The 144,179-nt window shown below is 45.7% G+C and overlaps 2 protein-coding genes, 1 long non-coding RNA gene and 1 pseudogene across 6 annotated transcripts in view; 2 read left to right on the top strand and 2 right to left on the bottom strand.

The window, feature by feature from the left end:
- Positions 1-60,200, bottom strand: part of LOC137675727 (adenosine 5'-monophosphoramidase HINT2-like) — a 406,008-nt gene extending 345,808 nt beyond the window's left edge. The window contains 2 exon segments of the mRNA XM_068421915.1: positions 59,444-59,505; positions 60,182-60,200. Of these exon segments, the coding sequence (XP_068278016.1) occupies positions 59,444-59,505; positions 60,182-60,200 (81 nt within the window).
- Positions 7,001-15,031, bottom strand: LOC137675766 (uncharacterized). Of its 4 annotated transcripts, none has more exons than XR_011049989.1 (4): positions 14,579-15,031; positions 13,781-13,957; positions 11,512-11,681; positions 7,001-7,171 (listed from the first exon to the last, which is right to left on the bottom strand). It is a non-coding gene; the product is annotated as an uncharacterized lncRNA (long non-coding RNA). The 4 variants fall into 4 exon arrangements; XR_011049990.1 differs by having other exon boundaries at positions 13,781-14,010; positions 14,903-15,031; XR_011049988.1 differs by having other exon boundaries at positions 14,903-15,031.
- A 15,545-nt stretch (positions 60,201-75,745) lies between the features above and the next one.
- On the top strand, positions 75,746-91,281 carry LOC137675726 (tetraspanin-36-like; annotated as a pseudogene).
- A 2,670-nt stretch (positions 91,282-93,951) lies between these two features.
- On the top strand, positions 93,952-118,712 carry LOC137675784 (spindle and kinetochore-associated protein 1-like). The gene is made up of 6 exons (XM_068422001.1): positions 93,952-94,045; positions 100,442-100,566; positions 101,288-101,379; positions 102,167-102,304; positions 107,510-107,679; positions 118,564-118,712. Exons 1-6 carry the CDS (start codon positions 93,958-93,960, stop codon positions 118,710-118,712), a joined length of 762 nt encoding a protein of 253 aa, XP_068278102.1. The 5' UTR covers positions 93,952-93,957.
- The last annotated feature ends 25,467 nt before the right edge of the window (positions 118,713-144,179 follow it).

Raw genomic sequence — 144,179 nt, 5'->3', positions numbered from 1 at the left:
CATCTGAGCTGCTGCACAGGCAACCTCCCTCTCTGCCTTCATACTTTTAAGAGTCTCTATCACATTCTGCCACAATCTGCTCACTTTCTTCACCTCCTTTTCTTCAGGATCTTTATCAATAGTCTTTTTCCACATCACATCCCCCATTTCTTTCCATTCCTCCACAGAGAATACAAGCGCCGTGTCCTTAAAACGTACCCAGAGCTGTCACAGCTTTATCAATTTAATTAGTTGTTTTTATCGTTGTCTCATTTCCTCTCTTAGAGGAGATACTAATGAGCAACGCGGAGGCAGCTTCCGTCTCCATAGCTGCCCCCCGTTTTGGTGTCTGTCGGCCGGCACAGCACCAACCAGTGTCTGCTCTACCTTTTCTTTCAAGCAGCACCAATTTCTGGGAGTGGAGTGATCAGCTCTTCCAGTGTCTGCTCTGCCTTAGAGACCCAAGCAGCACCCTCCCAGCCGTCCTTTCCCAGCACCCTCCAAAAAATTCTGCCTACCGCAGTTATGGAATTGAGCTCGCGGCGAGAAGGATGTCCTTTTGCTCCGTGGTAACCATCCTCTGCTACCAGTTGAAGAAAAGGGGAAGTCGAGGGCGCGGCTCTTGGGTGCTGGGCGACGGTCCCAGAGTAACGACACAATCCCAATATGAGTATGGAAGTTCTCCATTTAATGATTATACGTACAGGATATATATAGACTCTAAGCAGAGAGCACGCTGATCACGCACCAAAGCCCGCATTTCCATTGGTAAAGCCTTGCTGTCCACGCGTACTAGTAGCATATACGATTGGTCTATAATTTTAGATACACGGAGCGATGAGCACCCCCTCCCCTTTTCCTGTTTCTTTTATCTGTTTGTTACAACTGCCAAGTTCTTGTTTTATTGCATTTTTGCAGCGTTCAAGGAGAGTCCAAGGTGACTCGCTCCGGGCCTAACTCTTGCTCAGAGCCTGGATTGCTCAGACTGCTCAGAAGCATGAAATCATGCCCCCTCTCACTTAACCAAGCCTCCACAATGTCTGTTTGACAAATCTGTCTGGGTTGGAGTCCCCTGGGATTTGCTCCCGCAATCTGTAACACAGGTATTCTAGCACAATCAGGGCAAGAAGCTATAATCGCCCTTGCATCAGTCTTTGTCAATTGGAATTGCGATCGCAATGCTGCTGCAGATTGGTGAAAAAAATGGTGAGATTGACGAGCCTCTGTTAATTTTGCCTGCAGGGATCTGTCCACCGGAAACGTGGATACCAACTGATCGGCTCGGGAGTTTCCTTCCACCAAACCTCCGGGTAAACTGGTATGGCTTCTAATGTGGGTGACAAATACTGGGTGTAGACGGTGTTGCATTTCACGCCATAGGTTGAAAAAGGCTTTGAACAGCAGTTCATTGGCGATATGGCAAAGCAACGATCGGTGTATGCGTTTCACAACCCCTACCACGTATAGGGAATCCACTACCAAATTTAAGGGTGCTTCGCGCCACTTTTGTAAGGCCAGGAGTACAGCTTGTAATTCTAAAACCTGAGCAGATCCTTCTGCTACGATGACATGTTTTCTCCATTCTCCCTGTTCTTGCCAGACAAATCCGGCTTTTCCGGTGCGGCTACTTGCATCGGTAAACACCGTGATTGCTTGCAACGGCTCACTGACGACAAGAGGCCTTTCTTCCAGCGATATGTGAGTTTTAAAGATGGGGTGTGACGGATAGTGATTGTCAATCTGCATCGTTGTGTTCAATAGGGCTAAGGACATAAGTTTTTCTCGTTGACATACATCTGGTAGGTAGTTGAGGCTGATTGGAATAACAAGCTTGTCAGGTGTTCGTCCAGCCACAGCTAATAGCCGTGCAGTCCCTTTGAGAATGACTTGAGCGATAGCTTCCCACCTTGTAGTGATAGTCTTTTTACCATGAGAGGGTAAAAACACCCATTCCAGCACTTGAAGTGGATTTGACTGAGATGGGTCCCATTGTCCTAATATGCCTGATACTTCAGGGTCCATATTATAAATGTACAAGTCCACGGGTAATTCAGGCACTACTCGTGAAGCACAAGACAAGGCAATCTTTTGAGTTATTACTTGCAGTGCAGATTGAGCTTCTTCTGTGAGCTCGCGGGATTCTTGAGGTGCGGAACCCTTCTGAAGCATTTCGAAGAGAGGTTGAAGGTCTGCATTGGTGATGCCGCAGACAGTCCTTATCCACTGAATGTCTCCCACTAATTTCTGTACATCGCTCAGGGTCTTTACATTTGCTCGAAACTCCAATTTCTGAGGTCGAACAGTGGATTTGGTAAGCGATATCCCTAGATATTTCCAAGGTGTTGACAGCTGCACCTTTTCCGGGGCTATGACCAGGCCCCGCTTTTCCAGATCCGACTTCAATTCTTCTACCACTTCGCTGGCGATGGTTCCCTTTTGACAAAGTAGCAAGTCATCCATATAATGGTAAATCAGCATTCCCTCATGCGTCTTTCGAAATTTCTGTAGAGCCAGATCCACGTACCACTGACAAACTGTTGGAGAATTCTTCATACCTTGTGGCAATACCACCCAATGATACCTCTTCGCTGTCGCTGCGCGATTTATGGAGGGAACTGTAAATGCAAATTTTTCACAGTCGTCCGGATGCAAAGGTATCGTGAAGAAACAGTCTTTGAGGTCGATCACAACGATATCCCATCCTCGTGGTAACATAGTAGGTGTAGGGAGCCCTGGCTGTAACGGACCCATGTCTTGCATGACAGCATTAACAGCCCTTAAATCTTGCAGTAATCTCCATTTCCCTGACTTTTTAGGTATTGTAAATACAGGTGTGTTCCATGGACTTGTTGAGGGTACTAGGTGACCTGCATCAAGTTGTTCTTGCACCAACTCCTGTAAGTGTGCGAGCTTTTCTTTGGGTAGCGGCCATTGGTCCACCCAGACGGGTGATGTTGTTAACCAAGTAAGCTTCAGTGTAGGTCGGGTGTTGCTCGCCGCAATGGCCGCTTCTAAAAAGGCGTTTGGAGAACGCATCCCCATTGCGAAAGCACATCTCGCCCCAGAATCCAAATAGTGGTATGTAACACATACGGTCGAACTCGAGCTGTTATTTTCTCCTGACAGTCCTCGATTGTTACAAAACGAGTGCTTACATGTGTGGGTGAAGCACCTCCGATTCCGACCACAGTGGTATTAACTGATTCAAGAGGCCATGCTTCTGGCCAGGCTGCACAAGGAACTATGGTAACATCAGCTCCAGAGTCCAACAACATCTGCTTCTCGGTTAACGTTATGTTTCTGGGTCCTCTGATATTAACTGTTCGACAGGGTTTGGCAGCAGTTATTTCATGCACAAATGCGACTGTGGGGGCTCCAGTGGAACCAAAACCTTGATCCCCTCTGGCGTTGTCAACGGCTCTAGGAATGCTGGATCGGAACGGAACTATTTGAGCGATTCTAGTTCCTTGTTTCAACGTCACAGGTGGGTTTAATACTCACAACATGATTCCAATTTGTCCAGTGTAGTCCGCGTCGATGACGCCTGGTAGTACCAGAAGACCTTGTTTGGTAGCTGATGATCTTCCTAACAACAATCCACTGAGTCCATAGCCTAAAGGTCCACTAACGGTTGAGGGAATTACGTGTACGGCGCTATCTGTAATTGTTACATCTGATCCCACGGCCAAATCGACGCCTGCGCTTCCTCTGGTGGAAGCTGAGAGCTCTGAGAGACAGCCTGAATGGGGTAGGCTGCTGGACGGTATTGTGGTGTCATCACGCCCCGTCCCCAGGCGCTGTTTCTCCAGTTTCCCTGCAACGGGGTTCCATCTTTTCTAAATCTTGATCAGCAGTCCTTCACCTGGTGCCCAATTTTATTGCAGCGATTGCACACACCTGCAAGCCCAGTGGATCCTCCAGGGTTGCTCCCTTTGTTTAGAGTATTTTTCTTGGGGCAATTCCGCTTCATGTGCCCGTTTTCTCCACACCGATAACATCCTGTCCCGGATGGGCCTTGGTTTTCTTTCCCTGTTTTCCATGGTGGCTTGAAAACTGCAGCTAAGGCGTCAGCATGGGCTTGAGCATGAATCCGCGCCTTTTCCGCCTCCGCTTGCAGTATTGGAACTTTGCTACAAGCCTCAACCATATCTGCCAACGTGTCCGTCTTTCCCAAAATGGCAAGAATCTGCTGACATTGTGGGTTTGCATTCATGACTGCTAAATCCTTCCCAACTGCGGCCTTAGCTTCAGGAGTTAAATTCGGCGATGCATCAATGGCATCTTTTAAGCGATCAACAAATTGCATATAAGGTTCACCCGCCTTCTGCTTGACCGTCGTGTAAGGAGGCTTAGGTGTCCCTATATTTGGCAACTCCTTTAATGCAGCCAATGCTAAGGCCTGTGATTGTTGTAACACGTGCTGCTGTAAAGCAGCTTGTGTCGCACCATCAGCGTACTGACCTTTCCCTAATAGTGCATCAAGCGGTGCCAGTCTCAAGGGGTCCCCTTCCTCTCGGCGTACGTTATCAATAGCGGCTATCTCCAGTTTTTGCTGCCACTTTTCCAAAAATAACAGGTATGCAGTGGGTGGCAACATCAGTTCACCAAGATCGCGTATGTCCACTTGTGTTAATGTTTGGTTTTTAAAGAATGATGTTAGCAACTGCATCACATGTTTATTGTCCATTCCGTACTGCATCACCACTTCTTGCAACTGCTTCACAGTTTTCCAATCAAACGGTGCCCAATGACGACGATCTCCTTGTGTGAAAACTGGCATTGCGGTGATGCTATGCGGTAACATTACTCCTTCGATGGTAGCCTCTCGAATGACGCCCTGCCATCGTTGCCCTGGATCATAACCGGGTAATGCTGCAGGCCGTGTATTCTGTTCATCACCAGGATCGTCGGAATCTGGCAGTGGCGGAGATGGGGCTCGACCTCCCCCTGCAGGTCTTTGAGTGCTATGCTCTTGTCGAGGAGGGTCAGTCAGCCAGCGCATGCCTGAACGAGAAGACGATGTTCCGCCCAGGGGAGGCGACGGCCCGCCCTGGGGAGGTGACGGCCCGCCCTGGCCACTCCCATATTTGTCGCGTAGGTACGTGTCAGCTGCTGCCTCCTCCCATTCTCCATCTTCCACGCACCATTTTGTCCACCTCCGGATTCTTTCCTCTTTGTGCTTTAGCTCTGCCGGAGTTAGTTCCGGTTCTGCTGGCGGACCTTTCTGCTTCTCGATAGCCTGTCCGAGAGCCTCTAACCCACTAGATATCGCCTGCGAGGCTTTATTGTAAGCGAGTTGCCGCGATGTCTTACTAGCTCCTCCATCTAGCTTCTCCATTTTTTTTAATATTTCCTGCATTTGCCGTTCTTGTCGCTGCAGTAACTCTCGCAAAGGCGTGTTACTGTCTGCTTCGGGAGCGGCATCTGACTCATTTGTTTCTACTTCCATGGGAAGGGGTACAGTTTCAGGATTCACCGTTGGCTGTTTGCCTCCGTCATCCTCCGGAGGGGGTACCGAGACCCCAGATGTCGCCTCCGGCCCCATTTCATGAGGCATTAACGGGGCTGACAGGACTGTTGATTCTCCACCCCAAAACTCTACCTCAAGCGCAGGGTAAACAGCAGGCACCGAGCCTGCAGCGGGGGGGGGCAGGGGAAAGAGTATCGGCGAGTCCTTGTAGGGAGGGGCTGCCTCTACAGGGTCCGCCGGTAACTGCTCTTTTTCTTCTGGTTTTGTTAGTGCTTTTTTGAGAGCGGATTGCACTTTCACCTCAGAGGACATAGCCTCCAGCATATCCCTCACTTTCTTCCAAGATTTAGCTAGCTTTCTAGCCTCTTTATTTCCCACCGTGACTAATTGCAAAAGTTCTTGCCCTAGATCGTCCCAACAAGCTGCAGAAAACAACTGATCGGTGGTTTTTAGGAAGCCTCTTCGCTGGCCCCATCCCAGCAAAGTTTCTACTTCTTTTCTTTTTATCTCAGTCTCAGTTTGTGCAGCTATCTGCAGAATACATTCCACCGCCGCCTTTTCCAGTGCAGATACTGCACCCCCCATCCTGCCGTTAATCACGTAGGCCTACGATTCCCGTCTCTCTCGAACGGCCTGGCTTACCTCCGCCGGCACGGCAGCCACCCTCGCGTTTTCGTCTGGTCCCCCTTCTTCTCCGATGCGAAGATCACGTCGGGGTCACCACAATGTTGGGGTCCACGCGAGGAACGAACTACAGCACACCAATATGATGCTCTAATAGTCCACTTTATTTTGGTTAACACACCCTTTTATAACCTACATACACACTTATATAACGGTCACACACTAAGCTATTGGCTACAAGTATTGTACACACTCTGGCTGCTTGCCACTTCTACTGTTCTAATTGGATACTTACTATAAACCTAAGCAAGCCACATCCTTATGCTTTCTTGCTGACTCATGCTCTTACATAACAGTGTACTCGTATGTTATCTCTATAATTTTCCCACGGTCCAGGCCCCTACATCTCCCCCTTTCTTTCTTAATAGCAATGGTTCTTGATATCATTCCCTGCAAACCTTTTATGATACAGAGTACCAAGACAAAGATGAATAGCTATACTTGCGCCAAGCCTTTCACTAGGCTGGCTATCCACCCTCCAATTCCCAGACCACCCAACCAGTTCATCCAAAAACCCATGATGTTCCTGCATTTTCTGTTCTGGATTCAGATTCTGGAGTCACGGCCAGATGATACGTGCAAGGCGGTGATCACACCTCCTCAAGGCCTCTGGTGTTAGAGTTGTCTGGTCCTGTAGCGTCGGCTGGTTCATCTAGCCACGGCTTCACCCATTTGGCCGGAACCCATTGGCAGTTATTTCCTGTGGAGACACAAGCATACCCTCTTCCCCAAGGTCCAGGCCCCTACAGTCTCCCCAGAGCCTTCTCTTCTCTTCTCCAGGCTGAACAGCCCCAACTCCCTCAGCCTCTCCTCATAAGAGAGGTGTTCCAGCCCTCTGATCATCTTTGTGGCCCTCCTCTGGACTCACTCCAACAGCTCCATGTCCTTCTTCTCTTGGGGGCCCCAGAGCTGGATGCAGCACTGCAGGTGGTGTCTGAGGGGAAGAATCACCTCCCTTGACCTGCTGGCCATGCTTCTTTTGATGGAACCCAGGATACGGTTGGACATCTCTCTCTTCATCCTCTATTTGTAAAGCACCTAATGCCATGGAGACAGTGGTAAAAGGCACTAAGCACTATACAGAAACAATAAAAGGGAAAGCAGTGCCATGAAACAAAATTCTCGTTTTACTTGATATCCAGAAGGCATTTCTAACCTCTTAACTGTTCCTGACTGAGAAGAGACAACAGTAATCTGCCAAGTCCCCTTTCATCAACATCAAGTCTCTGTAAGATAAAGCCTCCCACGCTTCACACTTCTCTCCCCCAACCCTAGGACACGCCACATCCTTTAACCAAATGTTGTGTTCTTCTGAGAGTTGGGCTTGTATACTCTAAAGGAGAAACTGTCCCTGGATTGAGGAACCATCCTCAGCTCAAGTCTTCAGAAGAGAAGGGTGAGGAAATACAGGAACAAAGGAGCAGACGCCGGTGCAGGCTAGTGAAAAGGGATGGCTATTTTACTTCCTTGGATTAATCGGGAACCTTCTGACCACTCATTCACTGGTTGTCCCAACAAGGAAGGCAGAGAGCAGCACAGCTACGTGCTCCAAGCGGTGCCCCGCCTTCAAACAGGTCAACAAACATACTACGTCATCTCCAGTTTTCTTATATTTTAACACTGGGATCTATCTTCCAACTCCTGGGTAGTAGTTAGCGGTGATTAAAGGCTACAGTACTAATTAGCATTCAATCAAAACTTATTTCTCAAATATTCTGAGGGAAATATGCCATTATTAAGATTTGAAATCATACACCATTAGAAATAATGGTATTACCTTAACACAACCGGTTCAAAGTTCTCTCAGAAGTGAAGGAATAAAGAAGTAGTTATTCTTTTTCATTATTATAAACTAATCTGGATTTAATTGAATTCTCAGCAGGGAAGAAAAGTTAAATACAAGTTTGGCATGGTTAGAATTTTAATAGAAAATAACCCTGTAATTGCTTGATTTCATCAAAATAATTCCTTCAAAGCAGCTTTTACAGCAACCTATAAACATCTGCTCCCCCAGATGGCTGTTTTTCTTCCTCACTTTGCTATCCTAAGCTTCTTAACGTTAAAATTGTGCCTGGATGTAGCCACTTCCCAAAGACAGAAACTGCATTTATTCCCCCCACCTCCCAGTTATTTATTCATTTTATGGCTGCAGCACAAAGTTGCTGTGATAACAACATTCTCTCTATGGATGCTTCTGATGTTATCACAAGAAAGAGGATGTAATATGTGTTCTATACAAATTTTAAGATATTGCAATTTTCTTTAAAGATACCAATGATGAACACGCCCTCAGGCTAAAACTGGCTGAATATCTTCTCATACAAGTTGTAGCCCTTCATGAAAAGGAATTCCAGTGGGACTCTGGTGGTCCAAGGACCGTGCCCCTCTGTCACCTTGAGACAAAGGACTCTTCCTGGCTAATGTCACTCCTGAGAAGCTGTTAAATCTATATGTTCAGGCTACAGCTCCAAATCCAGCCCACATGGCCTTTTAGTACTCCAGAATAATATACTGGAGCGCCGTACACTATAGGGGCTCCTATAGCTCAGGTTTGAGAATCTATACCTGCAAAAGAGTGGAGCTTCTTGCTTAAAGTTAGAAAAAATATAAAGAAGTTTGTATTAGGTTTCCGAAAAGACATTCAAAATAGTTGTAAATTCACAAAGAGAAACAAAAAAATCAGGTGTTATATCCACCTGTTACTGAAATGACCTCCCGGGGTTCCTCTGGTTGTGCCCTAGAGCAACCCTCTCCAAAGTGGGGTGTGCAAGACAATTCATTGGGGTGCGGGAAGAAAATATGTTTTGTAGCATTAATCAATAACATTAAAAATAAAAACTGTTTATTTCATCTTTACCTCACCCTCTTTTAATTTCTATTTTTGCATATGTTTTATAATGTACATTATACACTAGTACAGTAGTACAAGTATATAATTTATAAATAAGTAAATATATTAGGGATGAGTGCTAAAAATTTTTTTTACTGATAGGGGTGCGCAATCAAAAAGGTTTGGAGACCACTGCCCTAGACGACAGGTTGTGACACAATTATGGATTTCTGGTTGTGGATCTTCAGTAAGTGTTGGTTTCCTGAGCAAAGCCTGCTCCCAGATCTCTGCATGGACCAGGATGGTTTAGAAGGTAGAGTAACAGCTAACAGTGAGGAAAAACAGATTTGGGGCTACTTAAAGACAACAAATACATTCATATTTAGGTATTATAAGTTACCAATCTATTCAGAATTGATCACCGCAGTAGAGACTTTCTCATTGGAAAAGAACAGAGAAGAAAAGACTTTAAAATATTATTAAGCATATGCATGAAGAAAGATACCTGGCATCTGAAAGAGAGATCGACAGACAGTTGAACTGTTGTCAGCTGGTGTTATTAAAGTTGTTTTTTTTAATAGGGCCCTTAATTTAAAAGTAGAAAGAGACAGAGCTAGAGGAACAGAGTGAGAAAGTGACTATGGAAATATATTTCCATTACATCAGGACAGTCAAAGAGAAGGAGTCTGTGCACTGTAGGATGAAGATTCATTTGCAAAGACACTCCAAGATTGCCACTCACAACAGCTGTGAAGAAAGATGATTTTGCTGCCTCTAAACCCTCTGAAATACTGCAGCCAGCAGAACACCATCTAGTAAAGCTCCAGCCACACTTTTTAATGGGATACTATGTGGCATGAATATTGCCTAGATCCAAGAGCAGACTGGGAAATGTAAAAGGATGATGGGAATGATCCTGTGAGAGTTAGTGAACCACATATCAATAGCATTGTACTGGGAAGAAAGAAGACTTGAGACATTAAGACAGGCGACTGCAGCATGAAAGTCCAAGTATGTATCACCAGATGTTGAGATTCACTGGTGGGATTCATTTTGCGATTACAATATCTGAAATTAGGCATCTAAACCAGGAGTCTATATGTGAGCTCAACTCCCATTCTAATCAACGGGAACCTAATCAATGCAGTCAGTGGAGGCTAGGGTGCGGTTCAGGTGGCAGACCAGTATGTGCCTACTTTAGGGTGACATTAGGTTCCTTTAACTGTCCTGATCTCAGTGAAGATCTACTGAGTAGAACACTATTTCAGATGCCCAGAGAATATAAAGATACCAATCCTCAGATACCTACCTTTAGGTGTCTAAATCACAAGCTGAATCCCTTCTCCTTGGTATGTTAAGAAAAGCTACAAGTACAAAATAAAAGGCGCTCCAGCAGTGTCTCCTCTAAACAATTTTAAAAGTTAATTTCAACCACTTTGTGTGTGGATAGGGAACAAACTAGGAACTGTAAATTGCAAGGGCTGTATTTTAAAGCCAGCATGCAAATTTATAAGTGTATACACTGCCTTAACACCTGTCTCAGTCAATACACCCCACATTTAAGAAACCAACGTTTATCTGTGAAATTAGTTAGAGTTTACACACAAGTGAAAGCAAGCGTTGATTTTTATCCCCAGCCTCTACGCACTGAGAAGCGGGTGTCGTGGATTTCCATAGCACTGTGGGAGACTGAGAAGAGACACTTCAAATGATTACAATTAAATTACATTAACATTATTTTCAGCCCTTCCTCAGAAAAACAGATTTCCAAGAATTGAATAAGTCAAGATTTCATACCAAGGCCTCAGGGCCTGATAAGTACTTGCAAATCTTAATGACTTCAAAAGATGTTGCCAAGCTCAGCATCCAGGAAGATTTGGCACAGAACTTGAGGTTGCATTAAAACTTTAGCCTCAGCTGGTACTCTTGAAAACTATGCAATAAATAAAACCACTGTCTTTTTGGACAATATTAACTTTTCAAGGATCTTCGATGTATTAGCTTAATAAGCATGATTTAGGCCAGATTAACCTTCCACGAACCCTTTTCACTCCAATAGCATAAAGCTGAAATATGCCAGAACAAGGAATTACAAAACCAGCTGACTTGGCAGATGAAAGCGCAGGGATGCTCACGCAGGACAAGGAGTTTCACACTACACTTGGAAGAAGGTTTTCATGGTATCTCAACACTTAAATCAATGGAGACAGGACAGTTGTCTGTACCTGTTGCCTTCATCTCTATTAATGATTTTTTTTCCTCACTTTACTGATCATGACAGCACTGCAAATGTGGATCCCTCATCTTTAGAGGCTGCACCTCTTCATCACAAGTCAGAAAAAGACAACACTCTGCTCCACTGCACGCAACATAGGTGAGGCCTTTCAACTTCTGGCAAAGCTCATACACCTCTATCCAAATCCCCTTAATTTTGTTTGTTTTCTCATTTCAATCACATTCATCTTTCCTTCCTCAGTTTATTATTGTCCCCTTCTTGTTAAATTGCCTCATTGTATTTACTTAACCCAAATTCTATTTTATAAGATACCTGAATTGCTGCTCTCGTTTTTCAGCCACCAGCTGTTGTCTTTTTCTCTCTTCTCTCTCAGTAATTTTGCCCGCTCCCTCATTTTCTCTTGTTTCTCCAGTACCGTTTCTTCAAGTGACTCCATCTCAGCAAAGTACCTACTTTCCTCTGCCTCCAGAAGCTCATGAAGCCTGTAATGAAAACATTTAAATAAAAGCTAAAACAATCCTTCCGTTGAATGATAAAGTTCTAGTTTATTTCTTATGAGCGCAAAAGGGGTACTGGGCTCCTTTCAACACTTCTTGGCAAATGCCAAAGAAGGGAACATCCAAGGGAACATCAAATTTTAACTCGGGGATCACTTCTGTTGTGCCCATGGAGGGGATCTTACAGCACAACAGGAGCGATTCTGTCCTGGCACAATTTAAGCTCCTTATCTTACAAGCCCATTCCCAATGCTGCTTTACAACTTCAGTTCCTCATTAAACAAATTCTTCTAATTTCCAGACTACATTTGTCACCAGTTGATATCAATTTGATCTTGTACTATTGTTATCCTTCAGCATAATCCCTCCCTGGTATTTACCACCCCTCTCTACACATCTATAATTGTATCTTCTCTTAAACTACCTTTTGTTGTTTTAGTATCACTCCATAAGCCACTTCATCCTGAAAGATCTTTGATGAGAAAATTACGTCAAATTGGCAATTTTTAAACACACCACCATTTACAATCCTAGCAGTAAGAAACCTGGGGCTAAAGAATCCCAAAACTCACTAATTCCAGCCCAAATGCCACAGTGGCCTCTGAGAAATCACTCTCACTTTTATGCAATGGTGTGCCCCTGCTACTGCGTGAGCAAGAGTGCTACGGACCTCCACTGGCACTGCTGGTGGGAGTTAAGGTAGCAGAGCCAAAGACTAACTAATTCTGGAAATGGAATTGCACTCTCTTCACCACATACTGAGCCAAGAGTCTCCTTGCAAAGACAGCGTGGGGATCCTAGGCAGCTAAATATGAACAAACATCAGGGAGTTCAAGAAAAATCCTGCACCCAGGAAGGAATAACCCCATGCATTGGTATACGCTGGGGGCTGACTGGCTGGAAAGAGGCTCTGCAGAAAGGGACCTGGGAGTCCTGGCAGACAAGCTGAATATAAGCCAGCAATGCACCCTTGTGGCAAAGGCGGCCAACAGCATCTTGGGCTGCATGAGGAAGAGCACTGCAAGAAAGCCAAGGGAGCTGAGCCTTCCTCTCAGCACTGATGAGGCCTCATCCGGGGTGCTGGGTCCAGTTCTAGGCTCCCCAGCACAAGACAGACACAGACTTAGTGGAGCGAGCCCAGTGAAGGGCCACTAAGATGATTAAGGAACTGGAGCATCTCTCCTAAAAGGAGAATCTCTCCAAAAGATTTCTCTCTCATGAGAGAGCTGGGACTATTCAGCCTGGAGAAGAAAAGGTTCAGGGGGATCTTATCGATAAGCAAAACCCAAACGGACACAGTCCTGGGCAACCTGCTCTAGGTGACTGCTTGAGCAGGGGGTTGCACTAGATTATCTCAGGAGGTTCCTTCCAACCTCAGTGATTCTGTGCAATTGGTGTACAATTCCTATGAAGACACATCAGACTGGGATACCAAAATGATGACCTTCACAGCTCCAAAGTCACTTAACATGGAAGAGTAACTGAGAAATTAAATTGTATGTTTTTTCCAAGATCAGCACAGCACAATTCTGTTCTTTATGAGACAGTAATATGCTTCACCTTTATAATTTTTGAATCTTCTGAAAAAATTTCATTTTTTTCAACTGCCTGTGCTGCAAAGTATTACTTTGAGAACCTAAACATTAACGAGGCTGTGACAAAACCTTCAGTTACACCCAACAATTACAGTTCCTGACACTTCTATCAAAGTGCTCTTTGTTCTCATTAAAAAATCAAGCAATGAAAGTGCTATAACACTACTTTTATCTTGCATTTGGCAGACGAGGCTCTAAATGCCACCTAAACTGTACTAGTTACTTGTGAATACAGATCTCTAGTGATTGGCTCACCGACTAGTACTAGTAACGAGAGCCCAATAGCTACTGTTTGCTCTACATTGCTGCTTGACCGACAAGTAAGCATGGCTATGCTTTCTGATGAATAATTAATACCACGCCACAATACACGGCATAACGTACAAAGCTGAGCTCTACTGAGTGTTTTTCCCTGTAATCATTCCTCTAAGCATACAATTAAGTTGAAAATAGTAGGGCAGATACTGGTATTAGTTACTTGTTTGCTACCTCTCTCTTCTCTCATCAGTCCTTGCCAGATACTCCTGCATTGTCGCATCCACCTTTCTCTGCACAATGCTGTGTAGCCATTTTTGTTTGTTGCGTTGCTGCCACTCACAGACGCTGCAATACTGGTTGTAGAGCTTTAAGAAATCAGCACATTCAAGGAGTTCCTTTTCTTTCTGTCTGCAGGTCAAGATAAAATTTTCACTTGTTTGTTCTTTAGGAGGCTTGACTCTCTAACAGAAAGCATATGTCAGTGGTGAAAATATAATCAGTTATTCTGGGGTTTTTTTTTAGAATCATAGAATCGTTTTGGTTGGAAAGGACCTTTAAGATCATCAAGTCCAACCATTAACCCAGCACTGCCAAGCCCACCACTAAACCATGTCCCTAAGCACCACATCTACATGGCTTTTAAATCCCTCCAGGGATGGGGACTCCACCACTTCCCTGGGCAGCCTGTGCCAATGCTTGACAACCCTTTCAGTGAAGACATATTTCCTGATATCCAATCTAAACCTCCCCTGGCACAACTTGAGGCTGTCACTATCCTATCACTTGTTACCTGGGAGAAGAGACCGACCCCCACCTCGCTACAACCTCCTTTCAGGTAGTTGTAGACAGCGAGAAGGTCTCCCCTGAGCCTCCTTTTCTCCAGACTAAACACCCCCAGTTCCCTCAGCTGCTCCTCACCAGACTTGTGCTCCAGACCCTTCAGCAGCTTCGTGAAGAGGGTGCTTACTCTCTGCTTTACACCTTACCCTATACATCTAAGAGGGTGTTTAGAGTCTGCTTTATACCTACCGAACAAACATTCTCACCACGGGTAACCTCCAGCCGCCTCCCTCTCCGGCACAGCTCCCCGGGACTCTGAGCACCTCCTCGCACACCACTGCACTCCACTAATGGGGCTGCACCGGCTCCCCCAGGGACCCGCAATGGATCGCAGCGTGTCCTCCCAAGGCCCTCAGCCTGCACAGCGCTGAGCTCCCCTCAGAAGCCCACCCCGCTCCCGGTTCCCCTCAGAGGGCCCTGCCCCAACCAGCACCGTGTTGGGGTGCCCGCCCCAAGGACCCCGCACCACCGGGGACCGGAGCAGACTCCACCCGCGCCGGCGCGGCCTCTCACCAGCGCCAAGGAGCGCGGAATAGGACCGGTCACCTCCCGGCGCTACCGCTGCCGCCGCTGGGCCTCTGTGGCCACGGCCATAGCAGCGAGCGGGGCCGCCCAGCCGCACCGCCCCTTACTATGGCAAAGCACAGCGGCGGAAGAGACCTCATGACGCTGGGGACGCACGCGGGGGAACCTCCGTCCGGCGCAGACGCAGAAGGGCAGGGCGGGGGGGGACGGTGGCGGCGGTGGCGCGATGCTGCGCATGCGCAGTGCGCCGGGCGGGCTGGCGCGGGGCTGTCATGGGGGCGTGAGGCCGGTCTGCCCCCGGCCCCAGCTGCCCCGCACATCCTGTGCCACCGCTCCCTGGCCGCAGCCACCGCGGGGCAGCCGGGTGGGTGCTGAGCTGTGGGGCTGCAGGTCCCCCGAGGGTGACGGAGCACACAGGACCCCGTCACTGGTGCGCATCATTGAGGGCCCTACAGAGCCCAGCTCCTGGTGCCCCTCCTTGGTGTGAGTGTGAGGTGCTGGTGACGTCTAGTGGGAGCAGAGGCTGGCACGGATGGATACGACCAGTTGGTCTAGTTGACATGGTGGTGTCAGGGCAAGGGTTGGACTTGATGATCCCAGAGGTCTCTCCAACCTGATTGATTCTGTGATTCTGTGACTGTAAAACTTTTGAGTTAATAAGCGCATAAAAGGAAAATCCATGTTTAATGGTGAGAATGGGTTCCACGTGCCCGCAGGTTGATGGTCGCTGTGTGAACCCCACAGCATCAGCTCCCTTGTGAGGACGGGCAGGCCCCTGGTAGAGGCCTCCTGTGGTACGTGTCCATGGACAGGCTCCGGAGCTGCCCGGGGTGGAGGGAAATGGGAAATAAAACATTGGCTTTGGAGCAGTGATTGCTTCTGGTTCATTGCACCCAAAGAAGTCACGGGAAGAAGCTGTTGCTGAAGCTTTGAAGCCCAGGAACACAGATACTGCCAGGAACTTTGCTTTCTTGCAGATAATCAGGACTTGGCTGATAACAAGTTGAAAAAAATGATCCAAAGGAAGAAAGGTCAGTGTTTAAAGTTGACTGTAAAGCTTGTTCTCATTCCATTGCAATTTGCAGTGCGACTACTTCAGGTATCAGTGATGGGATCCTTGCGTAATCAAAGCAAGCTGTATGATACACAGCATTTACACACTGGAGTATGTGTTATGCCACCGTGGTAGTGCTTGAACTGGAATCTCTTGAGTTTATTTCAGTAGAGACTTAGGCTGTCATCCTATTGTGACTTATTCTTTGAGATGTTTGGGAGAGGGAAGCAACTTCACAGCAGGGAACTGTGGCTTTCCCCCCTGAAAACTCTTGTATTTAAGTGTGGGGAGGGCTGAATTTCTTGGCATATTATAATTTTGCCTAATATTTTAAGAGGTGTTTAATGGAAAATGTTGTCTTAGTCTTCACATTTACACAAAAACACAGATCAATGTTATGTGTAATAAATAAATATGGACAGTATACAAATGTGCAGCACTTCCATCTCTTTGAAATCTTAAAAAAAAATAGGAGGTGTGTGTGGATTCTCCAATCCCCCTATTAATGTTGTTTTTGTGAAGTATTCTTCCACCAGCTTTGAAAAGATTTCCTCCTGAAAAAGCTAATTTTAGTCCAAAGGCGTGACCGATGGCTTGTCACTTTGAGTTTATTTTACATTAACGTTAGATGAAAAACCAGATTCTACTTCACTTCCATGCCGGAGGGGATCCTGGTCGCTGCGATGTTCTCCAGGGTTTCCTCACTGGGGGAATATATATAGGATATATGTAGCATATAGTATGTCCTGGGTTTGCTGGCTGGGTTTTTCCTTCCTGAAACCTCTCTCTAAGGAACAGCCAAGGATCTTTCTGTCGTTATATTTGTCACGGCGGTCAAATAAAAACAGGAGACAGAATGATAGTTTCAAGCAGGCAGCAAAGCAAGAGCAAAATCAAAAGAGCGCCTGTGTTTATTTTACTCCATTTTTTATATCTTCCTCCTCTAGCTGGCTAGCTTTATGATTGGTTGCACTCGCTGTTCACGCGCCCAACCACAACCGCTGATTGGCCGTCACGCGCCGGCCACGAGTCCATAGTTGGCAGCTGGAATATCACTCCATATCTTGTTTTTCTCACATCCTGTTTTCTTGCTAAATTCCTTCAAGGTCAGGGCCGCCAGCAGCCCAGTCCAATCCCTCATCTTTCCATAAAAAAAGCCCCATTTGACACTCAGGTGTCAACAACTGCACAGAAGTCAGAGCTTTAGATGTGGGCCGAGGTTTCAAACTGCTTTAAAAGGAGTGCAGCAAGCCACAAAAGGGATGGAATCACCTCTCCTTTCTCTCCCCATTCGGACAGATCAGCACAACGGTACAGCTCATGTAGCTAAACCCTAATAACGGGGTGACGTGGCTCCTCAGTCTCGATCTGCCTTAGCTCAGCTGCAAGAACGCTAACGTCAGCAGGAGGGTAGGGCTGGGAATGAGTGGGGGTAAGGACAGCACCACGGGATGAGTTGGAGCCACTCCTCAAACCAGAGCCATTTTTTCAAGAGCAAAATCTGTGGTGGGAAAATCCGGCAAGGACAGTAGAGCCTTTCTGCTCTTCAAGGAAGTGTATGAAGTTGATTGATATCAACTGAGGAACAATTCACCCTTTTCTTTGTACAAAAGAAACCTTTTACTTCATCCTCTAGGAGAAAAATTAACTAATTTTAAGGGAAGCAAAGTCATCCCTGGCCCTCATAAAAGACAAAACTTTTCCTCCAGTGGCTGCCTGTGGAAGACCCTCGGCCTGCAAACAGCTGTGCTTTACTTGGGGAGCAGAAGATTTGCTTGGGAACACTGCACTGAGAATAGTTTTTGCTTGCTTCTAAGATAAAGGAGCCGAGACCAGTTCACAGGGCCTTTTGAGGCATGAAAGAAGTAAACATGTGTTGAAGGTCAGTTCTGAACACAGAGCTGAAAACAGGGAATGGTTGTTGATGTTTTGAGCCCAGGACACTGTGGCTCTTCCCAGGATGGGTGATGAGTGCTTAGCGTGTGAATGTTGATGTTATCTTGAACTGCCTAGTCTGGCTCCTGCATTGTAGCAGTTAAATAGGGTAGTAGCATAACAATAAAAAGCCTTAGGCCTTTCGGCTTGAGGCCCTTGCATCCTCGATCTCAGAGTCTGTGCCTTCCTTGCCGCCCGCCGCAAATGGCGCCCGAACAAGGTTGAAGATTAACGAAGAAGCAGCGGCGACTCTGATCGAAGGATTGTCAGGGGCTAGCGCGCGCCAGGACCGGAGAGTCCCCAGGACCTGAGAGTCCCCAGGATCGGAGAATCCCCAGGATCGGAGAATCCCCAGGACCGGAGAGTGAGTCCCCAGGATCGGAGAATCCCCAGGACCGGAGAATCCCCAGGACCGGAGAGCGAGTTCCCAGGACCGGAGAGTCCCCAGGATCGGAGAATCCTCAGGACCAGAGAGCAAGTCCCCAGGACCAGAGAGTCCCCAGAATCAGTGAGTTCCGCGATCGCAATAAACATGGGACAGGCTAGTTCCCAAGAGCATAAGCTCTACACTGAGGTATTACAGCATATATTACGCGAACAGGGCTATAAGGTCCAATTAGCAAAATTGGTGCAGTTATTAATGTGGATCAAAGACAACTGTACCTGGTTCCCTGTATCAGGGACTTAGGATGCAAAGATTTGGGCGAAAGTGGGAGTAGAAATACAAAAACGGAACACGTTGCAGTCTGATATTCTAAAGGATTTAGAAGCAACATGGAGGGTTGTTTTTACAACACACTCTGCACTCCAGCCTGCAGAGGAGTATTTGCAATCTCTGTCATCCACTCCTATTAACACCTTAGTGGATGTGAAGGAGCAACAGGAGCCTGTATATGAAACAGTCTCCGGAGAATCAGACGATCCTTACGATCTTGATTTCACAGATCCAGACATACAGTCCAATTTATACCCACCATTAACATCGGTAAAAGAAACGGCTGCAGCCGTCCCTTCGGTGCGGGGGGTCTCGCAGCTGGCAGCAGCAGCGGCAGCGGCAGCGGCTACGGGCAGAGCACAGTTAACACCAACAGCTCCTCCGTATCCTGCGTCTGCCGAGCCACCTATTGGCTTTGCTGAAAAGGTACCAGAGTCTCATGTAACGAAATACAAAACGCTGGCAGAAAATTGTAGAGAGGAAGCTGCTCGTAAAGGAGATTTTGCCATGCTGACGGTGATGCCGGTAATCTATTGCCCAAATCATTCTCCTGAGTATCACTACCTTAGTTATGAAATGATTAAGGAAGTACGGGCCGCGGTGAGAGACTATGGTTTGCACAGTAACTATACTTCAAATTTAATAACAGTCATTGGGGAATCCTATACTATGACTCCACATGATTGGAAGTCACTTTTACGGATGATTTTAACACCTGCACAATATTCAGTGTGGCTGGCAGAGTACCAGGAGGCTGTTTCTGCAGACACTTTGGAAAATAGGCAAGAATATTTGGGAGTTAATCAGTATGCGACACCAGAGGTACAGGCATGGTTACCTTGGCAGCGTTTACAACAGATCTCTGCATTGGCTTTAAAGTGCCTGAAATGCGTTCCAGAGGCAGGGAAACGCCAGCCCTCTTTTGCGGCAGTCAGGCAAGGAGCTCAAGAACCCTATGTTACATTTATTGATCGTTTACAAACAGCACTGAGCAGGCAGATTGATGATGAAAATACAGTAGAAACGCTGTTATTACAATTGGCTTATGAAAATGCAAATGCAGATTGTCAGAGAATTTTGGGCCCTCTAAAAAACTCTTACAGAAGTATAGCAGAATTTATTAAAGCCTGTCAGAACGTGGGTTCCGAAGAGCATAAAGCTGTTACCGGAAAATAGTAACCAAGAAAACTCTCCAAACCAAATGATAGTTTAGAAAGCTGACATTGGTTTATTGCAGCGCTGAGTGCATGGGGGATCTCTCCTCCTAGCATGCACATCTAAGAACAAAAGCTTGCCCCTTATATACAATTCCAAGGGAAAAACCCACCCAATTAAAAAAACAACTTATACATAACACATTATGTAATGCATTACGTATTGTCTTTACACATGCGTACTAAATTGGGGAAGGGGTCTTTGGTGGTCTCTGGGGGTCGCTGGTGGTCCCAATCCCCCTTAAATCGTGCTTGTGCGCAAGTGTGGTTGAGGCCTTCTTGTTTACAAGTACATGTGTTCCCGAGAAGATATCATTTTGGACTTATCTCTCCTCTGACACAAGAGTTTATGAATCAAATTAATTTAGACATCACAAAGTTGTTCTTTACAGTTCTGTTTTGTCTTTTGGCCTTATATAATTAGCAGAGACCTTTGTTTGTCTAAGAGTAAGCGTAAACAGCATGAATCTTTGTTTACTAGAACCTTGTTATCAATCCCATAAACAAACTTTATCTACAAAACATGTAGATACTTCAGAACCTATTATTATTATTCTATATTATTCTTAGCTAAAAGGAAGATTATTGACAGGAAAGTTTGTTCTGTACAAAGGTAACACAGAGCAAGCCTTTAGAGCCTACTCTGAGGCCTACTCTTGCTAAACTGTTGCTAACTTGAACCGTCTGGTATCAAAGCTACTTTACTTGCAAGTGCCTTGGCTCAGCAACTCGTTGTGGGACGAGCAGAAATGAAATGTTTTGAATGTAATCAAATGGGACATATTAGAAAGAACTGCCCAAAGCCGACAGTAAAGAAAAAAGATGAGCAGAAAGGAAGGTTCTCCCACAGGGCATGATGAACAGTCCCACAATTTGTCAGTTAGTGGTCTCTGCTGCAATAGAGCCGACTCGAAGTGTTTTTAAACAGTCTCTTATTTACCATTATATGGATGACATTCTCATTGCAGCTTTGACACAGACAGAACTGATGAAAACTGTAAATCATCTAAAAGACTCTTTACAACAATTTGGGCTTCGTATTTCCCCAGAAAAAATACAAACAGAACCGCCCTGGAAGTATTTGGGATGGGTACTGTTTACCAGAACCTTACGACCACAACAACTTCGTCTGGTAAACAATATCTCTACATTAAATGATTTGCAGCAACTACTAGGGACAATTAATTGGATTCGTCCTGTGCTGGGTATTTCTACTGAAGAGTTAAGTACCCTGTTTAATACCTTGAAGGGGGATTCAGATTTAACTTCGCCTCGAATCCTTTCTGACAAAGCAAAACAGGAATTGGCATTGGTAATTCAAAAACTTACAACTTCCCAAGTAGGACGTATAATCTTACATTTGCCTCTTCTATTTTTTGTGATTCACACAAAATTCCAGCCTTATAGGCTATTTGCTCAATTGACAGAATCACAGCAATTAGTTACCCTGGAATGGATTTTCTTATCACGCACCTTTACAAAAACAATTACGACTCCTTTGGAGATGGTCATTATGGTGATTCAGAAAGGACGGTTCAGGATACAGCAGCTGACAGGTCGAGACCCTGACATTATTTACCTACCCTTTCATAAGGAAATGCACATTACTCTGATGAGGGACAGCCTTGAATTTCAGGCTGCTCTGGCAGATTATTTGAATGATATCCATTTTACTTTGCCACAGAATAAAATCTTGCAAGCCTTACCTTCCCTCTGTTTACAACCACAGAGAGTGATGGTGCCTCACCCTATACCAAATGCAAAAACGGTTTTTACAGACGGCTCAGGTAAAACAAAGGCGGCTGTAGTGGCCTGAAAAGAAAAGGCACAATGGCAACACACATCAGTTACTGTGGAAGCGTCCACTCAGATTGTTGAATTATCTGCAATACATTTAGCTTTGACATTGTTTGCAAGCGAACCTATTAATATTGTCTCAGATTCACTATATGCTGTTGGCACTATTAACCGCTTAGAAGCTGCATTTATCAAAGAAATTAGCAATCAAGAGCTGTATAAACTTTTCCTTGCTATTGCAACTCTGCTTCAGCAACGACAGCGTCCTTGCTTTATTGTTCATATTCGGTCTCACACTCGCTTGCCAGGACCTCTGGTAGAAGGGAATGCGGCAGCTGATAAATACACTGTTTTGCCCATAACATCATCCTCCCTTACTCAATGATTTCAACATGCACAATTGTCTCACTCCTTTTTCCATCAAAATGCTCGCAGTTTACAGAAAGAATTTGCTCTGACAAAAACGCAGGCTCGTGATATTATTCGGGCATGTAACGATTGTCAATTATATAATACTGCAACTTATCATGATGGTGTAAATGTCAGGGGACTGAAGGCTAATGAAATTTGGCAAACAGATGTTACACATTATCCACCTTTTGTCAGGCAAAAGTATGTTCATGTTACTGTGGATACCTTTTCTGGTTATGTTGTTGCTTCTGCAGCTACAGGAGAACGGACTCAGGATGTTAAGAAACATTGGACAAGGTGCTTTGCACTTATGGGCCTCCCCAAACAAATAAAAACAGACAATGGACCTGCCTATGTATCTCAAGCAGCAGCCTTATTCCTACAACAGTGGGGTGTGTCTCACGTTACAGGTATCCCGCACACCCCCACCGGACAAACCATAATTGAACGGACACATCAAAACTTGAAACACATGTTGCAAAAACAAAAAAGGGGGAGTGTAGCCACAGCTCCTCAATTAGATATGGCTGTGTTCATTTTAAATTTTCTAAATCGGTCATCTTCTCGATTAGATACCACGGCAGTGGAACGACATTTTCAGGCTAAAGTTCCCTTTACACAAAATCCTAAGGTTTGGTATAAAGATCTGCCAGGCCCAACTGATTGGCGTGGACCAGTAGAATTGTTGACATGGGGGAGGGGATATGCTTGTGTTTTACTCCCAACAGGTCCTCGTTGGCTACCTGCGAGATGCGTGAAGCCATACCATATAATGAAGAAGCCCCACCATATAATGAACTACCAGAGGATGAGAAGCAGTATGTCCTGTTCACCAATGGATCCTGCCATCTTGTAGGAAAGCATCGGAAGTGGAAAGCTGCTGTGTGGAGTCCTATACGACGAGTCACAGAAGCTACAGAAGGACAAGGTGAATCGAGTCAATTCGCAGAGGTAAAAGCCATCCAGCTGGCTTTAGACATTGCTGAACGAGAAAAAGTGGCCAAGGCTGTATCTCTATACTGACTCATGGATGGTAGCAAATACCTTGTGGGGGTGGTTAAAGCAGTGGAAGCGAAGCAACTGGCAGCGCAAAGCTAAACCTATTTGGGCTGCTGAACTGTGGCAAGATATTGCTGCTCGGCTAGAGAAACTAGTCGTGAAGGTACGTCATGTAGATGCTCACGTACCTAAAAGTCGGGCAACTGAGGAACATCGAAACAACCAACAAGCGGATCAGGCTGCTAAAGTATTCCAAATAGATTTGGACTGGGAACATAAAGGTGAACTATTTTTAGCTCGGTGGGCTCATGACACTTCAGGTCATCAAGGGAGAGATGCAACATACAGATGGGCTCGTGACCGAGGGGTGGACTTAACCATGGACTCTATTGCACAGGTTATCCATGACTGTGAAACGTGCACCGCAATTAAGCAAGCCAAACGGTTAAAACCTTTGTGGTATGGGGGGCGGTGGTTGAAATATAAATATGGGGAGGCCTGGCAAATTGACTATATCACACTCCCTCAAACCCGCCAGGGTAAACGTTATGTGCTTACCATGGTAGAGGCGACCACCGGATGGCTGGAAACATACTCTGTGCCCCATGCCACTGCCCGGAACACTATTCTGGGCCTTGAAAAGCAAATCTTGTGGCAACACGGCACGCCAGAGAGAACTGAGTCGGACAATGGGACTCATTTCAAAAACAGTCTCATAGACAACTGGGCCAAAGAGCATGGCATCGAATGGGTATATCACATCCCCTATCATGCACCAGCATCTGGGAAAATTGAACGGTATAATGGGCTGTTGAAAACTACCCTAAAAGCAATGGGGGGTGGAACCTTTAAAAACCGGGATAAGCATTTGGCACAAGCTACCTGGTTAGTTAACACCAGGGGATCTATCAATCAAGCTGGCCCTGCTCAGTCGGACCTTTTACATACAGTAGAAGGGGATAAAGTCCCTGTGGTGCATGAAAGGAATCTGTTGGGAAAAAACTGTCTGGGTTCTTCCTGCTACAGGCAAAGGTAAACCCATTCGTGGGATTGCTTTTGCTCAGGGACCTGGATGTACTTGGTGGGTGATGCTGCAGGATGGTGAAGTCCGATGTGTCCCTGAAGGTGATCTAATCCTGGGTGAGAATACTTATTTCTGAACTGTATGATGCTAATTGCTGCATAATACTAACAGTGTTCATAAGTGTCTTTCAGGTTAAGGCAGTGGTGATGAGACCGAAGCTAGCTGCAAGTGGCGTCTAGTAACCTCCTCGAGACTGACATCTTTAACCTGCAACCTATGGGCACAAACCATGACAAAACTCATACCATGTCTCCTGCCCTGAGAGACTGCAAGCCAGATGGAAACCCACAATCCTGAACTAAATGAACTTGATGAACTTTTGTATAGAGATGAATCATAAACTAGTGATATCTGTATATATTTGAAAATGAAAAGGTAGTGGTGATCTGAGTATGACGTGAATGGTATGGAATAAGGGGTGGAATGTCCTGGTTTGGCCTAAACCAGGCCAATTTTCCTTTCAGTGATTTTTACTTTCAGCTAAGTCTCTTCTAAGTAACTGCACTTTCTGAAACTAACTGCATGTTTTGCAGACAGCGTCTGCTTCTAGGACTGGTAACGCTCAAAGTTTGTAGTTATCACTGAGGCACCGGTAGGGATGTTATGTAGAAAGGCTCTTGCTGTACTTAGTCTTAGAGAAACCAAGGTCACTGCTAAATTCCTCACTGCTTACGAGTGAAGAGCCGAAGGGGGGTCGCACCTGCAGGGAGGAGCGGACAGGGCAGGTGACCCAAAATTGACCAACGAAGGTATTCCATCCCATACACGTCATTCTCGGTATAAAGCGGGGGGATCACGAGGGTCTCGCCCTTTTCTCTTGCCCCTTCCGCCTTCCCTTGCTGCTGCTTCGGGCTGCTTCTGCGGCTTGAGCCTTTGGCCAGTGTCCAAGGAGGACTCTGTCTGTTTGCCTGCTGCCCCCGATCCCGATCCGTGCATCCCTGAATCCAGCTCTCGACCGTCGCTGGGCCGAGCCTGGGCCTTCCCGGAGCCTGCCCTGCAGTGCCGGTGGTGATGGGGCCAACATCGGGGGAGCTCGATCTTGGTTTTGTATATATTTGTATATATTTGATTATTCCAATATTATTATTACACTCTTTTTCATTATTATAGTTTATTAAAACTGTTTTAACTTTCCAACCCATAAGTCTCTCTCCCTTTTCTCTTTCCCTTTCCCTTCAGGTGGGGGGGAGGGTTAACAGAGAGCGTCTGCCTCAGGTTTAAGAGCCGGCCCAGCTTTAAACCGTGACAATACCATAAAAGGCAATTTAAAGCTGTTAGTATAATGACAAACACTAACAATATCAGAGGTGGTGTCAAATACAGAAACACAATATAATCATTAACAGTCTCGAGTTAACTTTACGGATGTGGGTTCTGTGAGCTGGGCTTTCCATGGTCCTTCGGGTGCCTTCTGATTCTCAAGTAGTGGATCCAGGCAATGTGCTTCTCAAGCTTGACCGCAAAACTTGAAAAGGACTGCTCCATTTCTCTTCGAGAGGGTTACCTGAAATATTTTTAACGTAAACCCCATTCCCAGGTTTAAACAAATGTACTGGTGACCATAAACCATTCATAGGTTTCCTTTAAACTGGTCAGCAAAGTATATGGGTTTTCCACTACTGGATACAAACCCTTAACTATCTAATTTATTGCTCGCAAATCCTGCACCCATCGATAAGTTTTGCCATCAGGTTTTTTTAACAAGTAAAGTAGGTGTGTTATACTCTGAAGAGAGAACGACATTGTCACAGTTTAAAGCTGGGCCAGCTATTAAACCTGTGGCAGACACTCTGTGTTAACCCTCCCCCCTGCCCCCCCCCCCAATGGAAAGGGAAAAGGGAGAGAGACTTATGGGTTGGAAAGTTAAAACAGTTTTAATAAACTATAGTAATGAAAAAGAGTGTAATAATAATAATAGAAATAATCAAATATATACAAACATATACAAAACCAAGACTGAGAGCTTGGAAATCCTCCTCAGGCAGAGTTGCTCCCCCCAGCACAGGCAGAGGGGAAAATGCAGTAGCTCCCCCCAGCACGGGCAGAGGGAAAAACGCAGTAGCTCCACCCAGCACGGGCAGAGGGCAAAATGCAGTAGCTCCCTGCCATCACACCTGCAGGCTTTTAAGTGGAAACTGGCAAAGCTGGTACCAATCAGTGGGAGACAGGAGGGCCCCTCCCTCCTGGGCCCCACCTCCAGGAGGCAGTGGGTTAGTGATAAATAGGAAAGTGAGAATGACATGTATGGGATGGAATACCTCGTTGGTCAATCTTGGGTCACTGTCTGCTTCTCCCTGCAGGTGCGAGCCCCCTTCGGCTCTTCACTCATAAGCAGTGAGGAATTTAGCAGTGACCTTGGTTTCTCTAAGACTAATTGGCCTGGTTTGGGCCAAACCAGGACATTCCACCCCTTATTCCATACCATTCACATCATACTCAGATCACCACTACCTTTTCATTTTCAAATATATATACACATATCACTAGTTTATGATTCATCTTTATGCAAAAAGTTCATTAAGTTAATTTGGTTCAGGATTGTGGGTTTCCATCTGGCCAGCAGTCTCTCAGCAGTCTCTCTTTTGTCACAGTTCATGCCCACGGGTTGCAGGTTAAAGATGTCAGACTCGAGGAGGTTACTGGACGCCACTTGATGAAGCTCCAGTCTCATCACCACTGTCTTAACCTGAAAGACACTTATGCAGCAACAACATACAGTTCAGAATTAAGTAGTCTCACCCAGAATCAGGGTCCCTTCAGGGACACATCGGACTCCACCATCTTGCAACATCACCCACCAAGTACATCCAGGTCCCTGAGCAAAAGCAATCCCACAAATGGGTTTACCTTTGCCTGTTGCAGGAAGAATCCAGACAGTTTTTCCCAACAGATTCCTTTCATGCACCACAGGGACTTTATCTCCTTCTACTGTATGTAGAAGGTCTGACTGAGCAGGGCCAGCTCGATTGATAGATCCCCTGGTGTTAACTAACCAGGTAGCTTGTGCCAGATGCTTATCCCAGTTTTTAAAGGTTCCACCCCCCATTGCTTTCAGGGTAGTTTTTAACAGCCCATTATACCGTTCAATTTTCCCAGAGGCTGGTGCATGATAGGGGATGTGATATACCCATTCAAGGCCATGCTCTTTGGCCCAGTTGTCTATGAGACTGTTTTTGAAATGAGTCCCATTGTCCGACTCAATTCTCTCTGGCGTGCCGTGTCGCCACAAGATTTGCTTTTCAAGGCCCAGAATAGTGTTCCGGGCAGTGGCATGGGGCACAGAGTATGTTTCCAGCCATCCGGTGGTCGCCTCCACCATGGTAAGCACATAACATTTACCCTGGCAGGTTTGAGGGAGTGTGATATAGTCAATTTGCCAGGCCTCCCCATATTTATATTTCAACCACCGTCCCCCATACCACAAAGGTTTTAACCGTTTGGCTTGCTTAATTGCGGCGCATGTTTCACAATCATGGATAACCTGTGCAATAGAGTCCATGGTTAAGTCCACCCCTCGGTCACGAGCCCATCTGTATGTTGCATCTCTCCCTTGATGACCTGAAGTGTCATGAGCCCACCGAGCTAAAAATAGTTCTCCTTGTCCTTCTGTGGCTTCTGCGACTCGTCGTATGGGACTCCATACAGCAGCTTTCCACTTCCGATGCTTTCCTACAAGACGGCAGGATCCATCGGTGAACAGGGCATACTGCTTCTCATCCTCTGGTAATTCATTATATGGTGGGGCTTCTTCGGCACGTGTCACCTCAATTAAGAAATGGATTTGTGCTGCTCACAGGGACTGGACCTTCATTTCTCCTATTCACACTTGGGAAAAAGGGATTTGAGGCCCATCTACCCTGACTGGGGTCCTGCTCACTGGTAACTGGAGCAGCCATCCTTCTAGAAAAATTCTCTCTGGTATTTCTTTTAGCTTGCAACTCACGTACTCGTGCCTGTAGGGTACTGGTAGGTTGTCCATGCCATCTGCTCATGTCCTCCCCATAACCACGCAGGGCAAACCACAGGATACCTCGTGATGTGTTCCGTTTCCTTTGAGCTGGTCCTGTAGGAGAACGCTTTCTCTTAACAGCTGCAACGCGCGCCTGTGTAGGTAGAGAGTCAAGTTTATTCTCGATCTTGGACAGTTTGTCTGACAGTTGTTTAAATGAGTCCTTGTTTTCCTTAGTCAGTTTTTCCACAGCCGAGATGCGTGCCTGCAGTGGGGAAGAAATACTATCTTCATACTGTCGCATACAGTTAGCCATTTCGCCTACAGGAGAATGTGCCATATCATCTTCTCCCCATACTAATACTGACAATGTATGGGTATATGTCGGTGGAGCATTCTTCACAACCTTCCGGAACATGGATCGGTTGCATTCCACTTCATCAGGATTTACAACTTCCCGTGGGTGTCTATAAATGATCTCTTGCACCGCTAGTTCTCTAAGGTAGTTAATACCTTTTTCTATAGTGGTCCATTTGCTCAGGTGGCTCATAACATCATCTTTATAGGGATACCTGCTCTTTACAGCTGACAAGAGTCGCCTCCAGAGACTGATAGTGTTTGACTTTCTTGCAAGCGCCTTATCAATACCACCATCTCTGGACAGGGATCCCAGCTGTCTGGCTTCTCTGCCATCCAATTGCATGCTGTCTGCCCCATTGTCCCAGCATCGGAGCAACCAGGTAATAATTGGCTCACCGTCATAACGGCTGAAGTCTTTCCTTATATTTCTCAGGTCCTTCAGGGATAAGGAGTGGTAGGTTATCTCTACATCCGAGTCCTCCTCTTGTGATAGTTCTGCTTTAGAAGGACCTTTCTTCTGTGATGGGTCTGCTTTAGAAGGACGATGGAGGAAACCCCCATCTGTGTCAGGCCCTAACTCTGCCTGAGAAGGGCCCTCACCTGGGTCATATGATGGCTCTGCCTTAGAAGGCTCTGAGTCATCATCCTTCACTTTATGAGCTGATTTCTTTTGGTATTTCTTCCTGGTTACAGGAGCAATTGGTACAGATTCGATAGATGCTGGGGTCTGAGTAGATGCAGTGGCTGTCGTGGGAGTGCTGAGAGTCTGAGTAGCTGCAGTGGCCATCTTGGGGGGTGTAGCAGCTGTGGTACAGGCTGCCAAGGTTTCAGTGGGTTTAGTGGCTGTAGCGGCAGTACACACTGTAGGATCTGAGGTGGCTGCATAACACCTACAACTGTCCCTGCACTGATATTTAATCTTATCCCACATCAGAAACACATTCAGGACAACCAAAAATAAAAACATGCCACCTAGACAGCACCATCCTAATTTCACAAAATCTAGAGGAATCAGCTTGGCAGAAAAGGAGAAGGTACTGTTTCCTGAAGTAAAACTGGAAGTGTAATCATTAACAGAATCAGCTAAAGGACGCCTGGAGCGTGCAGATGAAGTTGCTGCTACTGATTCGCGATTAAAGCTGCCCATCATTGTGTCATAGAGATAAACTGGGCAGTTAATATTCCGATCTCTTATCACAGCATAATTCAGTATCAAACCCCATACCAAAACAATACATTTCGACCAGCGCCCACTGCTAAAGTGCATGTAAACATTCATAAGAAGCAAGCAATAACACAGTGCCCACGGCAGGTAAGGCATCATTGCAATACTCAACTGTGAAAGCAACTCCATAAAAAGATGAGATAACACAGCATTCAAAAATGACATCACCATCTTCACTATCTGTTTTAATTTCCAACCCCTTGTAAATCTCAAAGGAAGAAATCTGTTACTCTCTCAGCTGAGCTCTTCAGGTCTCCTCCCACCAGAGCCAGGATTCAACTTATCAGAGCAACCTGATGGAGCTTCTCTCAAGCCCCATGTTGGGTGCCAATAAATCTGTCACAGTTTAAAGCTGGGCCAGCTATTAACCAGGTGGCAGATGCTCTCTCTTAACCCTCTTCCCCCCCACCTGAAGGGAAAGGGAAAGGGAAAAGAGAAAGAGACTTATGGGTTGGAAAGCTAAAACAGTTTTAATAAACTATAGTAATGAAAAAGAGTATAATAAGAATAATAGAAATAATCAAATATATACAAACATATACAAAACCAAGACTGAGAGCTTGGAAATCCTCCTCAGGCAGAGTTGCTCCCCCCAGCACAGGCAGAGGGGAAAATGCAGTAGCTCCCCCCCAGCACGGACAGAGGGGAAAATGCAGTAGCTCCCTGCCATCACACCTGCAGGCTTTTAACTGGAAACTGGCAAAGCTGGTACCAATCAGTGGGAGACAGGAGGGCCCCTCCCTCCTGGGCCCCACCTCCAGGAGGCAGTGGGTTAGTGATAAATAGGAAAGTGAGAATGACATGTATGGGATGGAATACCTCGTTGGTCAATCTTGGGTCACCTGCCCTGTCTGCTTCTCCCTGCAGGTGCGAGCCCCCTTCGGCTCTTCACTCATAAGCAGTGAGGAATTTAGCAGTGACCTTGGTTTCTCTAAGACTAATTGGCTTGGTTTGGGCCAAACCAGGACAGACATTAAGGCATAAATGAGATCAGATGCTGCCACTCAGACCGCTTTATTGAACGAGAGGGCAGAGAGAAAACAAAGCAATAGGAAAGGTAGGAAGTGAGAGGAGAAAACTAAGCAGGAGAGTGGAGAGAGCAGCAGGGTTAGTCACCAGCACAGATCCAGCGGTGTGCCGGCGGTCCTCTTTCCTCGGTGGTGGGGGGGGTGTACAGACGAAGAAGCAGAAGTAGGCACCGCCCGGAGGAGAAGGCAGGCAGCGGCAGGGGGCAGCAGCAGCAGCAGCAGCAGGGGGGGAAGCAGGGAGGCTGTAAGGATCCTGCGGCTAGTCCATGGAGTCGTGTTGTCCAATGGGCACGTGTCTCCATGTAGGTCTCCTCCAATGGATGTGTGTCCACAGGCCTCGGTAACAGAGCTTGTCGCTGGCAGATAGAACATGCGCACTAATCCCAAAATAACTAAACGCACTTGCTGTCTGCCCCAAAGAGCCCATTTTATGGTCCTCCACACCACCCCGTGGCTCAAAGTTTGTTATGTTGTCCCAGATCACTGTCTTCAGGATCCGTGGTGGTGGGAGAAGAAAAGGATAGTAAAGTAGGAAAAGAGCATTTGAACTTTTTTACAATCAGTTGGCTATAATCCTAAAATGCAAACAATCAACTGTGGAAGACCCTCAGCCTGCAAAGAGCTGTGCTTTACTTGTGGAGCAGAAGATTTGCTTGGGAACACTGCACTGAGAATAGTTTTTGCTTGCTTCTGAGATAAAGGAGCCGAGACCAGTTCACAGGGCTCTTTGAGGCATGTAACAAGTAAACATGTGTTGAAGGTCAGTTCTGAACACAGAGCTGAAAACAGGAATGGTTGTTGATGTTTTGAGCCCAGGACACTGTGGGCTCTTCCCAGGATGGGTGATGAGTGCTTAGCGTGTGAATGTTGATGTTATCTTGAACTGCCTAGTCTGGCTCCTGCATTGTAGCAGTTAAATAGGGTAGTAGCATAACAATAAAAGGCCTTAGGCCTTTCGGCTTGAGGCCCTTGCATCCTCGATCTCAGAGTCTGTGCCTTCCTTGCCGTCCGCCGCAAATGGCGCCCGAACAAGGTTGAAGATTAACGAAGAAGCAGCGGCGGCGACTCTGATCGAAGGATTGTCAGGGGCTAGCGCGCGCCAGGACCGGAGAGTCTCCAGGACCTGAGAGTCCCCAGGATCGGAGAATCCCCAGGACCAGAGAATCCCCAGGACCAGAGAGTCCCCAGGACCTGAGAGTCCCCAGGATCAGAGAATCCCCAGGACCAGAGAGTCCCCAGGACCGGAGAATCCCCAGGACCAGAGAGTCCCCAGGATCGGAGAATCCCCAGGACCGGAGAGTCCCCAGGACCAGAGAGTGAGTTCCCAGGATCGGAGAGTCCCCAGGACCGGAGAGTCCCCAGGATCGGAGAATCCCCAGGACCAGAGAATCCCCAGGACCAGAGAGTCCCCAGGACCTGAGAGTCCCCAGGATAGGAGAATCCCCAGGATCAGAGAATCCCCAGGACCAGAGAGTCCCCAGGACCGGAGAATCCCCAGGACCAGAGAGTCCCCAGGATCGGAGAATCCCCAGGACCGGAGAGTCCCCAGGACCAGAGAGTGAGTTCCCAGGATCGGAGAGTCCCCAGGACCGGAGAGTCCCCAGAATCAGAGAATCCCCAGGACCGGAGAGTCCCCAGGACCCGAGAGTCCCCAGGACCCGAGAGTCCCCAGGACCTGAGAGTCCCCAGGATCGGAGAATCCCCAGGATCGGAGAATGCCCAGGACCGGAGAGTCCCCAGAATCAGTGAGTTCCGCGATCGCAATAAACATGGGACAGGCTAGTTCCCAAGAGCATAAGCTCTACACTGAGGTATTACAGCGTATATTACGCGAACAGGGCTATAAGGTCCAATTAGTGAAATTGGTGCAGTTATTAGTATGGATCAAAGACAACTGTACCTGGTTCCCCGTATCAGGGACTTAGGATGCAAAGATTTGGGCGAAAGTGGGAGTAGAAATACAAAAACGGAACACGTTGCAGTCTGATATTCTAAAGGATTTAGAAGCAACGTGGAGGGTTGTTTTTACAGCAGTCTCTGCACTCCAGCCTGCAGAGGAGTATTTGCAATCTCTGGCATCCACTCCTATTAACACCTTAGTGGATGTGAAGGAGCAACAGGAGCCTGTATATGAAACAGTCTCCGGAGAATCAGACGATCCTTACGATCTTGATTTCACAGATCCAGACATACAGTCCAATTTATACCCACCATTAACATCGGTAAAAGAAACGGCTGCAGCCGTCCCTTCGGTGCGGGGGGTCTCGCAGCCGGCAGCAGCAGCGGCAGCGGCTACGGGCAGAGCACAGTTAACACCAACAGCTCCTCCGTATCCTGCGTCTGCCGAGCCACCTATTGGCTTTGCTGAAAAGGTACCAGAGTCTCATGTAACGAAATACAAAACGCTGGCAGAAAATTGTAGAGAGGAAGCTGCTCGTAAAGGAGATTTTGCCATGCTGACGGTGATGCCGGTAATCTATTGCCCAAATCATTCTCCTGAGTATCACTACCTTAGTTATGAAATGATTAAGGAAGTACGGGCCGCGGTGAGAGACTATGGTTTGCACAGTAACTATACTTCAAATTTAATAACAGTCATTGGGGAATCCTATACTATGACTCCACATGATTGGAAGTCACTTTTACGGATGATTTTAACACCTGCACAATATTCAGTGTGGCTGGCAGAGTACCAGGAGGCTGTTTCTGCAGACACTTTGGAAAATAGGCAAGAATATTTGGGAATTAATCAGTATGAGACACCAGAGGTACAGGCACGGTTACCTCGGCAGCGTTTACAACAGATCTCTGCATTGGCTTTAAAGTGCCTGAAACGCATTCCGGAGGCAGGGAAACGCCAGCCCTCTTTTGCGGCAGTTAGGCAAGGAGCTCAAGAACCCTATGTTACATTTATTGATCGTTTACAAACAGCACTGAGCAGGCAGATTGATGATGAAAATACAGTAGAAACGCTGTTATTACAATTGGCTTATGAAAATGCAAATGCAGATTGTCAGAGAATTTTGGGCCCTCTAAAAAACTCTTACAAAAGTATAGCAGAATTTATTAAAGCTTGTCAGAATGTGGGTTCTGAAGAACATAAAGCTACTTTACTTGCAAGTGCCTTGGCTCAGCAACTCGTTGTGGGATGAGCAGAAATGAAATGTTTTGAGTGTAATCAAATGGGGCATATTAGAAAGAACTACCCAAAGCCGACAGTAAAGAAAAAAGATGAACAGTCCCACAATTTGTCAGTTAGTGGTCTCTGCTGCAATAGAGCCGACTCGAAGTATTTTTAAACAGTCTCTTATTTACCATTATATGGATGACATTCTCATTGCAGCTTTGACACAGACAGAACTGATGAAAACTGTAAATCATCTAAAAGACTCCTTACAACAATTTGGGCTTCATATTTCCCCAGAAAAAATACAAACAGAACCGCCCTGGAAGTATTTGGGATGGGTACTGTTTACCAGAACCTTACGACCACAACAACTTCGTCTGGTAAACAATATCTCTACATTAAATGATTTGCAGCAACTACTAGGGACAATTAATTGGATTCGTCCTGTGCTGGGTATTTCTACTGAACAGTTAAGTACCCTGTTTAACACCTTGAAGGGGGATTCAGATTTAACTTCGCCTCGAATCCTTTCTGACAAAGCAAAACAGGAATTGGCATTGGTAATTCAAAAACTTACAACTTCCCAAGCAGGACGTATAATCTTACACTTGCCTCTTCTATTTTTTGTGATTCACACAAAATTCCAGCCTTATGGGCTATTTGCTCAATTGACAGAATCACAGCAATTAGTTACCCTGGAATGGATTTTCTTATCACGCACCTTTACAAAAACAATTACGACTCCTTTGGAGATGGTCATTATGGTGATTCAGAAAGGACGGTTCAGGATACAGCAGTTGACAGGTCAAGACCCTGACATTATTTACCTACCCTTTCATAAGGAAATGCACATTACTCTGATGAGGGACAGCCTTGAATTTCAGGCTGCTCTGGCAGATTATTTGAATGATATCCATTTTACTTTGCCACAGAATAAAATCTTGCAAGCCTTACCTTCCCTCTGTTTACAACCACAGAGAGTGATGGTGCCTCACCCTATACCAAATGCAAAAACGGTTTTTACAGACGGCTCAGGTAAAACAAAGAAGGCTGTAGTAGCCTGGAAAGAAAAGGCACAATGGCAACACACATCAGTTACTGTGGAAGCGTCCACTCAGATTGTTGAATTGTCTGCAATACATTTAGCTCTGACATTGTTTGCAAGGGAACCTATTAATATTGTCTCAGATTCACTATATGCTGTTGGGACTATTAACCGCTTAGAAGCTGCATTTATCAAAGAAATTAGCAATCAAGAGCTGTATAAACTTTTCCTTGCTATTTTAACTCTGCTTCAGCAACGACAGCATCCTTGCTTTATTGTTCATATTAGGTCTCACACTCGCTTGCCAGGACCTCTGGTAGAAGGGAATGCAGTAGCTGATAAGTACACTGTTTTGCCCATAACATCATCCTCCCTTACTCAATGATTTCAACATGCACAATTATCTCACTCCTTTTTCCATCAAAATGCTCGCAGTTTACAGAAAGAATTTGCTCTGACAAAAACGCAGGCTCGTGATATTATTCGGGCATGTAACGATTGTCAACTATATAATACTGCAACTTATCATGATGGTGTAAATGTCAGGGGACTGAAGGCTAATGAAATTTGGCAAACAGATGTTACACATTATCCACCTTTTGTCAGGCAAAAGTATGTTCATGTTACTGTGGATACCTTTTCTGGTTATGTTGTTGCTTCTGCAGCTACAGGGGAAAAGACTCAGGATGTTAAGAAACATTGGACAAGGTGCTTTGCACTTATGGGCCTCCCTAAACAAATAAAAACAGACAATGGACCTGCCTATGTATCTCAAGCAGCGGCCTTATTCCTACAACAGTGGGGTGTGTCTCACGTTACAGGTATCCCGCACACCCCCACCGGACAAACCATAATTGAACGGACACATCAAAACTTGAAACACATGTTGCAAAAACAAAAAAGGGGGAGTGTAGCCACAGCTCCTCAAGAACAATTAGATATGGCCGTGTTCATTTTAAATTTTCTAAATCGGTCATCTTCTCGATTAGATACCACGGCAGTGGAACGACATTTTCAGGCTAAAGTTCCCTTTACACAAAATCCTAAGGTTTGGTATAAAGATCTGCCAGGCCCGACTGATTGGCGTGGACCAGTAGAATTGTTGACATGGGGGAGGGGATATGCTTGTGTTTTACTCCCAACAGGTCCTCGTTGGCTACCTGCGAGATGCGTGAAGCCATACCATGAGCTGGAGAAACCACAACCAGAACCCGGTACCAGAAATGCAGACGCTGAAAGCACAGGGACCACACAAGCGACGTAGAACAGTCAACCCGACACCAGGCATTACTTGGGGAATGCTGAAATGACTGGATGAGCACGCAAGTAGCATGCTGCGAGGGGTCTTGGGTGGTCTTTGGTGGTCGTGGTCCCCCCATAGTTGTGCTGTCTGCTGTGTGACTTCGCTTCCACGCAAGCGTGGTTAAGGCCTTTCTGTTGACACATGCAGGTGGCTCTGAGGAGAAGATACTGTTTTGGTTCTCACAGCAGTTATCTCTTCTAGAGCGTGTGAATCAAGTAAATTTGGACACTACAGGGATGTTGTTCACAGTCTTGTTTATCTTTGGCCCTTCTTTGTAATTAGTGATGCTACAGCATTATTGTATAGATATCTATGTTTATTCCTTTTTCTATATGTATTTATTGCATGCCTCTGTAGATTACTCTGCTCTACACTCCGCAAGCCAAATGTGCACGTCCAGCTTTGCACTCCCCAGGAGAAGCAGTCTCATGAGCGAGGGGGTGGAATGTGGGAATATAGCGGAAGATTGGCGAGGAGGATTGTGGGCACGCTCGGGCGGCTTGCACCTGGGATGTCGAGGAACACGTATATCGTGCTACTGCCTTGTTTAGTCTTGTGTGCTGGACAAGTAGAGCATCTGCATTCGGATGGCATGGGCCTGTGGTGAGGCTCAGGGGCACCTGATGGTTTATGCCTGGGATTCCTGCCCTGCTGTGGGGGGATTGGGGCGCAGTGGAGGGCTGCCGCCTGCCAGAGATCCCTGGTGTGCAGGCGAGGGCGGCGGGCCCGGAATCTCTCTCGCTCTCTCTCTAGCAGGAACTGAACTCCGCGGTGCCTGCGTCCCTGCTTGTGTGCCTTTACCCCGGGTGCTGCTTCAGAGATCTCTCGGTTTGCAAGTTCTTCACTTTACCTGGTCTGCAATCAGAGGACTCTGAAAAGCCGAAGCCCACATCATGACCACCCTTGTCATCAAATAAACAAAAAAGGGGGAAATGTGGAAGACCCTCAGCCTGCAAAGAGCTGTGCTTTACTTGTGGAGCAGAAGATTTGCTTGGGAACACTGCACTGAGAATAGTTTTTGCTTGCTTCTGAGATAAAGGAGCCGAGACCAGTTCACAGGGCTCTTTGAGGCATGTAACAAGTAAACATGTGTTGAAGGTCAGTTCTGAACACAGAGCTGAAAACAGGAATGGTTGTTGATGTTTTGAGCCCAGAACACTGTGGGCTCTTCCCAGGATGGGTGATGAGTGCTTAGCGTGTGAATGTTGATGTTACCTTGAACTGCCTAGTCTGGCTCCTGCATTGTAGCAGTTAAATAGGGTAGTAGCATAACAATAAAAGGCCTTAGGCCTTTCGGCTTGAGGCCCTTGCATCCTCGATCTCAGAGTCTGTGCCTTCCTTGCCGCCCGCCGCAATCAACAGATTCAAACAATTTGTACAACGGATGGCTTCGGTTGGTGTATTCAATGCCACCCAGTGATGAGGTAGGTACAAGTTGTACAGTAATAACGGTGACAATACACAATAAGGACAACAACATTACACAACCACATAACATGTTAAAACAGAATGTGCTTAATTCACTGGGCACTTGGAAGTCATGAAAAGAATACTACACGAAGGCAATGCCTCTTCGTTTCATCGTTTAACAACTGAAATATGTCAATCGACAATTTGTCAGACAGAAATAAATTCAAACAAAATTAGTCTTCAGACATTAGTTTAAAATACTGCTTATTGCTTTTTCAAACAGAAAGTTGTAGGCAAACATTATTTATCTCTCTCATGAAAGTTAGTATTGAAAAATGTGGCAGCCCTCATATGGAAATTTGTATTTTAACAATAAAGCAAACTTAAAATATTGTTCCACATAACAAATAAAACAGGACACACTTACATACCGGGTGGACAGCTTCGTCCACTGTCTTGATATGTACATAGTAATTATCTTAACAATATCTTAACAATCTTGGCAAATTTTTAACAATATCTTAACAATCTAAAGAGCAACAGTTTAAAGAGAACAGAAACTTAACAATATCTCAACAATTGAAAGAGAATAGAAAGTATCTCAGGCCATGTTGGAGGTTTATGGCTCTGGGGGATCAGAAGAAGGAGGTGATTGTCCACAATTGCAAACACAAGGCCAATGACAATTACAGGATAAATCATAACCATAATAAGCCAGAAGATTAAGTATTCCAAGAATGATTAAAATAAAAGTTGAAAGGAAGAGTGCAACCAGAAGCGTAATTGCAGCTCCTGGTGACAGCCACATTCTGTCCTTTTTAATTCTTATGATTCGTTTGGCTATTCGCAGATGAGTTCGCTGCCTGTGTTGCGACCGAGAGACTGGTGGCCATGCTGCCCTGGTCTGCTGGAGTTGGGGTCTGCATACGCAGTAGGAAAATGGATTTCCACACCCCCAACCCAATAAGGAATGTTCCAGCACCTTCTCCCGGAAGGGCTGGAAGGCGCATGCGTGGTTTGGGGAAAAATGTGTGCAATGAGATCTAACAGATATATTCTTTAGATATGTATTTTATGTCTAGCAATGTTATTTTGATCACCAAGGATACTTGCAAGTAAGTATAGGACCCTGACAATCTGTGGGGTTCCCACGAGACAATGGTGGGAACGAGGTACTGAACGAGCATGTCCAGGGGGTGGTAATGAACTAGCCAATCATAATACAGAACAAGGGCCTTAGCTATGAGACCAACAAGATATGGGGGAAGTTGAGGACCTTGGCTATGAGAAAAATAAGATATGGGGAAGCTGAAAAATAAGAAAGAATGCAGCACCTGCAAGATATAACTTTTTAGCATAAGCCAATCAGAACTAATATAGAGGTGTGTGAACAAAGCATACTAACCAATCATAATAGAAATGACATGTACACAGAGTGTGTACAAAAATAGAATAGTATAAATGTACTCTCAACAGAATAGTATAAATGTACCCTCATATACGTAAATAAATGAGATCTGCTTAACGATCATATTGGTCTGCGTGCATTTACTCCGTGCCCTCTCAACAAGTGGCGCCCGAACAGGGACTTTCCCCCGGACCAGGGGCCTTCGGCCCGGAGACTGCGGAGAAGCAGCGGACAACGGCACGAAAGGAAAGGGTGAGAGGAAGCCAGCTGTAGAGTGCTGCCCCGGCACTGGATTTTCGCACCGGCAGGAACGGATGCGGTAAGCCTGAGTTTTGCTAGCAAAGGAAAACCTGGGTAGGGCTTCCCAGGCAGCTGGGGGAGGAATGGGGTCTACCCTGACCAAGACAGAAGTGGCAGTGGTGAAACTCCTCCAACATATACTCTCTGTGAGAGGAATTAAATACGATGAAACTGCGTTAAAGCAGTTACTGTCTTGGGAAAAAGATAAAGGACATTTTACAACCTTTAATGATGTCTTTGAAGTGCCTTTATGGGAGAAGATTGGTGACTCTCTCTGGGATGCGGTGTCAAATGGTGATAAGGAAGCCTATAAATTGTCTACTACATGGAGGCTGGTTAGCGAAGCGTTAAAAGGAATAAAAGCAGAGAGAGAAGTCACACATACAGCTTTTATGGCTTTAGGACTGCAAGCGCCTACTACCCCCTCACTGTTTGCGGGACCAACACCTCCCACGGCCCCAGTGGCTGTACCAGTGACAGCTCCTTTATCGCCGTCGGTACGGGCGGCTCCGAAAAAAGCTGAGGAGCGGGGAGCGAGTAACATAGATACAGATCCATCAGAACCGGTAGTGCGCCCTAAAACACGAACTCGATTTGGACTAATTGATTCAGACGCTGAACAGGAGACTTGGCCGAAACCCCCTCCGAAACCCCCTCCCTCTCATTGATCTCTCTACGGATGAGGCTGAGCAGGAGGACAAGAAGGAGGGTAAACCTGCTTCGTATCCACCTTTACCAGATTCGGCGTTTCCTGAGTCTGTTGAACAAAGTTTACATTACGGCGCTAAACAACCACCGTTAAAGTCTCCAGTTACAGAGTCAGCAGTACCAGAGTCACAAGGACTTAAAGGACCGTTACCATCACGAAATGGACACGAAATTGACGTTACAGAGCTTGGTAGACGACTGGAAGAATTAAAGACGGAATTGCAGCAGCATCGTACAGCCAACGCCTCGGGACACGTGACTATGTCTCCCCAAAACCCCCCTCTGTGTTCGGGACAAGTATTAGGGCCACCTCAACCTCCTTTACAATTCCCTACTCCGCCTTTAGATCAGGGCTGGGGGGGAGGTCTGCGTCCATCTGGTAATGTGGGAGGTGAGGGAGAGAATCAGCGTCCGCCCGCGTATACGGGGGAAGGGGGGGAGGAGTAAAATGGAAGGGGATCATTCGAGATGCGTCGAGATGCGTTATTAGAAGGAGTTATAATTCCACAAGCATATCCGGTGATTGTGGGTGCGGGTCCTGAGGGAAGAAATATTTGGCAACTGTTAGATTGGAAAATTGTAAAAGAAGCATTACCACTATACTTAGCGAAAGACAACACAGGTGAGGACTGCAGAAAAGTTGTTGCAGGGATGGCAAATCGTAATGCCACCTTAACTGAACTAATGGATGCTTGCGGGAAGGTAGGAACCACTACATTTCAGATGGAGCATTTAGCAAAAACTTTTGTGGCGGCAGTTAAGGTAGTTCTTCGTTGTTATACATGCGAACAGGAAGGTCACTTTAAGAAAAACTGCCTTAAGAAGTTGAAGCTGAGTGGGAGAGATAACTCTGTTTTGATGTGTCATTGCTGTGGGAAGCTGGGGCATTTTGTGAAGCTGTGCAGGTCTCAGTATAATGCTCAAGGTCAGCTGATAACAACCAGCTGCAGAATACAGGGAAACTGGAGAAAGAACGCGGGGGGGGGGAACTGTGTGCTCACACAAATGAATCTTCCCAACCAGTTCCAGGCCTAAGCAGTTAACTCGCAGCCCAAACCGCAGGGAGCGCAGGACTGGTGTTTCTACGCAGGGTTAACCTGTGCGGCTGCCAAGCCTTGGACCTGTGGTAAACAGGGATAATGCTAATGCTGATTGTCAAAAGATCATTGAAGCTTTACCTGGAAAAACAGATTTGAATGCTATGATAAAGGCATGTGCAAAAGTGGGTACTGTGGAACATAAGGCTCAAGTTATGGCTGCGGCCGTACTTGGGGCTTACGTGGTCACAATTGCAGTCTCTATTCCAATTGTTAGCAGGGGACACAACTTTAACAGCGCCACGACACACTACTTCAGAGGTACAGCAACTGATTACAGAAATAGAAAGCAGGCTACATTCCAAATTTATACATCGTATTGATTTGAATCAGGAAATACAAATTATCACTTTGTTTGATAGGCAAATTCCGTATGCAATAATTGGTCAATGGAATTCAGAATGATCAGATTCGTTACAGAGCTATTGGCACAGATTATTCATCAAAGGACGGATGCAATGTCGGGAGCTTGTGGCCAGAGATCCTGCATCACTAACTGTTTCTATTGCAGCTCAATATTTTGAGTGGTGTATGGCTAATAGCTTTGCTTTGCAAACAGCTATGGAGAATTTCTCGGGACAGGTTGTTTACCACTTGCCCTCCCATCCTGTTATAAAATTGAGTGCGGAACTTCCAATTGCCACAGGAGTGTGGTGTTCAGACACTCCCGTGGATGGAATTACCATTTTTACAGATGGATCTGGGAACACAGGCAAGGCGGGCCTTGTCTGGTATTCTGATGGCAAGTGGGAATCTATGGTAGTACAACAAAAGGGTTCACCTCAGGTAACAGAATTACAAGCTGTATTAGAAGTATTTCAGAATTTTCCCATTCCCTTTAATTTGGTTACTGATTCAGCATATGTAGCTGGCATTGTAAAACAATTGGATAGATCTGTTATAGACAATACATGTAATCAGTGTGTTTTTGAATTGCTGCGAGCTTTGTGACAAGAAATTCAAATCCGAACTGCATTGTTTTATGTTTTATATGTAAGAAATCATACTAATTTGCCTGGGTTTATTGCAGAAGGCAATGCCCGAGTGGACTCTTTGGTTTCCAGAGTGGAAGCAATAGCACAATTGCTTGTCAAAGTGCATAAAAGAATTACAGACATTACCGGACTAGACTCAGATGTTATCTATTTACCTATCAAGAAGGAATATCTACAGTGGTTAACAAATCACTCAACTATTTTTCAAATGGCCTTACAGGACTTTACTGGACAATTGTTAACACATTTACCAAAAGATAAAAAGCTACAGTTTATTTGCAAACAGGATTGGGAAGAAAAACCTATCAGATCAGAGATACCTGTGACTGGACTAACTGTTTTTACTGATGCAGGAAAGCGATCACATTCAGCAGTTATTACCTGGCAAGAGGATGGACAATGGAAACATTGCAAATTCTCAGGACAAACTGAGGACTCATTGCAGACACTTGAACTTTTTGCGATATATCAGGTTTTTGTAAAATGGAAGGATTTACCTGTCAATATTGTAACAGACTCTCTTTATGCAGCAGACATTGTAAATCGAATTGAAAGAGCTTTTATACGACCAGTGAAGAATATGCGACTTTACACCATTTTGCTACAGTTGCATCAGGCAATAAACCTCAGAGAGATACCTTATTTTGTTACTCACATTCGTAGTCATCAATTTGATCAAGGTTTGAGCATTGGCAATAATAAAGCAGACACACTTGTATCCTATACGCAAATATCACCAAATTTATTTGAACAAATACACCTATCCCATAAATTCTTTTATCAATCAGCGAAAATGCTAGCGAAACAATTTCAGCTCACCATAGCACAAGCATGTAAATTAGTTAGTGCTTGTCCTAGTTGTCAGAAAATTGGCATGGGAATTGGAATAGGGGTAAATCCTCGAGGACTGAGTGCGTTGCAACTGTGGCAAATGGATGTTACTCACATTGCAGAATTGGGAAGGCTCAAATATGTTCATGTATCTGTTGACACGTTTTCACATGTTATATGGGCAACAGCACAAACTGGGGAAACAGATCATCATGTCAAACGACATTTACTTGCTTGCTTTGCAAGTCTTGGGGTTCCACAACAACTTAAGACTGATAATGGACCAGCATATTGTTCACAGATTTTTCATCAATTTTGTCAACTATGGGGTATTACACATGTCACTGGGATTCCTCATTCGCCTACGGGTCAGGCAATTGTGGAACGTGCTCATAGTACATTGAAACAGCTTCTGCAAAAACAAAAAGGGGGAGAGGAGACTGAACCTTCTGAGAGACTTGCAAGAGCTGCTTATGTACTTAACCATTTAACTTTAGCAGGAGATAAGGAGCGACCCCCAATTGTAATACATTGGGAGGCAGTTCAACAGGGAGCAAGCTATGTGCAAAACAAAGGCAAAGTGTGGTATAGGGAACCAGGTACTAACGAGTGGTTGGGACCAGGGTAACTATTACTAATGGGTCGAGGTTATGCTTCTGTCTCTACAGGCACAGGAGTACGATGGTTTCCGATCAAATGTATTAAACCATATGTGGAGGTGGAATCTAGATCCGGAGATCCGACAGAGAGTAGCAGAAGACAGCAGGGCAATCAGGGATGCAGCAGGAAATAGTTGGTTCAACAAAATCCTGCAAGAATTAGGTGGATTGTCTCTAAAAGGATGGTTAGCCGCATTGTTAGAGGGAATAGTTTATGTAGTTGTGATTATAGTTATCATAGGGATCTGCGTGGGTTGTGCTGAGACAATCATTGAGAAGAGTATATGGAAATAATGAGATAATAAATCTAACTACTTCCAAAGCGGGGAATTGGTACCGGATGGTTTAGCAATGGTTTAACAAGAGTAGGCCTCAGAGTAGGCTCTAAAAGGCCTGATCTGTGTTACCTTTACACAGAATCAGCTTTCCTGTCAGTAATTTTCCTTTCAGCTGGAATAACAGAGAATAACAGTGTGTTCTGAAGCAAACCGCATGTTTTGTAGATAGAGTCTGCTTATGGGAATATTTATAATAGGCATTATCCTACTTGTGTTACCCTGTTTGTTTGCATGTTTGCAGAAAACTGTGCAACGAATGGTCAATACAGCCTTTTTGGCACAACAACAGAGAGCAGGATTTATGGGTAACCAAGGCTGGGATTCTCTGACCGGGCTCTGCGAGACGCAGGGAACCAGGTTGAAGTAAGAAACAAAGACAAAAAGGACAGGACAGGACATAGCTCGTTCAAAAACAAAAAGGGGGATTTGTGGGGTTCCCACGAGACAATGGTGGGAACGAGGTACTGAACGAGCTATGTCCAGGCATGTCCAGGGGGTGGTAATGGGGTGGTGATGAACTAGCCAATCATAATACAGAACAAGGGCCTTAGCTATGAGACCAACAAGATATGGGGGAAGTTGAGGACCTTGGCTATGAGAAAAATAAGATATAGGGAAGTTGAAAAATAAGAAAGAATGCAGCACCTGCAAGATATAACTTTTTAGCATAAGCCAATCAGAACTAATATAGAGGTGTGTGAACAAAGCATACTAACCAATCATAATAGAAAGGGCATGTACACAGAGTGTGTACAAAAATAGAATAGTATAAATGTACCCTCAATAGAATAGTATAAATGTACCCTCAGATACGTAAATAAACGAGATCTGCTTAATGATCATATTGGTCTGCGTGCATTTACTCCGTGCCCTCTCAACAACAATCAGGATGCACAAACAGGTTTCACACAAGATCCTAGTTACCAAGCAATTTTCCACACAGAATTCGGATGCACCAGTTACACAATCCAGGCACACAAGCCACAAAGTTCTGATGAAGTTCTGATCTACAAACACAACAAGCCGGGGGTGGGGGGGGTAATAGTCTCAGGGAGGCGGCACGTAAATCTTCACAAGGCTCTGGCTAAACAGGGATTTTCATCACACAACCCCCACCCCAATCATCCCTGAGAGGCACACACAGAAAACCGGAACTCCACACACAAGAACTCCCACCCGGTACATCCCTGAGAGGTGAACACATAATACAGATCAGACCTATCCAGGGTACACAGGAGAAACGAGGCAAAGTTAAAGCAGATTAGAAGCGCAAGCCAAAGTTAAAGCAGGCGAAGGGCGCAAGCTGAAGTTTAAAGCGGGTTGGGGAGTGACACTGTCGCTTTAAGGGATCCTGCCAAGTACGCAAGTCATCTATAATACTTTTCACTCCTCCCCTATCTTCCAGTTTCAGGGGATATTGTTTTATCCTAACAGGCCGTGTTCTCTCTAAGTTTAACAACAATCCATTCTGCATTTTTAGCTTTTCCAGGCATTCCTGAGGCCCACACTCCTGGATATACCTGGTTCTTTATTTCGTGTATAATTTCTTCCTTAATTTGGGGTTCAGTGAGAGCCAAACAAAATTTCAATGTGATTCTTTTCTGGTACTTTAAACTCAATCTCTCCATTTTTTAATTTTATTTCAGCATTCAATTGTTCTAACAAGTCTCTTCCCAAAAGTGGTCTAGGAGCATCAGGCAGGTAGAGAAATTTATGAATTCCTACACTTTTTCCAATTTTGAATTCTAATGGTTTCAAAAGAAAGCTTTCTCAACCTGCCCAGTTGCTCCCACAATGTTAACATTTTGTTTGCTTATTGACAATAAGGTCTGATTCAGTACTGAAAAAGGTGGCACCTGTATCTACTAGGAATTCTACAGTTTTCTCTCCTTTTCCAAGCTGCATTTTTACCAAGGGTTCTGCTAGGGAAGATTCCCCTGGTTCCAGTCAGTCAGCTCCTATATCAGTAACCATTACTGATTTCAGTTTCGGACAATCCTTTTCCAATGCCCCATCTGCTTTCAATACACACACTGATCTTTCAGAAGGGGTTGATTTCCCCTCGGTGGGGCACTTGCACTTCGTCTCACAGCGTTAGTGTTATTTCCCGGTAAGTTCCAGAGGGTCTCTGCCCCCCTCCCCGTGGTGCGCAGAGCAGCCGCTGCAGCACCGGCAGCCGCTCCGCCCGTCACTCCCCCTCCGAGTCTCCCTATTCCGATACGCCTGTCATGCAGTCTCCAGCAACCTCTCTAAATCTCTCGCAGCCATTCCTTGCACTTTCTGCAGCTTTCTCCTAATATCATCTGCCGATTGTCCCAAAAACAGAGATCCACTGTTCCCGGCAGAATTCCAGCCAGAATCAGAGCCTGCACCTGGGCTCTGGCCACTTTCACAAACCCCGCATTCCCCGCAGTATCCAACATTGCATCCACATCCTCCCAGTCAGGCTCCTGGGTTTTCACAATTAGTTCAGATCCTTTCGCAACCTTTTCAGGATCATCCCGATAATTCCCAGCAGCATCTCCTTCTCTATCTAGTCTTTCATTCTGTGCACCAACCCTTAAACACTTTTGTACAATACTACAAGCCAAGCAACATCCTTTTAACCTCCCATTTTGCTTGCTTTTTTTTTTTTTTTTTCCCCTATCACCAGGACCATAGGGTCCTGGGGTGCTAAATTAATTCCACATTCCTTTTGCCACTCTGGGTGATTCCACAGAGTAAAGAACATATCTGCATAACCCACTTCATCCCATTTTCTTTGGCTTCTTAAAAATAACATAAGTTGTAACAAAGCATTGTAATCTAAAGTTCCATTAACAGGCCATTTTTCTCCGTCATATAACTTGTATAAAGGCCACCACTGATTATAATATTTTATCAGAGTCTTACGACTCGCGCTTCCTCCAGGTGGTCCCCCAATATCTTTCCAGTGAGTCAGAATGCAGCCCAAAGGGCTCTTTTTCAAAACTCCACCCTGTTGGTTTCCCATTCAAAAATTTATAACACACAAAGACAGGGACTGGGGCCCAAACACTTACACACACAGAGACAACGATTAACAATTACTATAGACAGTATTTCAGGTTCCCACATTTATCAATCACTTTGTCCTTCTCCGGCTGTTTCCCTCGCGGGATAACAGAACCGCGGATCTGGACTCCGCACTCGCTTCGTACGTATTTGTACGTCTCACTCACACAATCATACAAATTCAGATACAAAGTCAAGTTACAATAAACAAATTTTTCTCCGAACATTCACTCGCCCCCCCGCCAAAACCTCGGGGAGACCAACAAAGGTACAGAGATCACAAAGTTAACAACAGCAGCTGCTACTCCCCAGATGACAAATGTCGACACAGGTTATTCAAAGATTTTCAAATACGCGTATACCAAACATATACGTATTACTACGCATATGTAACCAAATGCCACCCGGCGGGGTTCTCACGAACCGCGACTTATGAGTAGCCCCAAATACAAATGCACAAACAAACGATCGCACTAACCAGAAGATTAATACGAATCGTACATGCAAATGTCAAAATCAAATACAAATGCACAAACAAACGATTGCACTAACCGGATGATTAATACAAATCGTACATGCAGATGTATGCCACCCGGCGGGGTTCTCACGAACCGCGACTTATGAGTAGCTCCAAATGACCGGTCCCCAAAACAGAAACAAAAAACAAAACAAAACAAAACAAACACAGAAAGAATGCCTTTTCTTACCAGTGGTCCTTGTCTGTCCCCGCACGGATCGGCTGAATCGGAGAGTCCCTCCAGAGAAGTCTCCAGGGCCGGCCAAGGGAGTCTCCGACCCAGGGGTCCCGCAGCCGGACAGAGAGTCTCCTGGCTGGCTCGCCAAAACTGATACAAAAATCGGAGATCTCCAAACCCCCTTGCTTTCTAACTTTCCTCACCGAAGTGGGAAGCTAGGTGCGGCTGGGTAAGGAGTCCGAAAGAAAACTCAATACCAGAGTGTGTTATTAAGCAGGCATTCTTTATTGCAGCGCTGGGCAGCACTGGGGATTATCCACCATGAGTGCTCCACCGGTTTGGTAAATTTTCAGAGACTATATACCATAAAGTTATACATAGTCATAGGATTTCCGAGAACTCATTTACATAGCCAAGAGATATGCAAATGTCCATTCACATGCACAGTCGTCATCGGGGGGGTCTTCAGATGAAGGCCGGTGGATCAGGTAGGCCACATCCTTTGAGGTTGCAAATTCCCTTATCTCTGTCTTCCTGTGCATCCGCTCATCCCAAGGCCCAGCCATCTGAAGTGAGACTATCCTGGAGCCTCCTTATCTTACAGCCATTACCACTCTTCAAATTGTAAAAGCTTCCCTTTGTTTTGTATATCTATGTTAATCGAGTGTCTAAGGTATTTTCAACATCCCTTGCTCTGGGGACCCCAACTGTTTCAAAATGCAGACGCTGAAAGTACAGGGACCACGCAAGCGACGTAGAACAGTCAACCTGACACCCAGCATTACTTGGGGAATGCTGAAATGACTGGATGAGCACGCAAGTAGCATGCTGCGAGGGGTCTTGGGTGGTCTTTGGTGGCCGTGGTTCCCCCATAGTTGTGCTGTCTGCTGTGTGACCTCGCTTCCGTGCAAGCGTGGTTAAGGCATTTCTGTTGACACATGCAGGTGGCTCTGAGGAGAAGATACTGTTTTGATTCTCACAGCAGTTATCTCTTCTAGAGCATGTGAATCAAGTAAATTTGGACACTACGGGGATGTTGTTCAGAGTCTTGTTTATCTTTGGCCCTTCTTTGTAATTAGTGATGCTACAGCATTATTGTATAGATATCTATGTTTATTCCTTTTTCTATATGTATTTATTGCGTGCCTCTGTACATTACTCTGCTCTATACCCCGCAAGCCAAATGTGCACGTCCAGCTTTGCACTCCCCAGGAGAAGCAGTCTCTTGAGCGAGGGGGTAGAATGTGGGAATATAACGGAAGATTGGCGAGGAGGATTGTAAACACGCTCAAGTGACTTGCACCTGGGGTGTCAAAAAAACACGTATATCATACTACTAACTGTTATTTAGTCTTGTGTGCTGGACAAGTAGAGCATCTGCATTCAGATAACATAGGCCTGTGATAAGACTCAAAGGCACCTAATTGTTTATGCCTGAGATTCCTGCCCTGCTGTGAGAAAGATCAAAGCACAGTGGAAAAATGCCACCTGCAAGAAATCCCTAATATACAGGTGAAGGCAGCAGGCCCGGAATCTCTCTCACTCTCTCTCTAGCAGGAACTGAACTCCGTGGTGGCTGCGTCCCTGCTTGTGTGCCTTTGCCCCGGGTGCTGCTTCAGAGATCTCTCGGTTTGCGAGTTCTTCACTTTACCTGGTCTGCAATCAGAGGACTCTGAAAAGCCGAAGCCCACATCATGACCACCCTTGTCATCGAATAAACAAAAAAGGGGGAAATGTGGAAGACCCTCAGCCTGCAAACAGCTGTGCTTTACTTGGGGAGCATAAGATTTGCTTGGGAACACTGCACTGAGAATAGTTTTTGCTTGCTTCTAAGATAAAGGAGCCAAGACCAGTTCACAGGGCCTTTTGAGGCATGAAAGAAGTAAACATGTGTTGAAGGTCAGTTCTGAACACAGAGCTGAAAACAGGGAATGGTTGTTGATGTTTTGAGCCCAGGACACTGTGGCTCTTCCCAGGATGGGTGATGAGTGCTTAGCGTGTGAATGTTGATGTTATCTTGAACTGCCTAGTCTGGCTCCTGCATTGTAGCAGTTAAATAGGGTAGTAGCATAACAATAAAAGGCCTTAGGCCTTTCGGCTTGAGGCCCTTGCATCCTCGATCTCAGAGTCTGTGCCTTCCTTGCCGCCCACCGCAGCTGCCTATTCCTTTTGTGTGGGACTGCGGCAGCTGCATGAGCCAGCACTTGGGGCACACCAGGTCCTTTCCTTCTACAGGATCAAAAGTCCTACTCCCCGCCGCAGATGCCCTGGGCTTCCCAGGCTGGGGCTCTGAGAAGTTGCCAGTTCCTCTCTGGTTCTGAATTTCCCTGGGGTTTCCTCACTGGTCACACTCCAGACCGTCTCAGGTTCCTCCGGTCATGCTCCCTTCTAATCCTTCCTGCCAGCATCTTCAGGCAATCTTCAAAATATTTGCTAAGGGAAATCATGACTCCTGTTTTTTTATGTTTTTTGGGTACTTTTATTCATTTTTTTTTGAAGGATTTGCTGTTTGCTCAGATCCCCATGACTGGCCGAGTCAGGAATAGGGAGAGGAGAGTCACACAAAGATGCCTCCAACGACATGCTTCGCATGAGTAGCAGAGCTCAGAACTGCTACTAACGTACTTCAGAAATACAAGTTAAAAATAAAGCCTTTTTTCCAGCCGTGTGCCGCAGCCAGTACCTGCCAGCCAGCACCTCATGTCTGGGTGCAAAGCCTCAGCTATGCGCTTTCCCCCGAGAAAGCAGCCTCACATCTTGGCTTTCTCACCTTCGTGATTAATTTGTATTCGTGCTGCTACTAAGTTCTGCAGCCTAAGAGTCCTGCAGATGTTTCATCGTGCAGCTGTAAGCGGCATTGACTATCACCATTCTTTGGGATTATCTGTCATAAAGCCAGTGTTTCTGTTGCGGCCGTGTATCTCCCCATGGAATTGCTCGTCAGCAAGACGCAAGCTCCTAGTGTTGGTGCATCATTTGGAGGTGAGTAATTCTTAATGTTTCATCAAGCTTCATGTGAAGGCTGAAAAATTTTGAGTTGGAACCCAGGAGTAGCTGGTCAGCTTTCAAATATTAGGAGCTGAAAAGAGATCTGCAAACTTTCTGAATGAAGAAAGATGGTGGCTGATGGGACAGGTCTATGTTTGGCCTTGGCTGGTGGGTGTCAGCTGTGTGCACGGGTCGTGTGTGGTCGTTGTGGTTTAAATGTAGAAGTGTAAAGATCAGAGTCCTTCCCCAACCACGTCTGAGCCATGCGCCATCAGACAAACGCTCTTTTTTACCCCCAACCCACACAGCAGGAGAGAAGATCAGCTGCTCTCCTCTCTCCATGCCCACGGGCGAGTAGAGAAGATGTTTTTCTCCTTTCTTTTCTTTCAGCCTTGAAAGAGCAAAGAGTAACCACAAAAAGGGAACACAGCATGAATAATCCCAGCATGAGAGGATCATCATGAACATGGACAGTGTGTCTTAGGGCTGCCCCACCAGCAGATTTACACAGTTTGCTGGATCCAACCATTAAAACTGCAGTTATTTCTGAAAAGCTGCCTGTGGTCCTTCCCTGCCTCCCTGCCCCAAGAGCTGACCTGCCAGTGCTCTCCTCAGCAAACTACTTCTCCTCCCTGCGTGCTCCAGGTTCCACCGAGAAGACTCTGTCCTCCTTCCCAGGCTTGCTGGTACCCAGTGCTTCCAGTATTCCTGTCCCTCTAGAGCTATTGGTTTAACTCCTGTGCTGGACACAGCCTCGGAGCCTCAGCTGGTTTTAGGTGCCAGCCTTTCACTGCTGCCACTGGAACCCAGAGACCAAAACATCTTTGAATTGCTTTAGCCGTATCTTTTAACTACAATGAAATATCACAGAAGACCTAACCAGGCATCTTGCAGGGTTTCATCACCTACGTCCTACCTGGCTGTCCTCGGTCACCAGGTCAGCAAGTGGCGTAAGACCGGTGGCATGGTCAAAATTCCCCTCCAAATCAGGGTCGATGGAGCAGAGTGGAGCGTGGGGCTTGAAATCGCTGCAGTCACAGCTTCGGGGTCGGTGCAGCATTATCTATAGTACCTGCTCAGCAGAGTACTGAAGTATGGTAGAAAACAAAATTCTACGTCTAGCACGATGGCAAGGTCTAAACTGCAAACCCTCGCACGTGAACGCTCCGGTGAATACAGCTGCCATGGTGGGTGCTCTGCTGATGTGGGATGGAGAGCCAGGTAGAGTCCTTGCCTTCCTGATTAAACTCCAGGTGGGAACAATTTCCCTACTGTAAAAAATGAGAAAATGTGAATATTTGTTGCTGGGAAACACATTTTTTCACGACTGGGACAAGAACTGAGTGTGTAACCCAGCTAGAGTATTTAAAGAGGAACAGAAAGTATTTGAGTTCCGAGTTTTTCAAACTTCACTTTTCGCTAATTTTGTGATCTCTGTAAAATATTATTTCAGTGGTTTTAGCTAAAAAGCTATCTCTGCTGACTGTAAACTTGCCTTCCCGTTATCTTTACATGAGTATTTTCAAGAGATCCAAACCACTCTGAGAAATTACGCAGTGCTTTTATAAATCGATGGTTCTCAAACGAGCTTTGTGTGATGGGCTTTACCCTAGATAACTTAAAACATGTTTCCAGCTGTCTCAGAGCTGTTTGCAGCAGGGGTTTTGGGAGGGAGGCGAGGTGCTGGCAGGCTGAGAAAGGGGGAATATAGGCTCTATTTTAAAAAAAAAAAAAAAAAAGGAAAGGGCTTGGAAATTACAAGCCAATTAACTTCAGTTCCTGAAAAACAACATCAAAGAGACCGTGGAATAAGTAATTGGGAAATCATTCGTAAGCAGCTAGAAGAAAATACGGAGATGAATAAAAGCCAGTGTAGATTTGTCAAGGAGAAATGGTTTCACTTTAATCTCATTTCCTTCTGTGATGGGTAACAGGCCTTGTGGGGAAAGAAGCAATAAATATCATATGATAAGGCTTTTAACACCCTCTCGCACCCCACGGCAGCTTCATCCCCGCTGCCCATCGGGAGCAATCCCCGGCCCGGGGACAGTCACCCACGGTTCCCTGTTACCTGGGTTTCTGCACCCACCTCTCGTGGGTTTTAATTTCAGTAATAACCCGGTGGAGAGAACAGAGAATTTAAATCTGGAGAGCATGTGGAGGTGGTGAGGGATAGAACTGGAGTAGGGATGGAGTTTCCAAATGACCTTGAGGATTTGGAGGAAAGGGATGAAAAATGGGATGTGGCGCAGGAAGGACAAGGGCAGGGTCGCCCACAATGGCAGGAATATCAGGAGAAGCAGATGGGGAACAGCTGGCTCAGAAGCGGTTCCTTTGGCAGAAATCGATCTGGAGCAGTAGATGATCACAAGCTGGAAGTGAGTCAGCGACGCCACGGCACTGGAGGAGAAGCCAGAAGGCTCCGACGTCCTCATCAGCACAGATAAACCCTCGGGGAACACGCTCCCTGCTTTTAGGCACTTCAAGAAAAATGGGGCTCAATGGGAGAGAATCAGATCTGGAAAATACCTGAGCTGACAAGTTATTTAGTCTAGCAGGAAGAAAACTAAAAAGAAAGATTTTCAGATACATGGTCTGATGTGGAGACAGGAATTTTTGTCTTTACATGGTTGATGCTTGGTGGACAAGGCAAAATGTAAAGATGCTTTTCCTACCAAATGTTAACGGCTTCCAGTGCAAACCGTTGAGCTTACGTGTTGCAAAACATGCAATAAATAAATCAGTGGGATACCTGTTGTTTTCCCAACATATTTCCTAAACCAAATTCAGACTTAAACTCACCCAATTCATCCAGGGCAAAAGGTCCCAAGGCAGCGAGCAGCTCTGGAAACCGAGCTTCTTTTTAAGCTAACTTTCTGTTATCGTGTTAGATACTTTTAATTTCCTTTTTTCTCCACTCCTTTCCAACATTGACTGTGAAATTTCCAGCTTACTGCTTTTTAAAAAATCCCATGTTCAACAGGAATCTCTTGATTTTCAGACTAATTTGGTGGAGAATGGTGCAGAATATCATAACCGGGGCTGTCGGAGATGGTTGGGATACATCTCCACAGGCACATCCTTGTTCTGGCAAGTTACTTTCGAGGCCAACTTTAATAAAAAATGAGCTGTCGTTGATTTTAATAACATTTTGCTTTGAGAGAAACAGCGTACAGCTGGTAACATTTTGATTAACATCTCTATTTCATTCTCATTGTGAAACTACCTTTATTTTATTTTTAAATAAAATAAAGAAGTAACAAGCAACAGAAATGGAAACAATATTTTGGTATTAAAGAAAGTTGGGGGTTGATTGAAATGGTGGTTTCTTTGGGTTTTTTTATTATTCCTTTAGATTTCATTTCAAATGAAACTTCAGGATTTGCCCTTTAATTCTAACTTAAAGCATTTCCCCCAGATTACCAGTCATTCCCATAAAATTCTGAAGAGAAATGGTTTCCAGGCAATTTCCTTGCTTTATTAACACCTCAGCCTGTCACGCTGCAAGGAAAAGTGAAAATGCTGACTTTTAAAAATTAAATACTCCATAATTATGCACTCTTTTAATATTTGTTGCCGTAATAGAAATTATCCTGACAGAGACAGGCTTGCTGGCAGGAGGAGCTCTGTCAGCAGTCATTGGGCTCTGACTTTGCGCTGATCTTTACTCTTAAAGGAATTTCATTGCGGAGATGGGCTTCACCCTGCTTTCTGCGTGGGGATTTTTGTGATTTCAGCACCCGGCACAGACCCTAGGGCTGCCTTTCAAAGCCGCAGTGGCTTTGCCTGGCTTAAATTCACAGGCTGCGGGCAGAGACTGTCTGTGATCTCCCTTTCCGTGATTTCCCACTGGAAAGCTCGCTCAGCACAACCCCTCTGAAATCCGTAACTCCCGAAGGAAACTGGCTCATCTATTTTTGCTGGGAAGGGGCAAAGATGGGAAACTTGTTATCGCTGCATCCTGCATCCGAGAGGAGAGTTGGGTTCAGCTCAGTTAGGTTTTGCAAAGCAAACCTCTGGCTGCTGGCCCTACACCTTCGGCTTGTTTTCAAAAGCACAAGGCTCGACTGATGGCAATAAAGCGATGTTTTCATGCCCTTTGCATTCACCAAATTCAAATTCGTCTCCCTGTGGCTGCTCAGCCTCACATTTCAGTGGTTAGGACGTGCTGTTGAGCATCCAAACCCGCGTTGTAGCTGTATTCCCGCTGTTCATGGTGCGTGTGGTTGGGAAGATCGGCATGAGACGGTGCCAAACCAGAAGGGTTGAGAAGTGTTGGATGAAGGGAGACGCTCAGCTGTGGGTTAACAATCCTGGAAGGCAGATTGGGTGGAAACCTTTTAGCCACAGTGATACCAGACAGTTTAGTAAAAGTAGGCCTCAGTGTAGGCCCTAAAAGGCCTACTCTGTGTCACCTTTAGACAGAATCAACTTTCCTTTCAGTAATTTTCCTTTCAGCTAAAATAACTGCACTTTCTGAAGCTAACGGCATGTTTTGCAGACAGGGTCCGCTTCTGGGACTAATAACGCTTAAAGTTACAGCTATCACTGACTCTTGCTTGCACTTAGTCTTAGAGAATCCAAGGTCTCTGTTAAATTCCTCACTAATTACAAAGAAGGGCCAAAGATAAACAAGACTGCGAACAACATCTTTGTAGTGTCTTAAATGACTTGATTCACAGCTCTGGTGCCAGGAGCAGAGATAAATCCTATAAGGACCAGAACAGGATCTTTTCCTTGGAGCCACCTGCATGTGTCAGCAGAAAGGCACCAACCATGCTCGCGCAGAAGCAGGGTCATACAGTGGACAGCATCACTATGGGGGAATTATGACCTCCAGAGACCCCTTCCCCAATTTAGTACACATGCACAAAGACAATTACATAATGTATTAGCATATGCATAAGGTTTCTTGGAATAGGTGGGCTTTTCTTGGGAATTATATGAATATTCACTTTTCTATAATGTATATAATGAGTGTGCTTTTGTCCCTCGGTGTGCATGTTAGGAGGAGAGATCCCCCATGCACCCAGCGCTGCAATAAACCAATGTCGGCTTTCTAAACTATCATTTGGTTTGGAGAGTTTTCTTGGTTACTATTTTCCGCTAACAGCAGTGCGAGCTTTTCACAAAATCTCCGTTTAACCGAGATTGAAAGTTGCAGAAGTTAAAAAAAAAATAAAAATAAACCACGCCAGAGTCAACGCTAATTTGCTTTGACATTTGTTCCCGGCTCTTTTCAACCTCCTGCTTGGGAAACTGCTTTGTTGGCTACGGGGAAACAACTGCCCGCCTTTGCCGGGCGTGGGAAGGGACGGGGCGGGCTCCGGGGGCGGCTCTGGGGGCAGCCCCGGACGGGACCCAAAGCCGGTCCCGGCTCAGCCGCCCTAGAGCTTCTTCCTCCACCCCACGACATGGACTGTGGCGTGATCACCTCCAAAACCGTGCTGCTGCTGCTGAGCCTCGCCTTCTGGGTATCGCGATAGGGTGCTGGAGCCTCGGGGTGCGGGTCGGGGGGGGAGACCCCGAAGCCGGGGGTTGCGGTCCCAGGTGTTGGGTGCAATAAAGGGCTCTGGGAGAGTGAGACGGTGCTGTGGGACATGGCCACGTTCTGGTTAAGCGGAGTTTCCAGAGTTAATCTGGCGTTTAGTTTAGGGCGTGTGACTCGTGTGTGCAGGTAACTCTCATGCGTTTCTATAGCAAACCCTACGTATATATTTTTAAAGAACAAGAAGTTTTGCTTTTTTAAATTTCTGAGGAAAAAAATGGTGCTGGAGTTTGGGTTTTTTTTTGGCACAGTGTTTTTAATGTTGTAGCTTTTTTTAGTCGTTTTTTTAAAGGTGTGTCGTTAAAGTAATCTACAAGCTGATTTTGTGACTGGAAACAAAGGGGGCTGTTTGGCTGCAGTGGGGTGAGGGCATTACACGGGGGCTGCCCTCCCAGTTTGGGCCGAGGAGTATTTGGGGGAGGAAAACGGCGGAGAACTTCATTCCAACTATGTTTTGCTACAATTACGCCTTCCCAAATTGCTTCCTCAATAATTACTTACAAGCGAGCAAAAAAACCAAGGGTGGGGCTGTGTACTTTTTAGCCTAACCCCTGTTGGTTTGGGGTCTCTGCGGCTGGTGGCACAGCTGCCTCGTGACAGCGGGGCCTGCGTGGGGAAGTTTGTGTAACACCCCCCCCCCCCTTGTCATCAGCCAGGGACTTGTGCGCTGCTCTTAAAGAAGGGGCCCAGGTAAACCTCTTGTGTGTATCGGTAGCATGATTTGGGCGTTCACATCTGCTTTGTAGTGCTTGAGTATGTTCAAAGTAGTGTCTTACACAGGATGCTTTCAACGTGCCGGTGACAGCCCGGGTTAGGGCTCAGCACAGCAGCACCCCTCTGCTCTGCTCTTCTCTACTTTTTCTAAAGCAAGGAAGAATTGAAGAGAAGAACCAGAGATTTCCCAAAGAGAGAAGCTATGTGGGGAAAAAAAAATAATTGAAATACTGCTTGAATTAAACCCTGAGGTCTCATGGGGTGTTGTGCCCTGTTTGGTAAATATGGGACTTGCTGCTGGTTGTAGTGAGGAGCTCGCCCTGTTCCAGTCCTGTGCCTGCTTTGTGGGGGCTCAGCACAATTTATTGGTGCATATGTTCAAGGTGACTGTTATCACCCTCCTGAACAGCGCAGGAGGCCAGGTTTGCTGCTGCGCATTGAGTAATATGATCTCGCCGTGTATGTTTGTCATGGGGTGGTTTTTTGAAACACCCGCAGAGAAACACTGGAGCATCCCACTGTGTGTGTGGAAATCCCCTGAGCGTTAGCTCAGGTGTACCTCACATTAGCATCATTGCTTGGCTTTTTTAAAATCAAACAACAGCCTCCTGTCCTCCTAGAAGTGCCTCTGGTACCTTTTCTTCTGCTGTAGGGGAACTCTAATTGTGATTGAAGCTATTAGGTCAGCTGGCTCCAGGGATGATCAGTAATTATCCTTCTGCATGTCTGCAGCCTCTGAATTTGGGGTGACCCAGACCAGTCCTTTGGGTTTTTTTTTTTTTATCCTACGAAGAGCAATGCAGCCCCAAAGCTTGTGGCATTTCGACGCTGCCGCCACCATTTAAGTGTGGTAATCGCATTCCTGCAGCAGAACTGCGGAACCTGGAATTCAGGTTTTAGGAGGGTGGGGAAGGAGGAACTGACTTTTATGCTCTTTCAGAACATTTCTAACAGTTGGGGCTCTACCAAGTACAAGGTTCTGGATCATTATTAAGACACAAGATTTGCAAAGAGCATTAGATTTCTTCTCTGAGGAGTAATTTGTGCTCAGGTGTTGCATGCTGCAAATCTTGCCCAGCTTGGAAATGATTATGGAAAATAATTCACCACCTGTGTATTCAGCAGCTGGTGCAGTTATGGTGCTTTGACAAAGGTTGTTGCTTAGAAATGTCCTAAAAAGGCAATGAATCTTCTTTTGGATCTCTGATCGTTATTGTTGTGCAGGAGTGAGGAAAGGCAGATTTTCCAGGATGACAAATAGGGGCTTCCTAAATGAGGTGAAAAAGCAACTTCTCTCTTACCCCTCAGGCTCAGCATTGTATCTGCAGGTCATTCTGCTGTGGGGGGTGAGACTGGGGAGGGCTGTAGGTGTGCAGAACCCCCACAAACAATGCATTAATTGAAGCTGTTTTAACTACACGGTTACCAAGGGTGGTGCATCAAGCTGTGGGAGATTTGCCCACCTCCAATTTTGCTTTTTAGCACCTACTAATTAGGTCCAAGTGTGTGGTTATTTTGGTAAGTGGGTGTTGGCCTGCTCTAGGTGAAGATGGGATGCTGGTTTAACTCAGGTCACCTAAAAGAGGGAGAGGAAGGGTCAGAGGAGACTCTGATGTTCTTAGCAATGTCTTGTGAGGGGACTTGGCTGGGTGGGATGTGATGATGCTCCTGGGAGAGGTGAGATGCAGGGGTTTACTTGCTGGTCCAACGAAAGAAACTGGGAATCTTAAAACTAGATGGAAGTTTTGTGCTCTGATATTTCTGTATAATGTGATCTGCACACCCTCCCAGGTTGCTTTTCTTCTAAGCCCCCTTCTTTAATCCCAAAGCCATGCTGCTGAATTCAGCCATTAGCACCTTGTCCCTGCTCATCATCTCCTTCAGCTTTGCTGTCACTAAACAGACCCTTGCTTCCAGAGAGGGTTTGGCATCCACCAGGAATCCTGGGGACTTCATCACTGAAAGGCTACCTTCTGTGTTGCTGCAGTGAAAGTCCTGTTTGCCCAGGTTTCCCACTTGCTTTCTCTCAGAGGCGGGTACATCCCCAGTGTTGCTTTGCTTACCCAACAGTAGAGAGAAGGATAAAGATATGTTATTGCCTGGGTGGTTTTAGCAGGACCAGTGGATTTGAGAGAGCAGAATTGGATCTGTTGACAGCAACAGGACTGTTCGAGGAGAAGCCCAGGAGAGTGATCCCAGTACTGGTCCCTGGCAGGGCGTGCTCTACCTGCAAGTGATGAAGCCAGAGTCAGATTTCCCCAGCTGATCCCTGGCTCCCTTTGCACCCACACGCAGTCAGGGTGCATTTGAGCTGATTACAGGTTGTTCAGGAGCTTCATTGACTCTTCAGAAAACTCAGCTGGGTTCTGCCTTGTCATGGTTTAAAGCTGGGCCGGCTATTAAACCTGTGGCAGATGCTCTCTGTTATCCCCCCCCCTCCCCCCAGAGGGAAAGGGAAAAGGGAGAGAGACTTCTGGGTTGGAAAGTTAAAACAGTTTTAATAAACTATAATAATGAAAAAGAGTATAATAACAACAATAGAAATAATCAAATATATACAAATATATATACAAAACCAAGATTGAGCTCCCCTGAAGTCAGCCACGTCACCACCGGCACTGCAGGGCAGGCTCTGGGAAGGCCCAGGCTGGGCCTAGCGACGGTCGAGAGCTGGATTCAGGAATGCACGGATCGGGATCAGGGGCAGCAGGAAAACAGACGGAGTCCTCCCTGGACACCGGCCATAGCAGAAAAAGAGCGAGACCCTCGTGATCCCCCCGCTTTATACTGAGAATGACGTGTATGGGATGGAATACCCTCGTTGGTCAATTTTGGGTCACCTGCCCTGTCCGCTCCCCCCTGCAGCTGCGACCCCCCCTTCGGCTCTTCACTCGTAAGCCGTGAGGAATTCAGCAGTGACCTTGGTTTCTCTCAAGAACAAGTACAGCAAGAGCCTTTCTGCACAACATCCCTACCGGTGCCTCAGTGATAACTACAAACTTCGAGCGTTATCAGTCCTGGAAGCAGACACTGTCTGCAAAAACATGCAGTTAGTTTCAGAAAGTGCAGTTACCTAGAGGAGACTTAGCTGAAAGTAAAAATCACTGAAAGGAAAATCGGCCTGGTTTAGGCCAAACCAGGACAGCCTCTTTGCTAACAAGAGGTGTGAATTGCAGTTTCTGGGTTGGGATTTGACTCCACGTGGTTGTGAGAGTCATCCATTGACTGGAGAATAGAGAGGGGCTTTGTCTTCTCATCTAGTCCATGTTGAGAATGTCTTAGCACTGCAAAACTCACATGGCTGGTTGTCCCCCATCTCCCTTCTCCACCCTACATCAGGTGGTTTTTACAAATATCTTTGGATTTGTGAGCCAGGAGTTTCCAAGGAGCATGAATCAAATGTGTTTTGAGGTAGTAGTGTCACCTCTGCTTTGAGGAGATACTCGCTCTGGTCTGGGCATCCTGGAGTATTTGTCCATTTGATCTGTACTTAATCTATCTCCTTTGCCCTTGGTGCATCCAAGACTAAAAGCTACTTGTTTTCAACCTTACAGTAGTTTGCTGAGTGATGTGAGAGGGTGCACTGGAAGCTCAAGCAATCACAATATTGCTGTGGTATCACTTTTAAATATTTTTTAGTAATTGGAAGGGATAAACTTATCTGTTAAAAAAAGTTCCTGCATCTATGAATGGTTTGAAATTGCTCATGCCAGTGATGAGTGGTTTGGGAATGCTTGCTCTGAGGTCTCAGTCAGAGACAAATCAGGATAGTTAAAATTAAAAAAGAAATTAAAAAAAAACAATGAGGAGGAGAATTTTTAATTCCTCAATGAGAGTGTGAGTAGCAAAGGTTACTTTGGAGATTATTGGTGCTAGAAACACATTTATTTTTGAGGATGGAGGTATTCTCCAAAGAGTCATTAGAGGTCTGGGTGTCAGCAGCCCTGTGACCTGTTTCTCGCCTTTCCTCCATCTGTTCTTAGGCAAATCCTTAATCCTCCCTGTAGCTGCCTGCTGTGCGTGACAGTGGGGAACATGCAGCTCGGCCGGGTTTTAACGCTCTGCGTGATACTTGACAGGAAGATGGGAGAGCTGTGGAAGCTCTCCTCCCCGCTCCGGGTCAGGGAAATGATGCTGATCAGCCATGGGGTCAGTCTGACTCACAGCAGTGTCCGTGGTGGAAAAAGCTGCTTAACCAAGAGCTTTATTTAGAGGGGCTCCTTGTTTCTGCCCCTCTGATGGAACTGTGGGACTGGCTGGGGTCCCCTGGGACCAACGGGGCGATGAGCTGGGGAGGACTGGGGGACATCTTGATGTGGGGTGAGGAATGTTGGGTGGGAAGCGGAAAGCGGTGGGTTCATTTCTAGTTCTGCTGTGAACTCGTTGCTGAACTGTCCAGGGGGAAAACAGCCACATGAGCCAGAGTGGTCACTGGACGGGGCTGATGCCAGGGATTGGTCCAGGATTTGGGCACTTTGGCGTGATCCAATTGAGCGTGCCTTGAAAGGGCAAAGTTCCTCCTTATTTTAAACTACTCTGCCCAAAATCAGGATGCAGAACTGACCTGACTTTCAGGAAAACATGCTTTGCTGTATGCGTAGGGGCCTCATGGACAAAACTAAAACTAAGATGTCTGTTCTGTGTGGTCAGGAAAGGGGAAGTGTTCAGATAGTGATGCAGATATGGTGTGAGAAACTTTACCCTTTCCTGTGTTCTTCTAGGGAACAACCTTAATCTGGTTGTCCCCAACGGTCCCTGAGGCTGTGACAAGGCTCCTGTTGGATGGCCAGGCTATGGATCTGGCCCTAAACACCTTGGTCTCTTCACAGGTCTCTGTCTGTAACTCTCTGAAACCAGAGGTCTGATGTTGTAGAAGTGCCTCTGATAATTACAGCTGCTGAAGAGGTCCTATTTTGTTACCCCTCTGCAAGAACTTCAGAGCTTGAGGACACTTTATCCAGGGGGAACAGAAAGCGGCTTGCTCTTGTAGTTGATGTATGAACTGGACATTTCCTCCATTTTCCTCAAAAGCGTGGCACCGCCAAGCTGCGTTTGCTTTACCGTGGAGCTGGCAGGATCCCTTTGCGGCAGGAGGATCCCAACCTGTGCCCTTCCTGACAGGAAGGGGCACACACCAGCCATGTGGCCCCACTGCCCTGGCTCTCCCTTGCAGCTGATGACATTTCAGGACAGATTAAAGAGGCATCTGTCCTGTTACCAGCTCTGAAAAGTTTCCCCAGGCTTTAGGACTAGCTCTGCTGTGGTTCAGGTGCACTTCTTTGCTGTTTGGTTTGTAGCTCATGAGGTGAAAGTCACTGAGCCAGGAACAGCATATTAAGGAACTAGAGTGGTTATGAAGGTAAATATTGAACTAGAGGGTGTTTTGTGTCTGAACTGGCTGTTCAGATCAAAACCAGCTTGGCAGCAGCTGATAAATCCATCTGTGCTCAGCTGAAGTTGTACTCGCAGCAAGCTCTTGCCCTGTGGTTTGTGTAGTTGGGGAGAAGAAGAGCGAAAAGGGTGGTGCTGCTTTCTCCTAATAGTGGTCCTCTTCTCCTCAGAGATGCGTGATGCTCTATGATTTTGATTAGCAGCAGCACACTGACCCCATGGCAGAGGTTTAAGCACTAGAAGTCGGAGAGTTAGGCTCGGGGAACAGAAGACGACACGCTTGGACAACTCTAAGGAGAACGTTTATTTAATCTAACTTGAAAACAAACCCACTAAATCCAGAATCCCCTCTTGTGTGGGTTTGCAGCACGTAAAAACTGTAAGTAGATGTTGGTCTAGGTTGGTTGGTGTTTTTTTTCCCCATGAAAAAGAGCCACAGGTTTTCAGAGCCTTTTGGCTGCTGCTCATTGTTTTTTTTTTTTGAGGAAGAAAATGAAAAAGCAAACAATTCCCACTATACCAGCCGAGCAGCCCTGCGGTGTGTCCTGAAGGCAAGCTGAAACATGCCCCGTAGTTGTACATTGCAGCTGAATATTTAGATCTAATGTACTTTGAAGAGTCTCCCATGGCTTTGTATAAGTAGGCTCAGTTTTATTGGTTAGGTCCCACCTCTGTATCTCACATGAGGAGACTGTGATTTAAAGGTTTTTAAATTGTGGCTAATGACTGGCACGAGATCAGTGGTAAGTCTCTCCTGGGGCTGTTGGTGCTGCTGGCAGTCGAGGACAACTTGGTAGGGGCTCACAGCTTTGGTGCTTTTTGCTCCCGTCCAAAGCCAACTTGCTGAGTTCTGTATTTTTTATTATTTCGTGAATCAGTGTTTTCACAACTTGAGAGTCTGAGGGAACACAGAAACATGTGCGCGAGGTTTTTAAATTGCTGATTGCTTTTTTTTTTCCCCCCCCAGTAGAAAAAAGTGAGGAAAAACTTGAAGCTATGGGCTTCCAAGGCCTCAGCAACTAAAGGAGCTGTAGGACGGTGGGGAGCAGAGCAGAGCCGTGTGTGTCCTGGAAAGCAGCTTGGCAGAAAAGGTCCTGTGGGTCCTGGTGGGCACCAAGCTGACCGTGAGCCAGAAATGTGCCCTTGCTGCAAGAAGGTGGAGGGTACCTTGGGCTGCATCAAGAGGAGCATTGCCAGCAGCTGGAGGGAGGTGGTCCTTCCCCTCTGCTTAGCACTGGTGAGGCCACATCTGGAGTGGTGGGTCCAGTGCTGGGCTCCCTGGTAGAAGAGATACAGACATATTGGAGAGAAGGCAATGAAGATGATGAAGGGATTGGAGCATCTCTCCTGCGAGGAAAGGCTGAGAGAGCTGGGACTGTTCAGCCTGGAGAAGAGAAGGCTCAGGGGGATCTTATTGATGTCCATAAATACCTGAAGGGAGGGTGCCAAGAGGACGGAGCCAGGCTCTTCTCAGTGGTGCTCAGTGACAGGACAAGAGGCTGTGGGCACAAACTGGAACACAGGAAGTTCCTTCTGAACATCAGGAAACACTTTTTCACCGTGAGGGTGACCGAGCACTGGCACAGGCTGCCCAGAAAGGTGTTGGAATCTCCATCCTTGGAAATATTCAAAAGCCATCTGGATGTGGTCCTGGGCAACCAGGTCTAGGTGGCCCTGCTAGAGCAGGGGGTTAGACCAGATGACTTCCAGAGGTTCCTTCCCACCCCAACCCTTCTGTGCTTCTGTCACCTCATACCGCACAGGTGCATGGCCAGCCTGTCCAATGGTGGCCGTGAGCTATGCATGGCCAGGAGCTGCAGCAGATGGTGGGTACACCCCCCTCTGTAGCAGTCATTGCCTGTGTGGCTGTCTGATGGACATGCCGGAGCCTGCCTGCTGCTCTGTGCCGCAGGTGGAGGCTCACAGCCTGTAAGGAGGGTCACTCACTGTCCTGGATGAAGCAGATCACACAAGTGCAGCAATAATTAGAATCATAGAATTGTTTTTGGTTGGAAAGGACCTTTAAGATCAAGTCCATCCATTAACCTAACACTGCCAAGTCCACCACTAAACCATGTCCCTAAGCACCACATCAACACGTTTTTTAAATACCCCCAGGGATGGTGACTCCACCACTTCCCTGGGCAGCCTGTTCCAATGCTTGACAACCCTTTCAGTGAAGAAATTGTTCCTGATATCCAATCTAAACCTCCCCTGGCACAACTTGAGACCCTTTCCTCTCGTCCTATCGCTTGTTACCTGGGAGAAGAGACTGACCCCCACCTTGCTACAACCTCCTTTCAGGTAGTTGTAGAGAGCGATAAGGTCTCCCCTCAGCCTCCTTTTCTCCAGACTAAACACCCCCAGTTCCCTCAGCCGCTCCTCATCAGACTTGTGCTCCAGACCCTTAACCAGCTTCATTGCCCTTCTCTGGACTCGCTCCAGCACCTCAATGTCTCTCTTGTAGTGAGGGGCCCAAAACTGAACACAGGATTTGAGGTGCGGCCTCACCAGTGCTGAGTACAGGGGGATGATCCCTGCCCTAGTCCTGCTGGCCACACTAGTGCTGATCCAAGCCAGGATGCTGGTGGCCTTCTTGGCCACCTGGGCACACTGCTGGCTCATATACAGCTGGCCATCGATCAACACCCCCAGATCCTTTTCCACCAGGCACTTTCCAGCCACTCTTCCTCCAGCCTGTAGCAGTGCGTGGGGTGGTTGTGCCCCAAGTGCAGGACCTGGCAGTGAGCCTTGTTGAACCTGAATTGGTTTATCATTCAGAGAAATGAATACCCTAAGCGGGGTAGGAAATGGTAGCTGAAGCCAGGAGGTTCCTCCCAGCTGGTGGAGTTTTAAACCTGGGACAGGAAAAGGGAGAGGAACCTCTGCAAGTGGGATGGGAAGTGCTGAGCTAGGGTTGCCCTAATTACTGGGGAAAAAACAGCTCTGCATGGTCCGTATGGGTTTAGTGGAGTTTTAAACAGGAGTTGTTAAGTCGTTCAAGTGAGCATAAAATGAAGAAGGCTTTCTTGGAAGTGCTCAGTGCCTTTGTTTTCCCCTGAAGTCACTAGAAAACCTGTGGACTCCATGGAAATAGAGCAACGCGGCAGCTAGGAAGGACTTGATAATCTGGTGGCGAAGGGGAAGAATAAAACTTGTAGTACAGTAAAGCAGCGAGGGAGCCAGAAAGAGTAATTCCTCTTGCCATGCATGCTGGCTGTTGGGTAATAAAATAAATTATTTATGGAGGAAATGTTGTGCAAACCCTTTCGAGCAGAGGATTTACCTGTCAAGGTAAATCAAAAACCTTTTTTGTACACAAAAAAAACCCCCACCAAACAAAAACAAAAACAAACAAAAAAACACACAAAAAAAAAACAAAGACAAGGAGTGTCTTCTGCGTTAAGGAGAGGGTGTGCGGCTGTAATTAAGACCAGTGTTGCTGGGGCTTAATTCTAGATATGGGGGGCACGGGGACAGTGCTGTAGTGGCAAACACCTGGCAAACTAATAATTGAAGATGATGATATCCTAATATATCCTCTGGCAAATTAAAACTGCTGAAAAGGTGATAGCATCCCAGTGAATGTAGGATGTGAAGGCAAAATGTTGGCAACAGGTATTGTTTTGGGTGAGGTGCTCTGACTTAAATCACTGCTGTGCAAAGATACTGGTGAAAAAAAGTGATTTTTAAGCCTTAAAATTAACTTAAAACACCTCTGTGAGCTGATTGTCTAATGAAAGAACTAGAAGGGAATGGTTCAAAAAGTATTTGTGTGGGTAGCGGTAATTCTTCCTGTAGGTATTTGTAGTAGTTTGCTGCAGAAAACAAACACTATTACTCTTTAAAGATAAACAGTATTATTTGCCATATCTTTCTCTTTTTTTTTTCCATAAAAAAATTAAAGATATGGGACAAAGTAAAATCAGTCCAAGTATTGTGCTGTGGCGGGTATTAGTGCAGGCCATGGGAAGGCCCTGTCTGATGTGGGAGAAACGCAGTTTTTTAAGTCTGATTGTCTCAGCTCTTTTACTCTCTAGAGGATGCATCTTGCTGAACACACTTGTTTGGTGAAATTGCAATTTACTCTGGTCTTACAGCTTTCCCTTTTAACACTATAGTTTTGTTACTCCGTATTTAACTGACCAGCCTTTTAAAAAGAAAATCCTATACTGGTCCACATTGACCAAATGATGAAATCAGTACTCTGAAATTAGAGGATGCTGGGAGAAACCTTCAAAAAAAAAAACAAACCCACAAAACCTCAAAACAACAAGCACTGCCTTTTAATTTTGTAGCTGGTAGTTTGGCTCTCTTACTATATTGTATTTAGGTTTGGTGGGAGGAGGAAAGAAGCCTATGCTGATAAATGCGAATGAACACAAACTTCTCTTCCCAGCCATCACGTAAGGTCAACTTCTTAAAACAAAGAAAGGAAGGTAGAAAAATATCTGTTCTGCCTGACTGATAGATGCAAATTGTCTATATGTTTTTTTTTTTCTTTTTCAGAGCAGTTTAGAGGGAAGTTTAAGGGGCCCCTTCTATGGCTGTGACACTGATAAAGTGTCACAAAGTATTTGCATGGCCATAAGTCTTTCTAGAAGGGCAGGGGCTCATGGTCATCTGCATATTAAAAAAATCCCCTTCTGATGGTGGGACACAAGGTAAAAATCTTGCTGTATTTTTAAAAAAATACATAAAATCTACTGTTTTCCAACAGCAGTCCTGTCCTGCATCAGTGAGACAGCTTGGGCTCCTCATAGCCATCCAGTCCTATCCCCTTCTGTTTCACGGGCAAGACTGAATATTCATGGTGCTGTGTGTGCATTATGTAGCTGGAGAGTTTCAGCTTGTTCCTGCAGCAGAGCACCACTGTATACCTGCCTCCCCGGCTCAGCCAGCTGGGCTAGGTATGGAAGAGGGAGGTGAAGTTAACTTGGTGAGTAACCCTGCCCAGGTCCTGCCCAAAGATCAGCCTAGGAAAACCTGGTTGTTACGGCTTTGCTTTTTTTCCCGCTCAAGCTCAACAAGGAGTTTATTGTTCTCACTCAAGTTAAGATCTCTGCTTTCTGTCAGAGGCACAGGATATGAAAACGCAAGTAATTCTGGCATTAGGTCCTTGAACGGCGCAAGCTGTGGTGGGTGAGACAGCAGAGATGGTCACGGCTTTGTCACTTGGCTGTGAAAAGGGGCTTTCTTGCAAAATTTCCATTTGCCTCATCCCTTCAGCTTGTCTTATGGGAATCATCAGCGTTGTAAAGAAATACCAGCAGCGTTTGAGTCAGCCAGGGATGTTTGGGGAGGCAGGGGTAAGGTTAGGATGTTCTGCTTGCCGTGGCTGGTGGACCACAGCAATGTGCAGCAGCGATGCAGCCCCACGGACCAGGTGAGCTGGTCCTCCTGTATCAGCCTTGCGTCACTCCTTGACTGCCTGCCCTGGGGTTTGTGCCAGCTGTGTTGGGCCAAGCCTCTCCGTGCATCGCGTGATCCTATTCTGCGCTGAAGTTTTCTGAAAGTAAACTTCCAAGCAGGCGCCTAAAAAAAAATGGTGAAGAAAAATAACAATTTCTAATATTAATTTCTCAGAATAATCTTGTACATCATTTTGGACGTGTTTGAGAAGGTGTTTGACTAATCGTGAAGAAGGAATTATTTGATCTCTTCCTCCCCAAAAGTAATTGCTTAAACTGGCCTTTGTTATTTGTGAAAGATTCTTTTTTTTGAGATCCAAAAGAAACTTGTTTAATCAGGCATACTTCACACTTTTGACTTAAGGTCTGCCTTCAGCAGTGCAAAGGACATTTCTTGTACTTCTAGAGAAGTTTCATCTTGGATCTGGGAATGAGCTGAAGGTTTTGCAATGTTGAGAGAAAATCCCTCCACCTGATTTTGAACTTGCCTCAAGTACTGGGAAGGCTTAAGGGGAGAGCTCAGAGATTTATGTGCTGAAATATTTTTCATCTTTACTTTCGAAGTTTGGCTCTGGGACTCATCTGCAAAAATAAAACAGAGAACAGATTGTTACCTGAAATGCCTTCCACTCACTGAGTGACTCTGCTCTTCAGGCTTCAAAGTCTTCACTTTGAATTAAAAACTATGGGTGAAATCGTGGCTGTTCCTCAGTTTGTGGGGAAAAATGTGAACTTCCTTTAAGCCAGATCTTTACCCAAAGTCTTTTATTTTTACCTTGTTATGCTTCCTTTTTCTGCTTGGAAGCAGAAGTTTGAAAATTATAATAGACCACTTTCTGGCTGGGTTTCGTCTCTGACCAGAACCCAGACAATCCTGAATGTCGCAACAAAACCTGCTATGAACATGCCGGTCTGTATTTGCATTGATAAACTTTGAGCAAGAATCTCCTTGAACTCAACACTGGACCCTCTGATGCTGGCTTACTGTCGTGGAGCTTTGCTAGTCCTGGCTTTATAGGACTTCTGTGAGTTGGCTTCACAACGGGTTTTTGAATTTGTGGTAGCCCTTTATTAGCAACAAGGTTTTTCTTAGTTTCCCCACAGTTGGTCCATCGTCAGCATTTCCTGTGCGTGCTTCCGTCACGTTGTGTGTTGAGCATGCTGAAAATAGGTAGAGAACCGGGCATAAAGTAGAGAGGAGAGATGAAGAATGTGTCTGCTGTCTAAATCGCCTGCAGAAATATAATGGAAATAGTGGGGGATTCTTTTGTGTAAAACATCCTATAGAAAGATTAAATTATGATGCAGATGGTCTTTTAGACTGTCTTTAGAGGTTGTCACGGTTTAAAGCTGGGCTGGCGATTAAACCTGCAGCAGACGCTCTCTGTTAACCCTCCCCCCCACCCGAAGGGAAAGGGAAAGGGAAAAGGGAGAGAGACTTACGGGTTGGAAAGTTAAAACAGTTTTAATAAACCTATAATAATGAAAAAGAGTATAATAATAATATTGGAATAATCAAATATATACAAATATATATACAAAACCAAGATCGAGCTCCCCCGATGTCGGCAACGTCACCGCCGGCACTGCAGGGCAGGCTCCGGGAAGGCCCAGGCTGGGCCTAGCGACGGTCGAGAGCTGGATTCAGGGATGCACAGATCAGGATCGGGGGCAGCAGGAAAACAGTCGGAGTCCTCCTTGGACACCGGCCATAGCAGAAAGAGCAAGAGCGAGCAAGAGGCCCCAGAGCGAGACCCTCGTGATCCCCCCTCTTTATACCGAGAATGACGTGTATGGGATGGAATACCCTCGTTGGTCAATTTTGGGTCACCTGCCCTGTCTGCTCCCCCCTGCAGCTGCGACCCCCCCTTCAGCTTTTCACTTGTAAGCAGTGAGGAATCCAGCGGTGACCTTGGTTTCTCTAAGAATAAGTACAGCAAGAGCCTTACTGCACAACATCCCTACCGGTGCCTCAGCGATAACTACAAACTTCGAGCGTTATCAGTCCTGGAAGCAGACACTGTCTGCAAAAAACATGCAGTTAGTTTCAGAAAGTGCAGTTACTTAAAGGAGACTTAGCTGAAAGTAAAAATCACTGAAAGGAAAATCGGCCTGGTTTAGGCCAAACCAGGACATTCCACCCCTTATTCCATACCATTCACGTCATACTCAGATCACCACTAACTTTTCATTTTAAAATATATACAGATAACATTAGTTTATGATTCATCTCTATACAGAAAAAAAAAAGTTCATCAAGTTCATTTAGTTCAGGATTGTGGGTTTCCATCTGGCTAGGAGTCTCTCAGGGCAGGAGACATGGTATGAGTTTTGTCACGGTTCATGCCCACGGGTTGCAGGTTAAAGATGTCAGTCTCGAGGAGGTTACTGGACGCCACTTGCAGCTAGCTCTGGTCTCGTCACCACTGTCTTAACCTGAAAGACACTTATGAACACTGTTAGTATTATGCAGCAATTAACATCATGCAGTTCAGAATTAAGTATTCTCACCCAAGATCAGATCACCTTCAGGGACACATCGGACTCCACCATCCTGCAGCATCACCCACCAAGTACATCCAGGTCCTTGAGCAAAAGCAATCCCATGAATGGGTTTTCCTTTGCCTGTAGCAGGAAGAACCCAGACAGTTTTTCCCAACAGATTCCTTTCATGCACCACAGGGACTTTATCCCCTTCTACTGTATGTAGAAGGTCTGTCTGAGCAGGGCCAGCTCGGTTGATAGATCCTCTGGTGTTAACTAGCCAGGTAGCTTGTGCCAAATGCTTATCCCAGTTTTTAAAGGTTCCACCCCCCATTGCTTTTAGGGTAGTTTTTAACAGCCCATTATACCGTTCAATTTTCCCAGATGCTGGTGCATGATAGGGGATGTGATATACCCATTCGATGCCATGCTCTTTGGCCCAGTTATCTATGAGACTGTTTTTGAAATGAGTCCCATTGTCCGACTCAATTCTCTCTGGCGTGCCATGTCGCCACAAGATTTGCTTTTCAAGGCCCAGAATAGTGTTCCGGGCAGTGGCATGGGGCACAGAGTATGTTTCCAACCATCCGGTGGTTGCCTCCACCATGGTAAGCACATAGCGTTTACCCTGGCGGGTTTGAGGGAGTGTGATATAGTCAATTTGCCAGGCCTCCCCATATTTATATTTCAACCACCGCCCCCCATACCACAAAGGTTTTAACCGTTTGGCTTGCTTAATTGCGGCGCATGTTTCACAATCATGGATAACCTGTGCAATAGAGTCCATGGTTAAGTCCACCCCTCGGTCACGAGCCCATCTGTATGTTGCATCTCTCCCTTGATGACCTGAAGTGTCATGAGCCCACCGAGCTAAAAATAGTTCACCTTTATGTTCCCAGTCCAAATCTATTTGGAACACTTTAGCAGCCTGATCTGCTTGTTGGTTGTTTCGATGTTCCTCAGTTGCCCGACTTTTAGGTACGTGAGCATCTACATGACGTACCTTCACGACTAGTTTCTCTAGCCGAGTAGCAATATCTTGCCACAGTTCAGCAGCCCAAATAGGTTTACCTTTACGCTGCCAGTTGTTTCGCTTCCACTGCTTTAACCATCCCCACAAGGCATTTGCCACCATCCATGAGTCAGTATAAAGATACAGCCTTGGCCACTTTTCTCGTTCAGCAATGTCTAGAGCCAGCTGGATGGCTTTTACCTCTGCGAATTGACTTGATTCACCTTGTCCTTCTGTGGCTTCTGTGATTCGTCGTATAGGACTCCATACAGCAGCTTTCCACTTCCGATGCTTTCCTACAAGACGGCAGGATCCATCGGTGAACAGGGCATACTGCTTCTCATCCTCTGGTAGTTCATTATATGGTGGGGCTTCTTCAGCACGTGTCACCTCCTTTTCTGGTGGCATTCCAAAGTCTTTGCCTTCTGGCCAGTCCATGATCACTTCTAAGATTCCTGGGCGGTTAGGGTTTCCTATTCGAGCCCTCTGTGTAATTAATGCAATCCATTTACTCCATGTAGCATCAGTTGCATGATGGGTAGTGGGAACCTTACCCTTGAACATCCAGCCTAGTACTGGTAATCGAGGTGCCAGGAGAAGCTGTGCCTCAGTACCAATTACCTCTGAAGCAGCTCTAACTCCTTCATATGCTGCCAGTATCTCTTTTTTCAGTTGGGGTGTAATTGGCCTCGGAGCCCTTGTATCCTCGACTCCAAAATCCTAGGGGTCGACCTCGAGTCTCCCCTGGTACTTTCTGCCAGAGGCTCCAGGTAGGACCATTGTCCCCAGCTGCGGTGTAGAGCACATTTTTAACATCTTGTCCCGTGCGGACTGGTCCAAGGGCTACTGCATGCACAATCTCTTGTTTAATCTGTTCAAAAGCCTGTCGTTGTTCAGGGCCCCACTGAAAATCATTCTTCTTTCTGGTCACTTGATAAAGAGGGCGTACAATCTGGCTGTAATCTGGAATATGCATTCTCCAGAAACCCACAACACCTAAGAAGGCTTGTGTTTCCTTTTTGTTAGTTGGTGCGGACATGGCTGTTATTTTGTTGATCACCTCTATCGGGATCTGGCGACGCCCATCTTGCCATTTAATCCCTAAAAACTGGATCTCCCGGGCAGGTCCCTTGACCTTGCCTCTTTTTATGGCAAAACCAGCTTTCAGAAGAATTTGGATTATTTTCTCCCCTTTGTCAAAAACTTCTGCTGCTGTATCACCCCACACAATGATGTCATCAATGTATTGCAAATGTTCTGGAGCTCCACCCTTTTCTAGTGCAGTCTGGATCAGTCCATGGCAAATAGTAGGACTGTGTTTCCACCCCTGGGGCAGTCGATTCCAGGTATACTGGATACCTCTCCAGGTAAAAGCAAACTGTGGCCTGCACTTTGGTGCCAAAGGAATAGAGAAAAATGCATTAGCAATGTCTATGGTGGCATACCACTTGGCTGCCTTTGACTCCAGTTCGTATTGAAGTTCTAGCATGTCTGGCACAGCAGCACTCAGCGGTGGCGTAACTTCATTTAGGCCACGATAGTCCACAGTTAATCTCCATTCTCCATCAGACTTTCGCACTGGCCATATAGGACTATTAAAGGGTGAGCGAGTCTTACTAATCACTCCTTGATTTTCTAATTGTCTAATCAGTTTATGAATGGGGATCAGGGAGTCTCGATTGGTGCGATATTGTCGTCGGTGCACCATGGTAGTAGCAATTGGCACCTGTTGTTCTTCAACCTTCAGCAACCCCACAACAAAAGGATCCTCTGAGAGGCCAGGCAAGGTAGACAGCTGTTTAATGTCCTCAGTCTCTACAGCTGCTACACCAAAGGCCCATCTATACCCTTTTGGGTCCTTAAAATACTATTTCTTGAGGTAGTCCATGCCAAGGATGCATGGAGCATCTGGGCCAGTCACAATGGGGTGCTTTTTCCATTCATTTTTAGTTAGGCTCACTTCGGCCTCCAATACAGATAACACTTGAGATCCTCCTGTTACTCCTGAAATACTGATAGGTTCTGCCCCTTTATGATCCGATGGCATTAGGGTGCACTGTGCACCAGTGTCTACCAAGGCTCGATACCTTTGTGGCTTTGATGTGCCAGGCCATCGAATCCACACAGTCCAATAAACTCTGTTGTCCCTTTCCTCCACCTGGCTGGAGGCAGGGCCCCCCTAATCAAGAAATGGATTCGTGCTGCTCACAGGGACTGGACCTTCATTTCTCCTATTCACACTTTGGAAAAAGGAATTTGAGGCCCATCTACCCTGTCTGGGGTCCTGCTCACTGGTAACTGGAGCAGCCATCCTCCTAGAAAAATTCTCTCTGGTATTTCTTTTAGCTTGCAACTCACGTACTCGTGCCTGTAGGGTACTGGTAGGTTGTCCATGCCATCTGTTCATGTCCTCCCCATAACCACGCAGGGCAAACCACAGGATACCTCGTGATGTGTTCCGTTTCCTTTGAGCTGGTCCTGTAGGAGGGCGTTTTCTCTTAACACCTGCAACGCGGGCCTGTGTAGGTAGAGAGTCAAGTTTATTCTCTATCCTGGACAGTTTGTCTGACAGTTGTTTAAATGAGTCCTTGTTTTCCTTAGTCAGTTTTTCCACAGCCGAGACACGGGCCTGCAGTGGGGAAGAAATACTATCTTCATACTGTTGCATACAGTTAGCCATTTCATCCACACTAGGTCGTGCCATAGCATCTTCTCCCCAGACTAATATTGACAATGTATGGGTATATGTCGGTGGAGCATTCTTCACAACCTTCCGGAACATGGATCGGTTGCATTCCACTTCATCAGGATCTACAGGATCTACAATTTCCCATGGGTGTCTATAAATGATCTCTTGCACAGCTAGTTGTCTAAGGTAGTTAATACCTTTTTCTATAGTGGTCCATTTGCTTAGGTGGCTCAGAACATCATCTTTATAGGGATACCTGCTCTTTACAGCTGACAAGAGTCGCCTCCAGAGACTGATAGTGTTTGACTTTCTTGCAAGCGCCTTATCAATACCACCATCTCTGGACAGGGATCCCAACTGTCTGGCTTCTCTACCATCTAATTGCATGCTATCTGCCCCATTATCCCAGCATCGGAGCAGCCAGGTAATAATTGGCTCACCATCATAACGGCTGAAATCTTTCCTTATATTTCTCAGGTCCTTCAGGGATAAGGAGTGGTAGGTTATCTCTACATCCGAGTCCTCCTCCTGTGATAGTTCTGCTTTAGAAGGACCTTTCTTCTGTGATGGGTCTGCTTTAAAATGACGATCAAGGGAACCCCCATCTGTGTCAGGCCCTGACTCTGCCTGAGAAGGGCCCTCACCTGGGTCACGTGATGGCTCTGCCTTAGAAGGCTCTGAGTCATCATCCTTCTCTTCACGAGCTGATTTCTTTTGGTATTTCTTCCTGGTTACAGGAGCAATTGGTACAGATTCGTTAGATGCTGGGGTCTGAGTAGATGCAGTGGCTGTTGTGGGAGTGCTGAGACTCGTTAGAGTCTGAGTAGCTGCAGTGGCCATCTTGGGGGGTGTAGCAGCTGCGGTGCGAGCTGTAGCGGCAGCACACGCTGTAGGATCTGAGGTGGCTGCATAACACCTACACCTGTCCCTGCACCGATACTTAATCTTATCCCACATCAGAAACACATTCAGGACAACTGAAAATAAAAACATGCCACCTAGACAGCACCATCCGAATTTCACAAAATCTAGAGGAATCAGCTTGGCAGAAAAGGAAAAGGTACTATTTCCCGAAGTAAAATTGGAAGTGTAATCATTAACACAATCAGCTAAAGGACGCCCGGAGTCCGCAGATAAAATCGCTGCTACCGCGGTCAGAATAGATTATAGAGGGTGGATGAGCTGTTGTAACTCTTGAGAGAATTTTTTTATGCCATCGGTGAGGCATTGGCAGGGCATTGCTGAGTATTTCTGTGCTATTTCCAGGGCTGTACCCAGTTCTGTGGATGAAAGCCTTCAGTCTCCAGGGCTGCTAGTTGGGCAGCTGTCACTGGTGCACTGGATGTTGGCCTCAATTGGCAAAACATCCATTTTGAGGAGAGTTTTACTTTAGAGGATGCAGAAATGCATTTCCTCCAGGAAAAGGAGGGACTGTGTTTTGCTGAGATTAGGAACGTTTGTGCCTTAGTGGTTAATGCTCTTGTGAGAGTGGAAAGGATGAGTTTTTCTCAAAAAAACCCAACAAACCCACCCCTGTGGTGATCATCTTAAAAGTTGATCCCTCCAGATGCAGCATTGGGTGGGATGTAGGTGCTCTTGGGTAGGCAGCGTGAGCTTGGCCCTCTGCAGAGACACTGCCTGATGCACATCGATAGACTCCTGTGTTTCAGCTCGGCTAAAGTGCTGCTTCATTAGTAGAGGAGCGATTCATGGGAAGTGAATTCTGTCTTCTCTGTGTTAAAGTTTGAATGGGTAGCTAGTTTCAGATGCAGCATTTTTTTTTTTTAGATCTTTGCAATCTGCAGTCATTACTTCTAAAGTTGAAATGTTAATTGCACTGTTAGAAAAAGGTCCATATTTACTTTCCTGGGCAGATGCTTAATAAATAACTGCTAATAACTTTCTTGATTGCATTTCAGGCAGCAGGAGCTGGTCTCAGCTATGTTGGGGCATACGTCATTAACACCTACAAGAGCTATGACAACTTTCTGCAGGACAAGTATGCTCTGTTGCCAGCCATGATCATTATTTGCATTGCTGTGGTAATGTTCATCATTGGGTTGATCGGCTGCTGTGCCACCTTCCAGGAGTCTCGAGTTGGTCTGGGGCTGGTGAGTGTTGCATGTTCTTGTGCGTCCTCTTCTTCGCTCTGTTGTGTGGTATAGGAGGTGCTCCACTAGACTTTCTCTGAAGGCACAGAACAGAAAGTAAAAGATTATTCAGAAATGTACCGCTGAAGCACTGCTCCTTTGTGGGAATTACATGGTTCTGTAATGCACTGATTGATAGTGAGTGAGGTGCAGGCTAAATTATTAGTTGCACTGCCTTGTACAGACAAATACCCACAGCCATGGACAGTCTTCTGGCTCTGCCTTGACTAGCTTGTTGGAGATGAGTGTGGAGAGTAGGAAGTTTTGAGAAGCAAGGTGGTGGTGAGGGAACAGGAGAAGATGTGAATTTCCAAAGCAAGCAAAAAAAAAAATTATATTTTTCTACTGAATTTAGTTCTCTGAATCCTGAAATTATGCCTCAACTTCTAGAATAATTTTTCAAGAGTCAGAAAGGTTCAAGTTGAGTAACTCTGGGCCCCCATCTCATGCCTTGAAGATGATGTGAGCTGAACAAGCAGTGCCCAACATACATGTCCTGGTTTCACTGGGATTTGGTTTCAGTTTGTGGCCAGCCATGGTGATCAAGGCCCTTAGCAGTTAAACCCAGGGCAGCTGGCCCAGGCTGGCCCACAGTTGTATTCTATATCATTGACATCAAGCTCACTATAAAAGAGAGGGTTTGCGGGGAAGAGGTGGATGTGTTTTTTTTCCCTGCTCTCCTTATCTCTCCTCCCTTCTCCCTGTCTGTTGTTGTGATTCCTGGAGCAACTTGCCAGTGATTTGTGGATGAGTATGTTTCTGTCTGTTTTGTGTTGTCACTTATATTTATTTTCTTTGTTTCATTAAATCTGGTTAACTTCAACCTACAAGTCTCCCTCCTTTCCCCAATTCCCTTTCTCTTTTGGGGAAGGGACACTGGGTGAGAGAAAAACTGCTATTGTTTAGCCCCGGGTGCGGGCTGAATGAAGACAGTTTATTTGGTGCCCAACGTAAATAGATCACCTGGGAGAACCATATACATTTGGTCTAAGTCTCAGAGGGTTGAAGTTCTCACAGATTTGACTGTCTTTGGTACAAGCATTCATCATGTTGGTGTCGGTAGCAGGGCCACTGGGTGGCATTCTCTGGGGTTTGGTTTTACAGTCACTTTTGGGATGGCTACTCAAGTGTGTGGTTTGGCTGTTGTTTGTTACTGGTTTTGTGTGGTTTGTCGCTTCTGGGCATGGACTTAAAGGTATCACTCTGCTATGTGGTTTGGCATTGGTTTATGGTATTATAAGTTCATTTGGAACTGTGCCCATTTCTGATTTCTATGGAATGGGAATGAGTGACCTGTATGTTCTTTTCCCCTTGAAGCGGATCTCACTGGCTTTTGGAAATTTAGAATACCCGTGGGATGTATTGACCACCATGGTCATATTGTCAGGCCTTTTGAATGTTGTTCAGTTCCTGCTCTCGCTTCAGCATCAGTATAAGGGCAGATACAGCACAGCTACTGCTACCGCTGTAACAGACACCGCAGCTGCCCTGGTCCCCACAATTGGAATTGCAGATACTCTGCCAGTCCCTACAGCAGGTATAGAGGGGTTTTTGGAGGAGAATGGTCATGTAATGAGCCAGAAGTATGAGAGTATGGAGTGAGGGCCTAGCTGCGTGACAAGATTCATGTAGCTAGTGTCAACAAGCCGACCTTGGAGAGATGAGGAAAAACAGTAGCTGAGCAAACAAGACTTGAGGGAGTAGCCGGTGGGAACCGAACACGGAGGAGAAGAAACAAGAACTGATGGAGCCAATTAAGAAAAGACCAGTGGCAGAGCAGTGACCAATCAACACATCAAAGAAGAGTATGTTTAGTAATATTAACCAGTAGCAATGCACATGCTTACAGCCAGGGAAAGTACAAAATGTATAAAAGGGACAGCTTATGCTTAATAAAGCGTCTTCACTTTGATTCACATTGGATTGTGTGGAGGCGTGTTCCTTCTCCTCAGATGGTGACCCCGATGGGACGCTGATCGACGGCAAGTTCGGGGAATAGCCCAGAAGGAGGTACACCGGCTGGAGTACGGCTCAGCGGGACTGAAGACCGGGGCGAGCCGGAGGACGACTCGCAAGAAAAGAATAGTACGTTGCAACGGGACACTCAGTGAGGTGAGCAGCCGGGGAAAAAGGAGATGGGCCAAAATATTTCTAAAGAAGAAAGTGTGATAGTAAGGCTTCTCCGACATATCCTCTCTAAGAGAGGGGTAAAATACGATGAGCATTTGCTCCGGAGACTATTGATGTAAATAATTGGTGTAAATAATTGTAAATTATGGTGTAAAAAGAATAATTTGCCATCTACGGCGCAGACCGCTTTCGAAGTTAGTACGTGGCAAAGTGCTGGAACTTCTCTGTTTGAGGCTGCCTCAAGGAGGGACAAGATCGCCACTGTGTCGTTTGACGACGTGGAGATTAGTTATAGACTCACTGGAGCAATTGAAGGAGGACAGAGAGGCAAAGGTGGCGGCTGAGGCGGCTACAGCTCCTTTCACAGTGACTTTGCCCTCCGCGCCGCCAGAGCCTCCCCGCCCCCCCCCGCCCTCCGCACCGCCAGAGCTCCCCCCCCACCGTGCCGCCAGAGCTTCCCCCCCCTTCACCCTCCGCGCCGCCAGAGCCCCCCCTCTTCACCCTCTGCGCCGCCAGAGCCCCCCCTCACCGTCCAGGGAACAGCAGCGGAACATTGATCCTTCTACCGTCCCGTTACCCGAATCTGAGACTGAGCCACCCTTAATAGACCTTTCTGAAGAGGTGGAAGCGGGACGTAATTGCTGCAGAGCCCGAGGGTCAGGAAAGTCAGGCGGTAGTGTGGAGGAGTTATTCACACTGCAGCTAGTCCAGGTTACTGTGTCTGGCCCAGACCCGGCCAGGTTCTGGAGAAAATTAAGAGAGCATGCACTTGCGAACGGTGATTTCGGGGCCGCGTCTGCTAGGGGTGACGGGGTATTGGCTTGCTCGGTATATCGAGGGGATGGAAGCGGCCCACCCGAATGGGAGCCATTCAGTTGGGGAGTGATTTGCCTTAAACAAACAAATACAAAATGGGGCTGCTAAAGAAGCGTTGTTGTTTGTTACAGTTAGCGAAGGACAACGCAAATAAGGATTGCAGGAAAGTTATTGCAGGGATGGCAAATCGTAACCCCACCTTAACCGAACTAATGGATGCTTGCGGGAAAGTAGGAACCACCACATTTCAGGTGGAGCATTTAGCAAAAACTTTTGCGGCAGCAGTTAAGGTAGTTCATTGTTGTTATACATGCGGGCAAGAAGGTCACTTTAAGAAAAACTGCCTTAAGAAGTCGAAGCTGAGTGGGAGAGATAACTCTGTTTTGATGTGTCATTGCTGTGGGAAGCTGGGGCATTTTGTGAAGCAGTGCAGGTCTAAGTATAATGCTCAAGGTCAGCTGATAACAAGCAGCTGCAGAGTGCAGGGAAACTGGAGAAAGAACGCGGGGAGGAACCGTGTGCTGACACAAATGAATCTTCCCAACCAGTTCCAGGCCTATGCAGTCAACTCGCAGCCCGAACCGCAGGGAGCGCTGGACTGGATGTTGTTGAGAGGGCACGGAGTAAATGCACGCAGACCAATATGATCGTTAAGCAGATCTCATTTATTTACGTATCTGAGGGTATATTTATACTATTCTATTGAGGGTACATTTATACTATTCTATTTTTGTACACACTCTGTGTCCATGTCATTTCTATTATGATTGGTTAGTATGCTTTGTTCACACACCTCTATATTAGTTCTGATTGGCTTATGCTAAAAAGTTATATCTTGCAGGTGCTGCATTCTTTCTTATTTTTCAGCTTCCCCATATCTTATTTTTCTCATAGCCAAGGTCCTCAACTTCCCCCATATCTTGTTGGTCTCATAGCTAAGGCACTTGTTCTGTATTATGATTGGCTAGTTCATCACCACCCCATTACCACCCCCTGGACATGCCTGGACATAGCTTGTTCAGTACCTCGTTCCCACCATTGTCCCGTGGGAACCCCACAGGATGTTACCACAGCAACCGCAATCACAACAGGGAATAGCAGAGTGCATAAGGTTCCACTGAATGTCGTGGGACCCACTGGAAACGGGTTAAGTGTACTATTACTCGGATGTCCTAGTGTAACCTTGCAAGGTCTATTTGTTTTACCAGGAGTTATTGATGCAGACTATACGTTTTGGTTATTGATCTGAAAGATTGTTTTTTCACTATCCCTTTATGTGAAATTGACAAATGCTACTTTGCTTTTTCAATACCTAGTAGGAACAACACGGTGCCTTGTCAACGATATCAGTGGACGGTATTACCGCAAGGCATGAAAAACAATCCCACAATATGTCAATGGTATGCAACAGAAAAAGGTACATTGTGTGGATTTAGAGACACCAGTAAGTTTACATGTAGCCATTGCCAACTGTCATCCCATGGGATTGCTGGGCCAGTGGAAGGAGTGCTGGCAGGATCCGCTACACGTTATAGAGTGGCTGTTTTATCTGTTCAATCACCAAAAAAAAAAAAAAAAAAAAAAACGCTGGGTATGAATGCAATTATATACTACTGTAAGACAAGGACCCAAGGAGCTCTTTCTATCCTTTGTTGAGAGGCTACAAGAAGCAGTTGAAAAGCAAGTTTTTGATGTTGGTTTACGAGATACTCTAGTTACGCAATTAGCTAGGGATAATGCTAATGCTGATTGTCAAATGATCATTGAAGCTTTACCTGGAGAACCAGATTTGAATGCTATGATAAAGGCATGTACAAAAGTGGGTATTGTGGAACATAAGGCTCAAGTTATGGCTGCGGCCGTACTTGGGGCTTACGTCGTCACAACTGCAGTCTCTATTCCAATTGTTAGCAGGGGACACAAATTTAACAGCACCACAACAGACTACTGCAGAGGTACAGCAACTGATTACAGAAATAGAAAGCAGGCTACATTCCAAATTTGTACATCGTATTGATTTGAATCAGGAAATACAAATTATCACTTTGTTTGATAGGCAAATTCCGTATGCAATAATTGGTCAATGGAATTCAGAATAATCAGATTTGTTACATGTATTGGAATTGGTTGTTTCTACCTTTAAGAACAAAGAAAACTGTCCCCATGATTGCAGAGTTATTGGCACAGATTATCATCAAAGGACGGATGCGATGTCGGGAGCTTGTGGCCAGAGATCCTGCATCACTAACCGTTCCTATTGCAGCTCAATATTTTGAGTGGTGTATGGCCAATAGCTTTGCTTTGCAAACAGCCATGAAGAATTTCTCGGGACAGGTTGTTTACCACTTGCCCTCCCATCCTGTTATAAAATTGAGTGCGGATTTTGATGGGATGTGTTGCATGGATCTGAATGATCAATCCAAGTCAATTCATAAGCAGATCAAAGAGCTCATGGATACCACGCAGAAAATACGGGAACAGCATGGGTTCCTGGATGGCTGGTCGGATTGATTAAAATGCTATTGATGGGATTGTTCATGATTTGTATTATCATGCTTGTATTACCGTGTTTATTCTCCTGCTTGCAAAGGGCCCTGCAGCGGATGATAAACACGGCCTTTCTGGCTCAAGAAAAGAAAGGGGGAATTGTAGAGGGGTTTTTGGAGGAGAATGGTCATGTAATGAGCCAGAAGTATGAGAGTATGGAGTGAGGGCCTAGCTGCGTGACAAGATTCATGTAGCTAGTGTCAACAAGCCGACCTTGGAGAGATGAGGAAAAACAGTAGCTGAGCAAACAAGACTTGAGGGAGTAGCCGGTGGGAACCGAACACGGAGGAGAAGAAACAAGAACTGATGGAGCCAATTAAGGAAGGACCAGTGGCAGAGCAGTGACCAATCAACACATCAAAGAAGAGTGTGTTTAGTAATATTAACGAATAGCAATGCACATGCTTACAGCCAGGGAAAGTACAAAATGTATAAAAGGGACAGCTTATGCTTAATAAAGCGTCTTCACTTTGATTCACATTGGATTGTGTGGAGGCGTGTTCCTTCTCCTCAAGCAGGCACCCTGGCTCCCGCAGAGGCTATTCAGATTTCCGCACTGGGCACTGCAATTGCTCAACTCCAGGAAGCACTTGCTGTGATGACCCAGACTTTGGCAACCAGGGCTGCAGCTATTCAGCCCCCAATGATGGATGATGCAGCTAACCTAGGGACTCAACCAGTGCCAGTATTGGTCACCCCTGTACAGAAGATGAAAACCACAAAAAGGGCAGATCGTGATGGCCAACCAGGGACATCACAGGAGGCCGAGCCAGAGGTAACCACTCGATCCCTATCCCTGAGTGAGCTGTGGGACATACGTAGAGATTACAGCTGTCATGAAGGCGAGCAGCTTGTTACTTGGCTGCTCCGCTGCTGGGATAATGGAGCTGATGGTCTCAAGTTAGATGGTAGTGAAGCCAAGCAGCTGGGACCAATCACTAGAGAAGTGGGTATTGATAGGGGTCTTGCAAGTGGTGCAGAGCCCCTCACTCTCTGGCAGCGACTCCTGCAAAGCATAAGGAACAGGTATCCCTTTAGGGATGATGTCATATACCCCCCAGGCAAGTGGACAACCATTGAGAGAGGGGATAAGAATCTCAGGGAAATAGCTGTGCAGGAGCTGATTTTTGCTGACCTAGAGGACCCAGAGACACCACTAGATCCAGATGTACTCAAGGTTACTGGACCCATGTGGCACAAGTGGGTACAGACCGCGCCACCGTCATATGCCAACTCATTAGCGTTATTTAGCTGGGCAGATGCTGATGCACCAACATTGGGCGAGATAGATAATCGGATGCGGCAATATGCAGATACTCTCGTCTCCTCCACATGGGCCAGCGTCTCTGCTGTGGAAAAACCATCTAACGAATCCACAGAGCTGCTCGGTAAGGTGTTGGACAAATTGTCCCAGATGGAGGACAGACCCTGCTCCCCACCTGCACCGAAGAATGTCTCAGCCATCAGGAGACAGTGTCCCCCTGCAAGACCTGCTCAGGAGAGACGGTATACATCACGAGGCGCCCTGTGGTTTTTCCTGTGCAACCATGGAGAGGACATGAGGAAACAAGATGGAAAACCTACCTCGGCTTTGCAGAAACACATACATGAGTTACAAGGTGAACAGATGAGGAATGGGGCTTCTTCCAGGAGATTTGTTGCTCCAGGTTCCAATGGGAAGCTCTCCAGACAGCGTAGATGGTCCTCGGATCCCTATTTACCAGATGTGAATAATGGAGATCAAATCTACGTGAGCTACTCGAACCAAGATGTCGATAACAAACACTATGTCCAGGATTAGAGGGGCCCTGCCTCCAGCCAGATGGAGGATAGGGACAACTATGGTTTTTGGACTGTGGGTTCGATGGCCTGGCACATCAGAGATACATCAGTATAGGGCTTTAGTGGACACTGGTGCATAATGCACCCTAATGCCATCAAACTACAAAGGGACAGAATCAATTTCTATCTCTGGTGTGACAGGGGACTCCCAAGAGCTGACTGTACTGGAAGCTGAAGTGAGTCTGACTGGGGCTGAGTGGCAGAGGCACCCTATTGTGACTGCCCAGGGTGCCCCATGCATTCTTGGTATAGATTACCTGAGAAGAGGGTATTTCAAGGCCCCGAGGGGATACTGGTGGGCATTTGGTGTAGCGGCTGTGGAGAGGGAAGAAATTAGACAGCTGTCTACCCTGCCCGGTCTATCAGAGGACCCTTCTATTGTGGGGCTGCTGAGGGTCGAGGAGCAAAAGGTACCTATTGCTACTAGAACGGTCCACCGACGGCAGTATCGTACTAACAGAGACTCCCTGATCCCCATCCACGAGCTGATCCGTCAACTGGAGAGCCAAGGTGTGATCGGCAAAACGTGCTCCCCCTTCAACAGTCCCATATGGCCAGTTTGAAAGTCCAATGGGGAATGGAGACTAACTGTGGACTATCGTGGCCTGAACAAAGTAACACCACCACTGAGTGCTGCCATACCGGTCATGTTAGAACTCCATTACGAACTGGAGTCAAAGGCAGCCAAGTGGTATGCCATGACTGACACTGCAAATGTGTTTTTCTCCATTCCTTTGGCAGTGGAGTGTAGGCAACAGTTTGCCTTCACCTGGAGGGGCATCCGGTACACCTGAAATCGACTGCCCCAGGGGTGGAAACATAGCCCCACCATTTGCCATGGACTGGTCCAGACTGCACTGGAGAAGGGTGGAGCTCTGGAACACCTGCAATATATTGATGACATCATTGTATGGGGTGATACAGCAGGAGAAGCTTTTGAAAAAGGGTAAAAAGTCATTGGAATCCTTCTAGAGGCTGGTTTTGCCATCAAACGCGGAAAGGTCAAGGGACCTGCAAAAGAGATCAAATTTTTAGGGATCAAGTGGCAAGATGGCTGCTGTCAGATCCCAAAGGATGTGATCAACAAAATAACAGCCATGTCTCCGCCAACTAACAAAAAGGAGACACAGGCTTTCCTAGGTGTAGTAGGCTTCTGGAGGATGCACATTCCCCATTACAGTCAGATTGTGAGCCCTCTCTATGAAGTAACTCAGAAGAAGAATGACTTTAAATGGGGCCCTGAGCAACAACAGGCTTTTGAGCAAATTAAACAAGAGATAGTCCATGCAGTGGCCCCTGGACCAGTCTGGATGGGACCAAAAGTAAAGAATGTTCTCTATACAACAGCCGGAGAGAATGGTCCTACCTGGAGCCTCTGGCAAAAGGCACCAGGGGAGACTCGAGGTCGACCCCTGGGGTTTTGGAGTCAGGGATACAGAGGATCAGAGGACCGTTATACTCCAACAGAAAAAGAGATACTGGCAGCCTATGAAGGCATTTGAGCTGCCTCAGGAGTAATTGGCACTGAGGCACAGCTCCTTCTGGCACCCCAATTGCCAGTGTTGAACTGGATGTTTAAAGGACAGACCCCCCTCTACACATCATGCAACTGATGCCATGTGGAGTAAGTGGGTTGCATTGATTACTCAGCAGGCCCGAATAGGGAACCTCAATTGCCCAGGAATTCTGGAAGTAATCATGGACTGGCCTGAAAGCAAAGATTTTGGAATGGTGCCAGAGGAGGAGGAGGTCATGCGCGCTGAAGAAGCCCCACCATACAATAGACTATCAGAGAATGAGAAGCATCGTGCCTTGTTCACTGATGGATCTCGCCGCACTGTAGGCAAGCAGCGAAAGTGGAAAGCTGCTGTGTGGAGTCCTACGCGATGAATGGGAGAAACAGCTGAGGGAGAAGGTGAGTTGAGTCAGTTTGCAGAGGTAAAAGCCATCCAGCTGGCTCTAGACATTGCTGAGTGAGAAAAGTGGCCAGTACTCTCCCTGTATACTGACTTGTGGATGATAGCAAATGCCTTGTGGGGATGGCTGAAGGAAAACAACTGGCAGCACAGAGGCAAACCCATCTGGGCAGCCGAATTATGGCAGGATATTGCTACCCGATGAGAGAAGCTGGTTGTGAAGGTACGTCACGTAGATGCTCACGTACCAAAGAGCAGAGCCACTGAAGAACAGCAAAACAACCAGCAGGTGGATCAAGCTGCTAAGATCAAAGTGTCCCAAGTAGATCTGGACTGGCAGCATAAAGGTGAACTATTTTTAGCTCGGTGGGCCCATAATACATCGGGCCATCAAGGCAGAGGTGCCACATACAGATGGGCCTGTGACCGAGGGGTGGATTTGACCGTGGACACCATCACACAGGTCATCCACGAATGCGAAACATGTGCTGCAATTAAACAAGCCAAACGGCCGAAACCCCTGTGGTATGGAGGATGATGGCTGAAATATAAGTATGGAGAGGCCTGGCAGATTGATTACATCTCGCTTCCACGAACCCGCCAAGGCAAGTGCTATGTGCTCACAATGGTGGAAGCAAGTACCGGCTGGTTGGAAACATACCCCGTGCCTTATGCCACTGCCTGTAACACTACTGTGGGCCTTGAGAAGCAGATTTTGTGGTGACATGGCACTCCAGAAAGAATCGAGTCAGACAATGGGACTCATTTCTGAAATAGCCTCATAGACACCTGGGCTAAAGAGCATGGTATTGAATGGATATATCCCATCCCCTACCATGCACCAGCTGCTGGGAAAGTGGAACGATGTAATGGACTGTTGAATACAACACTGAAAGCAATGGGTGATGGGACTTTCAAAAATTGGGATGAACACTTAGCAAAGGCCACCTGGTTAGTTAATACCAGGGGATCTATCAACCGGGCTGGTCCTGCTCAACCTAAGCTGTTGTGCACTGTGGAGGGGGATAAAGTCCCTGTGGTTCATGCAGGAAATATGTTGGGGAAAACAGTTTGGATTACTCCTGCCTCGAGGAAAGGCAAACCCATGTGTGGAATTGCTTTTGCTCAAGGACCTGGGTCCACGTGGCGGATGGTGCAGGAGGATGGGGAAGTTAAATGTGTACCCCAAGGAGATTTGATTCTGTGTGAGAATAGTCAATAACTGTATGGTGCGAAGTGTCATTTCTTATAGTAAGAATCACCCCAGACCCTGAACATGGGCTGCAGCAGATACATGCACTGCAAGATCAAGATACAATACACCATCCTGCTGTTCCCAACTTCAGCAGTCCGTAACACGATATGGAGGCCTGGTCCTGAGCTCCTAACTGAGTGGATCCCATACCAATGTTTTTTCCTGCCCTAAGAAATACTATGAGAAATGGAACCCATGTATTCGGACTGAATTGATTCAATGGACTGGAGAGAGTATCTGTGTGTGGATGTGTATTTATGTTGAGGGATGGTGAAAACAGTAGTGACTTGATGTAAATGATATAGAATAAGGGGTGGAATCCTGTCCTGGTTTCCCTGGGATTTGGTTTCAGTTTGTGGCCAGCCATGGTGATCAAGGCCCTCAGCAGTTAAATCCAGGGCAGCTGACCCAAGCTGGCCCACAGGTGTATTCTATATCATTGACATCAAGCTCACTCTAAAAGAGAGGGTCTGTTGGGAAGAGATGTTTTTGGGTTTTTTTTTTTCTTCTTCCCTGCTCTCCTTACCTCTTCTTTTTTCTCCCTGTCTGTTGTTGCGATTCCTGGAGCAACTTGCCAATGATTTGTGGATGAGTATATTTCTGTCTGTTTTGTGTTGTCACTTATATTGATTTTCTTCATTTCATTAAATCTGGTTAACTTCATCCCATGAGTCTCCCTCTCTTTTTCCCAATTCCCTTCCTCATTGGGGGAAGGGACATTGGGTGAGAGAAAAACTGCTATTGTTTAGCCCTGGGTGCAGGCTAAACGAAGACAATACCGAACTCAGCTGCTGGCTTATCTGTGTAGTGTCCTGTTTGACAGCTGTCTTGTGAAGTGTTTTGTAGGCTCTTCACGCAGGTCACATCACGGCAGTGTTCAGGAGGCTGCCTACATTGGGCACAGATTCTGTGGAACCGCAGTCATAGTCCCAGCCATCCACAGTAATCTCCTCTTTGACATTATTTTCTGGAAACTGTTTTGATTGGAGAGGCAATAACAGATAACGATAACTTAGCACTATAAATTAATGTGATGGGTAAGGTGCAATTGAATTCAAATGCTGTGGAATTCTTCCTTACAGTCTCTTCTTTTTAATTATAGTTCTTGGCTGTTGTCCTGGTTATCTTTATTGCAGAAGTATCCGCTTTTGTCCTGGGTGTTTTTTTTATAGGGAAAAGGTAAGCAAAGAATTAGCATTTCTGTAGTAACCTAAAAGTAAAGAATAGCTCTTGCATTGTTAGAACATTCCAGTATATCCAGTCTTCTTGCACTTCATTCCCTACCCTGCAATATGCAGGGCAGGTGGGAATGGGGACGTCACCATCTGGTATGTGGATCAGTCTTTGTTGGGAGCATGGTGAACACATAAAGTACCTGGCAGGCATCGCAACAGTCCTTAAGTTGGATTAAATGGTTGTTGATGCTCACAAAAGAGGGCTCTTCCATCAGGGGAGGCAAGCTTCTGTCCAGGAACATGATTCTGGTTAAGTGCTACCTGCATTTTCTCTAAAACATTGCTTGATTTTTATTTTTTTAATTTTTTAAATTTTTTTTCCCCTGACTTAGTTGGGATACATATCTTTTGCAGTTTTCACTAGATAAAGCTCTTAGCTCTCACATTAAAACAATATGTATTTTATTTGCCTCCCTAAATAGGTGAAAACTGACATGCAAGGCACAATGCACTCAGTCTTTGAGAGGTATGATGGGAAAAATCCAGAGTCGACTGTTGTGGATTACTTGCAAGAACAGGTAAGAAAACATTTAAATTGTCCTGACAGTTATTTAGAAAAGAACAACTGGGTCCTAAACAAGGAATTTGGACTGGGAAGGGAGGGGAAGAGGGTCAGTATGGTTGTATCCTGGAACTCGGCTCTGCAGCAGTGTTTAGCATCTGCTTCTCCAAGGCAGTTGAGGGTGCTCCCCACTTTGCAGAGCTGGTCTTTTGGGTATGAAGTTCATGTAAATGAATGACCTTGTTGAGACGAGTGGCCTTTGGATCAGACCAAATGAGTACATATGAATAACTGCTGCTGAGAATCCTGTACTGTAAAATTGAAAGATGACAGAAGACTCTATCCTGCAGCCTGTCACTTTAACATTAGAGCTTTCACAAAGAATAAACCAATAAGGAGGTAATAATGTATGAAGGGAGCTTGATCTATTATATCTACAGCTGTTCTCCTGAAGTACTGCTGCTTGTAAGTCTGCTGCATATTGAGGGCAGTTCATGCCCAAGAGAGGTTTAACTCAACATTAGCATTCATGTTCATATATGTTCATACATCCCTGTAACTGTCCTGTGTTTGGCAGCTTCATTGTTGTGGGGTAAAGAACTACAGCGACTGGACAACCACGCAGTGGTTTAATTCCACCAGTAACAACAGCGTCCCTCTGAGCTGCTGCAGGCAAGAGATGAAGAACTGCACAGGGCGTCTGGATCAGCCACAGGAACTGAATACATGGGTGAGGATAAAGGACCCAGTTTCACAGCAGGGCCATGATTGTTCTCAGCTAGCCAGAACCAAGGAGGAAAGCACTTCAGGCAGGATTTAGGGATACCTTCATCCAATTCTTTTCAGCAATTTGTCCCCCAAACCGTTTTCTCCCCATGATTTTCCTCTAGCGAACTTCCTTCTCATATAATTCTGTAAAAGCTCCTAGATGACAAAGGAGGGGCGCCAGTCTGGATGTTTCATCTTGTTTGTCTGCTGGTAACTCCTCCATTTTGTGTTGCTACAGAAACAAAGTGACAAGGCCAAAGCACGTAGTTGTTCAAACAGATCTGGGGTAGGGGAAGAGACTCTTCTAGGATTGACCATGAATCTGGAGAATTGCATGCCAGCTCCTCCAGTCTGGGGCACAAGCCCTTAAGTTGAATTTTATAGATACCACTGATGGTCTTCCTGGCTCTGAGTTTTGGGCACCACTTTAAGTGACCTGAGCCAGAGGAGATTCTGAGAAGCAGAGAATGTCAGTGCCTCTCCCCAAGCAAGAGGTGACCGATAAGGCATTGGGCCTGGAAGACAAGAATGGAAGCCCTCAGGTCTGCAGTGGTTGGTTAGACAGGCCTTACAAGGTCCTGCCCCCTTTTAAGTGTTGGGGAAGAAAAAAAAAGCCAAAAAAATTCAGCTGAATTACATCTTTTGACTTGTTTTCACCTGTCTCTTTCGTGGCAGGGCTGTGCACAGGAGCTGGAGTCTGGGCTGCAGAGCGTTATCAGCTATACTATGCTTGTAATTCTGGGGTTTGCCATTGTAAAGGTAAATGTTTTCTCTCATCCCTCATGGAAAATAATACTGTTTATCCTTTGATCCCGAGGCTTTTTCTTCTACCATGGCCTATGAGCCTACAGCCTTTTTCTGGCTCTGAAGTAGACCCAGTCCTATGTTCCTTGCTTGTTTTATTCCAACTTTCTCTGTTTTGTCTGCATGACGATAAGGGGAGGAATCCAAAAAGGTAGTAGGGAATTTGGGGTGGCAAGTCAACGGAGAATCCATCTTGGTCCTTTGGTAGGAAGTACAAAAGCTGGGTGTGCTAAAGGGCCTGGATCTGTAGTTCTTTATTAAAACAACCAGCTTTTCTGTATTTAACTGGGATTTCAAAAATTGCTCATCAAGTTTGTTTTTAGATATAACGCCATGAATAGTCCTGTGCCTGGAGACCTGTAATTAAAACGGACTAGAATTATGACTAGGAATGAAAACAGCAGGGCTATTTATAGAATCATGAGATTTGAATTAAATGAAATGTGAAAACAGATCGTCTTGTGGGTGAAAGCTAGATTTGAAAAGTCCTGATGTAGAACTCCTTGCAGTTGGCGCGTCACAAAGTTGCATAGGCATTTCTTCGAAGATTTGACCCGTAAATTTTAGCCTGGTGGTTTGTCATTGTTCCCTGTACCTGTTCTCCGAGGTTAGTAACCCGTTCCTTGTTGACAGAGATTTGAACCATTTAAAAACAGCAAAGTTTTTTTTTCTTTGACTATCTGCTCTCTATAAAACGGTGGCTGTAAGGTGAGCCATTGCAGAACACGTACTGCTTAATACCCAACTCCTGAACTTGATGCAGAAGCAAAAGTCTGTCCAGATGTTGTCTCAGGACTGGGGCTTGACTTAGTTAAACTTTGCTTTTCTTAATTTTGACCCCAGCATTTGTTCTCATGGGCTTAAATTGCTCAGCGATATCATTTCCCTTCCCTCTGTAAAAGTGATGAGTTCTACACTGCCATTATGTGTCCTGTTAGTATTTGTGATGAGCCCTCCCACCATGATCTCTCCTGTGATAATCTCCAAAGATGGCCTTCGCATATTCTGCACTATCTTTATTTGCATATTTTATATGCTTAAATATTTTGCAGAACTCATTTGAAGTCCAGAATAATCCCATGCTTTCACTGAAATTTTTCTCCACAGTAAGATAACTAGGAATTAATGTGGATTTTTAAATTAATGGGAGAAACCAGGGAGGAAAAAGCTGAGCTGGAACTATTATTGGAAATTGATATGCAAAAAGATCACTTTCTGTGGATGTATTTTCTAAGTGTTTTTTAATACAAAAAGAATGTCCTTGCTATGATGAAAAAGTCTAATGAACATATAGGTGTTGGGTCTGATGACTAACAAAATACAGCAGAACTAAATCTCTTGTGCATGCTCTCTTTCAGTTCTTTGGCATGCTGAGTGTCTGCGTGCTTACTTGCAAGAGAGAAGATAGTGGATATCAGCCTCTTTACTCAGGAGTGTTTGCTTAATAAAATGCAAAGGTCACTTTTTTTTTTTTGCTTCCTGATGATAAAATAGACTTGTAAAGCTGAATGCTAAAGGACAATTTATGACCTTCTTGATAAATATTTTATGTACATGAAACAGAAAGAACATTGTGTATTGACTTGGGAAAGTTTCTTGCAGGTGATGTGAAACAGCAATTTCAATATTCAGTGCCCTACAGTAATGTAGCCTGATCTTGCATACCACAGCTTTCTGTAAGGTTATTGTAGCTTTGGATTTGTGACTTTAGATGGCACCAGATGGTGTAATAGACTCCAGAAAGAATCTTTCTTCTGCAGTTCTTTATCCTTGAAACTTGCAGAAGAAACTTTATTTTTAAACGCTAAACTGATTGAGACCGCAGGAGGGGTTTCAGTTGTCTGCACAAACATCAGATCATTCCTGTGGCGTGGTTAAACAGCAGAAGAAACTTTTTGAATGCCAAGTTCAAATATTCTGCATAAGCATGGGGAGTTAGAATACATTTTCTCTATATCTGATGGTGTTTCTACTTTTTTTTCCCCTTCTTCTGGTCATATGTTGTAATTTGGTTTACTGCTGTGGTTGTTAGTACAAGACAACCCCATGTTTAAAGTCTAGAACAGACATTTGAGTTGTTTTTTGAAGCAGCTAGCAAATGTGAACAATCCCAGGTTAGGAGGGGATGTGTCTTTTGAGCTTTTGGGCTCGGGACATCTCTCTCTGTCTTGTTTTTTTTGTCTTTTATTCTTATTATTTGACATTAAAAATTGCTTATGAAGCAGGGCTTTTTAATTTTTTTCTCCTTTTACTGATGCTTTTATGTTTTGTCTAAAAGATAGACTATGTCTCGCCATTTAATGTAGAAGTTGCAAGAGTTACTGAGACGAATACAGGCTGGAAGATGGGAGTCGTAGGACGTTGGCTCGGTGTGGTTGTGCAGACAGGACTGCTGAAGGGGTTAGTGCAGCCGTCACTGAAGGTCTGACTGCTTTTCACCACTAAAAATGTTAAGACAATGCATTCTTGTACCAAGCAATTTCAATAACCTGTTGTCTGGTGGCATCATGTGACTCCATGTTTGCTAGTTTTCCTTTCTCCTTAAAGGTCCACTGAATGTGGTCACTTCTTGGATGGCATTGCTGCTTTAAAAATGGTCCTTCCTGAATGCTTTTGTATGTTAATCTGTTAATAACTTAAGAGTTTTTGGTTGTTTTTAGAGCTGTGATGTGGTGAGGGAGGGAAATCCGAGCTATTCTTTATTGGGGAATTGTGGAAAGGCAACAGTGTATTTGCTTAATTTTTTTCTTTGGAGAGATAAGCACTCTAACTTTAGCAATAAACTTTTCTATCTGTAGCTAAGTAGAAGAAAAGGAGTTTGGGGTAAATTTAAGTTGTTTATTTCTTCCCCCCCCGAAAAAAGCAGTGGGTGATGATGATGTTCTATAGGAGACATACCAGTATGAGTATGTATGTGTTGAAAAGCGACTTAATTTTTATTGAGGTCTTTGTCTTCTGTTGAATGCTGAAATAAACTGAATTTATATAACGAATTAATCAGTGCTGTGGGATTTTTTTGTTGGTGGAATCCTGGTTTCTGTGGGGCGGCACCGGAGCGGGAGGCCCGTCCCCTCAGCCCTTCCCGCCTTCCCCGCCGGCGCCTGCCGCGCAGCCGCCTGCGCTCTCCAAGGGCTGCCCGAGCGCGGCGGGTTTGAACGGGTGCCGCTGGCCGGGGCCTTCCCCTCCTCGGGCAGTCGCTTTTCTTCTCACCGCCCCGAGAGAGCCGGTTCTGGTCATCGCAGCGGTGAGATGCGGGGCGTTGGGGGAGGAGATAGTCGTGTTGGGTCGGGATGTGAGGTAAAAGGGAGGGCGGGGGCTGCCGCGGGTGATAACGGCCTCTCCTGAGGGAGGGAAAATGGGAATCGGCAAATCTCTAATAGCTAATTCAGCAAGAGTGCTAGTTCCTAGTATTTTAAAACTAAGAGCGAAAGAAAAGCTTCGTTTTCGGGGGCGAGGGAGCCATGTGAGCGCTGTAAACACAAGGACTGCCAGACAACAGCGTTACATGGAGGTTTGTTACCCTGACATTGGGGAAGGGGCATTGCAGCAACCTCTTGTTTTCAGTTCTTTTTTCGATGATACAGTTAATAAGTATGTTTACACAAGAGTAACCGAGGCACAAAAATGCTGCTTTTTGTGCCTCTATACTCTGCTAGCAAGCAAGTGCACATTTTGTTATGTTTAATTACTGTTTTTTTTTTTTTTAAAAAAAACACCTTTTTAAATCTTGATCATCTGATACAATCTCCCCAAGAGAGCCTTATAGCGCTACTTTACATAAACCAGATATTTATTCTTTATTGCGAACACCTTAATGTAATAAAGACTTAGCAGTTTCATGAGGAATCATTGTACTGATATTACACTTCACTTATCTCCACAGTTCAGGGAAATTGCTTTGTCTTGTCTAGTGTCAGTCACTTTGTGCTTCCTCTCCCGTTTCCAATTTAGTAAAATAAAAGGTAGTTACTACATTTACTGCTTCATTTAAGTTCCCTTTGCTTCTTTGACAGACCAGGGCCCTTTTTAAAATTCTGCTTGCGTGCTTAGTGTTTGCAACTTAAGTCTTTCTTAAATTACTACATTCTCTTTTATTTCCCCTCAGTATGATAACAGAGGATATGGCGTCCTCTGACCTGGAAGATTTATGCTTTCACATCAACACGAAGATTTCAACTATTAAAAAGACTCTTCAATTGAGAAACAAAGGTAAAAGAAATTGAGATGGTTTTGGTTTGCACCTCCTTGCAAGAAATGGGAATGCTCTAATTAGACATGGAAAGTAACATGAAGCGGAAATCAAGTAAAATGTAGAGAATAAGAACAACAACAACAAAAGTAAGAAAGGATGGCAAAATGGGAGCATTTTCTGGGAACCAGGTGCCAAGCAGAGAACACTAGCTAAGTGAAAGTATGTTCCTCTGAGGGACTTGGAGACTGGTGGTTAATGTGCTCTATACTCCTGTCACGGTTTAAAGCTGGGCTGGCGATTAAACCTGCAGCAGATGCTCTCTGTTAACCCTCCCCCCCCACCCGAAGGGAAAGGGAAAGGGAAAAGGGAGAGAGACTTACGGGTTGGAAAGTTAAAACAGTTTTAATAAACCTATAATAATGAAAAAGAGTGTAATAATAATATTGGAATAATCAAATATATACAAATATATATACAAAACCAAGATCGAGCTCCCCCGATGTTGGCAACGTCACCACTGGCACTGCAGGGCAGGCTCCGGGAAGGCCCAGGCTGGGCCTAGCGACGGTCGAGAGCTGGATTCAGGGATGCACGGATCGGGATCGGGGGCAGCAGGAAAACAGTCGGAGTCCTCCTTGGACACCGGCCATAGCAGAAAGAGAGCAAGAGGAGAGAGCGAGACCCTCGTGATCCCCTCGCTTTATACCGAGAATGACGTGTATGGGATGGAATACCCTCGTTGGTCAATTTTGGGTCACCTGCCCTGTCTGCTCCCCCCTGCAGCTGCGACCCCCCTTTGGCTTTTCACTTGTAAGCAGTGAGGAATTCAGCAGTGACCTTGGTTTCTCTAAGAAAAAGTACAGCAAGAGCCTTAGTGCACAACATCCCTACCGGTGCCTCAGCGATAACTACAAACTTCGAGCGTTATCAGTCCTGGAAGCAGACACTGTCTGCAAAACATGTAGTTAGTTTCAGAAAGTGCAGTTACTTAGAGGAGACTTAGCTGAAAGTAAAAATCACTGAAAGGAAAATCGGCCTGGTTTAGGCCAAACCAGGACATTCCACCCCTTATTCCATACCATTCACGTCATACTCAGATCACCACTACCTTTTCATTTTAAAATATATACAGATAACATTAGTTTATGATTCATCTTTATACAGGAAAAAAAAAAGTTCGTCAAGTTCATTTAGTTCAGGATTGTGGGTTTCCATCTGGCTAGGAGTCTCTCAGGGCAGGAGAGATGATATGAGCTTTGTCACAGTTTGTGCCCACGGGTTGCAGGTTAAAGATGTCAGTCTCGAGGAGGTTACTGGATGCCACTTGCAGCTAGCTCTGGTCTTGTCACCACTGTCTTAACCTGAAAGACACTTATGAACACTGTTAGTATTATGCAGCAATTAACATCATACAGTTCAGAATTAAGTATTCTCACCCAAGATCAGATCACCTTCAGGGACACATCGGACTCTACCATCCTGCAGCATCACCCACCAAGTACATCCAGGTCCTTGAGCAAAAGCAATCCCATGAATGGGTTTACCTTTGCCCGTAGCAGGAAGAACCCAGACAGTTTTTCCCAACAGATTCCTTTCATGCACCACAGGGACTTTATCCCCTTCTACTGTATGTAAAAGATCTGACTGAGCAGGGCCAGCTCGGTTGATAGATCCTCTGGTGTTAACTAGCCAGGTAGCTTGTGCCAAATACTTATCCCAGTTTTTAAAGGTTCCACCCCCCATTGCTTTTAGGGTAGTTTTTAACAGCCCATTATACCGTTCAACTTTCCCAGATGCTGGTGCATGATAGGGGATATGATATACCCATTCGATGCCATGCTCTTTGGCCCAGTTATCTATGAGACTGTTTTTGAAATGAGTCCCATTGTCCGACTCAATTCTCTCTGGTGTACCATGTCGCCACAAGATTTGCTTTTCAAGGCCCAGAATAGTGTTCCGGGCAGTGGCATGGGGCACAGAGTATGTTTCCAGCCATCCGGTGGTCGCCTCCACCATGGTAAGCACATAGCGTTTACCCTGGCGGGTTTGAGGGAGTGTGATATAGTCAATTTGCCAGGCCTCCCCATATTTATATTTCAACCACCGCCCCCCATACCACAAAGGTTTTAACCGTTTGGCTTGCTTAATTGCGGCGCATGTTTCACAATCATGGATAACCTGTGCAATAGAGTCCATGGTTAAGTCCACCCCTCGGTCACGAGCCCATCTGTATGTTGCATCTCTTCCTTGATGACCTGAAGTGTCATGAGCCCACCGAGCTAAAAATAGTTCACCTTTATGTTCCCAGTCCAAATCTATTTGGAACACTTTAGCAGCCTGATCCGCTTGTTGGTTGTTTCGATGTTCCTCAGTTGCCCGACTTTTAGGTACGTGAGCATCTACATGACGTACCTTCATGACTAGTTTCTCTAGCCGAGTAGCAATATCTTGCCACAGTTCAGCAGCCCAAATAGGTTTACCTTTACACTGCCAGTTGCTTCGCTTCCACTGCTTTAACCACCCCCACAAGGCATTTGCCACCATCCATGAGTCAGTATAAAGATACAGCCTTGGCCACTTTTCTCGTTCAGCAATGTCTAAAGCCAGCTGGATGGCTTTTACCTCTGCGAATTGACTTGATTCACCTTGTCCTTCTGTGGCTTCTGTGATTCGTCGTATAGGACTCCATACAGCAGCTTTCCACTTCCGATGCTTTCCTACAAGATGGCAGGATCCATCGGTGAACAGGGCATACTGCTTCTCATCCTCTGGTAGTTCATTATATGGTGGGGCTTCTTCAGCACGTGTCACCTCCTTTTCTGGTGGCATTCCGAAGTCTTTGCCTTCTGGCCAGTCCATGATCACTTCTAAGATTCCTGGGCGATTAGGGTTTCCTATTCGAGCCCTCTGTGTAATTAATGCAATCCATTTACTCCATGTAGCATCAGTTGCATGATGGGTAGTAGGAACCTTACCCTTGAACATCCAGCCTAGAAAAATTCTCTCTGGTATTTCTTTTAGCTTGCAACTCACGTACTCGTGCCTGTAGGGTACTGGTAGGTTGTCCATGCCATCTGTTCATGTCCTCCCCATAACCACGCAGGGCAAACCACAGGATACCTCGTGATGTGTTCCGTTTCCTTTGAGCTGGTCCTGTAGGAGGCCGTTTTCTCTTAACAGCTGCAACGCGGGCCTGTGTAGGTAGAGAGTCAAGTTTATTCTCTATCCTGGACAGTTTGTCTGACAGTTGTTTAAATGAGTCCTTGTTTTCCTTTGTCAGTTTTTCCACAGCCGAGACACGGGCCTGCAGTGGGGAAGAAATACTATCTTCATACTGTCGCATACAGTTAGCCATTTTACCCACAGTAGAACGTGCCATATCATCTTCTCCCCATACTAATATTGACAATGTGTGGGTATATGTCGGTGGAGCATTCTTCACAACCTTCCGGAACATGGATCGGTTGCATTCCACTTCATCAGGATCTACAGGATCTACAATTTCCCGTGGGTGTCTATAAATGATCTCTTGCACAGCTAGTTGTCTAAGGTAGTTAATACCTTTTTCTATAGTGGTCCATTTGCTTAGGTGGCTCAGAACATCATCTTTATAGGGATACCTGCTCTTTACAGCTGACAAGAGTCGCCTCCAGAGACTGATAGTGTTTGACTTTCTTGCGAGCGCCTTATCAATACCACCATCTCTGGACAGGGATCCCAACTGTCTGGCTTCTCTGCCATCTAATTGCATGCTATCTGCCCCATTATCCCAGCATCGGAGCAGCCAGGTAATAATTGGCTCACCATCATAACGGCTGAAATCTTTCCTTATATTTCTCAGGTCCTTCAGGGATAAGGAGTGGTAGGTTATCTCTACATCTGAGTCCTCCTCTTATGATAGTTCTGCTTTAGAACGACCTTTCTTCTGTGATGGGTCTGCTTTAAAATGACGATCAAGGGAACCCCCATCTGTGTCAGGCCCTGACTCTGCCTGAGAAGGGCCCTCACCTGGGTCATATGATGGCTCTGCCTTAGAAGGGTCTGAGTCATCATCCTTCTCTTCATGAGCTGATTTCTTTTGGTATTTCTTCCTGGTTACAGGAGCAATTGGTACAGATTCGATAGATGCTGGAGTCTGAGTAGATGCAGTGGCTGTTGTGGGAGTGCTGAGACTCGTTAGAGTCTGAGTAGCTGCAGTGGCCATCTTGGGGGGTGTAGCAGCTGCGGTGCGAGCTGTAGCGGCAGCACACACTGTAGGATCTGAGGTGGCTGCATAACACCTACAACTGTCCCTGCACCGATACTTAATCTTATCCCACATCAGAAACACATTCAGGACAACTGAAAATAAAAACATGCCACCTAGACAGCACCACCCGAATTTCACAAAATCTAGAGGAATCAGCTTGGCAGAAAAGGAGAAGGTACTATTTCCCGAAGTAAAATTGGAAGTGTAATAATTAACACAATCAGCTAAAGGACGCCCGGAGTCCGCAGATAAAATCGCTGCTACCGCGGTCAGAATAGTAACAGCCCAGTTTATCACGACATAAGTCAGTATGAAACGCCATAACAAAACAATGCACATTGACCAGTGCCCAGCAGTGATAAACTGCACATAAACAGTAACAAACAGCGCATACGGCAAGTAAGGTATCATTACACTTAACTCTGTAAAAGGCTTTATAAAGAGATGAGATAACACAGCATTCAAAAATGACATTATCATCTTAGCAGCTGTCTGTTTTAGTTTCCAACCCCTCGTAAATCTCAAAGGAAGAAATCTGATACTCTCTCAGCTGAGCTCTCCGGGTCTCCTCCCGCCGGAGCCGGGATTCGACTTATCAAAGGAACCTGTTGGAGCTTCTCTCGTGCCCCACGTTGGGCGCCAATAAATCTGTCACGGTTTAAAGCTGGGCTGGCGATTAAACCTGCAGCAGACGCTCTCTGTTAACCCTCCCCCCCCACCCGAAGGGAAAGGGAAAGGGAAAAGGGAGAGAGACTTACGGGTTGGAAAGTTAAAACAGTTTTAATAAACCTATAATAATGAAAAAGAGTATAATAATAATATTGGAATAATCAAATATATACAAATATATATACAAAACCAAGATCGAGCTCCCCCGATGTCGGCAACGTCACCACCGGCACCGCAGGGCAGGCTCCGGGAAGGCCCAGGCTGGGCCTAGCGACGGTCGAGAGCTGGATTCAGGGATGCACGGATCGGGATCGGGGGCAGCAGGAAAACAGTCGGAGTCCTCCTTGGACACCGGCCATAGCAGAAAGAGAGCAAGAGGAGAGAGCGAGACCCTCGTGATCCCCTCGCTTTATACCGAGAATGACGTGTATGGGATGGAATACCCTCGTTGGTCAATTTTGGGTCACCTGCCCTGTCTGCTCCCCCCTGCAGCTGCGACCCCCCTTCGGCTTTTCACTTGTAAGCAGTGAGGAATTCAGCAGTGACCTTGGTTTCTCTAAGAAAAAGTACAGCAAGAGCCTTACTGCACAACATCCCTACCAGTGCCTCAGCGATAACTACAAACTTCGAGCGTTATCAGTCCTGGAAGCAGACACTGTCTGCAAAACATGTAGTTAGTTTCAGAAAGTGCAGTTACTTAGAGGAGACTTGGCTGAAAGTAAAAATCACTGAAAGGAAAATCGGCCTGGTTTAGGCCAAACCAGGACAACTCCGTATACTTGATAGGGAAAAAAGCTCTAGATGGGAGAAGAAAAAATATCTTGATGAGTATGTTAGGCCTAATTACAAAAACATGCAAAGGCACAGATGGAGGTTTATATAGGTGTCTTTTCCTGGTGTTCCAGGAGTGCCTAGCTGTGATGTAAACATGCAGTGGATAACAAACTTATTTAAACTGAGGTGCTGAAATTGATCTGAATGTTTTAAATTCATCTCTTATTCTTTCCTAGGTACAAATAGAGTTACACATGATCATAGAAACATTGGTTGGGAGGGTCACCTGGTCACCTAGGCTAAGCTCCTGTTGGAAGAGGAACTATAACTGTTTCCAAAGAGGGCAGTAGCTTTTGAGCTCCCCTAAACAGAGGGAGATCATGAAGGAGAAGAGGGTGCTGCAGCCAAGCAGTTGTGAAAGCCAGGCTGTGTTTAAAAGCTGTGTCTTCCACCTGTAACCTGCAGTGGGAGTGGGTACAGCTTAGTGCTTTCCAGCATTGTGCTGGAGAGGGGCCTTTATCCCTGCAGCAGCTTTGAGCTCTTGATGGCTGTATGGAGTAGGAGGTTGACTGTTTGACTAGTGAATATTGCTGCTTCTCCTGGGAAGATATGGTGGTTGAGGAGCATAGATAATCACTGCTTGTGGAGGGGAGGGAAGCGGGATTTTGGTTTTGTGTTGGAGGTGTTTGGGCTTTTGGGCTTAATGTTCTCTCTTTGACAGGCCAAGAACCATCCCTCAAATCTATGCTCTGTAAAATAGGACATGAGATGGTTCTCTTGCATGATCTCCTGAATAAAATGGAAACTGAAGTTCAACAGCACGAAAAACTGAAGAATTTGCTAAAAGTAATCTTTTTTTCCTGTTCATAAAATACTGAAAGATTTAAAGGAATCTTTGATAAGTGTGTAGTTGTTCTTTTCTAGATCCTCACTGATATGTTTGGATGTGTGTGCTTACAAGAGAAACGGGGGCTTGGAACAGGCTTACTGATGGTTTATTAAGCAGCTCTCCAGCATAGTGAACATTAAAAATTTTATTTTTAAAGGTTTATATATTGAAAGCATGTCTTTTTCATAATAGATACTGTGATCTAAAGAGCAGTTCTATTTTTACATCCTTGCAATAGCTATGAAAAGTATTTAATTAGAATATTTATCTGTTGTTCTAATGTGTGTTTGCAGTGCCTTCATGTGTTAAGTCTTTTGTAAAAGTGTTGTTTGGGGAATGTAGATGAGTTTCCTGTAGTATCTCTTCATCACCACCACCATTCCCCTGCTCAGACCTGCTAGGATATATTGTTAAAGATTTACTTTTTGCCCACTCAAACTTTGTGACATTTTGAGGGCAAGGACAGACCAGCTTATGATTTCTCACTCTTAGCTTTGTTTTTCTGAGCTTTGCTAGTTGCTCTTGGGAAATTAGAGGGTAAAGAGGTAAGATGATGGGGAGAGAGCAAAGAATACCTCTTAAGTGAAAAATTATTTTAACATTGCCCTAATAGTAAACTAATTTTACTTGCTTGACATTGAGTTTCAGATTTCTGATGAAGTCTGACATTAATTTCAGGAGCTCCGGACGGCTACTGAGAGAGATCAAAAGGAAGTACAGCACCTTCGTGAAAACATTCCTCCCCATCTGCCTAAACCCACTCAGACCTGGTATGTGGTACAGGAGTATGGAGGTATTGGGCTGCTCCTGGCGGTATCCAGCTGCAGTATTGTACAGCTCTGCTCCTTTTATTGTATATTAACTGTGAACTTCTGGGAGCCAAGGTTGTTATATGTATTGATTCTGGAGTTTGCCCTTGACTGATCGCTGCCAGGCCTGTGCTAGCACCCTAATAAATCCCTCGGGTAAAACCTATAGAATACCAAGTTGTTCAGATGGAAGCTCCCAGTGGCACGTGTAACATTCTAGCAGAAAGCTAGTTCTTTGATAAATCTGAGCATTCCTTGCTTTAGAATTGCAAAAAACACTGACCTGATAGCTGCAGTGCCGAAGGATTGAAGGGTGGGTTAGTGATCCAAATGCTGGGTCACTAGAACTGCAGTTCAACACTGCTCTTCCAAATATCATTTAAAAAAAAAAAAATCCTCTAACTCAGTCATCTTTCTGGGGAGATTTGAATTATGGTTGTGGTATTTTTATTCTCCTTTTGCTGCAGCAGCCTGGCATTTCTTTTAATTAGCAATGACATCCACCTGCCTTTGAGAGGTCTGTACTAAGAAGCAGTTCAGAATTAAGTAGCTCAAGTGAGTATGCAATTTGAAATGGAGTAGGCTTGCTTTATTTATTTTTCTTTCAGGAAAGATTGTGAATTATGTTCATCCAGCCTAACAGATGGGTTGGAACTTAGGTCTGTGAGTAAGCAGACTTGATAATATAATGGTGTTCTCCTTACTACTAATCTGCTATTTATATGCTTAATATTCATTCATTTTACAGCATTACTGGGCTAACTGTGAAATGTGAAGAACAAACAAAAGTTGTAGAACCCGAACGCGCAAAGAAACCTACAAAAGAGTCACGATCTAATAAAGAAGCACCCTTAATAACCGCAGAGGAATTTGAAAGTGTTCCTGCATAAGTAAGCGTGGCTTTTCTTAGACTCTGTCGTACCAATTTGGGTGGCAAACGTAGGTTTGGGAAAGTGAGCTCTTGGAGAACTGACAGAGATGTTTTGACATTTTAAATGTTCCACGGGATGAAATATCATCATGATAGCTCCAAATAGTTTATATGCAATACCAGCAAACCTGGAAATGAAATGAATAGAGCTAATTAGGTTCTTTTTATTGGGAAGATCAGAACTGATCAGTTAAAACCCAAACCTCTTATCTCAAAAGTCACTTTAATTGTATGAACAGAAATATATTAGCTAATAATTTGGTTATTTTCTTGTTTTGAGAACTGACTTTAAAAAAAAAAAAAGCTGCCATCTCATAAGATAAAAGGAAAAATAATGATAAATGCTGGTTTTATTTGACCCCACTATTGATTTCAAGTCTTGAATTATCAATTTGTTTTGAGATGGGAAAAGAAATCAGACTTGTTAAATGCAAAAACACCTCCCACTGAAATATCCCAAATTTCTGGAATAAAAAGCTGTGGGTTTTTTCCCCTACTATCCCCCTAATCAGGACCTAATTAATAGATATCCTTGTATGAAGTCTGTCATGTAAGAATAACTTTTCTTAAATGGCATTTTGGGGACAAGGACAAATATTTCTGCAAAAAGGAGAAAATTCTCTTGATGCCTAAGGCTAAATTGTTACGTAGGTTCTAGATTCAGTGTGATCCATGGCAACACTTGTTTCAATAAGAATTTTTTTTTTTGAGTCTGTGTTTTAGTTGAGGCTTTCAAATCATCTTTCCTATAGCTTTCAAAATTTTCAGGTGAGCAATGTCCATTTTCTTCCACCAAATACCTCAATCCAAAAAATGCAGGAGCCTGAATATTGACCTAATGATAAAGGACTCTTTTGGTTACTACTTAAAAGTGCGTGCACATGGTATTTTTATTCTGCAGATCATCTCTAGTATTTGGTGGATTTACTCCCTTAGATACTTCTCTCCTGATAAAATTTTGGAAAGGTAAAGCTGGAGCATGGGAATTTTTGGTCTTTATCTCTGCTAAGGCAAAAGAAGTTGACATAGACCATTCCAGACAAATGTTGTTTTAACTTCCAGTTCAAGCTACAATTTTCCACGTAACCTCTTGAAGTGTTTCATTATCCTTGAAAGCGGAAGGTTTTCCACTGCTGTTTGTAGGTGGGGAGGATGGGGACAGAGGCCAGCCAGATACTCTTATATTCATTGCTGGTTTATGGAAAGGTTGTGTCTTAGACTGTGCTTATGAGGCTATAGAAATATTTTTATTCAGATGGGAAAAGCATGTTTGTTCTGTGGAGGAAGATTTACATGACTTTAAATAGATCTATTAATCTACCAGTTTTTCTCTGTTGCCTGGCAGCGTTGTAAGACAAGATTGGGGGAGTCCACTAAGCTTGCAATTTCGCGTACTAGTTAATCAAACCTAAGCAGCAAATGTTTGTGACCTGAATTTTCTCACACCTAACACATTCTCCTAGAAGAATGAGAATTAGGATCATATCCCAATTCTCTAGGTCAGCACTGGTTGTGATGTAGGATCTCTTTATACCTGCTGGCAATAGTAACGAGGGATCCTACTGCGTTTTTACGCAGCTCTGGTCCTGGAGCCACATGGCTGTGTTAGCACAGGACTGTGCCTATGCTAAACCAGTCTGAGGGACTTAATAAAGCCCAACTGTGCATATGCATCGCATATGTGTCTAAATCCCACACCAGCTGGGTAGCATGGGTTTTGCATCTGCCAAGACTCTGGTTCCTATCTCCCTCCCTACAACAGCTGTGGTAGATTGTAACTGAAAAATCTAGGTGGTTTTTCACCCCCATTGTGCTGAAAGCGAAGGAAAATCTATCCCTAACATCATTTGGGCACTAAAAGGGATGTATAGTCTTCAGTGACTTCATATTTTTAGAACTCTGCAGCAGGTATTTAACAAAGGTATGTGCTGTGTTAAGGTGCATATATGGAGCACCTTGATCAAATAGAATCTTCTCGCCCAGTGAGAAACTTGCAAATTATCTTAGCCTTCAAATCTGTTGGAGACAGATCCTTTTTGGAGGAAGAAAAAGGAAATTGCACAGTAGATGTCTCAGTTAAAACTGAATTCAAGGTAAAGGAAAATGCTGGCTTTATTCTGTGTCTAAAATTCTTACCACTTAAGATATTTTTAGAACCTGCACATCCATTATAACTCTCTGAAGTCTTAGAAAATGGTAACTTGGGGGAATATATGTTTCTTTTAGCCTAAACATTTCTGAGGGAGCAGGGGCTGGCCATTAGGAGGTTTATCTCTTTTCCAGTGGTATATATGTGATATATTGATGATGCTCTTTTCTTTGAAGAGCATAGCACTGTGCTTTGGTTTTCATACCTATGGAAAAAAAGTCATGTTTTGAATGGGGCTTCTGTGGATTAAAAAAAAGAACTTGGGTCACTTGTTTTTTTTTTTAAAAAAAAAAAAGTTCTGAATGTTTTTGCTTGTGGTGGAGTGAAGCAGATTTTAAAGTTACTTAAAATCTAAATTAAATGGATTAATGTGGAACTTCTCAACTTTGTAATTTTATATTAACCTATGGAATGAAATAAATGTCAGCACTTATGGATTTGTTAGCCACGACTGGATAGAAACCTGAGAAGATTGGAACAGCTGGAGTTTTTATGATCCTTACAACTATGCACAGAAGAAAAATTCCAGTTGCTTTTGACAGAATTTAGTTTCAGATATTTAAGTGTCTGTGTCCTGGTTTCACTGGGATTTGGTTTCAGTTTGTGGCCAGCCATAGTGATCAAGGCCCTCAGCAGTTAAATCCAGGGCAGCTGACCCAGGCTGGCCCACAGGTGTATTCTATATCATTGACATAAAGCTCACTGTAAAAGAGAGGGTTTGCTGGGGGGGAGAGGGGGCTTTTTCCTGCTCTCTTTGCCTCTCTTCCCTTCTTCCTCTTCCTCATCGTGATTGCTGGACCAACTTGCTAGTGATGTGTAGATAAGTATAGTTTTGTCTGGTTTCTGTTGTCATTTATATTGATTTCTTAATTTCATTAAATCTGGTTAACTTCATCCTCCAAGTCTCCCTCCTTTTCCCAATTCCCTTCCTCATTTGGGGAAGGGACATTGGGTGAGAGAAAAACTGCTATTGTTTAGCCCTGGGTGTGGGCTGAATGAAGACAGTTTGTGACACAGGTGTCTCCATGTTCATCGAATGCTTCTGCTCTTGTTGCTGAATGTTTAGTCATGACAGTTGGTGAAACCAGAAAATGGCTCAGCTGCCTATTTGCTAATGGTGTTCTTTCAGTTGCCAAAGCAGAACTGTCTGGTGCTGTTGCAGATGCTTTAGCATGTACGGCCAGTTACTGAATTTTCTGTAAACCCCAGCACATCTCCTAGCCCCGTGGAAGCATCTTGGATGCCTGAGGGCCTCTCAAAGAGCGCTCCATTCTGAGGTTTAGGCAACTGAATCCTGCTGCTCTGTTTCTGCTTCAGGATGAGCTGAGGTGTTCTCTTGGCTTTATTAAGTGTATTCACTCTATCTCTATTGATAGTGGGAGCATAGGAACCTAAATATAGGTATTTTATACCTCTGGCCTTAATCTTCATAGCTCTGTACATTCCCCTGTGACTTTATAAATAGGCTGAGGGATGCAGGTAGAGCAATAAATAGCAGTTAATGTATACAGGCAAAGCCCTTTTGTGATTATAGGCTGCGTTACTCCTTTATGCTGTGTGTGACCCCTTTTCAGGGGTGGTAGTGCTGCTTTTATTTGAAAAGATGTTCTGTGTGCCAAGTAGAGCGTTTTTATAAAAATGGCTGCACCTCCAACTTTGAATCTGGATTAATCAAAATATCAATAAAGTTGAAAACCATCTGCATATAACTCAGTAGCAATTCAGTCTGAAATTAGAGCAATTCCTTTGATTTCAGGAGTTTTTACACACCCCGTGCAGACCTGTCTCCCTGGCAGGGACTGGCTATTATTAAAATCTACAGCAGGCACTTCTTGTTAGTTGGCTTTAGTGCTTTCAATTCTTTGTATGTTTTCCAAAGATTGAGTTTTTATGTTCTGATTAAAATGAGGGAAGAAGTTTCTGTTCATTGATCTTTTCAGTCTGATTGTCCTACAGCTTTTAGCCACCTGATATACTGACCTAAAGAACCTCATGCATGTTTAAAATGAATTGTAACACTCTTCTCAGTAGAAGTTTTCTGATTCCACACATCTGCAAACTGATACTGAACAAACACAAACAGCCAAATTTGGTTTGTGGTAGTGACTGAGTGGTGATCACAGGATAACTCAAGTTGCAAGGTTGCCCTGGCTCTTACTGCAGTGTTTTCTGGGTTTTTGTTTTCTATTTAGCTTACTGCTTGTCATATGAGTTTCAGATTTCATTTTTATATGATGGCTTCTCAGTTTGTAGCATGTTTCCTTTTCCTTGAAGGTATGCCTTTACATTTATAAATACTGAATAACCTTACTTGCAAATATTCCAGTGTTCTAATATTTCCACATCATTTTGGTTTTTATCTTCTGTGCTTCCTGTACCTCTAGGCTGTTATCAAGAGAACTTATTATTTTAGTACTAGTTTTATGAAATGCTCGGAAAGTTCAGAAGCGGATGTTGGTAGTGCAAAACTGTGTCTGTGTAGCTCAGTAGGCTGTACAATAAAATATAGAAAACAACACAAAGCTGGTATTTCTTCAAAAAACAAAGGAATAGCTGTAAGATCAAACACAGGTTATTTATGATTTATAATATGAAACAAATTGCACTCTTAGACAGAAACATTTAATTTCAGTTTTGGCTCGTGTTAGGTTTTCTGCAAAGTTGCTTGCTTTTTCTGCATTTGTAGTTTAAGTGGTACACTATAAAAGCAACCTTCATTCCATTTTGAAAGGCTCCTTACAGCTTGAGCACTAGATATTTTTTACTTAGTTTAGCTTTCTAATGTTTCATCTTTCTGGTTTAGGTTTTATCATGGCTTTTTTAACCTTTAAGATTATTAACCAATCAAGGAAATGAACAAAATTAACTACTACATTTATTCATTAACACAAAGCAGAAGAAACTGCCTCGAACTAGGAAGAGCATGTTCAGTTAAGGCTGATGAAAGAGAAAAATAAACACGGAACTTCATTTGTGACTTTCTGGTTACTGGATTTTATTTTTCTTTGTAGATATATGAAAGGTCGTTTAACATATGATCAGATTAATGCAGTTGTTCAAGATATGAACAAGGCTGTGGTGGGCAAGTACAAGATCCTGCATCAGCCTTTGAAATCTATGAATGCAGCAGTCAGAAATCTCTACCACAGGTTCCTGGAAGAAGAAACTAAGGATACAAAAAGTATTTTCTTTTTCCCTTTGTTAGTACCAAACTCGTAGCATTTGGCTATTGCAGCACAAGTATAAAAATACTGGACAAAATATTGAATTACTAATGACAGCATGTGCTTTTTATGTTATAGTGTAACTTATAGTGTCTTATTCTCAGAAAATAGTTCATCCAGGCACTCTGGTAGTTGGTGGAATGGCCTAACCTGTGGGAGTGTTTAAAACCATCAGTCCTGAAAAATTTTAGAAAACCTGCTATTGCTTATTCTCAGATGGAGAACGGGGGGGGGATATAATAATCTCTAGATTTAGGAGGTCTTTCCCTCCCTTCCCAACACAGGGTGCCACAGGCTGAATTGGATTTGGCCCTGAAGAATTCCTGTCCACGATGGGACGATCAATGCTTCGACAGTCTGGAGAAAAAGTTCTGCTTCTCCCTTGATATCAGGGGAGGAGAACAGAAATGAGATTCATCTCCAGATCACATTCTAGACCATAAGGAAAATAAATGTCGTCTTATGATACAGAACTGAGTAGTCTGTATAAAATCCAGTCACCTCTTGTGAATAAGGTCACATAGTGTAGCAACAAGGGTTATTGTTTTGACTGGAGAGTTTTCCCATAACTGATTTGGTTGCTTTTTATATGTTTTTACTGAAAATGTCACTTTCATGGCACGTTGCAGCAAAAACTTTTTTAGAGTGCACAAAGGTTTAATTTGGAATCACTACAAGTTTTGGAATCTCCCATCTTGATAACCAAACTGCAGAAACTGTGTTTTCAGTTTTTAAGCTAGAATGGACATGAACTATTAAAAATTTGTTGTGAAGTTGGGAAATCTGGGTAATCAGATTGTTTGTTTTTTCTCTAGACGAGTTTTGCTCCAGTCTAACAATGGCTTACATTAATCTGGGATTTCTTAAAATACTTTATCGTTTTTAACTTACAGTATTTTTTTGGTTTAAGTGTTACTGTCCTCAGGACGATAGTAAGGAGTTTGAGCCCATCGCTATAGAGGAGAGATGGCCCTCCTAGGCACGGAATGCTGCTTAGTCTGCACCATGATCCATGGCAGCCTCGGCTGCAATGAAGGAGCCATTCTAGCAACTTGAGAAAGCTACAACTAGTCAGAGATAATTTTCTACAGAAAGTATTTTAAGTCTGAAAAATTGAGGCTTTTAATTTCTTCAAGTATCTGAGAGCCAGTTTTTATTTTCTTGTTTATGTTGGAAAGTTCAGTTAGGAAACTAGGACATTCTGTGTGTGTGTGTGTGTGTGTGTGTGTGTGTGTGTATGTGTATGTGGTAGGTGGTTTTGTTTTTGTTTGTTGCAACTAATCATCTAGAAAATCTAGAGAAAAGGTCTGTCAGGCTGTCTGATGGTTCTTAATCTGTCCAGCACAAAATGATTAAATGTCTTTATCCATTGCATTTTTCAGGATGAGGTTGGGCATTGATAGATTTGTTTGCTTAAATTTCTGCTGTGAGTGTCTCTCTGCTTAGGATTCCCACTGTTTCTCAGCCTGGGCTGGTTGCCAACTGATCTCTTCCTCTGAATTTCAAGATGAGAAACAATGCTGCCTGGTTTATCAGGGCAACTTCTCCAGGCAGTAAGGTGATTCTGTTAGTTTAGCTATTTAGTGCATGGAGTTACTGTTTACAACCAAACCACTGCCCTTTAGCCAGCTCTGGTTTCTTCATAAACAAGATCTTGCTGTGCTGAATGTTACTGCCCTGAATTCTAGGCAAATACAAGAAGAAATCATATTCTGCACAGATTCAGGACATTCTGATGTTCCCTGAGATATAACAGACTGGGAAACCGGTACGTGGATTAGCCCTGGGTTCCTAACACCATTTAGGTGTATTGCCCTATAAATGTTCGCGAGAGGGCACGGAGACACCGCACGCAGACCAATATGATCGTTAAGCAGATCTCGTTTATTCGCATATCTGAGGGTACATTTATACTATTCTATTTTTGTACACACTCTGTGTACATGTCATTTCTATTATGATTGGTTAGTATGCTTTGTTCACACACCTCTATATTAGTTCTGATTGGCTTATGCTAAAAAGTTATATCTTGCAGGTGCAGCATTCTTTCTTATTTTTCAACTTCCCTATATCTTATTTTTCTCATAGCCAAGGTCCTCAACTTCCCCCATAGCTTGTTGGTCTCATAGCCAAGGCCCTTGTTCTGTATTACGATTGGCTAGTTCATCACCACCCCATTACCACCCCCTGGACATGCCTGGACATAGCTCGTTCAGTACTTGACCGTTGTCCTGTGGGAACCCCACAAATCCCCCTTTTTGTTTTTGAACAAGCTATGTCCTGTCTCGTCCTTTTTGTCTTTGTTTCTTACTCAAACCCGGTTCCCTGTGTCTCGCAAAGCCTGGTCAGAGAAACCCAGCCTTGGTTACCCATAAATCCTGCTCTCTGTTGTTGTGCCAAAAAGGCTGTATTGACCATTCGTTGCACAGCTTTCTGCAAACATGCAAACAAACAGGGTAACACAAGTAGGATAATGCCTATTATAAACATGCCCATAAGTAAACTCTATCTACAAAACATGCAGTTTGCTTCAGAACATTCTGTCATTCTCTGTCATTCTCTGTCATTCTCTGTCATTCTCTGTCATTCTCTGTCATTCTCTGTCATTCTCTGTCATTCTCTGTCATTCTCTGTCATTCTGAGTCAGTCATTCTGAGTCAGTCATTCTGAGTCAGTCATTCTGAGTCAGTCATTCTGAGTCAGTCATTCTCTGTGAGTGAGTCAGTCATTCTCTGTTATTCTAGCTGAAAGGAAAATTACTGACAGGAAAGCTGATTCGGTGTAAAGGTAACACAGAGCAGGCCTTTTAGAGCCTACTCTGAGGCCTACTCTTGCTAAATCATTGCTAAACCATCCAGTATCAATTTCCCACTTTGGAAGTAGTTAGATTTATTATCTCACTACTTCCATATACTCTTCTCAATGATTGTCTTAACACAACCCACGTACTCCTGTGCCTGCAGAGACAGAAGCATAACCTCGACCCATTAGTAATAGTTCCCCTGGTCCCAACCATTCGTTAGTACCTGGTTCCCTATACCACACTTTGTTTTTCACATAGCTTGCTCCCTGTCGAACTGCCTCCCAATGTATTACAATTGGGGGTCGCTCCTTATCTACTGCTAAAGTTAAATGGTTAAGTACATAAACAGCTTTTGCAAGTCTCTCAGAAGGTTCAGTTTCCTCTCCCCCTTTTTGTTTTTGCAGAAGCTGTTTCAATGTATTATGAGCACGTTCCACAATCGCCTGACCCGTAGGCGAATGAGGAATCCCGGTGACATGTGTAATACCCCATAGTTGACAAAATTGACGAAAAATTTATGAACAGTATGCTGGTCCATTATCAGTCTTAAGTTGTTGTGGAACCCCAAGACTTGTAAAGCAAGCAAGTAAATGTCATTTGACATGACGACCTGTTTCCCCAGTTTGTGCTGTTGCCCATATAACATGTGAAAACGTATCAACAGATACATGAACATATTTGAGCCTTCCAAATTCTGCAATGTGAGTAACATCCGTTTGCCACAGTTGCAACGCACACAACCCTCGAGGATTTACCCCTATCCCAATTCCCATGCCAATTTTCTGACAATTAGGACAAGCACTAACTAATTCGCGTGCTTGTGCCATGGTGAGGTGAAATTGTTTCGCTAACATTTTCGCTGATTGATGAAAGAATTGATGGGATAGGTGTACTTGTTCAAATAAATTTGGTGATATTTGCGTATAGGACACAAGTGTGTCTGCTTTATTATTGCCAATGCTCAAACCTTGATCAAATTGATGATTACGAATGTGAGTAACAAAATAAGGTACCTCTCTGAGGTTTATTGCCTGATGCAACTGTAGCAAAATGGTGTAAAGTCGCATATTCTTCACTGGTCGTATAAAAGCTCTCTCAATTCGATTTACAATGCCTGCTGCATAAAGAGAGTCTGTTACAATATTTACAGGTAAGTTCTTCCATTTTATAAAGACCTGGTATATTGCAAAAAGTTCAAGTGTCTGCAATGAGTCCTCAGTTTGTCCTGAGAATTTGCAATGTTTCCATTGTCCATCCTCTTGCCAGGTAATAACTGCTGAGTGTGATCGCTTTCCTGCATCAGTAAAAACAGTTAGTCCAGTCACAGGTATCTCTGATCTGATAGGTTTTTCTTCCCAATCCTGTTTGCAAATAAATTGTAGCTTTTTATCTTTTGGCAAATGTGTTAACAATTGTCCAGTAAAGTCCTGTAAGGCCATTTGAAAAAGAGTTGACTGATTTGTTAACCACTGTAGATATTCCTTTCTGATAGGTAAATAGATAGCATCTGAGTCTAGTCCGGTAATGTCTGTAATCCTTTTATGTATTTTGATAAGCAATTGTGCTATTGCTTCCACTCTGGTACAAATTGTTGTTTTAGGATGAAAAACCAAAGAGTCCACTCGAGCATTGCCTTCTGCAATAAACCCAGGCAAATTAGTATGATTTCTTACATGTAAAACATAAAACAATGCAGTTTGGATTTGAATTTCTTGCCACAGAGCTTGCAGCAATTCAAAAACACACTGAGTACATATATGCTCTATAACAGATCTATCCAATTGTTTTATAATGCCAGCTACATATGCTGAATCAGTAATCAAATTAAAGGGAACGGGAAAATTCTGAAATATTTTCAATACAGCTCGTAATTCTACCACCTGAGGTGAACCCTTTTGTTGTACTACCATAGATTCCCACTTGCCATCAGAATACCAGACAAGGCCCGCCTTGCCTCTGTTCCCAGATCCATCCATAAAAATGGTAATTCCATCCACAGGAGTGTCTGCGCACCACACTCCTGTGGCAATTGGAAGTTCCGCACTCAATTTTATAACAGGATGGGAGGGCAAGTGGTAAACAACCTGTCCCGAGAAATTCTCCATAGCTGTTTGCAAAGCAAAGCTATTAGCCATACACCACTCAAAATACTGAGCTGCAAAATAGGAACGGTTAGTGATGCAGGGATCTCTGGCCACAAGCTCCCGACATCGCATCCGTCCTTTGATGAATAATCTGTGCCAATAGCTCTGTAACGAATCTGATCATTCTGAATTCCATTGACCAATTATTGTATACGGAATTTGTCTATCAAACAAAGTGATAATTTGTATTTCCTGATTCAAATCAATACGATGTACAAATTTGGAATGTAGCCTGCTTTCTATTTCTGTAATCAGTTGCTGTATCTCTGCGCTGTTAAAGTTGTGTCCCCTGCTAACAATTGGAATAGAGACTGCAATCGTGACCACGTAAGCCCCAAGTACGGCCGCAGCCATAACTTGAGCCTTATGTTCCACAGTACCCACTTTTGCACATGCCTTTATCATAGCATTCAAATCTGTTTTTCCAGGTAAAGCTTCAATGATCTTTTGACAATCAGCATTAGCATTATCCCTGTTTGCCACAGGTCCAAGGCTTGGCAGCCGCATAGGTTAACCCCGTGTGGAAACACCAGTCCTGCGCTCCCTGCGGTTTGGGCTGCGAGTTAACTGCATAGGCCTGGAACTGGTTGGGAAGATTCATTTGTGTCAGCACACAGTTTCTCCAGTTTCCCTGCTCTCTGCAGCTGGTTGTTATCAGCTGACCTTGAGCATTATACTGAGACCTGCACAGCTTCACAAAATGCCCCAGCTTCCCACAGCAATGACACATCAAAACAGAGTTATCTCTCCCACTCAGCTTCGACTTCTTAAGGCAGTTTTTCTTAAAGTGACCTTCCTGCTCGCATGTATAACAACGATGAACTACCTTAACTGCCGCCGCAAAAATTTTTGCTAAATGCTCCATCTGAAATGTAGTGGTTCCTACTTTCCCGCAAGCATCCATTAGTTCAGTTAAGGTGGCATTTGCCATCCCTGCAACAACTTTTCTGCAGTCCTCACCTGTGTTGTCTTTCGCTAAGTATAGTGGCAATGCTTCTTTTACAATTTTCCAATCTAACAGTTGCCAAATATTTCTTCCCTCAGGACCCGCACCCACAATCACCAGATATGCTTGTGGAATTATAACTCCTTCTAATAACGCATCTCGAATGACCCCTTTCCATTTCACTCCTCCCTCACCTCCCCCCCCTTCCCCTGTATACGCGGGCAGAAGCTGACCCTCTCCCTCACCTCCACATTACCAGATGGACGCAAACCTCCCCCCCCGCCCTGATCTAAAGGTGGAGTAGGGAATTGTAAAGGAGGTTGAGGTGGCCCTAATACTTGTCCCGAACACAGAGGGGGGGTTTTGGGGAGACATAGTCACGTGTCCCGAGGCATTGGCTGTACGATGCTGCTGCAATTCCATCTTTAATTCTTCCAGTCGTCTACCAAGCTCTGTCATGTCAAGTTCATGTCCATTTCGTGATGGTAACGGTCCTTTAAGTCCTTGTGACTCTGGTACTGCTGACTCCGTAACTGGAGACTTTAACGGTGGTTGTTTAGCGCCGGAATGTAAACTTTGTTCAACAGACTCAGGAAACGGCGAATCCGGTAAAGGTGGATACGAAACAGGTTTACCCTCCTTCTTGTCCTCCTGCTCAGCCTCATCCGTAGAGAGATCAATGAGAGGGAGGGGGTTTCGGCCAAATCTCCTGTTCAGCGTCTGAATCAATTAGTCCAAATCGAGTTCGTGTTTTAGGGCACACTATCAGTCCTGATGGATCTGTATCTATTTTTCTCGCTCCCCGCTCCTCAGCTTTTTTCACAGCCATCCGTACCGACGGCGATAAAGGAGCTGCCACCGGTACAGCCACCGGGGCCGTGGGAGGTGTTGGTCCCGCAAACAGTGAGGGGGTAGGAGACGTCTGCGGTCCTAAAGCCATAAAAGCTGAATGTGTGACTTCTCTCTCTGCTTTTATTCCCTTTAATGCTTCACTAACCAGCTTCCATGTAGCAGACAATTTAAAGGCTTCCTTATCATCACTTGACACCGCATTCCAGAGAGAGTCACCAATCTTCTCCCATAAAGGCACTTCAAAGACATCATTAAAGGTTGTAAAATGTCCTTTGTCTTTTGCCCAAAGCAGTAACTGCTTTAACGCAGCTTCGTCATATTTAATTCCTCTCTCAGAGAGTATATGTTGGAGGAGTTTCACCACTGCCACTTCTGTCTTGGTCAGGGTAGACCCTATTCCTCCCCCAGCTGCCTGGGAAGCCCTACCCAGGTTTTCCTTTGCTAGCAAAACTCAGGCTTACCGCATCCGTTCCTGCCGGTGCGAAAATCCAGTGCCGGGGCAGCACTCTACAGCTGGCTTCCTCTCACCCTTCCCTTTCGGTCCGCTGTCTGCTGCTTCTCCGCAGTCTCCGGCCGAAGGCCCCTGGTCCGGGGGAATGTCCCTGTTCGGGCGCCACTTGTAAATGTTCGCGAGAGGGCACGGAGACACCGCACGCAGACCAATATGATCGTTAAGCAGATCTCGTTTATTCGCATATCTGAGGGTACATTTATACTATTCTATTTTTGTACACACTCTGTGTACATGTCATTTCTATTATGATTGGTTAGTATGCTTTGTTCACACGCCTCTATATTAGTTCTGATTGGCTTATGCTAAAAAGTTATATCTTGCAGGTGAAGCATTCTTTCTTATTTTTCAACTTCCCTATATCTTATTTTTCTCATAGCCAAGGTCCTCAACTTCCCCCATAGCTTGTTGGTCTCATAGCCAAGGCCCTTGTTCTGTATTACGATTGGCTAGTTCATCACCACCCCATTACCACCCCCTGGACATGCCTGGACATAGCTCGTTCAGTACTTGACCGTTGTCCCGTGGGAACCCCACATTGCCCTATTTTACTGGAAATTGCAAATAGTTTCTATCCCACTGTAGTCATATTTTAAGCAGTTATGCAGGTTTTTTCCTCTTCCTAGTAAATAAACTTTCCACTTCTCATCTATATGTGAATTTGGCAGTGTTGCAAGCTCTGAGATTCCGGCATAGTTCCCATCTAGGGGAAGACCTCCAGCTTTTGACAGTTATTGTGTCTGGAAGATTCTATTTCCTATTAGACACCAGTCTGTGAGAAAACACAATCTGTTATTCAGCTCTGGCTCAGCAATATTTTAGGGAATGCTACGCTTGTAAACGGCACTCTGGGACCTCAGCTCTAATGGCTGCCGCATCCTTGGATGCGCCTTCAGAGTGGAGTGCATGTCACAGAATCACAGAATGTTAGGGATTGGAAGGGACCTCGAAAGATCATCTAGTCCAATCCCCCTGCCGGAGCAGGATTGCCTAGATCATATCACACAGGAACACGTCCAGGCGGGTTTTGAATGTCTCCAGAGAAGGAGACTCCACAACCCCCCTGGGCAGCCTGTTCCAGTGTTCAGTTACCCTCACCGTAAAGAAGTTTTTCCTCATATTTACGTGGAACCTCCTGTGTTCCAGCTTGCACCCATTGCCCCTTGTCCTGTCAAGGGATGTCACTGAGAAGAGCCTGGCTCCATCCTCATGACACTTGCCCTTTACATATTTATAAACATTAATGAGGTCACCCCTCAGTCTCCTCTTCTCTAAGCTAAAGAGACCCAGCTCCCTCAGCCTCTCCTCATAAGGGAGATGTTCCACCCCCTTAATCATCTTTGTGGCTCTGCGCTGGACTCTCTCTAGCAGTTCCCTGTCCTTCTTGAACTGAGGGGCCCAGAACTGGACACAATATTCCAGATGCGGCCTCACCAGGGCAGAGTAGAGGGGGAGGAGAACCTCTCTTGACCTGCTAACCACACCCCTTCTAATACACCCCAGGATGCCATTGGCCTTCTTGGCCACAAGGGCACACTGCTGGCTCATGGTCATCCTGTTGTCCACTAGGACCCCCAGGTCCCTTTCCCCTACGCTGGTCTCCAACAGGTCTGCCCCCAACTTGTACTGGTACATGGGGTTGTTCTTGCCCAGATGCAGGACTCTACACTTGCCCTTGTTATATTTCATTAAATTTCTCCCCGCCCAACTCTCCAGCCTGTCTAGGTCTCTCTGAATGGCTGCGCAGCCTTCCCGTGTGTCAGCCATTCCTCCCAGTTTTGTGTCATCAGCGAACTTGCTGACAGTGCACTCTATTCCCTCATCCAAGCCATTAATGAATATATTGAATAGAACTGGTCCCAGTACTGACCCTTGAGGGACTCCGCTAGACACAGGCCTCCAACTGGACTCTGTCCCATTGACCAGTGTCCTGTTAGATCACTCATGAGATGAAATTTAAAGCTGAAATGTTGACAGGAAAACACAAATTTGCCTGTGTAAAGCTACGTTGTACTTGTTTAATAAATAAATAAAAGCTTTCCTGGCAGCTTTGGCTTTCCAGCTGCATCAGCTACTTTCTCCTCAGTGAAACTGGAAGGACTCTCCAATACCTTAATAGAAAGAAGAGATGCTCCATCTTATCTAAGATACTGCTGCCTCTGCCTTACTTTAAGGGTAAAAGGAGGAGGGAGAATGCTATCTTCTTCTTCCAAGCTAGAACACCCTGAGCCTTGCTGACTTCTTTTTTATAAGACTTGAAGCATGATACTACAGAGGAATATGTTATTTCTTTCTACTTCCTCTCCTTAAAGATAATTGGACACTTCTTTCTTATACCTTAATTAACATGTTCCTGTTTTCAGACTGCTTTTCTTTCTTACGGTTTTGTGAAGATACATGGTTAAAACCTTCTGCCGTGTTACAGGAAGTGTTAAATGTACAGTTATTTTACTAGTTCTATAATTATCTCCTATCTGAGCAGTGTATAAAGACTGAATTTACAGCTAGTGAATATAGCTATGGAGTGCTTAGAATAACTTCTTCCTTCCTTCTGTCTACCTGTTTGTGGGTACTTTCTCTTGGGGTTCTGTTGCAGGCATTTTAAATGCTTTAACTCCAGTCAAGGTCTTGGTTTCTTACAAGCACTTGATGATGAGAATTTCCTTTTAGAAGTCGTTAATCAACTGCAAGAAGGGGTGGGCTGCCAGCTCTGAGGCAGGACCTTCCTATGCCATTTTGTTAGAGACACAGGGAAGATGCTGTTCCAAGTGGTTAGTCTTTTTCTTGCATTTTCTTAATTAAATTCTTTTCCAAAGCTGATGGCAGTCAAGGGAATGGTGGGCTGCATAGCTCTGATGTATGCAGGGCTCCTTCCTTTTATTTGCAAAGGGCCAATTCCAGAACTCGAGTGTTTGCTGAGAGAATGTCATCAGGCCGCTGCTTATTTCGGACATTGCAGAGCAATTACTTGGGACTCAAATTACGCTGCTACTCAACTGTGTTCCATGATTGAAATGCTGAAGCCAGATGCCTTTCTCTGTAAAGCTGTGCTATGATCTTTAAGCAGGCCCTGATACTGGTTTTGCTCAGGTCAGTGCTTTGGGTGTCACTAAGCAGAACACCTATGAGCAAGGCCTCAAAGAGAAGTTTACTGTTAGGCATCACGGCTCTTCTAAGTGTGCAGTCAGTTGACTTTTCACTATCCACATCTTCTGGCACATGTGTGGAACATCTTGTATCTGGCCCTGGGTGGTGTTTGGGACTGCTGCAAACTTTATACCCTGATAGAGGAACATGGATGGTTTGAGAGATGTTAGTAGATACAGCTGATGACAGACGGAGCTCGTGGAATGGGACCTGTGGACAATGCAGGGTAGTTGAACTTAATGGGAAGGTTGGTAGTTCTTTCTGGTGACAAATTTAGAAAGTAGAACAAAGTTCCTGAGATAGCATGAGGCCGTCCTACTGCTGATTGTATTTTTTTCATCAGTGTGTGGAATTGTTAAAAAGAGGTTGTATTGTTATGAAATAAGTGTATCCTACAACATAGTCATTGTTATAGCAAAGTCATTATTTGTTTTCCAGGTGAATTTTTTATTGTGGAGGCTGATATCAAAGAATTCACTCAGCTGAAAGTGGATAAGCGCTTCCATAGGATCCTCAATATCTTGTGCCACTGCCAGAGAGTGAGAGAAGTTCGTGGCTCAAGACTTGTCTGCTACATCATCTGCTAATGAGCTTTCCATATTCCACTTACCCAAGACATGGACAGCAGAAGTATTTTGAGATGCAGAGAGATTTTGTTGCCTGCAGCGCGATTCTATGTGTGGCCATTCCTATCCAGCTCTCTGATTTTCTAAAAGGCAGTAGTGAGGACCAAGAAGTGGTTTTTTTTCAGACATCTCTTCTAAAGTAGGAGTGGCAATATCAAATGGCCTTGAAGTATTTGAGGTTTGTTTTGAAAACTTGAGAGGAACTACTGTCTTCTGGTGAATTACAAATACAAACCAGATAGGCAATTGGCCCACCTGTGGTCACAGGTGGTTTTAATCACATTTTCAGGTCAACACTTCAAAGTGAAATTCTCTGCATGTTAATAAAGTTCAGATTTCCAGATTTCCTTTTCTTAATACTTTTCTTCTTATCCTAATTGTATGTTTTGGAATTTCCTGCATTGCTTGAACAGGAAGATCTGAGGTGGTTTAAACATTTTCAGACTGACGATTGGTAGTTCTGTTAGCCATATGGTTTTCAGACTTCATCATGCAGCCAGATTTTTTTCCCCTCAGACCAACTCCTTAGACTGAAACAGTAGAGCAGTGGGGGTTTTTTTAAGTGAAAATGTTGACTTTTACTTTGAAAATACTCGTCAAACTCGTTAATTTTTATTACAGAAGATTGCTTTCAAAGGACCTATTAGTGTAGTAAGTTCCTGAGTAGAATTATTGTTATAAATATCAACTCTGCAAGTAATCAAAACTGTTTTGATAAGAAAAGCTATGGTCTTTTTCTTCCATGAGTCTGTATCCTCACATCTACTCTAAAATACCTCCTTTTGTACCCTGTCGGTGTTAAAATGACAACTTAATGAGCAAAAGACCCTGAATAAATGTTGAAATTTCTCAATAAAGAGATCCTGGTGAGTACTATACAATCTTAGATTCCTATTTTTTTTTTTAGGAAAAAGTTTTTTAGTTTTTTAGGAAAGTGAGAATGATGTGTGTGGGATGGAATACCTCATTGGTCAATCTTGGGTCACCTGCCCTGTCTGCTCCCCCCAGCACGGGCAGAGGGCAAAATGCAATAGCTCTCCCTGCCATCACAGCTGCAGGGGGGAGCAGACAGGGCAGGTGACCCAAGATTGACCAACGAGGTATTCCATCCCACACACGTCATTCTCACTTTCCTATTTATCACTAACCCACTGCCTCCTGGAGGTGGGGCCCAGGAGGGAGGGGCCCTCCTGTCTCCCACTGATTGGTACCAGCTTTGCCAATTTTCCAGTTAAAAGCCTGCAGGTGTGATGGCAGGGAGAGCTACTGCATTTTCCCCTCTGCCTGTGCTGGGTGGAGCTACTGCATTTTCCCCTCTGCCTGTGCTGGGGGAGCAACTTTGCCTGAGGAGGATTTCCAAGCTCTTGATCTTGTTTTTGTATATATTTGTATATATTTGATTATTTCTATTATTCTTATTATACTCTTTTTCATTACTATAGTTTATTAAAACTGTTTTAACTTTCCAACTCATAAGTCTCTCTCCCTTTTCCCTTTCCCTTCGGGTGGGGGGGGGGAGGGTTAACAGAGAGCGTCTGCCACAGGTTTAGTAGCCGGCCCAGCTCTAAACCATGACGGGGGGGGGCGGGGTGTGGTTGGTTTTGGGGGTTTTTTTGGTCTTTTGCTCTGGGATGTTGAGAACCAAGGTGAGGTCTCTACTCTGCATCATATTGGAATATATTTCATGTTCAGATAAACCCACAGCAGAGGAGAATGTGCAAAATCTGTTTCCGTAGGTGTCAGGTGAGTCCATCTGTTTCTTTTGAAGCTTATTTGATGTTAAATAAAGTGTAGAGGTTTGGGTCCACAGATCATCAGGTCCTTTTTTTTTTTTTTTCCTCTGTTTTGCCTAGCTTCATGGATTCTTGAGTCTTTCAAGATTCAAGACTTGCAACCTTGTATTTAATAAAAAGAAATCTCGTAAAGCAGTTGCACTGCTTTGCCCTTTAGTTCACGTTTGGTTTGGACGTTTCCAGGTGACTGGCTCCAGACTCTCCAGCAGCCTAACTTCGGTTTTCTTCCGCTCTCCTCCGACCATCTGACCCAACAGTTCTCCAGCCTGCGACAGGAGGAGATCCCATTGCGTAGGAGTCCCTAGAGAGAAGTTGGTCTGTTGGACATGGGGCTATTTCAGTAATTTACAGCATGTTTCTCTGCAATTTACTTTGTGATTATACAGCTTTAACTTTAAAAGTGTGAAGAAGCAAAAAGAGCCCCAAAAGGACCCTGAAGAACCATGTACAAGTGAAAACTTTGCTGTAAGGAGAGGTCTGAGTATATGGGATAGTTGTGGCAGGCTTAAAAAGGAACTTGATGGGCAAACAAGACTGAGACACATGTCTAATATTTCAATTATTGTTATAATCAGGGAAATATGAGACTCATTCTTAACAATTAAAAGTTGCTGTTCTCAAAATGTTTGATTCCTCACTGTTCAACTGAGCAGGACTTTGGATTGTGAAAGTCCTGTGTAGCACTAGGGACAGGAAACGCACAGCTGTGGCAGCTCTGTGGGACCTTCTGGCCAGACACAGAATCTTAAAGGCTGGAGTAGCGGGAGAGCAATTGGGCAAGCTTGCGGCAACCATGCCCTCTAACAGCTAGGGTAACGGCAAACTGTAGCCAGAGCCTACCCTGTGCTTCTAAAATGGCTGAGCATCGCTTGTGCCAGCGTGTGACGTGATTGTGTTCGCAACCCAAGGGCTGCTTGCTGACAATGGGGATTTTTTTTTTTTTTTTTTTTTTTTAACTTAGGCTGAGGCTGGGATCCTAGAGATTGCCTTCTGCTAGATATTAAAAACGCACACCTGACAGTATACACCGTAACCTTGGCTTTGGCTTTTCACAGGGAGGTCCTGAGAGTTTCATCAAAAAGGTTTTTTTTTTCTGTTCAGGTGTCATCACTATGGTGCTTTTTTTGGTCTTTTTTTTCTTAGTACTTATTTCGGTCTGGGTAAGCTTGGTTGATGCATGAGTATTTTTCTCCTGCTTGTAATTCCTTTTAATGTTTTGTTGTGGGGATTGCAGTTTGTGATTAATTCGGTGTTGGTTAACAGCTTTTGATCTGTTACTATGGAGTTTTTTAATTTTCTAAACTATTTTCCCTGAGGCAGATTCTCACAAATGTGCTCGTTAATTTTAATCCCTTATCCTCACATTTCTGTTTTCTTTCTTTTACTTCTCACGAGCAAGTCTAGCCATGGATTGTGGTCACTTACTGTACCCTTCCACCTTTCTTCCTCAAAAGGTTCACACTGACTTGCGAGCTGGAAATGCCCTGGTGTCCCAGGTGCTCAGCGAGTTCCTGTCTCTTCTCTTGAATGAGTTTTTGGTGTTTCCAAAGTGGTTTTGGGGACAAAATATTTGTCTCCAGGAGTTTGCCTCAAAAGATGACTATCTTCTGCTCTATGTTTACTTAATTCTCGCTAGTGCTGCCCATAGCTTCCATAAGCATACAACTGGCAATAGCGCTATATATCAGTCAGTGCTTCTGCCAGATGGCTTAATTTAATCCTCCTCCAAAATACAGCTGCACTCTTCCAAATGCCAGCTCTTCTGATATTTTACCTGCTGAAAACAAGGAAATAAAACTGAAGTAACACAAATTTAATGACCTGATACATGAGAGGATTTGTGATCTTCTCGCAGCCTTAGTCTTTTCTCCTCAGGACATGGCGTGGTTCATGCTTTCACATCCATTTCTTTCTACCCCCCAGACATAGCGGGAGCCGTAAGGAGCAGGAGAAGTGGTTGATGGATACATATTTGGTGAGCAAAGTTACCTCCTCGAGCTGGTCTAGACAAAATATGAAACATAATGTTTGTGATAATCTGATAGGATGCGGTGAATGCCTTGGGCAGAGGCGGAAAGTCTGTTAAATTTGGCCTTTACTGTCGGAAATCAAACTGAATCCTGTTGCTCTGTGCATGGTTGTCGGGTTCCGGATTTAGGTCCGCCTCAAAAGCAAAAAATAAATCTAGAAATAAAATGCAGACAGCCTAATAGGCCCGCCTAATTAGTAAAAAAAAAGGAGTAAATCTAGAAATAAAATGCAGACAGCCTAATAGGCCCGCCTAATTAGTAAAAAAGGAGTAAATCTAGAAATACAATGCAGACAGTCCCCGAGAGAGAGACCCACCTAATTAGTAACTCCAGTGCAGCCCACGTGCGGCGTGCCTGGTACAATGCAGACAGCCCGCGCGCGCAGGGCCCGCCAAATTATAAATCACCCGGTATGCTTAACCTGCCCACAGGTAAAGCACCCCCCCAAAATCCTGACCCGAAATAAAATAGATTCGTGATCCTTGAGTTCGGACAAAGCACAACCGAGGCATGGTATCAACAAACTTAACTCTGACTTTATTAAGCCCAAAAATGAGGCAACTCAATGAGCAAGGAAGGGGGGGGGGAGAGAGAGAGAGAGAGAGAGAGAGAAGTAAAAGAAAGAGAGGAAAAGAGAACAGTTGAGAGAGAAAGAATAGTCACCACCCCGAGTTCCAGCGGCGTCCCGCAGGAATCCTTTGTTCCTTCTCGGAAAATGGCGGTGGGGGTCCCGCGTGGTCGAGCGATCCAGCCTCTTTTATAGAGTTTTTCGGCAGAGTCATGTGACTTGGAGCCGTCAGTCAACAGTTCGCACCAATCACAGGTCCGAGGGCGGGACATGTCCGGTTCCTGCGCCGTAGGATTGGCCCCTTGCCAGGCTGTCACCGGATGCATCTCTCCGGAGGCGGGGGGGGGGGGGGGGGGGAGATCCCCCTCAATCCGGCGCATAACTTATTGCGTCACCAAACGTCACCAAGGCCAGGCATTCCAGCAACCCCCACAAGATGGCGTCTGAGCACGTGGCATATGATTTCTGAGACAATGCCGAAAGGAAGGGAACAGATCCCCACAATGGTGATGGGGTTTGGAGGACGGGAAAGATGCTGTCTGACAAGGAGAAAGCAACGTTGCCTGAGCCTGGCGGAAGTCATTGCTAGGCCACTCTCCATCATCTTTTCTAAGTCGTGGTCAATGGGAGAGGTGCCTGAGGACTGGAGGAAAGCGAATGTCACTCCAGTCTTCAAAAAGGGCAAGAAGGAGGACCCGGGTAACTATAGACCGGTCAGCCTCACCTCCATCCCTGGAAAGGTAATGGAACAACTTGTCCTTGATGCTGTCTCTAGGCACATCAAGGATAGGGGGATCATTAGGGGCAGTCAACATGGCTTCACCAAGGGGAAGTCATGCTTAACCAACTTGATAGCCTTTTATGAGGACGTAACCCGGTGGATAGATGATGGTAAAGCTGTGGATGTGGTCTATCTTGATTTCAGTAAAGCGTTTGACACGGTCTCCCACAGCATCCTCGCAGCTAAACTGAGGAAGTGTGGTCTGGATGATCGGGTAGTGAGGTGGATTGTGAACTGGCTGAAGGAAAGAAGCCAGAGAGTGGTGGTCAATGGGACTGAGTCCAATTGGAGGCCTGTGTCTAGCAGAGTCCCTCAAGGGTCGGTACTGGGACCAGTGCTATTCAATATATTCATTAATGACTTGGATGAGGGAATAGAGTGCACTGTCAGCAAGTTTGCTGATGACACAAAACTGGGAGGAGTGGCTGACACACCGGAAGGCTGCGCAGCCATTCAGAGAGACCTAGACAGGCTGGAGAGTTGGGCGGGGAGAAATTTAATGAAATATAACAAGGGCAAGTGTAGAGTCCTGCATCTGGGCAAGAACAACCCCATGTACCAGTACAAGTTGGGGGCAGACCTGTTGGAGAGCAACGTAGGGGAAAGGGACCTGGGGGATCCTAGTGGACAGCAGGATGACCATGAGCCAGCAGTGTGCCCTTGTGGCCAAGAAGGCCAATGGCATCCTGGGGTGTATTAGAAGGGGTGTGGTTAGCAGGTCAAGAGAGGTTCTCCTCCCCCTCTACTCTGCCCTGGTGAGGCTGCATCTGGAATATTGTGTCCCGTTCTGGGCCCCTCAGTTCAAGAAGGACAGGGAACTGCTAGAGAGAGTCCAGCGCAGAGCCACAAAGATGATTAAGGGAGTGGAACATCTCCCTTATGAGGAGAGGCTGAGGGAGCTGGGTCTCTTTAGCTTGGAGAAGAGGAGACTGAGGGGTGACCTCATTAATGTTTATAAATATGTAAAGGGCAAGTGTCATGAGGATGGAGCCAGGCTCTTCTCAGTGACATCCCTTGACAGGACAAGGGGCAATGGGTGCAAGCTGGAACACAGGAGGTTCCACATAAATATGAGGAAAAACTTCTTTACGGTGAGGGTAACTGAACACTGGAACAGGCTGCCCAGAGAGGTTGTGGAGTCTCCTTCTCTGGAGACATTCAAAACCCGCCTGGATGTGTTCCTGTGTGACATGATCTAGGTAATCCTGCTCCGGCAGGGGAATTGGACTAGATGATCTTTCGAGGTCCCTTCTAATCCCTAACATTCTGTGATTCTGTGAGCCTGGCAGGAACAGGACTGTTGACCTGCCTGACTGTGTTGGATGCTCCCTGACTGGGGGAGTTGGGTTTGGTGCCTGTCGGGAACCCACGCGTGCATCGAAAAGGCTGGGAGAAAACCAAGTTGCTTTTTAAAATCCTCTTTGTTCCTGTCGCTTTGCTGTTGTGTTGGTTAAACAAAACACATTTTTTGTTTTCCTTAACTCCTCTTTTAAAGACACACTAATGGGAATAATTATCTGTTGAAATCGACGCTCAAAGTGCTCTTCCCCGTCAGTATTTCGTTCGGTGTTTAGCTGCGTGTTATTTCGAGAGGCAGCAATTTCCATCTGTGAGAGCACATGTTCCCTTTCACAGTGCCCATGAGGAAGAAGAGAAACCAAGCATTTCGTGTCGTTCATGTTGGATCTTCACTTACAGGGCGTTAACACTGAACAAAACCGGTAAATAACTGCGTAAGGGAATGCTGAATAATAAGATAATTGAGATCAAGGACTTTTTGGAACCTGTGTGGGTGATAGCCAGGAGAATATATATTTAAGCAGCTACAAAGCTTAATATCCTCATAATTAGGCTTATCATTTTGCACAGTAAAGTAAAACTAAATGGCGCTTTCTTATTAAATGGTTAATTTTTTTTTTTTTAATTTTTGTTTTTTAATCTAACTTGTGTCACAGGGAATTGGGCTGCAATTAAAATGCAGAAAAACTTGTTTAAATGAAACCACTTTAACCATGCTGGTGTTTATGTATAGGCAGAAACACTTATACATGTTCTATGTTTCTGTTTATACATATAAGAAGTTTATTCCTATATTTTTTGCTTTCAAAGCTGAATAAAAACAAGTATTTGGGAAAGCTATGATTGAAACAGATATATTTGTACTTTTGATGTGTTAGGTTGTAGCCTCTGCTTCTCAGATTGAGAATTGCCCTGGGAAAAAAGGGTTTACCATTTCCTCAATCCTTCATGGATTTACTGAACGCAAATAAAGTAGTGGGATATCAGAGCGGTGAATAGCAACCCAACAGCTTTAAAGTGTTTTCTATTCCAGTTTTGTAGTGCTGCTTATTTAATTGATGTGAGATTAATAAGTGATAAGCCCAGGCCTTTAAGTCACTTTGTGAACTCGAGCTGCTTAGACTCTCCTGGCAGTATTTTAAGGCTGTTTCGTGTTCAGTAAAAGTCTTGTGGATTGAGCCGTTCTGAAGTTTGCCTTTTTCACTTTATTATTATTTTTTTCTTAATTTCCAGGGGAATTTGTTCACGGGAGCGGTTCCCATGTATGTCTCTGTGCTGGCCAGCCTCGTCTCACTCCTCCCTGCTGACGCAGCTTCTCTTGCCATGTGCTGAGCAGCAGCATTTCAGTTAAGAGCTCATGTTTTAGGTTTGATATTTATGCAGCAGCTGAGAAACCTAAATAATTAAATTTCCCCGTGGCTTGAGCAGGCTGGGAGTTGGACGAGCTTCTTCATGGATGCGAGCTGTGCTGGCTTAAAAGATTTGTTGGCGTAATAGTTGCTACCTGTACGCTCGTTCCTTAATAGAAACCACAGCGCTAATCATTCATAATTCAGCCGTGGCTCAGCAAATCAGATTAACCTTTGGGAACGCACCAAGGTGGCTTTTCTGTGCGGCCTTTGTTTTCAAAGGAGAAAAATTATTCGTTTAGAGCAGGGACGAAACCTGCAACTTGCTTCTGGATGGTTCATTTGGGGGACACAGACGTGAGTAAGCGTGACTTTTCAAGTCAGTTGTGCGAGTCTGAGGTTTATTCAAATGTTTGATTTTAATAATCCATATTTTCCTATTTGTTTTAATAGTCTAGTTTTTTTATGTGATACTTTCAGTCGTGCCACCTCCACGGGGATGTCAGGAAGACTTGCAGGGTTGCTGCGATTGCGTCATACCTGCTGTGGGAGCATACGGGTGTTAAATCTCTGTCCGGTATCTCCTTGCTTACATCTCGCCTTGGTCTCTCCAGGGAGACGTCATCTCTGGGCGTCCCTTTCTCCTCAGTTACAGCTGGATGCAATGAATTATGCAGAAGTTCAAGGTGCTGGGTTGGTGAATTCTGTTAAAAATCTGATTTGTAGATGATTCTGCTTCCCTAGCTCGTGTGTCTAACGGGGCCGGACAGTGCTGCCTCACCTTCTCCTCTGTCACGTCTCAGTGACAGACAGAGATACCCATGGGAAGGAGAAATCAAGGTAGGGCCAGCAATGGTATGTTGGAGGAGACCTGATAATCACAGCGGAGCACAAATTAAAGTAGGAATCAATTACGTGTGGCTATTGCAAAGCAAGCCAATTAAAAAAAATATATATAGATATACAACTGGGTTTACCAAATGAGAACTCTATGTTAGTAGGTTGACTGACTGTTTTCTGTTTCTAATTACAGGTGGGGACTCTGCTTGGACCCTTGCTCTTGGGAGATCCTGGTTGCATCTTAGGACAAATTAAAGAGAAGCCAGAAGATGGAAGTGAGGATGGCTAAAAAGGTTTGATGTAAGGGAAAAGATAGGAATTTAGGTTACTTCATGTAGAAAGAGATGATGCAAGGGGAGACAAGTCTGTGTTTGAAGGAGCTGTTATGCTAAACCTACAGTGGGGATAGATGGGCTGGGGTGGGAGGAAGGGCAAGCAAAAGAACCTGAAGGCACCCACGGGGGTTTTCCAGCCTCGGTGTTTGCAGAGCCCAGAACCTTGTAGCGAAGCCGTGGGCCCTTAGTGGTGGGTTCAGGCTAATTCTTCCTTGCATGGGCTTGTTCCTCCCTTGTAGTGTCAGCGGCTCTCCAGATGTCCTGCCCTTCCCTCTGCACGATCTCGGGAATAACTGCAAAGGGAGAAAAAGACCCATTAACCTTTTACCGTCTGTCTCTTCTCTGTGTAATCCACTTGGTGTTTGTCTTGATGGCAATAATTACTCAGAAGTACGTAAGTGCAAGACAAATGTTTAATTAAGAGCGGGTTTATCGCTAGTCTCTTGTCTGCTTCTATCTGGAAAGAGCATGGTTGTGTCGGTTGCCTTGGCAGCTTGGATTGAAGGTCTGATGGCCTGATTCTGCACCCTCACAAAAAAGTAAGGAAATAAATTAAATTAAAATACTAATGGGACCTTTTGTTCCCTGCTGCTGCCATGGGAACCTCTAATTTCTAAATAAGACTTTGCCCAAGATCCATATCTTCTGATGACACCTGCTGTGGATAAACTACGTTTGCCTTCAAATGGATCCATAATTGGGGACGGTGTCCTCTACTCGGTCAGAGCTCCAGCTGCCTTGTTAGGAAAATTGCTCTTCTAGACCATGCAGTTATTTGCTTCCAGATGAGCTTAAATCAAAATTACATTTTCTAGCTCTTTAGCAATGCCTGGTAATGTATTCCTGCAATATCCTAGAAGTCAGAAGGCTTTTAAAACCCCAAAAAAACCTTATACATGGTATAAAGGGTTCTCATTTTAATGTCTACAAGTAAATAGGCTGTAAATCATCAGCTCATGCAACCTTCTGGGAAGACTCAACAAAGTGAAGGTGGCCTTGTAACCTGGCTGCACGGGGAATTAGAATTAAAAATATTTCTCCTCTTATCACTCTGAGGTGCAGTGGGTCTCCAGGGCAGAACAGTCTCCTTGCCTTACAATAACTGCAGCGAGCATCAGCTGCTGAAGTAATTGTCCTGGTTTGGCCTAAACCAGACCGATTTTCCTTTCAGTGATTTTTACTTTCAGCTAAGTCTCCTCTAACTAACTGCATGTTTTTGCAGACAGTGTCTGCTTCCAGGACTGATAACGCTCGAAGTTTGTAGTTATCACTGAGGCACTGGTAGGGATGTTGTGCAGAAAGGCTCTTGCTGTACTTATTCTTGAGAGAAACCAAGGTCACTGCTGAATTCCTCATTGCTTACGAGTGAAGAGCCGAAGGGGGGGGTCGCAGCTGCAGTGGGGAGCAGACAGGGCAGGTGACCCAAAATTGACCAACGAGGGTATTCCATCCCATACACGTCATTCTCGGTATAAAGTGGGGGGATCACGAGGGTCTCGCTCTCTTTCTGCTATGGCCGGTGTCCAGGGAGGACTCCGTCTGTTTTCCTGCTGCCCCCGATCCCGATCCGTGCGTTCCTGAATCCAGCTCTCGACCGTCGCTAGGCCCAGGCTGGGCCTTCCCGGAGCCTGCCCTGCAGTGCCGGTGGTGACGTGGCTGACTTCAGGGGAGCTCAATCTTGGTTTTGTATATATATTTGTATATATTTGATTATTTCTATTATTATTATTATTCTTTTTTTTTCATTATTATAGTTTATTAAAACTGTTTTAATTTTCCAACCCAGAAGTCTCTCTCCCTTTTCCCTTTCCCTTTCCCTCTGGGGGGAGGGGGGGGGATAACAGAGGGCATCTGCCGCAGGTTTAATCGCCAGCCCAGCTTTAAACCGTGACAGTAATTTAAATATGTTTTTCCCTTTGGGAAATCACACTGATCTTAATAGGGTTTTTTAATTAAATAATATGCTGACTGTTACAAGCTGGAAATATGTTGATTTTTGTGTTTTATTCTTTGCAGCAGCATTTCCTTCTGGTTGTTGCTCAGTTACTTAAGGAGAGAAAGGTTCAGGATTGCTCCCCGCTGGGAAACGGCCCCGGGACCCTACACACAGGCTGCACCTGGGAGGATGCGATATATAGGACTATATATAGGAGCAGCTGGGGAAGTGCTGACCCTACAGCTGAGTAGTTGTAGGGTCTCGTCCTGGGGTTCACCCCAAACCTGGTGCTGTGGCTCTCCTGGTGAACCAGCCCCACTGAGCTCCTCGCTTCTTCCCCTCCCAGCAACTGGGAAATTTGGTAATTGCTGGAGTTTCAGCATTTCTTTCCCCCTGCTGATAATGAAGTGGGTAATTAAGCAGAACAGCGGCAATTTCACTGATTCTTTAAAGCCCCATGAATGTTAAAAACGGCCTGTTTTTTTCCCCCGCACTGGTGCAGCCCGGCTGTGAACCCCCCACTCTCTCTCAACAGCGCCGAGTGTGAATAATCTGGCAGCCAAATGCCAGCACTTTGGGCCTGGGGCTGGGAGATGCCATGGCAACATCTCAGACAGGAGGTGGTTGGGTATGAATGTATATGCACACGGCAATTAAAATTTAAACAGCCTCCGATGCGGAGAATGACCAGGACCCCTGGTTTATTAATAAAGTATAAGAGCATTGAAGGGATGTCTCTGTGCCTGTGGGTGCCTGGCTCTGGGGCTCCTCCATCCTTGCCTGACCCTATGGCTGCTTGTCCCTCCCTCCTGGAGCTCTTGCCTTGGATATCCCTTTCTGAGGAGCAATGCTTTTGGCTTGTTGACTTGCCAAGCTCCATGTTAAACCCACTTGGCTTCACCTTTGCCCCTTCGACTTGGGGAGTCCGGATCTTTCTGCCTTAACAGAAAGAAACTTCTCCCAAGATCCAGCTTAAATCCAGCCACGGCTGAGAAAAACCTCTTGTCCTTGTGCCCAGCCTTAGAGGATGCTTGGTGCAAGCTATGGCCCTGTGTTTCACCCTCTTCTCTAAGCCAGTCCCATTCTCCTTCCCTGTCCCAGCATCTCCTTGGCTGGGGATGCTGCTGCTAGAAATGGGCAGGAATCTGCCTCCTCCTTCACTCTGCAGGGTTTGGTGACACCATTAGTAGGGCCAAATGTTACAGACTAAACTCCTGGTCCTTCAGGATGCCAGGCTGAAGGTAGTGACTCTTCCCCGGCATCGCTCAATTAGTAATGGTTTGCATCTTTTAATTTGGGTCCTTATCTGAGCGCGTGGGATGTGTGTTTTCTCTGATTCTGGGTTTTTTTCCATGTTCCAACACTTCTGGTTATGGTTGGCTGAGGCTTTGAGGTGTCTGTGCCCAGAAGCAGGGAAGAAATGAGAAATGACGCTTTTCCAGTGCACCATCTCTGCAGCTCCCCACCTCTGAATCCTGTGCAGATGGTGCTGCAGGAGCCCTTCCCCGCGTGAAGCCACACACATCTGTGTTTCTCCCACCTGCACTTCAGATTTGCTCCCTTGCATGTTTTTTTTCAGCCCCGTGACCATGTTATTTATTAACCTTGGGAAGCTCACCTGGAAACAGAGAGCATAGGAGAGATGCTCTGCAAAATAGTATCAGAAGCATCAGAAAACGCAGCAAAACGCCCTTTCGTTCAAAGCTGGAAGCACGCTGTGCGGAGGTGGCAGGGAATGCGAAGCTGCGGGGCTTTGCAGAGCCGACTTTTGGAGCAGATCAAGATTAAAACGCAGGTTTTTGAAGGCTTTGCTCAGCTCGCTGCTGCTGTGATGGTAGCACAGCTTTTTTGATGCTGGTTTCAATCTTTCCCTTCATCTGCCTTCGATTGGGATATTTTCATTCTGTCAAAGCTGAGGTCACAGCTTTTTGGCAGTGTGGGGAGAAGACATCCTTCCTTGCATGAAGGATGGGGAGCCCAGGCAGGGAGATCTTCCCTCAGTGGCTGGGGAAGATATTTCTTATTTTTTACAGCTCTACAAAATACCACTTCAAGGTACAAAGAGCACAGAGGGAGGTGACAGAGGGACCATACGATGGCTTGAGCAGCATCTCTTATCCTTTGCTTTCTGCTGTTTTTATCCCCTATCATCTAACTCTGGTGGGGGGCAATACAAAAGCTCTAACAAACTTCTCACCCCAAAAGCACTAGTGAGGGAACAGGCTGAAATGCTGGTTCCCCTCTGCACCCATATCTGAGGGACAATGCTTGGAAGGGGACCCAGGTGGTGGCAGTGGCACTGGCTGCAGGGGGGTTTCTTGCAAAGGTGCTTCAAAGATGGTGAATCACAACTTATTCCTGTTTTCTGAACTCAGATACAGGCAAGCAAATCCCCAATGACCAGAAAAAGGGTGCTTAGAAGTCTCCACCCCAACCATTTCATTTTCTTAACCAGGATGATGGGACATGCTGTTGCACCAAACTTCATCCAGGTCCAGCCACTGAAGGATGTTTCTTGCTCAGTGTGGCCACCAAATCCTCCGTGCTCTGACTCAAAAGCATGTCCTGGGCTTCCAGACCCTCACCCCCTCTGGCTTTCTGGCTCTGCACATGTGCCCACAGCAGCCATCAGAAATCCGGACTGTATTTTCAAGACACTTCTTCATTCTTCTAAAGCCTTGATTATTTTGCTCCAGCTCTTCTTGCTGGGCCTAATATCACTTGAATGGCTCACTTATCTGAGTTAGCTTGATTAATGCCAGAGCCCAGACGCAAAGCTCAAGTTCAGCACAAAGTTCAAGTCATCTTTTCCATGGGAGCATTTATAGTCTTTTATTCTCTTCTGCTACGGCCAAGCTGTTGTCTCAGCTGTTAGGTGGAAGCGCACAACCCACAAGAACATAGATGATCACAGAATCACAGAATCACAGAATGTTAGGGATTGGAAGGGACCTCGAAAGATCATCTAGTCCAATCCCCCTGCCGGAGCAGGATTGCCTAGACCATATCACACAGGAACGCGTCCAGGCGGGTTTTGAATGTCTCCAGAGAAGGAGACTCCACAACCTCTCTGGGCAGCCTGTTCCAGTGTTCGGTCACCCTCACCGTAAAGAAGTTTTTCCTCATATTTATGTGGAACCTCCTGTGTTCCAGCTTGCACCCATTGCCCCTTGTCCTGTCAAGGGATGTCACTGAGAAGAGCCTGGCTCCATCCTCATGACACTTGCCCTTTACATATTTATAAACATTAATGAGGTCACCCCTCAGTTTCCTCTTCTCTAAGCTAAAGAGACCCAGCTCCCTCAGCCTCTCCTCATAAGGGAGATGTTCCACTCCCTTAATCATCTTCGTGGCTCTGCGCTGGACTCTCTCTAGCAGTTCCCTGTCCTTCTTGAACTGAGGGGCCCAGAACTGGACACAATATTCCAGATGCGGCCTCACCAGGGCAGAGTAGAGGGGGAGGAGAACCTCTCTTGACCTGCTAACCACACCCCTTCTAATACACCCCAGGATGCCATTGGCCTTCTTGGCCACAAGGGCACACTGCTGGCTCATGGTCATCCTGTTGTCCACTAGGACCCCCAGGTCCCTTTCCCCTACGTTGCTCTCCAACAGGTCTGCCCCCAACTTGTACTGGTACATGGGGTTGTTCTTGCCCAGATGCAGGACTCTACACTTGCCCTTGTTATATTTCATTAAATTTCTCCCCGCCCAACTCTCCAGCCTGTCCAGGTCTCTCTGAATGGCTGCACAGCCTTCCGGTGTGTCAGCCACTCCTCCCAGTTTTGTGTCATCAGCAAACTTGCTGACAGTGCACTCTATTCCCTCATCCAAGTCATTAATGAATATATTGAATAGTACTGGTCCCAGTACCGACCCTTGAGGGACTCCGCTAGACACAGACCTCCAACTGGACTCAGTCCCATTGACCACCACTCTCTGGCTTCTTTCCTTCAGCCAGTTCACAATCCACCTCACTACCCGATCATCCAGACCACACTTCCTCAGTTTAGCTGCGAGGATGCTGTGGGAGACCGTGTCAAACGCTTTACTGAAATCAAGATAGACCACATCCACAGCTTTACCATCATCTATCCACCGGGTTACGTCCTCATAAAAGGCTATCAAGTTGGTTAAGCATGACTTCCCCTTGGTGAAGCCATGCTGAGTGCCCCTAATGATCCCCCTATCCTTGATGTGCCTAGAGACAGCACCAAGGACAAGTTGTTCCATTACCTTTCCAGGGATGGAGGTGAGGCTGACCGGTCTATAGTTACCCGGGTCCTCCTTCTTGCCCTTTTTGAAGACTGGAGTGACATTCGCTTTCCTCCAGTCCTCAGGCACCTCTCCCGTTGCCCACGACTTAGCAAAGATGATGGAGAGTGGCCTAGCAATGACTTCCGCCAGCTCCCTCAGCACCCGCGGGTGCATCCCATCAGGGCCCATGGATTTATGGACGTCCAGATTGCTTAATTGGTCCCTGACCCAGCCCTCATCAACCAAGACAGATTCCTCCTCTATCCTGACTTCTTCTGGGGCCTCAAGGGTCCGGGGCTCCTCAGGACAGCCTCCAGCAGTATAGACAGAGGCAAAGAAGGCATTCAGTAACTCCGCCTTCTTTTTATCCTCTGTCTCCAGGGCACCCACCTCATTCATCAGTGGGCCTACATTGCCTCTAGTGTTGGCTTTACCTGCAATGTATTTGAAGAAGCCCTTTCTGTTGTCCTTGACCTCTCTTGCAAGGTTTAATTCCAAGGAGGCCTTAGCTTTCCTAGTTGCCTCCCTACATCCTCTGACAACAGACTTATATTCCTCCCAAGTGGCCAGCCCCTCCTTCCATGATCTGTACACCCTCTTCTTCCACTTGAGTTTGCCCAGCAGTTCCCTGTTTAACCATGCAGGTTTCCTGGTACCCTTTCTTGACTTCCTACCTGCTGGGATGCTCTGATCTTGAGCTCGGAAGAAGCAGTCCTTGAATGCTAACCAACTATCTTGGGCCCCCTTACCTTCTAGTACCCTGTCCCATGGGATTTCCCCTAGCAATTGCTTGAAAAGGCCAAAGTTGGCCCTCCTGAAGTCCAGGGTTGTGATTCTGCTAGCTATTCTGGTCCTGCCACGTGAGATCCTGAACTCTACCATCTCATGGTTGCTACAACCAAGGCTGCCCTCAACCTTCACCGCTTCAACCAGACCCTCCTTGTTAGTAAGGATAAGATCCAGCAGCGCTCCTCTCCTAGTTGGCTCATCCACCATTTGCATCAGAAAGTTATCATCAATGCACTGGAGGAACCTCCTGGACTGAGGATGGCTGGCTGAGTAGGCCTCCCAGCAAATATCAGGGTAGTTGAAATCCCCCATGAAAACCAGGCCCTGTAATTGTGAGACTGCTCTCAGCTGCCTGTAGAAGGCCTCATCACCCTCCTCATCCTGATCCAGTGGCCTGTAATAGACACCCACAACAGTATCACCCCTGCCAGCCTGCCCCTTAATTTGCACCCACAAACTCTCAACTCGCTCCTGATCCGCCCCTGGATAGAACTCAATACATTCTAGCTGCTCACTCACATAAAGAGCAACTCCATCACTTCTCCTTAGTGGCCTGTCTTTCCTGAACAGGACATAGCCATCCATGACCACATTCCAGTCATGCGAGGCGTCCCACCAAGTCTCTGTGATTGCCACTAAATCATAGCCCCCCGACCGAACACGGATTTCTAACTCCTCCTGTTTATTCCCCATGCTGCGCGCATTGGTGTACAGGCATTTCAGGGAGCGAGCTGAGCACACCGATTTCACCCCAGGGGGATGGGGGGCCTCCTGGTCTACCTCAACACTAGAGCATTGTCCCAGTGGTGCAAGCCCAGCTACTACCCCATCCCCCTTCGAATCTAGTTTAAAGCTCTCCGAATGAGCCCTGCTAATTCCTGTCCCAGAACCCTTTTGCCCCTACGACATAAACCTTTCCCATGTATTACGGTCACGCCTGGTGTCATATAAAACCAGCCATTATCAAAGAACCCAAAGCCCTGCCTGTAGCACCAGTCTCGTAGCCAGGCATTAATAGAGAGAATCCTACTATTCCATCCCACGTCATCACCTGAAAATGGAAGGAGGGAGGAGAAAACAACTTGTGCCCCAGACTCTTTCACCAACCGTCCTAGGGCCTTGTAGTCTTTCTTCATCCCCCTCAGACTACGGGATGCAGCTTCTTCCCCACCTGTCTGGAAGATCAGCAGGGGGTAGTAGTCTGTGGCCTTCACCAGGTTGGGGAGTTTCCTGGTGATATCCCTGATTCGGGCTCCAGGCAGGCTGCAGACCTCCCTGTGATGGGGGTCAGCTCTGCATATTGGGCCCACAGATCCCTTTAGGAAGGAGTCTCCAACCACTAAAACTCTTCTCTTCTTCCTTGTGGAGGAGGTAGCTATACGCCTGTCAGGTTTTTCTGACTGTGGTGGGACCTCTGATATAGGTTGCCTCTCCACCACATCCCCATTGGACCGGCTGTATTCCACTAGGGCTTCATATCTATTGCTATGATGTACAAATAGGTCACGGAGTTCTTCGGATGATGAGATAAACAAAATTTCCCTGGATGAAAACATCAAATTACAGATTAATCCATTGCATGTATCTTAGAGGTCTCATCTGAAACCCTGCAGCACCTTCCTCCTCCTCCTCTGCATGCCTTGTTGTTGATACTGGTGGGCCTTAGCAACAGCAATGCCAAGGTTTGATGCTTGATGACTTCTCTGCCTTCTGCAGGTTGTCCTGCCTTTTCAACTGGGGTTTCCAGCTTCATTTTTCTTCTGTTGCAGCGTGACCTTCAGCATCACCTTCCCTGCACTGTCCTGCCTCCCCTCCCCAGCCCACATCTGTGCCACGACAGGGCAGGTTTCCAGAAAATGTCTTGGTGATGCCATGGCTCTTCGGTGGAGGAAAGGAGGTAGGATGAGCTGACTCGACTCCATGTGCCAGTGGTGAATGTCATTCAGATGGGAGTTTTCTGTCTATATCATGCAAAAAAAGCCACCGTGCCTTGCTTGGGGGCTTGCGGGAGCAGCAGGTCATGCGCTTGAGTTGAGGTGCATCTCTGGATGTGTGGATGGAGCTGGGGCCACCTCAGCCTTCCTGAGATGAGACCTCGAGCAGAGATTAGTGGGTATATGGGGCAGCTGATCCAGAGCTTCCTTGGGTTTGAGTGAAACCTGCTTCTGGCCTCTGAGCTCACACCAGGCATCACAGAAAGGCAGGTGGAGGAATGAAGTCCTCCAGGTGGGTGTGAGGAGCAGGGCTGGTCAATGCTGGAGGATGAGCTTCCAGAGCTGCTGATGGAGCTGGGGTGGAGGCTGGGCACGAGGAGCTGTGTGCACATTGCCGCACTTCACCCCACACCTCCGGGAAGAGAAATCGCCCTAGAAAATCAGCTCTATTTTTACAGTAAGTAATGCTGCTGTTTTTTCACCCAGTGCTGATAGAGGAGGACGTTGATTTTTCTCCACCCAGACATCTGTTTGGGAATTACTCTACAAGGGAGCCACATGAATCCTCCTCGGAGCCACCACGGCTCAGCCCAGATCAGATTTTGCCTCTGACCTGGCAGAGGTCGAGCATCATCTGCTGCTGTTACCCTGCCCAGGCTCTGCTTGCCATCGAAGGAATCACTTGCATAGCTGTCTGGCAGCTGGAGTCTTCTTCAGACCAAAGGCACCGGTTGGCACTGGTGGCCCAGCTGGTTATTCTGGTTTTGTTCTTCAGCTGGAAACAGCTTCCCCATCTTGCAAGCTTGGGAGCACCAGAGAGGCCAAACCAGCACTGGAAATACCTTCAGGGCTCTGCATGGCCATGTGAGCTGGGGCTGATGCTTCCTTTGACTCACGTAAAAGCAGCCCTAGCTGATCCAGACCCTTTCCTGGTGATGAGCCATGGTGTGCATCACGAAACAGATGTCCCAGTGAAATCACACCGCCTTTGCCTTTTGTTGGGGGCCACCGAGAGGAAAAACACGGGCATGGGAGCTACAGGCTGAGGGGTAGAGCCCTAAGCTCTGCTTTCCACCCCGGCACCGTGAAACCTTTGCCTGCAGCCACCTTAGAAAGGAGAGGATGGGGGAGATGGTCCATGCATCCCCACCAGCAACTGCCTATGTCCCACGCAGCGGTGGCATTTCTGGGATGACCCCCTGGTCAGTGAGGACACGCAAGGCTTGCTGGCTAATTCCAGGCACAAAAGCCCACTGGGAGAAGGCAGCAGGGAGATGTGTACACGGGAGCGAGCAATTGCCTCCGTATCCCTTTTGGACAACAACTCCAGCAAAATCCAACCCTGGGGAACTGGGAGGAAGGGGGTGATGAGGACAGCTGGGGACCCTCAGTGATCCTGCCCTGCCACATCTACCAGGCCTGATTTGGGTGCTCAAGCCCTGTCTGCACACCTCCAGCGCCGGCTGGGGCTTGCCAGACTTGTCCAGCACTGTATGGTTGGAGGAGACCCTTCTGGCAGGGAAGAGCCAAGCTCACAGCTCTGTCATCATTAGCACCTCGTCGACAGCCAAATTTTCCCACGCTGCTGGTGACCTGGAGCCTGCGATGCCGCATCACGGTGCCAGCAAGCCACAGTATCGCTTCCCACATCCCATCCTCGTGCTGCCTGCGGGCTGTTGCCAGAGCCACACTGAAATCTGGAGCATTGCAGCTGGTGGGCAATAACACGGGTGCCATCAGAGGGAGTGAGTGCCCTACTTAATTGGGACCTCAGGGAAGCTGTGCCCATTTTGGAGCCTGCTCTGCTTTAATTAATGGATAAAATAATCTATGAATAGGAAGACCTTGACTAACTCTCATTTTTATATCCCTTCTGCTTCCTCAGGCTTCTCCCAGATAATTTGGAGCAATGCTTTGTGAAGGTCCATGCAAAAGAGAACCTGGCTGCTTGTTTTCTGCAGGCTCAGTCCTGCAAATGAGCAGGAATGCAAATTCTGGGAGCTGGTAAAACAATACCCATGTGAGCAGGTGAGTTGTTCCTGGGGTAGCTCCTTTGCTTAAAGCCAAGCCTGGATCCAAGTCCTGCAAGGGATATTTGCCCTGAAGAGTGGGGAAACGGCAGTTTTGAGGTGACGCTGTTTAATCTGGGCATTGTCTGGATTTGGCATGCTGAGGACAGACGTGGCAAAAGAAAGGCATCTGCTTTTAGAAAGAGAAATACAAGTTTTAAAATAATTCTGTTGCTTTTCTTTCTTCTGGTTGGATTTCTGCTACGGGTATGAAATGCTTAGAGCAATCAGGAACGCAGACGAGCCAGGTACCAGTATCCAAACTTGCCTTGCGACACCGGAGACCCTGTGTGGTCCCTTCCTGCTGTGCCTGGGCTCCCTTTGCCCGTCGTGGCTTCAGTAGGAGGAGGTGGAAAATGTGGGTGTGCAGAGAATGCTGGCTCTAACGGCATCCCCCTGTACCGGGGAGTTGTGACAAGCTCTTTCACAAGGATTTACAAAGGTGGCTGCCTACAACATGAGCGAGACTTCCTCTTTTTTTCTTTGCTTTGGCAGTTTTAGGTCAGAAGGAAAAAAGGAAACCTTCAAGGAAGTTGATGCCAAATTGGTGACAGTTTGGAAAATCAAAAGCTTTGCTCTCGACTAGTTTTATTGCCAGTGAGATGGAAGGAGCAGGCTGGGATCCCTTGCAGCTGGCGAGTGGCAGCAGTCGCTGCTCTCCCTCTGTTTTGGTGGGTGGGTGCTCTGACACCAGCGTTAAATCGAATGTGATGTGAGAAGATGGAGGAAGAAGTGAATAAACTGTTATTTCAGGATGCAAGGAGGGTGCTGAGGCCTGGGTGCAGGTGTGGCGGGGTGGGGACAGGGGAGGAGAGTGGCAGGGCCAGGCTCTGTGGGCACAAGGTGGCAAATAAGCGTTGGCCTTTTTATTTGCAATAAATAATAGAAAGTAATGGGGTTGTGCTGCTGACCCCGCTTTCATCACATGGACTCATCCCCAGCAGCCTGACATCTGGGCATCACACATCTGCTCAGCCACTCGATTCTTCTTCAAACCGGCCGCTCCATGCTGTCCTCTGCCACGTTATCCAGCCCTGGATTCAGTGCGGCTCCGAAGTATCTCAGACCCTTCCTCCTCCATTTAATTCTCCATTCCTCGCAGAGCACTGGAGGAGCTGGCAGGGTCTGGGGCTGATACTTCACTTGGGCCTAATTGATAGATCTTGTCCTCTGACATTTCCTTCCTTGAAGCATTCCTGTTTCGAAGAGGCAGGCTCTGTTCCTTCGTTTCCTTCACAGACAACTCGTCTGTGCATCTTAGCTGATGTTCAGACTTCTAGCGACGATCTGTGCCCAAAGCCAGGGTCTTGCTGCTGCTGTGGGCAGGGTGGGGTGGGCAAACAGGCAGCTTTGTGCACAGCCAGCTTTGCTCTTTGGTGTTTTAAAGGTAGGGAAAAAAAGAGGAAGGTGCGGTGCTTGTGCCAAAGAGCTTGTGCTCGTGTTGTTGATGTCCTCAGTTGTAGTGGGAAGGGCACCGTGCGCCGACAGTGGTGTTGGAGCATTGCGACGTGATGGGAGCAGGCAAGGAGAGCGGCGTGGAGGGCTGCTTCTCTCCACCCACGTGTCCCCGCCAGCCAGGACTCACCTGCCCAGCTGCTTTGTAGACACCGACATTTAGTATCTACTTGATTTATGACACTTTAGGGAGCAATTGGAGCATGCACAGAGGAGCGAACAATGCACGTGGTGAGTTAGAGTGGTTTAATTTCCCCAGCTTGACACTCGCAGCACTTTCCCATCCTGCTGTTTTTAATTTCCACTTAATTTTTGTACATTAATACTACTCAGGGGCAACAGATCACACATTACTGTCACATGCCCCACTGGGAAATTCATCTTTTCCTCATGGCATCAGTGCAAACACAGAGTAATTGAGTCAGTGTTGCTGCCACGGTTAATGCAGCCGGGCCACGCTTGAGCTGTGCCTTACACCAGTGTTTGTATCACCACCAAAGCTGCATGGGAGCTCTACTAAGCAATGAGGGGAAAAAAAGCATATGCACTATTAAATGGCATTTTTTTCTCCTCCCAGCCCAATTAATGTGTGCCGGAAATATAAACTGACCTTTATGAAGGCAAACTTAGTTTGAATAGGAAACATGGACATGGGAGAATAGCTCTGGCACAACCATTAATCAGCCTCTCCTCCTTTGGTATTTTTGTATGTCCTTTTTCTGCATGAAAGGTTAGAAAGTCAAAGAGCTTTTAAAATATTTTATATTGTCCTTTTCTTTTTTCAGCCTCTCTTTAGAGAGTTACTCACTTAGCACAGTTTGGGGTCGAGGCAATGGCGAAGGCAAGTGCTGTACCCAACTCTCTGGGTAGTTCTGCATGGCTGTTCAGCTGGGCTGAAATCTCAGGGGTTTGGGTTCATCTGCCCCAGTTGAGCCCATCAAGCGGCACCTTGGGTGCGAAGCAGGAGGGAGACGGTCTCGCAGGTGTGTTTGCTACCCCGGGATCTGTACAGAGCCTGTCCAGATGAACACTCCAGTAATTATCTCCATCTGCTGACAAGGTTGGTCCAGCCTGGACCAGGTCATTCTCCGTGGCCTCCCGTCTGTCCCGGCTCCATAGCACTCGCAGCTCCCCTTGCTCTGCTGCGCTGGTTGCGTGCTTCTCCTGGAAAGCTGGGATTTATTTACTCTGTACCAATTTATTTTCTTTTCAGTTTAAAATGCAAAAAGGACGTGGGTTATAGCAACATAGTTTTCAGCCTGCTGATTAATAATCCAGCTGACGGAACGAAATTGGGCTGCAAGCTCAAAGTGCTGAGGAGAGCTAAAAGCTGGTGAGCAGTGTGTACGTGTGGGGTAGGCAGCCTGGAGAGAAGGGGAGGCTGCCGGGGCAAGAAACGCTGTTTTTTTTGCTGCCTCACACACAAAACCCAATTCTGTTAAATTCCCTTCACCCTACCCTGTCGTAGAACCTCCCATCCTTGGAGATGGTCAAGACTTGACTGGAAGACTCTGCAAGGAACCTAATCTGCGGAGACGTGCTCTGAGCGGCGGGGGGCTGGACTAGGTGACTCCGGAAGTCCCTTCCCACATAAATTATCCTGCAGTTCCCTACAAGAACATGAAAGCAACTGTAAAATGGGAAATTCTTATAGCACAGAGCAATTCCTAACAATATTCCCCATCTATGATGGTTGACGAGAAGCTCAACATGAGCCGGCAATGTGCGCTTGCAGCCCAGAAAGCCAACCATATCCTGGGCTACATCAAAAGCAGAGTGGCCAGCAGGTCGAGGGAGGGGATTCTGCCCCTCTCCTCTGCTCTCGTGAGACCCTCACCTGCAGTGCTGCGTCCAGCTCTGGGGTCCCCAAGAGAAGAAGGACATGGAGCTGTTGGAGCGAGTCCAGAGGATGCCATGAAGATGATCAGAGGGCTGGAGCACCTCTCCTATGAATACAGGCTGAGAGAGTTGGGGCTGTTCAGCCTGGAGAAGGCTCCGGGGAGACCTTCTAGCAGCCTTCCAGTACCTGAAGTGCCTACAGGAAAGCTGGAGAGGGACTTTCTGCAAGGGCATGGAGTGATAGGACAAGGGGGGGACGGTTTTAAACTGAAAGAGGGGAGATTTAGATGAGATATTAGGAAGAAATTCTTTCCTGTGAGGGTGGTGAGACACTGGCCCATGTTGCCCAGAGAAGCTGTGGCTGCCCCCTCCCTGGCAGTGTTCAAGGCCAGGTTGGATGGGGCTTTGAGCAACCTGGTCTAGTGGAAAGGTATCCCTGCCCATGGCAGGGGGATTGGAACTAGATGATCTTTAAGGTCCCTTCCAACCAAAACCATTCTATGATTCTATGATCTAGGTAGAGAGAAGGCAACCTACAAAGAGTTGATGAATCCATGGGTCCTGAGATGCCCCCAAAGCCCAGCAGCCTGTCTTAACACCTCTGAAAATGTGGCCACTTTTACACCAGTTCTTCATTTTTATGGAATTTGGTATGAAAAAAAGAGTCTTTATTCTCTGCCTGTTCTGTCTAGACCTGTGAAAGCATTAATGATTCACCCCAGGGCGTGCTACAGCGGGTCACTAACAGACAGGGCAACTACTGATGTTTTGTGTCTTGTTCCAAGGGCTGATAAAATATTGGGGATGTGTCTGGAAAAGGCGGCATTACACGTGTCAAAAAGGATGTGCTGAATGTACTGTATCCACTGGGAAACGACAGCGCCGGGCTGACTTGCATCACTTCACTGACGCCACTGAGTTCAGATCTGGCAGGGGATTTCTGAACCTCATTCATGCTGTGGATGCTCAGGTCCCGTTTATTTAATCGGCTAACTATTTAACTTCCTAAATGTGTTGGATAAGCCCTGTAACTGGAGACAGAATAATATTCTGCAAGATAAACATTTTGCAGTGGGTGTAACAACATTATTATGCAACTGGGGTGAAATCTACACCTGGACATGGTACAAGCCCCTCAGACCGTCACCCCTGTGGGTTTTGGCTTCTTTGCCTGTGGAAGGGGTGAATTTCAGGCTCCGAATAAAACACTGCACATGCTGTAATTAGACAAGAAAAATGTCCCTTCTCTCAATGAAAATAAGCAGTGTTGGAAAAGGAGACAGCAGAGAAAAGCACCCTGTTCCTGAAGGCACACAAGAGTCCAAGCTTGCAAGCGCGAAGGTTGAATGGCCGGATTTCAGGCAGAAAAAAAAAAGAGGTTCTTATAGCTCCCATTATTGGCACACACTTTGGGCAACAGCGCTGCCTGCTTTGATCAAGTGCTCCAGGTCCCTCCTCACCAATCACCAGGAAATTGATGTAAACACTCCGGCAGGTTTTTGAGAGCTTTGCTTCTCACCACTTAAAAAGCGACACAATTCTTTGTGCCTGAAGATGCAGCACAGACCTGTGATTACCTAGTCAGGCTCCATAGTGTTTAATTAAGTCGCTTATCGTGTTATCATCCCAGCTCTCTTCATCCTGCTTGGAGACACATACCCTTGCACATATCTCATGCCAGAGAGCAGCAGCTCCTGTCTGTGTGTGTGTGTGTAACGGCACCGTTACACAGCCGCGAGTGCCAAAACCTGCAATTTCTGGTGTACAGTTTGAGTCACACCAACACCATACACCATAAATACGGTAATTCCATTCATAACGCTCGGCAGCTTCACAATGGCGACGAGCTAACTATAGCTGCCTGGAGTTACTGCTGTTTAATCACCCTGTTTGAACAGAGGCCCCTTTATCTCGTTAGCGTTGGGGCCAATCCTGCCAAGCTGCGGCGCTTGTTGCTAGGGCGGTGTGAGAGCCGCTCCGCGACGCCGTTCACGGCACTGCCGGAGTTTGTTGTTCATGCGGTGCCGCTCCGGGGATGACCACCAAGGTCCTGGGAGATGCTGAGCGCTGCCCTGGTTTTCTGAAGCGCCGGTAACAGCAAGCCTCTTCACCAAAACCAAACCCATATTGTCCACACCAGCGTCCACCCTTAAA

This window comes from Nyctibius grandis, chromosome W (assembly GCF_013368605.1).
Source record: "Nyctibius grandis isolate bNycGra1 chromosome W, bNycGra1.pri, whole genome shotgun sequence".
Classification (NCBI taxonomy): Eukaryota; Metazoa; Chordata; class Aves; order Nyctibiiformes; family Nyctibiidae; genus Nyctibius; species Nyctibius grandis.
The sequence above is the reverse complement of the archived record's forward strand: the minus strand, read 5'-3'. Positions and strand labels throughout refer to the sequence as shown.

Bases quoted from the DNA above. Each gene is read 5' to 3' on its own strand.
- LOC137675784 (XM_068422001.1), top strand. From the start codon at position 93,958: ATGGCGTCCTCTGACCTGGAAGATTTATGCTTTCACATCAACACGAAG. The intron at 94,046-100,441 runs GTAAAAGAAATT...TCTCTTTGACAG, and splicing joins TCTTCAATTGAGAAACAAAG to GCCAAGAACCATCCCTCAAA. The intron at 107,680-118,563 runs GTATTTTCTTTT...TTTGTTTTCCAG, and splicing joins AGAAACTAAGGATACAAAAA to GTGAATTTTTTATTGTGGAG.